This window comes from Callospermophilus lateralis, chromosome 14 (assembly GCF_048772815.1).
Source record: "Callospermophilus lateralis isolate mCalLat2 chromosome 14, mCalLat2.hap1, whole genome shotgun sequence".
NCBI lineage: Eukaryota > Metazoa > Chordata > Mammalia > Rodentia > Sciuridae > Callospermophilus > Callospermophilus lateralis.
In genome coordinates, this window is record NC_135318.1 from 94,932,180 (window position 1) to 95,076,358 (window position 144,179).

Here is a 144,179-nt window from a genome sequence, read left to right on the forward strand (position 1 = left end):
GTGGCTCTCCTGCCACCTGCCCAAGGTACAGACCGTTGCTTCCCCCCACCAAGGAGGGCCAGCTCTGTCCTTCCACCAGGGGGGTGAAGAGCACTCCGCAGCACCAGAGCCCTGGGGCACATGGCCGCTAACTGACAAGGAAACCTCCTCCCCAGAACCTGCTGTCACTCCCTCTGGAACAGGGAGTAATTTGCCTTCTACTCCAAAAAATAAAAACTAAAAGAGAGAGAGAGAGAGAGAGAGAGAGAGAGAGAGAGAGAGAGAGAGAGAGAAATTAAAGCAGTTTTCCATTAGAGAAATTTCCCCATTGCCTTGGTCTTTCCTGGTTCCCTTCTTCTTCCCCCTCCCTCCCCTCTACAAACCTACTTCCACCCCCCGGGTCACCTCATGTCCCTTCACCCACCTGAGGCCACTGCTCTCCACTTGGGGACTTCAGGCTTCCTCCCAACACACTTCCCACCCCCCATCTCCAGGGCCGATTCTGCTCCTGCTGTGTCTTCCACAGCGTATACAGCTGTCTTCCCTTTTCAACAGTTTTACTTCCCATGATTTCACTTGCCATAGAAAACTCCGTGATTCATAAGTGTTAAAGCATGTGCTGTTCTGCACAGCATGATGGAAACTTGAGCTATCCTCCATCTTGCCTTCGTCCAGTGTATCCATGCTGTATATGCTACCCAACCGCTCGTCATCTAACAGCCGTCCACTCCTTTACATCCAGTGTACTCTTTTCATCTTTGTTAGCAATTTAAAAATTTTTACTTTTATCAAGCCTAGATACGGTTTGATCATGGCTTAAAGAGTTCAAATATTTAATACAAAACCACATCCTCTTTCATCTCTTGGGACTGATCATTTTGGTGTTTGCCTGTAGACATAAACAAGTGTAAGAGCTTCTATTTTTTTAGTTTAGCTTGTTTGGTTGTTTTTGGTTTGAACTCAGAGGTGCTTTACCACTGGGAAACATCCCCAGCACTTTCATCCCCTTTTTTTGACACAGGGTCTTGCTAATTTGCCCAGGTTGACGCCAAACTGTGATCTCCTACCTCAGCCCCCAGAGTCCCTGGGTTTGCAGCGTGCACCACCACACCCAGCTGCTTCTTGCATTTTTTAATAAGGTATCTCTCTTTTTCTCTGCCCCCTCTGCTTTCACTCCCCTCCCTCCACTCTCCTGTTAGGTTACATATCCTGGGGTTGATTCTGGTGCTGAAAGGTGGCAGGAACTTAAGAGGGTGATTAGGTCACTAAGAGGGGTTCGTGCCTTTCTGGAGGGAGAGAGTTCTTGCTCTCTCAAAACTGGATTAATGGGGGTTGGGGCTGGGGCTCAGTGGTGGCACACTCGCCTGGTATGTGTGAGGCGCTGGGTTCGATTCTCAGCATTGCATATAAATAATAAATAAAGGTCTATCAACAGCTAAAAAATATATTTAAAAAACCCACTGAATTAATTACTGCAAGAACAGTTGCTATAAAGCCCAGCTGCCCTCCTGCTTTCCTCCCCAGCTGATAGACACCCACTGGCCCTTCCACTCCACCAGGACTTCACCCAGCACCAGGCCCCTGCCAGCACCAGGCCCTTGGGCTCCCAGCTTTCAGAACCAAGAGTCAACTCCTTCCTTATACATAACCATTGTGGTTTGGATATGAGGTGTCCCCCCAAAGCTCACGGGTCAGACAATCCTAGAAGGTTCAGAGGAGAAATTATTGGGTTCTGAGATCCTTAACCCAATCGGTGGATTAATCCCAATGGGATTAACTGAGTGGTACCTGAAGACGGATAGTGTGTGGCTGGAGGAGGTGGGTCCCTGGGGGGGTAATTTGCATCTGGCGAGTGACCTCTCTCCCTGCTTCCTGATCATCATGTGAGCTGCTGCCCTCTGCCACACTCTTCTGCCTTGATGTTAGCCTCACCTTCAGCCCCAAAGAATGGAGCTGGCTGTCCGTGGACGGAGACCTCTGAAACTGGGAACCCCCATATAAGCTTTTTCTCCTCTATAATTGTTTTGGTCAGATCGTTTAGTCACAGCAGCAAAAAACCTGACTCAAACATTTACCCAGCCTCATGTGTGTTAGCCTGTTTTCTGTTTGCTCTAGCAACAGAAAACAGGCTAACACACATGGTAATCTTGCTCAGATCAGAGTTTATTCTTTATGGTAGGAAACCATGTTACATATTGAACTATGCGTTCAGAAATAAGCCGTTTAGTGAACTATAGTTACTTTTTCTTTCTTTTTATTTGTTTCCTATGGAGCTAACAATTTCCTGTGGGCTTTTTTGAGTGTGTTGTGTGTGTGCATGCGCACGCCCGTGTGCTTATATTTTCCCAGAGTCACTGGGTTTATTTTCTTCTATTTACTTATATTTATTCACCCTCAATACTGTGACTGTCTTCTGAATCAGTCCCAAGATCCCCCGACACACCAGGTATTCCATCAGCCTTCCAATGCTGAGGAGGCCTCTCCTGGCCATATCCACCTGCACTGCATTGCTTCCCCTCAATACCTGTGCCCAACTGTCCCTGCATCCTGGCCCTGGGTGTCCCCATCCTCTCTCTCCCAGGTTGCTCTTCTGCTTCCTGTAGCCCCTACCATCCCTGCCTCTTGTTTGGACTGCCTTCTCTTTTGGGGGGAACATGTGCTCCCCTAGTTTCCTAGGATACAATTTAATGGGAGTCCAGCTGATTGTTGATTACTCTGTTTCTTTTTGAAAATGTCTTATTCTACCTTCATGTTTGGTTGACCGTTTGGCTGGGGATAGAATTTGGGCTAAGAGTGATTTTCTTTCTGCACTTAGGCTTGCAGAGGTGCTGTGTCATCCAGTGAAGGCGTCTTCTCCTGCTTTTTCTGCTCTGTTTGGGGACTTGTGTTACTTGAGCATTCTCTTCTGGTCTTCATCCCCGCCCTCCAGTGCTGTGGATTGAGCCCAGGACACAGAGATGCTGGGCCAGTGCTCCACCACAGAGTGGCACGCTCCGCCGGTGGGCTGAGGGCAGTTTTCTGAGCTGCTTTTTTGACATTCCCATTTTTCTCTTTGTCGTTTTGCTCTACTTTCTGGAAAGTTCCTCAAATTTATCTTCCAAACTTTCTACTGAATTTTTCACTTTACTGTTGTTTTCTTAAAAGTTTGTTCTCAAGAGCTCTTTTCTATGCTGATTTTCGCTTTTAAAGACATTTCTCTTTGCTTCATGTATCTATTCTCCCCCCCTTTTCTTTTAATGTGTTAATTTTATGAACACTTGCTTCTTCCTTGGGCTCACTTCTTCTTTCTTAATCTCTTTATTTCACATTAAAGGCTTTCATAAAACGTCTGGAAGTTTTAGGACAATAACTTATGATCAACTTTGTTGAAGGATAATTTGACTATAATAAAATTCACATATTTTATATAGGGTGGGGCTCCCATTTCCCTGTCTGCTCAGCTTGGGGACTGTGTCTGCTTATTGCTTAGTGGGAAGATACAGCTTCAGGTCCTGACAGACGATGGCAGACCTGTGGGTTCTGCTTAAGGGATAGAACCAAGTCCTCCAAATGCCCCATGCCCATCTGTCAGGCCCTGAGAGTCTGCTGTGCATTCCAGCCAAAGCCCTCTGCAGCCTGCTCAGGGACCAATGAGCCACTGTTTACAGTCCAGGACATTCTGGCTAGGGAGAAACTGCACACTGGCCAAGAGATGGCCAGCGATGAGCAGCCCTTTAACGGGTCTCCACGTCTTGGTGGCTTGACACTTATCTTCCACACCAAAGAAATTAGAGTGAGGCTTCCCCCAGAAAAGAAACAATGTCCAACTGTAGCAGCTTCCAAGAAGAAATGCTGCAACGTGCTTTCAGTTGTCAAATGTGTTTGGGGTTTGGCTTTTGGGTGCATATGTGAGATCAACATGCAGATTTCTTGTGTGTGTTTCCTGGGCAAAATAATACAAGCCCCAGAGAGACTCATTCCATTGCCCAGAGATGGACACAGCACTCTGCTTTTCTAAGAAGCTTTTAGAGACTCTTACAGGCAGCCAGTTCAGGGACTCAGTGATTCAGAAGGTGCTGGAAGGTCCTGGCCTCAGCCTCGTTGTGCTGGTGATGGAGGGCTTCTGGAAGGTCTTGAGGATGACATGGACACATGTGGTCCTCTAGTGCCAGCTCTGCCTTAGTGGGGTGGGGTGTGCGTGCCTCTGTGCACACTGCCATGTTCAGTTGTTGCTCTCCCTGGGGAGCCAGAGCAGGGGTTCTCTATGACTTTTATACCTGTAGCTTCCATACTAAGGGCCCCTGGGACCCGATCTGAGGCTCCATCTGCAGTTCAAGTGCCAATATATACGTATATTTTTGTCCTATTCTGGGGTCTTATTATCTGTGTACGTTTGTTTGTTGTTTATTCATTCATTCACTCTGGGGATGGAATCATTCTTTACTACTGAGCCACATCCCCAGTCCCCCTTTTTTATTTTTTATTCTGAGACAGGATCTCACTAAGTTTGCTTAGGGCCTTGTTAAGTTGCTGAGACTGGCCTCAAACTTGTAGTCCTCCTGTGTCACGTCCCAAGTCCTTGGGATTAGAGGCATGCACCCCCAAACCTGGAGCTGTATCCTCTTTATGGCTATTTTTAAAGTATGTCTAGATGTGCTTGTGATGCCCACATTAAAACACTGCTGAGTTCAGAGCACAGGTTTTGCTGTTCTCCATCAAAAGTTACTAGAAGTGTACTGGCCATTAATACGTGTCGTGGGTAGGAGCCCATCTGTGAAATAATTTAAAATAATTAACAAGGGATCTTCAGACATGGAGAAGTCCTAGGGAGAGGGCCTCTCTGGGCCCAGCAGTGACCTCTGAGTTAAGGAGTAGCTAGGTGGCTATTGCCCTGGCCACTAAGCAGTCAGCCACCTCACCCCCATGCCACTTGGGTGACCAGCTGGCCCGGGCCCTCTCCAGGGCTTGTGTCATCCTAGTCTGTGACAATGAGAGCTCCATTAAAGGGAAGATTATGGAGTAAGTCTTTTGGCCAGGGCACAGCCTGGGGTAGGAGAGGGCAGGTGGCCCTCAGCTTACTGAGTCCCTACCACCAACTGACTCCAGCTGACTCAGATGCTAAGGGATTTCTCCACCTGCTGTCATTGGGCAGAAAGGCCTAGGTGCAATGACCTCCGAGCTTCGGTAATATCCACAAAGACACCATGAACACGCCCTTAGCCATCCAGGTTGCGGCCATCCTAGGTGAGTAGAACCATGGACATGGCTTATCTGGCGAGAAGCTAATTCAGAGGCTCAAACTAAAATGACTGTTGCAGCCCCACAGGGCTTTCTGCTGAAAGGACAGCAAGCTTCGTTCCCACCAGTCCCAAGGGCACAGGAAGCCCTGGCCGTGCACCATCTTGGGAACACGTAGGCCCTGAGATGAGTGTGGGCAAAGTTCTGCACTTTCCGGAACCATCTTGAATCCCCTCCTCTGTCCCATTCTCCAGGGAGGGGTGGGGCGACTCTGTTTGGTCCTGAGTTATTGCAGGACCTGAGAAAGGACGCTGCATCTCAGGCACACTCCAGGGCCATTTGTTCCGGCTCCTGCAAGCCAACATCCTGTTTTGCTAGAAACTCCATCGACAGAGGCTTGGAACTCCTGTTCTCTTGTTCATGCTCTGAAGTTCTGCCATTTGTTCTCAGATGGCTCCATCTCCAAACCTTTCAACCCCTCCCCTGCTCCAGGGCTTTGAAGCTGTTTCTTTGGAAGCTTCTGCACAGGGTTAAGGACAAGTCATTCCTCACATGCTCCTTCAACAGGAGGAAGGGAGGGACCAGAGGGGCCGCGGGGAGCAACCTCCTGCTCTGTTCCAGGCACCACTTCCAGGCTGGGCTGCAGTCTGGGGCTGTCAGGACAGCTCTGACTAGGGGGGAGGCCCTACCCAAGCCTGGGTCACAGCCTCCCGCACCCCAGGGCAGCTGGTGAGCACCGGTGGAGGGTGGAGGGGAAGGCTTGCCCCCTAGGAGTCTGGTCTGGACAGCATTCAGGTGGGAAGAGACCACTGGTCACCAAGGGGATGTGAAGCAGGGGTGACCCAGGGCAGCCATGAGATCTCCTCTAAAGACCACTGTGGTCCCAGCAGTACAGAGGGACTGAGTGACATTATTACTCTTCCCTGTTTTAAGGACAGAGGTGTGGAAGGGATTCCTGAGAGTCACAGAAAACATGGCTCACAGGTTTCAGTTTGCCATCAAGGAGTGACCTTGGCCGCACTGGTGGCGATTCCCCCGACCCTTGATGAGCCCCCTGGCATCTTCCCAGTGAGTCCTCCCAGGCTTAGTCTCAGGGGGGCAGACGGCTGCTCTGACTGCTCTCCCTGGACCTGAGGATGACATTTTTTTTTCTAATTTTTTTTTTTCAGTGCTGGGCACTGAACCTAGGGCCTCGAACGTGCTAGGCAAGTGCCCTACCACTGAGCTCACCCAGCCCTTAGCGTGACGTGTTTGGCAGCATTTGCTAACTGAGTCTTGGTGAGGTGAATCCCCTTAGCCCTGGAGACAGCACCTTTCTCAAGCAGCTGCGTTTGTAGGGTTAAGGTCTTAGCTGAGTTTTCCTTTGTTTCTGCACTATTCTTTTTCTTTTTTTCTTTTTTTTTTTTTTTTTGGTAGCGGGGATGGAACCCAGGGGCACCTTACCACTGAACTACATCCCCAGCCATTTTGTGTATTTTATTTAGAGACAGGGTCTCGCTGAGTTTCTTAGGGCCTCCCTAAGTTGCTAAAGTTGGCTTTGAACGTTCAATCCTTCTGCCTCAACCTCCTGAGCTACTGGGATGACAGGCATGCACCACTGCCCCCAGCTCTGCACTGTTCTTAATCACAGAACCTTCTGGGCTAGATTACTAGGTATGAATTGAGTTGCTCTCAGAGATAAGAAAAAGTAACACAGCCCTGCTGTGTGGGCAAACCAGGGATGTTCCCCAGGGCAGGGGACAGCCTTCTCTCCAAGGAAACCCCACTGTCAAGAACGAGCCTCTGCTAAGGACTTCCATGTTGGCTGAGGCAGCTGCCTGCCGTGCGTGTCCTGCAGATGGCAGTCAATCTCCCCAGGCCTGGGCTGTGGGGAGGGGTTGGCCCGGTGACCAGGGGTTAGCCCCCAGTTAATGATCACTTGGCATTGTGGTTTGGATGTCAAATGTCCCCATTGCCCATGTGCTAAGGGCTTGGTCACCGGCCTGTGGCCCTTGGGACATAATGGAACCTTTAGGAGGTGGGGCCTCGTGGAGGGAATGAGGTCATTAGGGGTGAGCCCTTGAGGGGATATTGGGACCCAGCCCAGTCCTACCCCCACCCCCACCCCACTTCCCAGAGGTGAGCAGCCTCCTCTGTCACATGCTCTAGCTGCCAGGATGTCCTACTGTGCTGCCACAGGCCCAAAGCAACAGGGCTAAGGTCCCATGGACTGAGACCTATGCAGCCATGAGCCAAAATAAACCCTGTTTCATTTTAAGGGGATTCTTTCAGATGCTTTGTCATAGCAACAGAAAGCTGACAGCACCCTTGGTCTGTGCCCTTGCTTTATAGATGGGGATGCTGAGGGCCCACAGGAAGCTGAGCAGCCCCAGGTCACATGGTCCTGTAAAAACAACTATTATCCATTCATTCACTGACTACATGGCAGGAGCTGGACTCTAGATCTCAGTGTTTGAAAAAGTTGTGTTTCCTTCCTGCCCCTTAATCCCTCGCTCTCTCTTTGTGTATGTATCCAAGAAGGACCTTCAGGAGATTGCAATGCCACCCAGTCATCCTAGCCAACTTTGTACTTGAACATGAAGTTCATGGGATTTTTCTGCTTCGCATTGAGTTGGTCACTAGTCATCAGAGAGCTCTGTGCCTTCACCTACAGAGGGCCACCCCACTTCCCTGCTGCAAGGGCTCTTCCTGCCAGGTCACCTGCTGGATGGAGGGCACTGCCCAGTGCCCTAGATCTCTCCTGAATGTTCCGTGACTAACCCACTGCAGGCCAGGCAGCACAACCACAGAGCAAACAGCGAGAGGGTCTGGCTCACCCTTCAGAAAGCACCCCTGTCCAGGTACTGTTATATAGATGCCCACAGAACATTCCCCAAACCTGCAGCAGCTTGGACTGCATCCAAATGCAACCACAGGCCGAGCACAGTGGCACCCACCTATGATCCAGTGACTTGGGAGGCTGAGGCAGGAGGATTGTGGGTTTGAGGCCAGGCTCAGCAACTTAGTGAGGCACTGTCTCAAGATAAAGAATTAAAAGGGCTGAGGATGTAGCTCAGTGGCAGAGCCCCTGGTCCAATTCCCAGTACCAAGAGGGGGTGGAGATACCAGAGATGGGAACTTCTGAGTTGGGTCAAAGGTAACTCCAAGTCCAATGAGACTGAATGCACAGGGGAAGCTTTAATCAGGAAAAGAAAAGGAGGCAGGGAGCTTCAGCTCCAGGTAAAGGACTAGGAATTGAACCCGGTGCCTTACCACTGAACACACCCCAATACTTTTTATTTCTTGTTTTGAGAGAGGGTCTTGCTAGTTTGCTGAGGGTCTCACTAATCACCAAGGTTGACTCAAATGTGATCCTCCTGCCTCAGCCTCCTGAGAATCTCTGGGAATACAGGCATGCACCACCACGCCCAGAAGGAAAGGAACTTTTATCAGTGTAGCCACACGGGGAAGGCAGGAGGACCCACATCCTTCACCTGTCTTTAGGGTGACAATGACTTGGAGCTTTTATAGAAAGGGGAATGAGGGCAAGGGCTTGGGCTTTGCACAGCTGCCAAAGCAGGTGGTCCTGATCAGGTGAGGTCAGTCCATCATCTCAGGATTGGTCAGGTGGGGCCTGGTCAGGAGAGCTGTGTCACCTGCTTTGGCTCTCACAAGATGCACATCAGATCAGACCTTGCTCCTGGGACATGAAACACACTGCATGGGAGCAGGGGTCTGAATTCTGAATTAAGAGCAACTTCCTTTTGCTGAAAATAGAGACGGGCTACAACCCCCACGCCCACCTCAGGAGCCAGGAAAGCTAAGATGGGTCCCGCCCTTCCTCAGCCCTGGGCAGCAGGCCATCTGCCTAGACATTTTCTGTGTTTTGTCCTGTTTTGGCTTTTTATTCAGGCCAAGGAAATTGACTTATATAGATCACTTGGGTTTTGTTTCTATAAACTGTAACCACTTCTGTGGGACAGGGGCTTCCTCCAAGCCTTCTAGCTGCTTCTCTCCAGTTTGATCAAACAGATAAAGTTCACTTTTTTATTTTTTTATTTTCCTTCCTTCCTTCCTTCCTTCCTTCCTTCCTTCCTTCCTTCCTTCCTTCCTTCTTTCCTTCCTTTCTTTTTCTTTTTTTTTTCTTTTTTTTGCCTGTTCCTTTTGCTGGTGGGCACTGATGCAGCCAGCAGGGTCCAGGCAGGGTCCCTGGGCTGGGCTCCCAGTAACAAATCCAAGGTGACTCAGGGCAAAGGGGATAGATGGGCAATATATAGAGGCAGAGATGCTACCCTTCTAATTCTGCCTTTAGCCATCCATTGAACATCTGCGGGTAGAAGTGGAGGGCTGGAGTCCTCCTTACAAACTCCCCACGACTCAAGTCAGCCAACACTGAAAGCCCTGTCGCCATCAGGGCCAGGGCCCCAGACAGTTCCTTGGTGCCTCCCGAGGACCGCCAAGGGAGAAGTCACTTGGGGCCCGACTCCAGGAGGATCATCAAGGGGTGGGACAGGGGGGCTTCAGGTAAAAAGCTGCAGCCAGCTCGCCCTAGGACCCCATCACGCCTGGCCCTGCCACCTTCCTGGACAGAAAGTTTTCCTTGAGCATCCTCACTGGGTGTCCCTGCAGCAGGGCCCCAAGATTGCCCTCGAAAGGGATTTAACAGGTGGGAGCGACCGATTTCCCTGATGCATTCTGCTCAGCCTCAGTATCCCCTTCTCTAGGTTCCGCAGAGTCCCCTGCACCTGCAATGTGCCCGGATGTTCCTAGCCTACAGTCCTGGCTCTGAACCAGCCTCGTGGGACACTGGGTGCACAGTGCAGGCCCGTGTGGAGCGCCCTCCTCCCAGTGCGCACCTCCTACTCATTCCTTGGCACGTCCCCAACCCTCTTTGCTCCCAGGATCCCTCAACTTTCTTTCCAAAGGCCTTGGAACCCCAGGCGGGGCTTCTGCCCTCTATCCCCAAAGGATTGATGCATGAAGGAAGGGACCTGCATCCGGGGGCAGAGAGACCTCACCTTGGCATCATGTTGCCTACGTGGTACTTACACCCCTGAAGATCCCGCCCAGCATTTGAAGCAGGATCGATTTAGCCACGCAGCAGGTAAGCACTGCTAAGCTCAAAACATTTCATGGACAGGAAAGAGATTTCTTCTGCAATCAATTTCTACATCATAGTCTTCAGTGAAGGAAGAGATCACTTGGGGGCTTCTCTGTCCCCTGGTGGTTGTAGCTAATTTCAAAAAACAGTTTCAATGAAGGGCAGCAACCTGCACATTTTAAGCACACTCTGGTGAGTTCCAATACTATGCATCAGCTGTGAGGGCACCACAGTCAATATAAACAACGTGTCTATCACCCCAAAAGTTTCCTCCTGCCTCTCTGCAATCCCTTCACACCTCCACCATCCCCTCATGTCTCTGAGCATCCCCTGATCTGCTTTTTGTTACTATATACTTTCTAGAAGTTTCAATAAATAGAATCATACAGCATGTTGTATTTTTTTTAATCTGGCTTCTTTCAACACAATTATTTTGAGCATCATCGATGTTAAGTGCCAATAGCTCAGCCTTTCCTATTTTTGAGTGATCAACTGTATGGCCCTACCCCCACTCTGTGTCCTAAGGTGGCCTGGGGAGTCTGCATCCACTCACCTGCTGATAGACATCTGCACTGTTTCCAGTTCTTGTCTATAAACAAAGCTGCTATGAAAATGTGTATACTAGTCTTGGCAAAGGCAGGCTGTGATTGATGGATTTCTAGAGGCTCAGTAGGCAAGTTGAGTATTGAAAACTCCAGGGAGGGAACCCAGTGGGCAGAGCTTGTTCTGCAGAGTGAAGTCCTGAGTTTAACCCCCAGCACAAAAAAAAAAAAAGAAAAGAAAGAAAACAGAAAAAGAACTCAGAACCACTGCCAGATCACAGGGGCCCTCCACCTTTGTGGGTTTTACCTGCAGGAGTTCAATGTTCCCACTGAGACTGTCTCCAGGTTCCTCCTGTTTCTGGACCTTTCTGACATGCGCCAGAGCATTCTGTTCCTAACAAGGCTGCCCTCTGGAGAAACTGCTTTATCAGAGTCTGACCAACAGGGATTCACCAGAGCCTGTGTCACCTGGGGGAAGGCAGGCACCCAGCTCCAGCACCCTCCGTCCTGCTGTTCCACCTAAGAGGGCAACAGCGAGAAGCACTAGGGACATTCCCAGCCCAGGATGCAGGCTCAGGAGATGGGGACCCGCTGGAGGGCCCACAGAAAGCTTGCCTCCCACTCCTGGACACCTCCCCAAGGCCTATTTCCAGGAGCTCCCTTCCCCAGTGCTCAAGTTACAAGGCAGACTAAAAGGCAAAGGCCTGAGAGAGGAGCAAGCATGGACACCAGACTCCCACTAGGACAGATTCTGGGACCCTCAGACCAGGAATCCCCCAAAACAACCACGACTAACCTGCCAAGGGCTCTCACGAAAAGACAGAGAACAGGCACCAGCAGATGGACAAGTCAGCAAGAGACAGAGACACAAAATGCTGGGACACAGATGATGAACAGCTTTGATGAGCTCATTAACATACTGGACTCCACTGAGCAAAGAATGTCTGAGCTTCCAAAACAGGAAAGCAAGCAAGATAGGGAGAGGGAGAGGGAGAAGAGGGAGAGGGAGATGGGGGAGACAGGGAGAGGGAGACAGGGAGAGGGAGATGGAGAGGGAGAGGGAGAGAGAGAGAGAGGGAGAGAGGGAGGGGGCAACAAGGGAGAGGGAGATAGGGAGAGGGAAAGGGAGACAGGAAGAGGAGTGGGGGAGGAGAAGGGAGAGGGAGAGGGGGAGAGGGGGAGATGGAGAGGGAAAGGAGGAGAGGGAGAGGGAGAGAGGCTGAGGGGGAGGGAGACAGGGAGAGAAAGAACCAACATCTAAAAACTGTGGGAAGATAAGAGGTGTCATGTAGACAAGATGGGAATCCAAGGAAGAGAAGAGGAGAACTTCCCAAATTAGTACCAAATCAAAGTGGCTCAGAGACCTTCAAGCAGAAGGAACAACAAACGAACCCCATCTGGCCTCGGGGAATCCAAACTGCAGCACCAAGAGAAAGCTAAGCCAACACCAAAACAGAACCACCATCAAACTCACAGACACACACCTTAAAGGGGCCAGAGGAAGAAGCCCGCCCTCTGGGAACAGAGACACATTATATCAACTGCTCAGAAACTATTCAAGGAAGAATGCAGAGCAAAACACTTAGAAGTGTTGAGGTGAAAGCCCCCCAACCTACAGCCGTGTCCTGAAAACTCAGCCTTCAAAGTGAAGAGACATAGAGACTCTCAGACACACCACGGAGGGACTGTGTCACCAGGAAGCTGCCTGGCAAGAAATGCTAAAAGAAGTCCTTTAAAGACAAGGACGATGATCCCTGCCGGAAAGAGACTTACATAAAAAAAGAAAAACAACTTAATTCTTCTTGGATAAGTTTGTTCAAAACAAAATTAACAAGTGTCCTCGATGAGAACTGTATACGTACATGTGAGATGACAGTGTGACACGGGGTGGCAGGAGCACCAGGAAAGGTTTGTTGCTGTGAGGTACTGACACCGTCTCGACCCAGCAGTGTCTTCTGAAAGTAGACCTGGGTTTTTAAAAAGAAGTGTAACAGGTGTGCTCAGAAATGACAGTAGATGGAATCAAAAGGCAGGAAAGAAGAGACAGACAAAAACAGGCACAAAGAACCAGGGCGATTACACAGAACGGTACCAAGCACAGCAGATACTAACTCAAATGCATCAATCATCACATTATACGTCAGGGGCCTAAATGTACCAATTAACAGAGATTATCAGAGGGGTTCAAAAAACAGGTTCCCACCCTTTGGTGTCTAGAAGTCCATTGAAATGTACAGTGGTGCCCCCACCCAGGGGTACACCCTGGGACCCCCGTGGATGCCTGAGCTGCAGATGGCACTGAGCCCTATATACACTAGTTTTCCCCTATATCTACATTCTTATGACTTTAGGCACAGGCAGGGAATGACAATGATTACTAATAGTAAAATAGAGTAATTTTAACATAATTCAATAAACTTCCCACCATCGCTCCCCTTATGCTTTGGGACTATTAAGTAAAGTCAGGGGTATGGGAATGTCAGCACTGAGGTACTGCAGCAGTCCATCTGATAACCAAGGTGGCTACCAAGAGTGAGTAACAGGCAGGGAGTGTATACAGTGTTGACACACTGGACAAAGGGACGATTCATACCCCAGGGGGACAGTGCGAGACTTCATAGCATTACACACAATGAAATATAATTTAAAACTTAGGAAATTTTTATTTCTGGAATTTTCCACTTAACAGTTTTGGACTGCAGCTGACCACAAGTACCTGAAACCTTGGCGAGCTGAACCGTGGGTAAGAGGGGACCGCCGTAGATTAAGAGTGAAGTGTTGAAGAGGGACACACGGGACCAACTCTAGTGAAAGGAAAGCCGTAGTCACTGTATGAAGCTCAGACTATCTTAACTAAGTGCAAGGAAAACTGCCAATTACAAAGAGGGACACTGCCTGAATGATGTTGGGACAGTTCCCCAGGATGTACTGATCCTCAGGGAGCATGCACTGCACGGCAGAACATTGAAATACTTGAGAACTGCGAGGAGAGGTGGGTGACGCCATGACCAAAGCTGGAGGCTGGACCAGCCTGCTGCCAGAAGTGGACAGACCCTGAGGGGGAACACCAGGAGGACAAAGTTAAGCACAACAGGACACAGCACAGTGCGCTGACAGGATGTGCACACGTGTTCAGACGGCTTGCACTTAGAGCGGTCGAGGAAAATAATGCTGTTTTGCAAATATGACTATGATTAACGAGGGCCACCAAGTTTCAGCACTGTGATGTCAGGAACACAGAGTGTGCAGGGAAACTAACAAATGCTGCTACAGTTGGGAGATTGGCTGCTGTTGCTGACTGAAGTGTGGGTGACACACATTGTGACTTGTGGTCCATCAGATCCGTGTAGAGTTAACAGTCACCCAACTCCCTGCACAGGCTCGGGTCTGACCACATATTCTGCCTGGATAGACATTTCAGCCTCTTTTGTATATAAACCACACACACACACTAACACACTCTCTCTCTCTCTCTCACACACACACACACACACTCACTCTCTCTCTGTCTCACACACACACACACACACTCTCTCTCTCTCTCTCTCTCTCTCTCTCTCTCACACACACTCACACATGCATGTATGTCATGTCATACAAACATGTAAAATAGGCTGCAAGGGTACACACTAAATAAACAAGTATTACACACCTCAGGCAATCCTATTCACTATTTATATATACACGTTTTTTGCATTTTGTTTTTTTGTACCAAATTTCTGCATTATCTAGCAACTCGCAAAAGAACACAGTTTCTTTTTTTTGGATACAAAATGTCTCTAAAGACTTGTTATGTTTGGACTTTAATCAAAGGATATGTATAATCAACAAATCAAGAGCATTGTATGTTTGCCCAGCCCTTTCTGAGACAGGGTCCTGCTAAGTTGCTGAGGCTGGCCTTGAACTTGCGAACCTCCTGCACAGCCTCCTGAGCAGCTAGGATCACAGGTGTGTGCCATGGCACCAGCGCAATGAGTTATTTTTAAGATTGCACCTCATTCTCTTTGTTAGCTTAATAGCTACAGCTCTGTGTCACGCTAGTGACTCCTTTACAATAGGGTTTAAGTGCACATCTTTACCTTAACCAGTGCACCTTGAAATGATCCCGTTACTTCACATGTGCGAGAACCACGTGACAGCTTATTTCCATGTCTCCTGCCTGGTCTCTGTGTTGTTATCATACATTGTACATCTACATGTGTTAAAAAAAAATGTTGGCATTACAATAAACTGGTGGACTGTGACAAGGGCCTACCTGTGTCGGCAGTAGATCAGAGGAGGATGGGTCAGAGAAAGTATTCAAAGAAACAGGAAATGATGATCCGCTCCATGGAGGAGGAACATGGTGGGTCACACCCCTTACAGGGGCCTGTGTCCAAATACTAAAGCATCGTTACAACTCAATGATAAAAACACAAATAACCCAATTTTTCAAATGGGCAAAAAGAGGTGAAGAGACATTTTTCCAGACACCACACAAGCGGCGTCAAGCGTGTGACAAGAGGTTCCCGCTGTTGGCACTTGATGTGCAAGTCGGAACAACGAGGCACTTCCTGCCACCAGGGCAGCCTGGGCCCTGCTGGAGGTGGGTGCAGCTGTGGGGCACAGGGCGGGAGGTCACCTCCCCTGGATGGGCCAGCCTGAGTGGGCGCCGGGCACAGCTACCACAGCCCTTCACGTCCCTGTGCACATTACCACTGGGTGCGTCTTTTCCTGTCTCCCTGCTCCATTTACTTTTGCTGGTTTCATCGAGTATTTAAAGTAGTCTTGAACTGAGGTCAGTACATAATGTCCCTGTCACACTGCCTGGCATAGATCACGTGATCAATAAATCAAAACTAGAATTATTTATATGCAAGTAAAGAAGGTTGGAATTTCCTGAGAAAACAGAAACAAAACCAGGCAACATGGCAAGGTGTGAGGGGGAGTCCCCAGGCGCCAAGGGTAGCAGGCACGGTGCTGCAGTGGGGAGGCCAGGTGGCGGAAGGTCAGTGGTGGGAAGGGCAGTGGCGGGAAGGTCAGGTGGCGGCCCTCTTGAGACCTGACCACACAGACGCTTCATTCCCTGGGCAGCCTTCACCTCTTCCCAGTCCAGCCTGATGTCTGGAACCTCCTCTTCTGGCTCAGGATCCTTCCTCAAGGCCCCCTGGGAGAGGTGACCAGGATGGGCAGGGGGCCACATTCCTCCCTGAATTCCACCACATGGAGACCCTTCTTGTCAGCCAGCTGTTGGTGGGTTTCCTGGGCAAAACAAAGTGAGAACAACAGTTAGGTCTACGAGGGTCCCTGTGGCTACAGGAGTGCGAGGCACCACCACAGGGGTGGGGTGGGGGTGCGGGTGGGGGTGGGGGTGTAGAACTCACCAGAGCGCTTGGGGGAAAGAGCAGTGCCAGCTGATTCTGGGTGGTTAAACCACAGTGGCTGTCACAGGAGGATGACCTCAGCCCACCTTCCCACCCCAAACTGGGGTACGCCAGGCCTCGCCTTCCAAACTCCCTAAGCACGTGCCTGCTGGGCCAAGCACCAAGCCTGAACCTCGTGGAGCCCTGAGATCTAACAACCAATTCACAGGAGGTCCAGGAGGGAAAAGGACATCAAGGACCCCACGGGTGCTCAACCCTGGAAACACTATGGGACAAACCACCTGACTTCTTCTACACAACAATGGCAAGGGTGGAAGAGAGAGGGACAGACCAAGAAAGCCTTAAAAGATACAGGAGAAACTTCAGGTGTGCTGACCTCTCTGCAACCTGATGCAGATAAATTGTGTAAAATATTTTTTAAAAATCAGACAAATGGATACATTTGTATGAACAAATTGGCTATTTGATAACACTGTGTCACCAGTAATTTTTAGGAATGATAATGGAACCATGATTTTTTTCCCAGTGCTGGGGACGGAACCTGGGACTTGAGGCTTCCTAGCAAGCATCCCACCATGGAACCACATCCCTGCCCTGCAAAGAGGTTTCTGATTCTGGTCTTTTAGAAATACATTGAAAGTGGTATGAATGAAATGAAAGGGTGCCTGAGTTTTGTTTCAAAAGAACGGGGTGAGGTGATGTGGAGAAACAAGAATAGGTCTGGCAGGGGCGAGAGGCCCCTGGGGTCAATGCAGCAGGTGCCACACAGAAGCCTGGAAATGGGCAAATACATCCAGTGGATGGTTTAGTCATAGTTCCTGAAAATACCTAATATGTGTAACCCTGTGTTTCCGGACTATGGCTGCTTTGTACTATCCTAATTCTTTACGTGTGTAAAACTGGACAAAAGGTAAGCTGTTTTGCCAGGTGTGATGGTGCACACCTGTAATCCCAGCAGCTTGGGAGGCTGAGGCAGGAGGGTCCCACGTTCGAGACCAAACTTAACAACTTAGAGAGGTTCTAAAACTTGGTGAGACATGGTCTCAAAAAATAAAAAGGCCTGGAGATGCAGCTTAGTGATCAAGCACCTCTGGGTACAATTCCTGGTACCAAAACAAACAAACAAAAACACAAGATAAGCTGTTTCATAAATAAAATAAAATAATTTAAATTGGAGTCTTACAATCAATCAAAGGCATCTCACATAAATTAGTGGTGTAAGGTCAGGCACCAGTGACCAAGAGGAGGCAGATTAAAAGCTGCCGAACAAGGCTTTATTGAGATTCGCTGTAGTCCAACACAGTGGGTCCAGGGAAATTGCACCCAGGCTCAGACGGATTGTAAATTTATCAGGCTTAGGGCAGGAAGGGAGGGCTTGGGACAGGAAAGGGAGGTTTTTAGGGTCCCTTGTCCTCCTGGGGTTGGTCAGAGGATCTTGCTGAGCTCCATGTCCTTCCAGGATCAGTCAGGAGACCCCACTGATTGATGATGGTTATCACTGCTTTCTGTTGGCCCCTGATTGGTTGTTGCCTGGTGTTTTGATCCCTTAGCCTCCTCAACATACCTAGCATCCTGGCCTCTTTGATGATATAGGGCGCCAAATTCCATCTGGCTGCTTCCTGCTGGCTAGGGCTCTGGGAGGAAGGGTGTCAGTTTGGTGGGGAGGCGACTGTAGGAGTGTAGGAGCATCTGGTTGTCGGTCACTCTGGTGATTTCACTCATGTGCTTTCAGGCGAACCGGAGGAGGCAGGGAGCGAGCATTAATAGAAGTCCTATTACTAACAGAGGAGTGAGAATGGGAGTCAGCCACGTAATGAGGGTTGAGTTTAGCCAGCCTGGCCAGGGGTCATTTGATTGTTGCTATTTAAGCCTTTCGCCCAATCAACGGAGGGTGTCAACGTTCTTTTCGACCAATCCAGTGTCATGGATGTAGTAGCAGCATTCTTCTTTCAGGAATATACAGGTTCCTCCTTGGTCTGCTGTCAGGAGATCGAGGGCTCCACAGTTCTGTAATGAAACTTGGGCAATGGATGTTATTTGCCTTTGTAGGGAAGCCAGAGAGGCGGCAGATGCTTCTTCCACTTCCCTAAGTTGTTCAAGCTTCTGAGTAAGCGGTTACTGCATAACCAAGTCCTCCTGCCCCCAGTCCAGAGGCAGCGAGGGAGGAGGCCAGGGAGAGTCCAACCATTACTGGTAGAAAGACGGCCCACCTTGCCCTGGAAAGGGAGGTGGTGACAAGCCAGGTTAATTCAGCCTCACTGTACAGAGTTAATTGGGGGACCAAGGTGGAAGGAGCACAAAAAGCAAACGGCATGCCGAGGCTTAGATATTTGTTAGAGCAGCATTGCACCAGAAAAAGAACGCCATAGGAGCAAAGGTTGGGGAAGGGATTTGAAGGATCTGGCCACAGGTGTCAAACCTGAGGAAGTGTAGCAGCAGGGGAAATTCCCTGAGGGGTTACGAAAAAGGTACTTTCTCAAAGGATGGAGGGGGCGGCCCTTGGGGTCTGGTTGAGCTGGAGGACTTGAGCTGGAGCTGGAGGAGTTGGTCATGAGCTGTAGGACTCTGTCTTGGGCATCAGGGGCTGGTGGTCTTGAAGAAGTAGTTGATTGACTGGCTGGTTGGTGAATCTATGTATCTGGTCTTGCAGGAACTTCTGTAGGCAAGTTAACAGACGTGGTCTTATTAGGAGAAACATGAGGAGGACTAACAGGGGTCCTGCGAGGGGGAGGAGCCAAGGCCATACTTGACTGATGCTTCCCATGGAGACTGCTGGCCTAGTTGCTGTCTCCTCTTTCCTAGCTGTTCTTGTCTGTTGGCACCTGATTGCTTGTTCCTGGTGCTTGTTCCCGGAGCCACCTCAACTGACCTAACAAGTGGCATTTTTGTCTTTTTGAGTGGTACATTAAAAAACAACTTGTCCTAACTGATGGCATTTTAGAAGAGATAATAAATAGTAATCACAGCAGAAGTCTCAAAATGCGAGAGAAAACAAAGACAGCACATGGAAGAAACATGAAAGGTAAAAGTGACCTGAGGAGAACCAACAGCTTCTACACCTAATGACTGACCGTCCACCAAGCCTGAATTTAGAAGTGCTATGAAGGATGTTAGATAAAACCAACAGCACAAAAGCTGTTCCAAAAAGATCTTTTATCCAAAGCCTTTTTAAAAAATTTTAAATACATGTATATATGAATTATAAATATATACATACATAAATTACATATATACACATAAACTATATGTACATAAAACATATTTTATGTGTAAATTAATATTTTCTGTATATATACATAATATATACATATTATACACATGCATATATATCTATGTCTTTTTTTTTTTTTTTGAGGCAGAGTCTTGCTAAATTGCTGATGCTGACCTCAAAGTTAGGATCCTCCTTCCTGGGCCTCACAAATCACCGGGATAATAGGCATGTACCACTATGCCCAGCTTAATTTTCATATTTTAAACAGGTATATAAAATGATTATGTGGATCATCTTATTCAAAACCAGCCAAGTACTCTTGAAGGACCTAGAAATTAGACCAGAGACCTTGCACCAAAGAAAAATGAGACCCAAATCTTCATCAAGTCGGATTAGGCCCAAACTTCCTTAACAAGACTCCTAAAGCACAAGAAATAAAATCAAGAATCAATAAATGGGATGGATTCAAAGTAAAAAGCTTCTTCTCAGCAAAAGAAGCAATCACTGAGTGAAGACAGAGCCTACAGGATGGGAGCAAGTTTTTACCACACACACGTCAGAGCACTAATCTCCAGGATATATAAAGATCTCAAAAAACACCAAAAAACAACCAAACAACCAAATCAATAAATAGGCTAAGGAGCTGAACAGACACTTCTCAGAAGACATACAAATAATCAATAAATATATGAAAAGTGTTCAACATCTTTAGTAATTAGAGAAATGCAAATCAAAACTACTCTGATTTCACCCAACCCCAGTCAGAATGGCAGTTATCAAGAATACAAGCAATAGTAAGTGTTGGAGAGGATGTGGGGGGAAAGGCACACTCATTCATTGCTGGTGGGACTGCAAATTGGTGTAACCACTTTGGAAAGCAGTGTGGGGATTCCTCAGAAAACTTGGAATGGAACCACCATTTGACCTAGCTGTCCCACTCCTCAGTCTATATCCAAAGGACTTAAAATCAGCATACTATAGTGACACAGTGACACCAGTGTGGCTATGTTTTTAATAGCTAAATTCACAATAGCCAAACAGTGGAACCAACCTAGATGCCCATCAATAGATGAATAAAGAAAGTGTGGTAATATACACAATGGAATATTACTCCGCATTAAAAGAGAATAAAAATATGGCATTTGAGGTAAATGGATGGAGTTGAGAATATTATGCTAAGCAAAGTAAACCAATCCCCAAAAACTAAAGGCCAAATGTTTTCTCTGATTAGCGGATGATGCTGATCTATGATTGGAGGGGCAGGCATGGGAAAGTGGAGAAACTCTGGATTGGGCAAAAGGGAAGAGGGGGGAAGGCTTATGGGGGCTAAGAAAAATGGTGAAATCAGATGGACATCATTACCCTAGGTACATGTATGACTGCACAAATGGTGCATCTCTACAACGTGTACAACCAGAAAATTGAAATGTTGCACTCCGTTTTTGGTACGGTTAATTGGAATGCATTCTGCTGTCATGTACAACTAAGTAGAACAAATAAAAATAATAATAAAAAAGAAAAAAGAAAAGAAATTCCATTTAAGCAAAATTTTTTCTATATACTTCTAAAAGATAAAGACTTACAACAGGTAGCCACAGTACCATCATCACATGCACACTGACTGTTCCTTAGTGTTGCTCACAGCCATCTCATGATTCTAGTGAGTGGCCATGAGTCTGACCAACAGTGGGGGTCTGAATGGAGTCTCACGAGATACACAGGCTCTGAGCACAAGGACCAGTAGAGGGTTCTGGGACACGTGACTATCTGCCTGTGGTGCCCTGGTGGCTAACACAGAGCTCATCATCATCTACTGAGGGACAACAAGGAAAAAATTCACCCACTTTGTGGCCTTCCCAATAGCAAAACCATCAAAGAAAAATCCAAACTATGAAAGGCAAAAAAAACTGGCCCAGCCTGTGCCTCTCCCCAGCTCACAGTTTGGGCACCTACAACATTTCACGCACTTCTCCTTTCAACTGCCCACAGGACACCTGCATACACAACCAGCCATGAAGAAAGCCAGAGACCTGCTCATCTGTTCTGAGGCAATCTGGAGACATTACATTTGGATGTATTTATGAAACCCAAGTTTAGTATAACATTATCTTTTATAAATCTCTAATATAATGAAATATACTCAATTTTAAAAATTAAGTATGCTCTTTATTTACAAGAGGCAAATGGTTTTGGACACTTATGGAAAGAGATTCAAATGCCCAGAGGGATGGGGAAAAAATACATTGCTATAGAGTAAAGCCATGTTATCAATGGAACTTCTGAGTGGTATTTAGATTTTAATTAACCAGGAAAATAAAACCAACAGTTTTTCAATTTGTAAATGCTTAATCCCAAGAAATGAGGTTCATCACAAGTTGCAGAAATGCTTCCATTATTTGCTGCCATCAGTTATTATTTAATTTGGGAAACGTACTGTGTTTTTAAGTTTTACACAGGAAAATAAAATACACAAGACATCTGAGGCCTGGGATGAAAGGGGCTTGAATTCCAGTTCCTAGTTTAATCAGAACAAAGTAAACCATGGAAGTCCTAGAGGGGAAATATATAATCTTCAAAAGGAGGCTTTCTAAGCAAAACACAAACCCGAAGTGACCTAGGACTGATAAATTTGCTATATTAAGGTTTAAAAGTTCTGTGGATTTTAAAACTTTAGTATGAAAAAAATATTAAAACGAAGTCAATATATCTGACAAACAGAAGGCTCATGTCCTTAACTTACAAGAAACTTATCCCAATCAACAAGGAAAAGAAACCACCCAATTAAAAAATGAGCAAAGCACCTGAACTGACAGATGTCCAAAGTGAAAGAACAACGGCCAATGAACATGAAAATGGAGTCTGCACTCTCCTAACTTAGAACGTGCAGGTGAAACTAGGAGAGATGTTTCAGGGACCAAGATGACAATCAGTAAAGTCTGATAATACTCAGGGCAAGGACAGATGGTACAGAGGGACATAAACTGATGCAACCTTTGAGGAGGTGATCTGGCAATACTTGACATTTAAACCTAGTATGGCAGCAATTTCAAGATATTTCAAGCAATTTCAAGACATTTCCCCTATTGCTATATTTGCAAAAGTTCAACAATCTATGTACAAAAAGTTGAGTTTTTTAAAATAAATGACACAAATTTGCAAACAAAAAATATTCAGCAATAGGGAGCAGGTAACAAAAATCAGGTCTGTGCATACACAGGGACACTAGGCAACCAGTACCAGAACAGAGGGGAATCTGCTTATGCTAACCCAAGATCACTGAGGGCAAAACCAAGCAAGAAGGGCAAGGTGCAAACTCACGACTATAGCATGACGTCTTGGTGAAGCTTTTTACAAGGTTAAGGGTGATAGCTGGACACAAAATTTCTGAAAAGATATTTTTGAAAAGAGACAACAGTAACTGCTAACCATGATTTCTTACACCAACGCACTATCATGTGTATTACTTTTGCTTTGAAAGTGTCAGTATGAAGCAACTTATGGTTTTTCAGTTCTATGTGAATATATATCACAAACTAGATATTCACTAGGGAAACTTTAAAGAAAAGTCTAAAGAAGAAAATTTAAATGATTGGCAAACCTACTAACCCACATAAACACTTAACAGTGTATAGTCTACTAGATTTTCCTTAACATATAAATGACTTTAAAAAATCAAGATTACTGACACATTTTTAACAGTAATTACTTATACTATAAGTAATTACTTATTATGTAAGTGATTTTTCACAAGCTAGAGAATATTACATTGGACAGCTATCCTATTTTTGTAACTGGGCCAGATTGGACTTGCTCTTCTAATTTTTCACTATTATACACAATACAATGGTGACTTAACCCTTTTAAAATACCCACTATCCTCAGATGTAGCCCTTGGAGCTCTTCTTTCTTTACGCTGAGAAGCTTTGTGGTTTACCACAAGGTTTGTGAGCCCAGACCTCTAGACGCTCAGTGAGGGGGAAAGTGAGGCCAGCAGCAGGGCCCCAGGCTCCCAGCATGCACAAGGCCCTGAGTTCAATACCTTGTGTTGATGAGGGGATGCCAACATAAAATGCTTGTAAACATACTTTAAATTCCATGATATAACTGATATTTAAGAAACAATATACATATTCAGAGAGGCTTTGTCACAAATTTGATATATTGATTGTTCCATTTTTATTTTTTTTTAGGGTAATGGGGACTGAACTCACGGACACTCAAACCACTTAGCCACATCCCCAGCCCTATTTTGTATTTTAATTAGAGACAGGGTCTCACTGAGTTGCTTAGAGCCTCACTTTTGCTGAGGCTGGTTTTGAACTCAAAATCCTCCTGACTCAGCTCCCGACCCTCTGGGATTACAGGCATGTGCCACTGCACTCCACAAGGTAACAGTTTTAATCATTCATTTAAATTAAAAAGTGGCATTGAAATTCTATGGAACTCCTGTGCAATTCCCCTGCACAGAAGATGGAAGGAAACCCTGATCATTACACAAAATACATATATGTTGGTGTGAGGGGGAAGGAAAGAAAAAAGAGTGAGAGAGAGAAATGTGTCACAGTAGATTGGGTAGAGAGAGGTGATATGGGGGAGGGAAGGGGAGGGGGGTAGGGAGGGCAGCAGAATACAACAGACACTAGTATTACTGTATGTATATATGTGGCTGTATAACCAATGTGATCCTGCTATCTGTACACGTGGAAAAATGAGAATTCATACCCCATTTGAATCAAATGTATGATATGTCAAGATCATTGTATTGTCTCGAGCAACTAATAAAAAATAAAAATTAAAAAAAAACAACCAAAAAAGAAATTCTATGGAACTTATGATTCACTAGATAAAACTGAAATTTTGTATTATTATTCATTGTATTATTATTCAATTTATCAATTTAAGTGGTAATATTTTTGTTATTTTAATTTTTATGTTTATCAGAATTTTTTTTATTTTATTGCTTTTGTTTCCTTTATATAGGTCCTGCACAGGCACAATTTTATTTGACTGTTACACTGTGAATATTTTCCCACATTCATAAATATTATTCACAACTATGACTTTTTAACGCCTACCTCTTGAATTAAGTTCTTTATTAACATGCATCTTACTATTTTAATTTCAAGTATAAGACTGTTGAACTTCAAAGGCTATTTAGATTTACTATTATTTCAACTCTTTCTGACACTTTCTGGAGGGACAATGAGGTTAACTTATACACCTGTTAACCTACACTTATGTGAGTGAAGTTCATGTTTGAAACAAATGTGTGCATGTGCACACACACCGCATGCACAATCCATTGTAGCATCCACGCTGATAGACTGAACTCTTTCTACTTTTTGCAGTGCTGGGGATTGAACTCGAGGCCTTGTGCAAGCTGGACCAATGCTCTACCACTAAGACACAGCCCCAACCCAAGTTCTATCTTAATCATGCAAGTAACACCACTTACTAAATGGGACCCATGGAATTTAAGTGAGGACTCTACAACAGGGGACAGTTTCAACAAGTACAAGGTTACATCCTCTTTAATAAGTTTTGAAAACCCATGATTTTTTTTGTCTTGGAGATCTAGAATTTCAAAAGCTATTTCCTCGTTGTCGCGAGGGGCAAAGTTGCAACATATGCAGTCGAGGGGGAGAAATAAAGAATGTCCCTGCACTTCTGCCCTTTTCAATGCTTTATTCACTAGAATCACTTAATAAAATTTCACTCTATAGGTTCTTAATCAATAAGACGACCATCCTTCATGGTAGGCACTGCAATAGACATAATCAATTCACAGCAAAGGATTCTAGGTTAATTCTAAGCACTGCAAAACACTTAATCATGACAGGCTAATGACAGACATTCCCTCTGCGTGCTAAGGTCAAAAGTCTCAAGCCTTAGGCTTTATGTCCAGCACATGCACACTCACTCAGACCGCGGTGATCAGGTCAGGAACCAAGGCAGGCTTCTCCTGGAATGGAGCTGACGGCCGGCTGAGGAGAGGGTCTTAGGGAGAAGTTGAGGCTCCCACCAGGGTCAAGATGTGGCTGTAGAGTTGGAGAGCAGTAAGGATCAGGCACAAGATGACAAATGATGAGATGTCAGTCCAGGTCCTCATCAGACTCTCCAGCTTGGGTGCATCCTTGTTTTGGCTGGCTGAATGTCTGTTCATTTGCTCTATTATTTATACTAAATTTTGGGGCTTTTGACCCCCCTTTCAATCCTTATCAGTTACCACCAGATTTCTCAGTGACAACATTCACCCTGGGGTTAAAACATCTGGTCTGGTGGTCCCTCCTGGATTTTCTCACCTTTCCATTTTTTCAGGGGAGAACAGCCTGACAGAGGCTTCACTCTGTGTTTCAGGATGCGGAGAAGTGACTTGTTTGTGTCTGAGGCCATACTGGAGGGCTCCCTTAGGCATGCCAGGTGAGACTGCAGGTTTCAAACTGAAGTTTTTAAAATGGAGTCGCTTAGGCTCAGACCTAAGGCCATCCTTATACTCCTGAAATAGCAAAGCACGCTGGCTTCCACAGAGGTCTCCCACTGCAGCCCAGCTCAGCAGGACTCATGAGCAGTGACCTCATAAGTTCACATAACTGAGGACAAGGAGGGCTGGTGGAGAGTCAGAGGCAGATGTGGGTCAACAGTGCAGGTGTGCGAGGATGAGGGGCACGCTCGAACAAGAAGAATAGGAGAAGAGCCTTTTTCAAGCAGGGAAAAGATGATCAGAAATAAAATTCCCAAGGCCTCTGGGTCTAAAATACTCCTCTAAGGGTCAAAGTCAACTCAGAAAAAAATGAGGCTGTGGGCACGAGGGGGAGAGACCAGCAGCCCAGCTCTAGCCTCCTCTCTTCTCCTTGAACCTAAATCTGCAGGCACAACCAAGCCTGTGGTACTCCAGCCCCATGACCTGACCCTCGTTTCTGTGTCACTACGCCACTAATCCAGGTACCACGAGACTGCCACACTAAAATGATCCGCATCTTCACAGTGGAAAATTCCACGGTCACCACACAGCCCGGGGAAGCACACGACATGGTGCTGTGTGCAAAGAGCGGCCGTCCATTGTTGGAGCAGCAGATCACTGGCCAGCTGATCCCTTATGATTTTTCTATATCTGCTGGACATTCTAGAATGATCATGAATTGCCTTGGTTATCCAAAATTTAACCTACTGCTAAACTGAAAAGTCTCCATTGATTGCCTGACAAGCTAATTTCGTCCAGATCACACTTTCAAACCTATCCCAAAGAGGAAGCGTAGGTAGTGATGTCTCTTGAACTTTTCAAAATGAGATGTCCTAGCTCCTCAGCTAAGGCCCAGCTAAAAACAGTGTGTGCCTTCTTGGTGTGACTCTAAATTAGCAGGGTATCTGGGGCACAATTCAATACTTTAGGCCTCAGGTGCCCCAAATGAGGGGCTCCAAGTAAACTAGCGCTCTCCAAATACAGCTGTGGCACGTGAGATAATTCTAGGGGCTACTTGAACAAGAACATGCATTTTTAGTTTAATAATCACTAAAATGTTAATTCGTTTAAGACAGAAGAAAAATCAAGACAGGAAAGCACCCCTACTTTCCTGTTGCAGGAGGTGGAAGTGTGTGCCAGTCTACGTACATTTAGTGAAGAAGCTGGAGGGTCTGTACTGCTGGCCTGACCAGCGGCTGGGAGGAGAGATACAGCACTGTGTCTGCAGCGCATGGCTCAAGCTGGTGAAGTGTCCACTGTCTCTGGCTCTCCTCAGTGACAAAGGGCCTACAGAGAGATGAAACAAAACCAAGTTAGACGTCCCTGGCTGTGGCGCTGCCAGCACCAAAGAACTCTGACTGATAAAAATAAGTCACTAAAAATTCTAATCTTTTGAGAATCATATTTGAGGACAATTGTTCTTTAAACCAAACTTTTGTCTGATAGCCAGCTAAATGCCCATCCTCATTAGAGAGGTTACAGTTGCTTCACTCAGTGGATGTCCCAGTCTCAAGAAAGCTCTGTACAGCCAGGGTTTCTGCTTCTGGGCTGCTCTGGGCAAATGGCGCCCTCTGCTGTATGCAGCTGGGCAGTGGACAGATGAGGAAAGACCTTCAAGTGAAATGTTCAGAAGAACAAGGTGCAATGTATAGAGGGTACCCTGCCCTTTATGTTCAAAACACAGGGCTGCAGGGAATGCATGTTGTAGACAACTCCAGAAGATCATGCAAGAAACTGAAGAGCAGCTGCCTCTGTGGAAGAAAACAGGGGCATTAAGGCTGGATGTGAAAGACCTGCGTTTTTGTATTTTGAGGAATTTTTTTTTTATTTTTTTTTAACCACATGCATCTATTACTTGAGAAAAGGTTTTAGAACAGCCATGTCTGAGAGGAAGCCATCTGACCAGTCCCAGGGATGGCGGTGTCAGGTGAGGAAGAAGGCAGAGGTGACAGGAACAGGTGGTGATGAAGGAGTGGGACAGTGCTGGCAGGATCAGTGCATGCACAGATTCTAGAGCTCTGTGCTTCACTAGAGAAGTGACAGGGTTAAAACAGCCCTGAAGGGAAAGTGGCCTTAAGGGTATTGGCTTGATAAACAGAAAACAAAAACCTGACAACAGCTGTTTTCAAGTCTGAGTGAAGCCATGCAGAGGACAGTTACTGCGGCTTCATCAGCAGCACCAACCATGACTCACAGGGCCAGAGAAAGAAGGCAGGAAAGGACAGGAAGAGTGACACCTAAGGGTGGTAGGAAGCCATCACAATATCTCCACTGAATACAGCCAATGAAACACAAAGGGATAATCTTTAATTACCAAAGAGCATTTAATAACAATCCTTTTGTTTCCTTAAAATAAGAAGTGTAGGCCTATGAGACTTCAGAACTTTGTCATTACAAATCTCATTCTGCTGTACACATTTTCGCTTTTCTTGTGAAGGCCTTCATCTTCAACACAATATCTTAATTAATAATAACATTTCATCTTGCCCTGTGTACCATTATGACCTCTGATATATTTCAAGAAGAGTAAAAATCACTATCAGCTTTTTCTTCACACTGAGAATGTGTCCATGTTTATTTTTTTATGTAAATTTTAAAATTTATATGACATCAGAATGCATTCCAATTCTTATTACATATATAGAGCACAATTTTCCATACCTCTGGTTGTATACATAGTATATTCACACCAATTCGTGTCTTCATACATGTACTTTGGATAGTAATGATCATCACATTCCACTATCATTAATTACCCCATGCCCCCTCCCTTCCCCAGATTGTTTTTGAAAGACAGAAATATCATTCATAGCTAATAATGTATCCAGCCTAAAAGAGTTCAACTGTCAAACACAGAAAGAAATAAACTTTAGAATTTAGAAATAGCCACTAATTTTTAATGGGGGGAAGAAACGATTTGGGGATTGAACCCAGGGCCTTGTGTACATTAGAAACAGTCATATTTGCTGGGTGCGATGGCACATGGCTGTAATCACAGTGACTCAAGAGGCTGAGGCAGGGGGATCACAAGTTTGAAGCAGTCTCAGCAATTTAGAGAGACCCTGTTTCCAAATAAAACATAAGAAGGGCCAGCGAAAGGGCTCAGTGATAGGGTGGCCCTGAGTTCAATCCTCAATATTATCAAAAACAGCAGTCTACAACTGGCTGTGCTAACATTGTATCATAATATTTTTTTAAATATTTATTTTTCAATTGTAGTTGGACACGATATCTTTATTTTATTTATTTATTTTAGGTAGTGCTGAGGATTGAACCCAGTCCCTCGCACGTGCTAGGTGAGCGCCCTACCACTGATCCCCAGCCCCAGCCCTGTATCATAATATTTAAAGAAGAAATCCCAGAAGGTCACCCTGAGTCACGTTCTGAAGCTCAGTTACAGGTTACCATCATCTCTCTTATTGACTCTGCTCTGATTCTTTGAGTTCTTATTAATTTCAGGCCATGAGACCCGAGAATCAGGAAGCAACACCTTGTATCCCCAAGTCAGAAGCCACTCAGGTGGGGACACGAGGGCCCCCAGGGTTCCACCTCAGCACACATCACTTTCCACACCAAGAACTCCTTCCTTCTCACTTGGGTCTCCTCTATGAAACCAAACTGGTTGGTGAGAGATTTTAGCTTACTGTGTTTCTGACTGATCTGTTGCAGCGATTAGAAAAATACAGTGACAGGTACTAAGGAAAGCAATGGACTTCTTAAAAGTCAGGCAATTATTAATTCCAGGAAAAAGAAACTGTAACCATAGAATACTACCTAGCTCAGCTCTGAATGTGCACATAATTTAATAACAAACAATGCCCAGAGATACAGTCCAAACTGTGCTTCTACCTATATTGGAAGAAAGTAACGGTAAGAATAGACTGTTACATCTCCAATTAGCATAAAATGTTGAGTGAAGAACAGCAGATACGATATATTTAGAGATATAACCAGAGGAAGGTGAAAGAAGTGAAAGTGTCCCTAGAAGGTGGGAAGGAGCAGGAAAGGACTAGGAGTGAAAGCTCTGAGTCTTTCACTACCTTATGGAAGGTCAATTTTTTTTTTTTTTTTTTACTTCTGGAGTGGTGCTGGGGATTGAACTGCAGGCCTTGGGCACCCTAGGCAAGGCTCAACCTCTGAGCCGCACCCCCAGCCTGGAAGTTAATATTTTAAGGAATAGCACAGCAACCTGCAGTGGGGACAGCTCTCCCTATTTACAGACGAGGAAACCCAGGTGTCTGTGTACCTGGTAGCAGAGGTGGGAAGTGTCCCTCCAAATCAGTGCTCCTTCCCAAAGCCCATCCTGGGCCACCCCTCAGCCAAGAGTGATCTTCGCTGGTCTTCCTCCCAGAAGCCTTTCCCAGGCCCCTACCAGCTCAGGTCAGGGCAGTGCCTGGCACATGTTAAGGGGCAAATGAGTTGTTTATAAACCAGTGAGTGAATCAACCAAGCCACAAATCAAACTGGTTGATTCCCAGTGGGTATAACAGGTCGTAGGAAATCTGCCACTATGCAGAAAGCCCTGTCAGCTGGACTTCTCCCAGGATCTCCAAGGCATCTCACAGGCCAGTCTCCAAGAGGAAAAGGCAGGAGACCCACAGGGAAGCCCAGCACTCAGGGGTCCCAGAAGCTCAGGACACAGCAGGACTTCAGCTCCGCCCCACACAGCCCAGGTGAAAGGGCCAGGCTTCCCTGCACAGCAAGGCTGGCCTGGCCTCCACTTCCCAGAGGGTGGCAGAAGAGAGGCCCTGCACTATGTCAAGGGAAGTCTGTGTCCACAGGAGGGGGCATCATGGCAGCCAGACAGCTCCTTGACCAGCCCTGCCATCACTGGCTGTGGGATTTTTTTTTTTTTTTTTTTTTTTTTGGTACCGGGGATTAAATTCAGAGGTGCTTAACCACAGAGCCACATCCTTACTCCTTTTTCTTGCTAATTGGCTGAGGCTATTCTTGAACTTGCAATCCTCCTGCCTCAGCCTCCTGAGTCGCTGGGATTACAAGTGTGCACCACTGCTCCTGGCCTGGCTGTGTGACCCTGAACAAGTCACTTCGGCCCTCAGAGACTCACCTTATCATCTCTAAATGGGAATAATCTCAAGAAAGCCAGTGTGAGGGTTGAATGAGGTGACATGTTTAAGCCCAGTGCACAGCACCTGCTCAACATGGAGACCATTATGTTTTAAAGCCTTGAGCTACATCAACTGCACTCATAAGAACTTTGAAAAATACTCAAGACTGTACGTCACCATCATCAAGGACATGCCTTGTCCATTTATTTTAAAATCTAAAATTTTATTAAATCTATGGGAAAAGGTAGATCCCAAATGAATCTCACCATTGCTGAGGGCGGTCTTCAGTGCCAAAACAGAAACTGTGGAAATGTGTTCAGGAAAGCTGCCTGCACCAGAATCGACCTGTCAATTAAAAGTAAGTAAGTAAACAAATAAATATTCTTTTGTTCCAGTGCTGGGGTTGAACCCAGGGCCTTGAAAGTGGAGTCCCGGTGCTTCGCCACTGAGCCACATCCCCGCCGCTACTTTTTTGAGACAGGGTCTCCCTAAGTTGCCCAGACTGGTCTCCAACTTCTAATTCTCCTGCCTCAGCCTCCCAATTTGCTGGGATTACAGGCAAGGATTACTGCCCTCAGCAAAAAGTGGTTTTGTTTTCTGGTGCTGGGGATAGAACCCAGAGCTCAGGCATGCTGGGCAGGTGCGCTTCCACTGAGCTACATCCCCACGCCCCCAGGCAAAACAACATTTTTAAAGATGCATTCCCACATGAAGAGAAACATTGAAATAATAACCTGAGCAGCTATTGTGGCTCACACCCACAAGCCCAGATACCCAGGAGGCTTAGGCAGGGGGAACCCAAGTTCAGGTCTCAAAGATAAAAGGCCTGGGAATGTGGCTCTGTGGTGAAGCACCCTTGGGTGCAATCCCCCAGTACCCCATAAAATAAATAAAACAATAAACACCCACAGATTATACCATCCACAGGATTAAAGAAATGACAGATGTGGACGAGTGATTTCCAGGCTCCGCGGCCACTGGCCAAGCAGCTGCCCCAAGGCTTCACCTTCTCTTCACTCTCCCATCCAACCAGGCACCATGCCTGGCAGTCTCCTTAAAAATTCTTCTGCCTGGTGGCCACACTTCTACCCTCATCCTGCTGCCACTTCTTTGTTTAGGCCTCCACATCCCTGGGCCATAGGGTAAGGGTCTCCTAGTGGGTCTCTCACCTCTCCCCTGGAAATTACCACCTTTCTACACTAGGTGGCTTCGTCACTTCACAGCCCTGACATGTCCTTTCCTGGATCCCTGCTGGCAGTTAGGAATTCTGGGCACAGCCTGCAGGACTGTCACGTGGCCCCAGCCTTCCACACCAGCCTCCTGCTGCCCTTGCCCCACCCTCCCACAGCCATCCAGACCTGCAGTTAGTCTTGAGCTCACTCTGATACACTTTTGTGTCTCCTCCAGGTCCTCCTGGTTTGCAGCACTGCAGCTCTTACAAAACCTCCCTGACCCTCTGCCCTCTGGAGCCCCCACGCACCAGGCTCTGACTACACTGCCCTGTGCAACCTTCACACAGCGTCGTCCTCCAGAGCAGGCCTGGACAGCACTTACGGGAAACTGGCTTTTGGCAAAGGGGCATGGCCACTCAATGGGGGAAAATGGGTTCAATAAATGGTGTTGGAACAACAGGGTTCAAACCCACAGGAGAATGAAGTTGGAGCCCCACCTCACACTCTAGGCACAACTTAACTCAAAGTGCTCTAATGACCTAAAGGTAAGAGGAAGAAAAGTGATCAGTGGTGACTTGGGCCTGGGTGCCACCTAGGAAGCTGGGGGCCACTGGGCAGCTGGGGGCATTAACTAAAAACCTGCCTTCTTGGAGTGATGAAATTGTTCTAACTAGTTTACAATGGTGAGTGCACATGTTTGTGAAAATATTAAAAACCAGTGAATTTTGCGCTTCAAATGGATGAACTTTATGGTATGTGAGTTGTATTTCAATGTGACTGAAAAAACCACATGAAAAATGGTTATACACAAGAAGGTAAAAAGAGGGGAAAAGCCAGGCTTTGGTGCCAGGCATTTTGGGTGAAAAAAACCTTATGTCCCTTGCTCAATTTGTGTGCCTCCCTCCACCATGGTAACAAAGAGTGTAATAATAAAATCTACAACGTGTAGGGATTGGGAAGACAGGGAAAATGTGTGAACAGATGAAGAGAGTCCTGGAACACAGTTTAGGGCTCATGAAGTCAGCCAGCTATTTAAATGGGGCCTTGAAATAGGAGAAGGGGGAAGGAAAAGAAGTGGGGGATTGGAGGAGACCATCACAGGGACAAAAGAAGAATACCAAGACCAGACATTCTGCCAAAGATCCCTGGTCAGGTTTTTTTTTTTTTTCCTGCAAAATGAGTTACTATGAAAGAACTCTGTGGGTTTTAGGGGGCTTTGGGTTTCAGAATTAGAAAAGCAGGACTGTGGACCTAACAACAAAATAATGCAGAGAAGGCAGGAGGCAGCCACACAGTGGCCCTGAAGCCAACCTTATGTGGAGGAGCAGCAGGGCGCCTTCCTCAGGTGCATGCAAGGGGGGGGGGGTGGCGACACCATGTGCTGACATCAGAGTCACCTCTGTACTGAGTCTCTGCACTGAGGCAACCTGTCAGCCGAAATTAAACTGACTGAGGCCAGTGCTCTCCGACTCCACCTGGAGAATGACCATCGCCCTTCAGAGCTTCACAGGCGCCTCTCAGCCTTGAACCCTGGTGGGCATCACCATGTGACCCCAGGGTCGCGCCTGCCTGCTAGGAAAGTGATGCTCACCAATTCCCTTCCCTTCACAGAGCATGCAGGAGCCATTTGGTAAACTGTGCAGCTGGCTGTCATTTTGCAGCCAAGCGCCCAGACTCCCAGAGAGGCAAGGAACACGCGCAGGGGCACCCAGCGACCACAGGCTGGATGGGAGAGCTGTGGGAAGTTGTTCGCCTCCCTCCTCCTGGACACCTGCAGGCCCCATCGAGCCGGCTCCCCCTCGCTCCGCGCCCTGTCCCCAAGCTCACCCGAAAATACACCGCCCAGCGCAGGCACGGGGTCCACAGCGTGCACCACTGCTGCCTCCCTCCACGGCAGCCTTCCCTCCTCCTGCCAGGACGTTCCCAGACCGCGACGGGAGATGCGAGACCCGAGGACCACGCCATAGCCCATACCTGGTTGGAGGGAACGTCCAAAAGGGCCAGGCATAGGCTGGTCAGGCATAGCCAAGGACTGCTCTGGCAAGGCCTGCGGGGCGGGGCGGGGCGGGGCGGAGCGGGGGGCGGGGCCAGCCCCAGGCGTCCCGCGCCCGGGAGGCGGGTGGGTCAGTTGGAGGTGGAAGCTCCTGCACAACAGTGAGGTCAGGCAACCGCTGAGGACCCTGGCTCCCAAGGTACCCATGGCAGGGACAGGCCAAGTGTAGGGAGGATCCACAGGGTGGGTAAGACAGAGGAAGTGTGGAGAAATTGAAACCCGCTCCAGGAAAGCTCTGGAGTTTGGGAGATGAAGTACTTTGCTGGGATCTCACATGCATCTGTGCATTCATTCTCTTTCCAACATGTGGTTATCACACATGCATATCCCAGCCCTAGCCATGTTTTCTTCCCTCATCTCAGGCTCCACTTTATGCAGTTTGGGAACAAATGATTCACAAATCTGCCACAGAGAAACGAGGAATATGTTGTAAGAAATCCTGCTCAAATGGTCTCTGACGCTTCAGATCAGGATTAGAATATCCAAATATATAGAAAAGTAAAAATACTGGCAAACTAGAGCCAGAGCCTATCAAGACTGGCACAGTTGGGCACTGCTGAACTTTGTGGCAGAGTAATGAGACAAGGCCAGTTCATTATGGGCAGCACAGCTCACCTCATGGTCTGTGTTGAGGTCAAGCCTTTAAATGCTGTAAAGTCAGTAGCCAGTTTGGCTTTGATTTTGGTTGGCTTGTTTGTCTTTAACTTTTAATTTTGAAAAAAATTATAGATTCATAGGAAGTTCCAAAATTGATACAAAAATATCCCATGCACCCTTCACCCAGTTTCCCCCAATTTGAGCATAGACCAACTCACACAGTCTATCTCTCAATGAGTTTATGTGCTCTTGTGTGTCTTTGTGTGTATTTGTGTCACAGTATATACAATATTGTATTGCTCCCATTGCAAAACTGACCCATACTCCTAAAAACAAAACTTATTCTGAACAAATGAAACATTTCTTCCTCTTGGTTTTTATGTTTCCTCTAGGAATCACTGCTACAATCAATATACTCAAATCATCAAAGTAGATCAGAAAACAAAAAGATTATATTTTAAACAGTACTTGGTTTAAATGACAAATAATATAGTAATGAATGTGTTACTAAAGGGAATAAATAACAAAGAACTAATGTCAAATTATAGATTGGCAACTTGAAAAGTTTGAAGCAAATACTTAAAGAAGTGAATGTCAATGATCATGGGATGTTCAGCACTGCCCAGCCAGACAGCAGCAAATTGTTCTTGGAAGGATCCCGGTGGAAAGATTGAGCCTCCATTGCATCATAAAGGGGAGGTTGGCCTGGATCCACTCATCCTTCTCCTTTTGGATGGTCCTCTTCCTCAGCACAAAGTCATATTGAATGAGAGAGTTCATGACATAGAAAACATTTATGTCGTGAGGAATCTTCAGCTCTGGGGAGAGGGGTATCAGGATGGAAAGTGGCACTCAACAGGTGCACCACAAGAACCCCCAACATGGGAGACCCTAGGTCAGGAAGGACCTGAGCCACAGACGTGAGAGCTCTCTAGCTCAGCTCCAATTCCAACAAAGACATCCACAGTAGACTTCCCTGAGGAAAAACTATGCAGAGCACTTCAACAGAACTAATGTCTGTTGCTTCCAAAGGTTTTAGACTGCAGAATCTTCCAGTTCCTCCTGGATCTGCAAAAGCACACCACTAGGTTGGCATCTGGAATCTCACACAAAAGGCTTGTGTGCCTAAGATTTGGTCCCCACATCAGCCATCTTCACAGGTGGGTTTGGAGGGAAGCATTGGATGGTGAGTGCTCTGATGTCATCATGAAATTCTCATTCAAGATGAATCCACTACTGGGAGGTGGGAGGGACTGGAAGAAAGGTTGGGTATGGTTGGAGGAAGACCTAAACAGGGTTGCGCCCTGGGCAATAGTACCTTGGCCCTGTTGGATCCACTGAATCCTCATCCTCCAAGTAGAGGTCCTCCTTCTCTACTCTGACTTTCCCTCTTCTCCCTCTCTCCCAGCCTCGTTCTCTCTCTCCCTGTTTGGCAAGGGCTGAGGAGCTCTCCACTGCCACACACTAGAGCTTTATGGACAGCCTCAGTGCACAACCAAAGAGAAAGCTATGAAACCCAGAAAAAGGCCTAGGATTCCTCCTCTGAGTTATTTTCCTCAAGTATGGCCACAATGAGGACAGGCTGAGCAGCACAAATACCACATTAGAGCCATGCTTCTGCATTGGTGGAGCCCGCCTCCATGTGGACCAGCCTCTGAGAATGGAGGCCACATTCCAAATGCTGCCCTACTGAGAACAATGGTTCCAAAGACCAGCAAAGGGACTGCTTCCCTCCAACATGGTGTATGGTCCAGTGGTGCCATGACCCCAAGTGGGGGAATACAACAGCCCGCTTCTCCTTCCTCTGAACACCTGTTTCCTGCTGCCCTCCTCTAACCTAGAGCCTGTTCTCCATCCCTTCTGGGTTGGATGTGGGGATCTCTGCTATGAATTTCTTAGGCTACCAAGGCCCCAGAAAGACTTCCTCTTCCATAGACTCTATTAACCTAACAGTAGGTTAAGATAGAAGAAAATTGATCCCAGAACTCATAGGGATGGTGGTCTTCAGTGTACATAGGCTGGGATCATGGCTGCTGTGGGTGTTGGGCTCACAAAAACCAACCAACCAACCAACAAAAAAGCACTGGCATTATTATCAGATGAGCTTTGTAGCCAACGTGCTCAGGAAGCCCTCATCTGACTTTAGTTAGGGATCATAACCTGGCTATTGTGATCACTCCTTGGCAAGTGGAATCAGGTACAGAAGACCATGGATATGTCCAAACACAGATGATTCAGGCTGTCTCCCAGGCTGTGTTTTCCTCCAAATTTGATCCAGTTACTGCTTGCTAGAATCCTGGCTATGCTCTGCCCAGGCAGTGGCTTTCTGGTCACACAGAAGGCTTTCAATAGTACTGCTTCAGTCCACAAAAGTGCCAGTTCCATCTTTAGCCCATGCATTCCCATGTTCTTCTGAAACCACTCCTATCCCAGACCATGGAACCATACTGCTCCTGGAAAGAGGCTTTCCTCCTCACTCCTCACTGATGTCACCTTTGGATGCCTGTTCATGTCCAGGGGAGGGCACCTGGTGGGGATCCACAATAGCCCCTGGGATATACCACAGAACCTCAAGACCTTACACCAGCAGAAGAGCAGTTGGCTTTGTGCACGAGCCCCAACACACCCTGTTGGAGTGTTCTTGGGGATCAGAGACTACTCTTTGGTGCTAAGAGTTGACCTGAGTCCACATCCTGACCCTTGCTCTCTGCCACCTGATTGTCCCACTTACTCTGATGGTGAGAGATGATTTGGCCCAGCTCATATTCCTCCGGCTTCTCCTGAGTAAGCAAGTATAGCTCGAGGGCCCTGCGGATGATGACAGGAGCCCTATCGTGGCAGGTCACCTGGAGCAGCATGGGAGACAGGCCTTCAGGAAATGGGCCTTGAAGTGACTACTCAAGGACAGTGGGCAGGCGCATTCTGGAGGCATCTCAACTCTAAATACAAGGGCAACATCCATGACCTTACTACCTGAGGCTGGCTTCCTGCTCATCGCGTGGGCTCTTCACATAGGCTACTGGCCCAATCCTTGTACATAGGACTTCGTAGACCTGCCATTGCTCTTTGTGGAGCTGTACTCCACTCGAGGTGAAAGGACCCCACTCCCTGTACACAGATGCCATCTCATCCCACAAGTTGGGAGGAATGGGACAGTGGCCTCCAAGATCCCAGGTCTGCCTGAGGATGCAGGCAGCATTTGGGGTGGCCCAGACACAAAACCTAGAGGGCTTTGGTCTGGATTGCCAGGGCCCAAAACAGACCCAGGAACATGACCACACACAGGAGTGCTGAAAGACAGCCACGAGAGCTCCTGGCCTCCAGAGGCTCAGTGCTGGCTGGGGTGTAGGAGGACACCTCATCCAGCAAGGGTGGTCATTGGAAAGGGCTCCTGTCCTGCAGATTACCTGTACATTTAGTGTGCTTGCTCTACATCCATATCGACTCTGCAGAAAGATCTCAGCTCCTTGTTCAAGGAACATGCAGAACCTCACACTGCTGTCCTCCTCCATGGATGACAGCATCCCATACAGGGGAACCTGCCACCTAGGTCCTGTCCTATTCTCATCTGTCACCCATACCTGCCCCTGCCCTTCTGGACTACATGCTGCCACCCGACACACAGACTCCCTCAGACATGGCGGTGGACAAGCTGCTGCTCTCATCTTAGCTCCAGCCCTTCTCACTGACCTCTCCCTTCTTGATTCCCATCTATCCTCCTGATCATCCAGAAGCTCCAATGCAAGAGGGCATGAGTAGTCCATGGTATTGGACCAGTGTCTGCTCCCCACCCAGGTGTAAGCACCAGGGGACACCCCTGCTCCCAGGCTTACCAGGACATTCTTGGCCACCTTTGGACTTTGTGTTTCTAAGTGGACACGAATTAAGTCTCCCACCTTCTTGTGGGAAAGCGGCCTGGACTTGCAGGTTGATTCTGAGAACTGTGGGGGATGGAACATCAGCAAACCCAGAAACAGAGAGCCACCCCAGCCTGTCAGTTGGCTCTATGGGCTTATAGCACATATGTCCAGGTGATGAGGCTTCTTGTTTCCCCAGGTGGAAGTGGAATGGCAGCACAAGTACAGCTTGAATAAGGTAGGTGTTTACCTCCTTTCCCTTGACCTGGGGGCGTTTCCTCACGATGAAATGATATTTTATCCGCGGATTCATGGACAGATACATGAGTGAGTGGTCAGGGACCTTGATTTCTGCAGAGAGAAGTGGAGAGAATTGTTAGGGGGCACTCAAGGATTATACCACAAAACACCCCCAAGCCCTGAGAGTCTCCGCCAGGGCGAACCTGCACCGGAATGGAGAGCCCTCCTATCCAGCTACAGTGCCACCAAAGACTCCCTCAGTGATTCTTCCCTGGAGAAGATGATGTACAGGATTCTACACCAAAAGAGCACCTGACAATGGAAACAGCACCTTGGGCCCCAGAACTTCTCAGTGCAGGTTGGATCTGCCAAAGAGACACTGCTAGGCTTTGAATCAGGATTGGCAAAGGCTCCTGTGCTTAGGCCTTTCTCCCCAGTGCAGCCATGCTCACACATGGGCATTCAGGGAAGTGTTGGATGGTGGGTGAATTCATCCCCTTGCCCTGGATGAATCCACTCAAGGATGAATACGTGGAGGGGAGTTTGTATCCATCGGAGGTGTGTTGGGCATGGACATGGGAGGACTTCAGCAGGGTGGTGCCCTGGAGAACTCTATAGTTTTCTAGGTTCGCTCTCCTCTCCCTTGTTTCTCATCATGAGCTGCCGGCTTGGTGCTTGTATTCTGGTTCTTGTTCTACTTCTGGCTCTTCTTTCTGTCCTGCATCTTCTTGTAGTTCTTTCTGGGTCTTTTTCTTGTTCTTACATGATTCCTTCTTGTTCCTCTTCTGTGTATCTCCCTCTACCCTTCCTTCTGTTCACCACCTCCTTTTTCTTCTTCTTCCTCCTGCTCTTCATCGTGTGATCCTCTCCCCACTCAGGAGTGTCCTCTTTCTCCTCCTCCTCCTCCTCCTTCTTTCTCTGGCAATGGTGGGGCGTCCTCTGAAGAGTTCAAATCTATCACACTCTTCTGCACAGATGCAGCCTCTGTTCAGAACCCCAAGATGAAATCAGTTCTCAATCAATGGCCAGGAATGAAACCAAGACAAAGACAAGTGACTTCCTTTCTTTGTCATTGTCACAGTCAGGAAAGACTGAATAACAGACACCGCATTCTGGATAGGCTTCTACCTGTGGTAGTCAGCACCTCATCTGGACCAGGATTGCTAAACTAGATTCCACCTCCAAAAAGCTTCCCCAATGAAAACAAGGTTTCCAAGATCTAGGAGAGGGCCAGCATCACTGCCACCCTCCTGCCATAAGGCATAGATGCCATCACACCTAGTGGGTTCCAGGCCCCCTGCTAGTCCTCCATTTTGACGTCTGTTACACACAAACCTCCCCGTGGTCTGGAGCCTGCTCTCAACTGATGCTTGGGTTGAAAGTGTCTATTTCTGAAATCACCTTCATAGACTCTCAGTTTGGTAATTGCTTATTGACTGGCTTATTTTTGTACCAGGGATAAAACCAGAGGCACTTAAGCACTGAGACCATTCCCAGGCCTTTTGACTTGGGTACAGGGTCTCCCTAAGTTTCTGAGGCTGTTAGGAAATTCCTATCCTCCTGCGCTGCCTCCCAAGTCCCTGAGATTCGCAGAAACTGCCCCCTTGCACCTCAGTCATCCTCATGTGTAAGACAGAGCCAACCCAAATGAGGTGGTGTGTGAAAATGGGAAAACTCACATGCCCGACAGATGGTGGCTTCTATTGTGGACAGGCTGGGATGGTGGAGGCTAGGAGTGTCTGGCTCACAAGAAAGGAAAGAGCACTTTCATTGTGGACAGCTCAGCATTGTGGCCTATGTTCTTCAGATGCCCTTCTTTGTTGCTGGAAGGAATAATAACCTGGCCATTCTGATATCTTCAGGACATGGGAACCCAGGCACAGAGGACTTGGAATTGTTCCCAAAAGAACCCAACAGGCTGTCCCCTGGCCTTGACTTCCTCTTCACTGAGTCCTGTTCCCAGTTGCTGCAATCCTGACATTCTTGTGAGTAGGCAGGACTTCCCATATCCTGGCCTTGGATTGGGACTTGTGCTGTTTCCGTCCATAGCAATGCTGATCCAATCAGGACCCATGTTCTCCTCCTCTTGAAGGCATCCTTATCAGTGAGCCATAACCAAACTGATGATCGATTGAGCCTCTCTTCCTTGCCCCTCATCGATATTAGCTTTGCATTGCCTGACCAGGTCCAGGGGAGAACACATTTAGGGAGGTCCAGCAGCCCCCTGGGGCCTCATTGAGCACCTCCACATTGGACACGCCCATCATTGCACTTGGTTTCCTGCACCAGGCCCACCACACTCTGCCGATTTGGGGGCCAAGGCCCACTTTCTCTTGGCTGTGAGTTATCCTGAACCCACTGTGGATCATTTCTCCCCACTGTCTGATTGTCCTTCTTACTCTCATGCAGAGACATCATTCTCAGCAGCTCAAAGTTGTCCACATCTTCATGCTGCAACAAATTTTGGTCCAAGGCCCTGCGGATGAGGCTTGTCACCCTCTCCTGACAGGTCACCTGGATCAGGGTGGGACAAATGTCATCAGAGAATGGCTTTTAGAGGAGATAACCAGAAGACTGTGGTCAAACATTCAGGAGAAACCTCAGCTATATATACAAGGGCACAATCTTGTTATCCTGCTACCTGAGTGTGGCCTCCATATACCCCCTGGGTTCTTGCAATGTGCTACTAGAACAATCCTGGTACAAATATCGGCCTGTACCTGCCATCTCCCCTCCCCCTGGGGAGCCACATTCCACTCAGGTCAAAGGACAAACTGCCTATGCACATACACACTCTCAACTCACTTGAGAGCAATGGGCCAGGGATCTGTGCACCAAGTGTGCTCTCGGATGCAGGCTGCCTTTGTGGGTGGAAGAGGCAGATGCACTGAAAATTTTGGTCCTGACTGCCACTACACAAAACAGACTCAGATACGAGAGTGTGCACTTGAGTGCTTCATGATAGCCTGGAGAGGCCCTTGCCTCTGGAAGCTCGGTGCGGGTCTGGTTGTAATGATGTACTTGACTCAGCACTGGCAGGCACTGGACATGTCTCCTCTGCAGCTGGACACATGCAGCATTAGTGTGTCTACTGCACATCCATAGAAATACTGCCAAGAACCCCTTTAGCTCCGTATTTACATACATGCAAAGGCTGACATTCCGAAGCTTTGGCATGACCCCCCAGGGGATCTTGACCCCAAATTCCAACACCTAGCCATGCTAAGGAGGTTCTCTTCCCTGCCGCCAGCAACACATCCCCTCCTACACATGTGACAAGTCACTGTCCCCTCCTCTGCTCCAACCTCATTGAGAATACCAAGTTCTAGGCACTGCAGCCTGCACCCTGGACATTTCTCTGACTTCATCTGTTCACAGCACTTCCTCTGCACTTCTGGCCTGCAAAACCCACAATACACAGGCCCACTCACCACTGGAGCTGGGCATGCTGATGCTCTCCCTCCTCAGGTCAAGCCCTTAAGATGGACCTCTCTCTTCTTTATTTCCCACCACAGCCCCGGGGTTGGCTGTGTCTCCTGCCTTCCACTGTGTGGACACCCAGGAGGCAGCCCTGCTGTCGGGCTTACCAGGATGCGCTTTGTCTCCCTCTGGCTCTGTCCCTCTAGGAGGACGTGAACAAAGCGGCTGTCTTTCACCTGCTCCCTGGAGTGAAGCAGGGAGGAGTTGCTACCGGTGACTTTTGTCATGCAGCACTCATTGCTTTGGGTGGCCTGGGGCGATGGTCCTGCAGCCACTGCAGAGCTGCTGCTCCCAGCTGCTGGGATCCTGGATGCCACTGCCACAGAAGGCTCCGAGAACTGTGGGGGATGACAACATCAGCAAAGCCCAGCACCTGCACCCCACCCAGCCTGGCAGTTGGCTCCGTGGGCATTCTACAACATCCATTCAGAACCTGAGGTTCTTGTCCCCTTGGAGGATGTGGAGTGGCACCAGGAGTAAAGACTGAAGAAGGTGGCTGTTTACCTCCTTTTACTTCACCTTGAACCACTTTCTGGCAGCTATTTCCTGAAGAAGAAAGTTACAATCCACGCTGCCATCCAGGGCGTAATATACGTTCCCATCAGCAGGGATCCTCAGCTCTGGAGAGGCAGGGGCAGAGGCATGGTAGGTGACACTCAAGGAATACACTACCCAACATCCCCCACAACTGAGAGCCTCTGCCAGCTCAGGTCTCACACACAGACCTGAGAGCCCCCGAATCCAGCTACTGTTCCACCAAAGACTCCCCACTGATTCCTCCTTGAGGACCCTCTATGCACAGGAGGTCCACTACAGGATCACCTTTCAAGGAAATAGCCCCTTGCACCCCAGAACCTCTCAGTTCACGTTAACCTGTCAAAGAGAAACAGCTAGACTTTGCATCTGGATTGGCCCCCAAAGACTCATGTGTTGAAGGTTTTCTCCCTACTGCAGCAATGATCACAGGTGGGTTTGGGGAAAAGCACTTGATGGTGGGTACCTCCACCTTGCCAGTGGATTCATCCACTCATACAGGGCTACACTTGTTGCAGTAATTCACTTGCAGGTCAGCATGGGAAAAGAAAGAAGAAGCAAAGCAAGTGAAGCAGCAGCAGAAAAAAAAGTCCTTTATTGTGTACAAGCAATCTTTTTATAGTATTGTGAACAAAGAAGGCAGCCTTCCAACATCAATAAATCAGGTCTTTCAACTAATTAAACATAGCATACAGAAGTTTTACTTTCTAATCAGAAGTGACCCGCTTCTCATGGCTAATCTACTCTCGACCTGGAGTATGCTGAGCTCTGCTCTTTGTTAGAACAGATAAAAAATTTTTCTCAGCGCCCTCCAAGCCCACTTGGCAGAACATCCCATTTGCAGGCAAGCTCTCCCAAGGACAGCAGACACCTCGTTTTCAAGCATGTCTGTTGTTACCTATCTAAACCTTGAAAGAGCCTCTCGTTTGCGAGCAGGCCCTCCCAAGGACAGCAAACATCTCGTTTTCAAGCATGTCCGCTGTTACTTTATCTAAACCTTGAAGGAGCCCCTCGTTTGCGAGCAGGCCCTCCCAAGGACAGTAGACGGCACGTTTTCAAGCATGTCCGCTGTTGCCTTTCTATGTCTCGACAGAATATCCTGTTTGCAGGCAAACTCCATCAAGGACAGTAATAGTAACGCAGTCACATCTGATTCTCTACAACACTAATTTGAGGGGTATGGTTTGGAGGTGTGTTGAGCGTGGGTGGAGGATGTCCACAGCAGGGCTGTGCCATCTCTTGAGTTCCCCACTTCTGCATTTCCTCCCCATGAGTATAATTCTCATTCACATTTTTAATCAATTTATTGTTATATTTCTTGTTCTTGTTCTTCTTCATCTTCTCCTCATGCTTCTTCTTATAGTCATCTTGACCTTCTTATTCATTGTCTCCTCCTTCAACTTATTTTCATTTTTCTCCTCCTCCTCCTCCTCCTCGTCCTCCTCCTCCTCCTCCTCCTCCTCCTCCTTCTTCTTTCTCTCTCTCTCTCTCTCTCTCTCTCCCCCCCCCTTCTCTCTCTAAGAAGAGTTTACAAGCCGTGAAGTGTTCTATTCTACCACACACTTCTCTCTAGAAATGGCCTCTGGTCCTAAGTGGACTCAGTTTGCAATGAATAGAAAGATTGGAAGCCAGAAATGATTCTTCATTGAACTGCTTTTCTCATGTACTCGTCTCAGTCAGGAAAGGCTGTCAAAGTAGGCACCCTGTGGTTGTCTGTCTTCTTTCACACAAGCAAAGAAGCCTCTCTTCTTGGCCCCTCGTGGATAATAGCTTTGCAATGCCTTCTTAGGCCAAGGAAAGAACACATGGTAGGCAGGTCCACAGTCCCTGGGGAACATGAAGAACCTGCAGATTTATGCCCCATCATTACACTTTGTTTCACGCACAAGTCCCACCATACTCTTCCTGGGCATTGGGCCAACGCACACTGTGTTTTGGCTCCCAGTTATCCTGAGCCCACAGTGACTCACTGCTCCCTACCCTCTGATAGTTCCACTTACTCTGATGGTTCAAGACAATTTGCAGAAGATCAAAGTTTTCTGGATCCTCCTGCTGGAGCAAGTGTGCATCTAAGGCCCTGCGGATGATGACTGGAGTCGTGTCCTGGCAGGTCACCTGAGCAGGGTTGGAGAAAGCTCATCAGAGAGGGAATTTGGGAGTAGCTACCCAGAGGACAGTGCTCAAGGATAATCAGAGACAACTGAGCTCTCAACACAAGGGCACCATCTTGTTACCCTGCTACCTGAGGCCTTCATGTGATCATGTGGGGTCTTCCTATGTGCTTCTAGGCCAATCTTGGTACAAGAGTTTGCTTCAACCTGCTATGCCCTATAGGGACAAGGGAATAAGGACCAAAAGGCTTTGTACAGACACACTCTAGTCCCATCAAGATGGGAGGAATGGTCCAGTGGACTTCCATATCCCTGCTCTGGTCTCGGATGCAGCTGCATTTTTATGTGGACCAGGCACAAAACCTAGGTGCTTTGGTCCTGACAGCCAGGCCACAATACACACTAGGACTCTTTAATGATAGGCATGGAAGCTGCTGGCCTCGAGAGAGTGAGTGCTTGCTGGGGTGTCAGGAGGTACAGACCCAGCAGGTGCAGTGGTTCAACATGGCTCCCCTGGAGGTGGACACCAGAGTCTCATGCAGAGAGAACCGCTAAATCTCTATTCACATACTTGCAAACTAGGGCACTAATGGGCCCCTCCAAGGCCCTCAGTTGTCTGTGACCCACACCTACCCACCCTAATCATCCCACAATGGCTCCCTTCCCTTCAACCAGCAACATATCCCCTCCCACACACAAGAAAATGACTGCCAACTCCTCTGCTTCAACCTCCATGGTTCAATATACTCCTCCTCAATACCAAGGTCAGTAGAGGACGGCCTGTACCCTCGATATTTCTCTGACCTCCTCTGAACCCAGCACTCACTCCTGCACTTCTGACCTGCACACCCCCAAACACACAGGCCCACTCCCACCCAGACCTGGCATGCTGCTGCTCTCCCGCCTCTCTCTTCCTCATTTTCTGCTCTCCTTCCTGACCTTCCAGAAGCTCCAATTCAAGAAGACAGGCCTAGTCCAAGGTGTTTGCTGTGGACTTGGTCTTCCCCAGTATGGGCTCCCAGGAGACTCCCCGGCTCGAAGACTCACCAGGATGCTCTTATACTTTGTCCTTTCATTTTCCATGTACACGTGAATGAGGCATCTGCCTCCCACCCGCTTGTTGTACTGGGGCCTTGAGGAATACCGAGTGGAGACCCCTGATGTCCTGGACTCCGGCTCTGCCCCTTCCCAGGGAGAAGGCTCTGGCTCTGGGGTTGGCTTAGGAGCCGTGACAGGAACTGAGCTGGTAGCTAGAGGAGAAAAGATGCCAACATGGCTGCCTTGCCCTGACCTTGGCACAGACAGACAATACCCCTGCTGCCAGGAAGACCTCAGGCCCTTAGCCCACACAAGACCTCTTTGCAGACTGGGGTCACTTCCTGAGTGGACAGAGGCTTATCCTAATTTCCAGCCCAACACCAGGCATACAGACACCCCGCAGTGGGACAACAGTCGGACCTTTCCTCATATACCCTTAGGTACTCACCCCAGTCCGCCTGGCTCTCAGGCTCTGCCTGGCTTGATTTGCCATCTTCAATTGCGGCCAGGAGGTAGTGTGCTTGGGGCTCCAGGTACAAGCCAACCAGCACGAGCCACATGCATGGCAGCAGCAGCTGCAGACTCAGCGAGCCTGGAGGCTGATGGGAAGCCTCGGTGTAGAAGTTCACCCAGGTCCCCAAGAAGGAAGGTGAGGCACTTTGGGGAGGCAGGTGGGGAGTCAGCAAAACCCTGGCCTTGCCTTTGCCACAACCTCCAGAGCAAACCTCTGACCCAATACTCCTGAACCTTCCCTGGTTCTGAACACACCAGTCCACTTCAGACAAGAACACTCTGTGGGCATCTGTAGCCTTTCAAAACCCCGGAAACCATGCGGGCACCCCAGCACCAGCAGAGCATTTATGCACATCACAACAATCACCCCGGGTGGGAACTCTCCATTCCACTCTGTACTATGCCCTGCCATCTGTACTGATCAGTCCAACCCCTCTCCTTCCTGTTTCTTCATTATACTACCATGGTTCCCACACATGGATGCCAGGGTGCTTGTGGCCCACCCCAACAATTTGGGTTCCAGGAACAAATGACACAGTGGAATGTGTTTGAGAACTTCTGGATGATGGGAAGTCCCACCCTCCAGGTTTTCATCTTCAATGTAATGAGTACAGAGGGAGCCAGGAGGGCTCTGTCAGGTAGAGAGAGGTGAGAGTTGATGGAGCCTCAACTAAAGTGCCGAGGACTCTGGGTTCAGAGCTGGTGTTATGTGGACTTGTTGAGAGACATGAAGAAAACCCAGCTCACTGTATGCAGAGACAGCAGATGCCCTCACGTGGTCAGGCTGCTGTGCTTCTCAGAGCCCCGAGATGTTCCACAGGTGTGAAGGTGGGGAACCCATGTGACAGCCCAGGCTGCTCCTGAGCACCTCTCCCTGGATTCAAAGCACGTGACTCTGCATCAGAGTCATCACATCAATGTATCCCGGCCCCCCACCCGAAAAGTTCTCTGAGACACTGAGGATCCACTGGCTCTGGACTTGTCCTTTCCTCTGGGATTCTGGGGGCCCATTAATTAGGAGGTCACAACAATTTTCAGCACACAGGCTGAGCCCACTGAGATCCCAGGAGTATTCAGGCATTGCTTCTATTTATAGTCCATCATGACCCACAACACAGTGGACACGTATTGCACTCACCTAAAGAAACCACCAGGCCCAGGGCCTTCATGCACACTGGCCTGCAGAGACCTGGAGGAGGAGGCAACTTATACGCTGCATGGAACCAAAGAACCTAGATCCTGTTATCTGAGCTGGACAGACAGCTCATGTGCACACAGTCACCACTGTCACTGAGAGTGCAACTGAAACACCCACAGAGTTGGCAGTGGACTTGTTATGCCCACGACTGGGGGTGAACTGCATCCCTTGAAAATGATCGTGTCCAGAGAAAGGCAAATTTTGGAGGATTTCACTTACTTCAGATTCTCAGTTATCAGGTTCATAAAAAGATAAAGTATAATGTTCTTCTCCTGGGCCTCAAGGGCACTAGAATTCAGCATTGATGGTAGGAGTATGTCCATGAGAGTTCTGGAGATGCAGGGTGGTGACGCCTATACACCAACATGAACATGCTTAATGCCACTCAACTGTGTACTTCAAAATGGTACAATTACAAAACGGATGTTTGGTGTCAATTACCACAATGTAAACACGTGGGAGACTGCTGATTGACTCATCTTAGCATAGTTTGTGTTGTGATGGCAGAATACAAGACACTGGATAATTCATAGCACAGATTGTATTTCTCAAACTTGGAAGGCTGGAAGACCAAGACGGGGGTCATCTTGTAAGAATGTTCTTGTTGTGTCCTCCTGGGGAAGCAGGTGAAACAGGGACAAGGGCTGCTTTAAGAAGCCCTTTCCCAGAGAAGGAGAATCCATGGCCTAAGCACATCTTCAAGTTCCCACCCACTAACACATCATAATGCAGAGACAGAATAGAATGACAGTCCACGCTCCCCAGAACATCCCAACTTATTGCCATGTGTCCATTTCTGCAACATTTCACAAGTCATGATTTTGGATAAGACAAGAGTTAAGCTGAACACATGGGGAGAGGGCTCCCTTCTCGGCTCCTGCTTGCAGTGTTGCATGTGGCCTTACAAGCCATCACTGAGGTTCTGCACAACAGCTCCGACTGCCCCCCTATCACATGCCCATGAGGCTGATTCACACTCAAGTCCTGAACACTCCCAAGCCCAGAAACCAGAAACGTTACAAGAAATCCGAGGGAGATTTGTTCAAAATCCACCCAAAACACTAGTCCACACATGCTCAAGTCTCTTACAAAAATGCCAGAGTATTTGCATCTAAACGCTGTATATCTTCTTCCTGTAGCACTTCCATTATCTCTAGATGACTTCTGACACCTAATACAAGGAAAGGGCAGTGTCATTCTCTGTAACACTGTAAGATCCAGGAAACAAGGAGGAGAGAAGTATCTGTCCAGAGAGACACAACTCCTTTCCTGATACTTTGGATTTCCAGCTGGTGGGGACCATGGATGCAGAAGAATGAGTGCAGGGCCAACTGCACTTTCTTGCTTTGCATTGAGGAGAGGAAACACTGCAGCCAGGATGAGGGCTTCTAGGAGCTGATATCCTTCAAGTCAACATCTGGACACATCTGACCTTCAGGCTGGAAGACTTTCTAGCAGGGGATCCAAGGACTTGCCCACTGTGGAAGGAATCCAAATGAATCACTTACTTTAAAAGGCATCAAAGAGGTTCAGGAGGGAGGGAGCCAACCCAATTGTCTAGACCACTTTTAGAGGTCAGGGGGTGGGTTCCAATGCAAAACACCGCAGTCCCATGGAGAATTCTGCAGTGTGTTGGTGATTAAACACAATGTGTGAATCCAGGGGTCACTAGGTCCTCTCAGCCATCAGGAGGGAACTTACCATAAAGGAACAAGGACAAGGATGAGAAGAAGGCTCTGTAGGGAGAGATCTGAAGAAAGGAAAGTGTACTCATTAGAAAAGTGTCCCCCAAAAATTCTTAGCCACCCAAAAGTCGTGTGAACTTATGTGGAAAAAGAGTCTTTGTACAGTGATGAAGCTAAGAGCTCACATGATGAAACACAGCATCAACTGGGCCCAAATCTAATATCTTATATTCTTGTAAGAAGAGGGGAGTCTGGACCCAGAGACCAGGGAGACTTGGGGATACAGCCTATGTGAGGTTGGAGCCAGGATGGGATGCCCATACGGGAACCACAGATCATGGATAGCAGTAGGAGAGTGGGCAAGGGCTGGGAGAGTTGGGGGGACAGTCCTCTTGAAACCTGGGAGGGCTTATGGCACTGGGACAGCACAACACCTACTGTGTTGAGCCTCTGGAGCTCAACGGAAGATACTTCCTCTGTTGTCGGCCACCCAGTTAACAGGGTTTGGTTGCAGCAGCCTAGGACCCAGCTGAAGGTCTGAGCATGTTGGCCATGCAGGGTGGATCTGGACCGCAGACACCCTCATCAGAGACTGTAGGGTCTCAGCCCTGAGGCAAGACAAGCAGTAAGTCAGGCCAGGTGGGGAAACGGCTAGACACACACTGTGGGGACTGGTGCCTGTGTTACTGGGAGCACTTCTGATCCCAGTTCCCTGATCTGCTGCCAACACAGGCTACAGAGGAGGGTACAGGGACACAGACCACGGATCTGCCCCACTCAGTGGGCCCAGGCCAACACCACACCCAGCAGCCTCCTGCCATGCCCAATGAGTCTCGACACGGCCCCCTCTTCCCATCCTGAGAGCTCTTCCCTTCCTCATGTGCCACTACCTCCCCACTGTCTCTGGTAATATCTACTCTGTGAGATGACGACATCCCTGGGTACTGCTCTCTCATCCCAGGACAGTGTGGTCCCACACACCCTGGTGAAATGGGCCACCTGGAGGCTGGACCTGGAGGTCCTTGAGGCTGAATGGCAGGTGTGGTCCTCTGGCACTTTATTATTTAAGTTAAAAAAACAAAGACAAAAACAAAAAATGGGTCTTGGTGCTCAAAAATGTTTGATTTGCATATTCTCATCCCCTAACCCCAATATTTTCATTATTTTCTCACATATGAAATCTTACTAGCAGAAAGTTAATTTCGTATTATACAAAGTTGATTGAAATAACATTGGTATAAATAATCAATCACCATACTTTCAATTTTTGTTCTGCTTTCCTGTTAGAAACCACGTGGATACAAGAGAACAGAGGACAGACTCATGGAAGTGCTTGAAATGACAGGAAGCTCCCATTCAAGCTCAGCATTCAGTCCTGGACAGGGTAAGACCAGGCCACTTTGACATCTGTTCCAAAGAGTCTACCAGACAGAATCCTCTGACTGATCCCTGACTGAGCCATAGGAACTGGCTAGAAAAGCCTTCACATCCTCAATACATTCTTCACTTCAGAATACTAGACAACCATGGATATCCATCTCTCATCACCTTGCTCCCCAGCCAACCATTCTTCAACAAAGTCAAAGGAGCAACTCATGCAAGCACACAGAAAGGGATGTTCACTACACACATGCATGTGGAAAAAAGACAACTGGTATTTCTTGTTTGGGCGATTTCAAATGAAATCCCTTCTGCATGACCTCCACAAACCAAACAAAAATATTTGTGAAATTCCCACGTAGAAGACAAGATACACTTGCCAAGGAGGCAGTGCCAAGAATTTTGACACTCCAAATGTAGAGTGTGTGTTTAGGAGGCAGTCACAGTTTCCATGAGAGAGTCCCATGAAATCAATTAGGAAGATCCATGCTCTAGCCCTACCATACAAGAGATGTGACCTTGAAAGAGTCACTTAGTCTTAGCAACCATCATCACTAACCACTAAGTCAATGAATAAAGGTCCTCAGGTGTCAAGCTACAAAATGTGGGATGAGCATGGATGAGGATGGGTGGAAGAAGTCTCCCCCTCTAACATAATTAGGGAAGGCTGTGCCTGCCCTCAAGTGGCTAAGGGCCTGGGATTCTGCCAAGGAGAGGGATTCCAAACCTCACATTCCCTGACCCTGGCCAGAAGACCAGGTAGAGTCCAAGGACCCTGGGGCGGCCCAATGGCAAAAAAGGTCCAAAGGAACTAGAGATCTGCCTGGACCCTCAATCCCCTACTCTGATCAGGGCTGCATGACGAGGCCAGAGGCCATCCACAGCAATCTGATTTTAAGGAAAACTGAGGGACTGCAGGCTGCCTCTGGCTCACTGAATCAGGGTGGTGTTTTCATACAGCAAGACCACTTCCTCACATTTGACCAGCAGCTCATGCACTGACAGCACAATGGCTGGCTTGACTCAGGCCCTGAGAAATGACATAGAAAATTCATAGCAAACCCATCTTTAGCTCTTCCACATCATCAGGGGGTGTGATTCAGTTCCATCAACAAAGATGTCTGAAATGGTGTCTAAACATGCTGGGACTCACCTCTGTGTGGAACTTTTCAGGAAAAAGGGGATCAAATCTCATGAAGCAACTCTTCTCTCTTCTAGCCCATGGGCAATGCAAGGAACCTGAATGATACCAGAGGCTCACTTCTCTCTTCTCATGTCTTTTGGAAATGAATCATTAATTCTTCCTTCAAGGTGAAGCAGAAGCCTGAATTCCCAGCTGCACAGAAGTGTTTGAGGGCACTGTCTCCCTTAAAACCCAACAAGAAAAACAGGTCATTAAAGAGGCATATGGATTAGAGTACATGATCAATGATCCCTCCTCCCTGGAGCCTTCCACATGCCCATCTTCCACATTCACAGAGCAATGCTTGGCCATTCTCAAAGACCAGGAGACCATGATGCTCATCACCAGGAGGTCAATAAGGAACATGAAGAGAGCAACATGGATTGCAGAAGGTGGAACACCAAGGATCTTCAGCACAGCTGTTAGACCACAAGAGCTGAACTTCAGTATTGACTTTCTGCCACCTACCAAGTACGACATTAGTGTCAAGCACAACATGCAGACATCCAAGTAGCAGGTGACACCGTGCATCCATTCACAGAAGTGGGCAACATCTGCATTGGAACAAGGAAGTATCTTATTCTTACTCACAAAAATCATCAGAAACAAAGAATAAAATGGATGGAAGACTTACCATTTCACTATTATGTAGCTGTTGGAATTCCCTATTAAATAATACCTCCTCCAAAATAAAAAGTATCTATGACTTTTAAAAACTATGGTCTTTACTTAATATTTATGTATGCTATATCCCTGCCTAATGCTCTTTGAGAAAGGAGCACATAGAATTGGATCTTTGAAAATTTCACATTTCCTGATAAATATTACTGCCTATGTCCGGCATGGTGAAGTGAAACGTGGGACTTTGGATATTCAAACACAATGTTGTGGGATTGGTGACCCTGACTCATAGACAGCATGTGGGTTCTATGAAAGCTAGTGAGGGAGCAGGCGTAACGAAGATATTGAACAGATGACCTCAGGGGATACTGGCGGATAGGTCAAACTGAAGAACACGTTCCAGATAACCATTGGTATTTGGGCTCCTGAGCCCAGACCTGTTTTTAAAAAAGGTGCAGACAGGCAGTGTTCATGTACAAAATGTCTACCATTTAAAAGTGGATAATTTCAATGGCATCTAGTTACACATCTGATAAAATGGTTTGCCAACTTATGAATTTCATTCTAACAACAACAACAAAAAAAAAAACACAGACAATGAGACATATAAAGATAAAACCTTGTCTTTACCAGGACGCCTAGAAATAGGTTTTATTTGGCTCAGGCAAATACCTTTCAGTAGAATTTCTGATTTCTGAATGAACCCATTCAATTTTATACTGCACAGATCACAAGGTTTTCTTTATTGAATATTCTCTTCTTCTTAAAGCCTCACATAGAAAATGTCTCACATGACATAGGAGGGGAATGACCCAAAGGATGAGAGAATGGCTGGAACCATTCTCAAATCTGCCCATATAGCCTAAAGTGTAAAGGCATCTAATTGTAATCTAAAACAATTATGAATCTATTTGATCCATTATTAATAAATATCACCACTTTACCACTTGAACCAAATCACAGAAAATTGGAAACACATGATCATTGGCTTTGATACCTTTACTACCATTTCATTACCCAGAGACGATCAACTCTATACTTCAAATGATGCAAATTTATTACAGAATGCCTAAGATCCTGAGGATATATTTTGGCTTAGTTCATGGTACTGCTTCATTATTTTATTAATCTGTAAGTAATAAAATGTAACATCATGTTGGATGATATATTCAAGCCATAAAAATATCATCCAACATCGTTCTTCCCAAAACATTAGCCCAAATTCTGCACATGCTCACTTACTGTTTAGGAATTTTACTAATTGTTTGAAGGTTCTAGAGGACCTGTTAGACTCCTAATGGACAAATAATCCAACATACTCCAGAGAATGTACGAGTGCCATAAGAAGAAAATAAGGTCAGCCTACAGCAATGGGCAGCTGCCTGCCCTCGGCTGGGAGGAGCACTGGCCATGGCACCAGGGCTGCTGGGCAGCAGAAGCCTCCACAGCCCTGCAGGGAGCCTGGAGCACAGCTCTGCATAACTATGCTCAGCCCTGGACGGATGCACATGAGTTCCCATCACAGGCTAGAGTGTGACAGTCCCAGGTGCATGCCTGTCATGCCAGCCACCAGGGAGGCTGAGGAAGAGGAACCTTTGAGGTCAGCCTTGGCAATTTGACCCCGTGGCAGAGGGGAAAAAGTTTACAGGGGTCTCTGAGGGTGTACCTCAGGTAGGTCCCTTGCCTAACAGGCTCAGGGCCCTGGGTTCAATCCCCAGAACCACACATACACCAAAGAGTGACCTTAGAACATGGTTTAAAAGGGTGGGTCACCTACACACAAGGACTTCAATATGACCTCTCAGAGGAGCTCAACTTGAGATCAGAAGTCAACAAAAGACCACCCAGACCATTGACTCAGTGTCTGAAACCATCTGGGTGCATGGGAAGCACTGCTGGCAAGACACCAGAGGGCCAGAGCACTTGTGCCCCCTGCAGGGGTGTCTCTTGGCTACCTCCAAAGACTGTTCCCCTCTGGGGCAGCTGAGAGCAAGCTGGGCCTTGGAGCAAGGACTAGTGCTTTAGATATAGACTATGCAAACAATGGACAATGTTTTTAATAAAACTAAAATTAAAAAGTCACATAGAAAAAATTTTAAAAAGAAGAAGAAAATAAGGTCAAGTAGAGGAACGGGCAGAGGCATCCAGAGGAAGCCCATTTTCACAGGAGAAAATCCCCCAGTGAAAAGCATCAGAATAGATACCAAGAAAAATACCAACAAAAACAGTGTGCTCCCACTATGTATCTACTCAACATGCAAAAGTTAGAAAGCTGGATAATACAATCCTGGCCACAGGTAGAGCTATACAGAAGAGCCACCTGGCAGTGCTTAGTCAAAGAATGAAACATGCACACTTTGACCTAGAAATTCCACCTGTGTGTACATTACCCACGTAGTGCTTAAGCAGTTTCACAAGGGGACACGCACAGGGAAATTTATCCTCAGGTTCCTTATAGAGTTGTCTGTGTTTACAGAGGGTTGAGGGCTGTCAGGATGCCCACAGCTGGGAAAGTCAAAAGCTAAAAAGGAAATGGATGCCAACCTGGATATATTAATAGAAATCAATGAAAAACAATAGATTGACACATGACAGTAAAATCCCTGAATTCAAGTTCTTGCTAGCCTACCTACCAACAATCATGCTTGGTCAAGACACAGATATACTTCAAGGCAAAAAAGGGAGAAAATATAATGTCATTATTAGTTTTCTTAAATGCAAAAAAGGAAATGGTAATATTTACCCAGCCATGACCTGTTATGCATAATATGTGAGATTATTGTGGACATGTTGGTAAATGATTATCTACTCAGATACGTTCTGTGACTCACCAAATGCAAAGGTCCATGAAGAATGACAGTCTCCATACATGAATTCATCGTCAAAAGCCTTGAGTCAACAGGGGTTTCACAAAATGGCTTCTTGGCCAACTTGATGAGTGCATCCTCGGACAATGCTTCCACCTGAAAGATGTCACCAACTTGTTCTCATTCACATCTGCACAGTGCCACAAAAAAGAAACAAAGTCTGATACTCTATTGAGTGAATCCTCAAGTGGACCAAACACCACACTTCCTTCCATATTTTAAAATTAACAAATGCAACTTCAACTCAATAACTTGCATTAGGCAACATGCAACCGTAACCTCTTACACGTAGTCTTTTACACACTCACGTGTCCTAGGTTCTGATCTAACTGTCCATTGAGCAGTCAGAACACATGCTACTTCACATTCCTTACAGGAGTCCAATCCATTCTCTGCCAAGCTGAATACAAATCCCTGGTCACAGGAGAATGGAAGCATATCTCCCACAACAACATGCATCAGGAAACATTGGGGTTTTCGGTAAAAAAATCCGGTGGCACCCTTTTGAAAATCACTGAACCCCTGAAAAGGCGCCTGCCATTCTCCTTGCTGTGGGGGGTGGCGTATTTGAGTCAAATTTTAAACACCTTTTCACAGTTGAGAACATCACTGCACACACAAAATAACAAGTATAATTATTATTTTCAATATTATTATTATTATAAAAAAATCAGTGCAGAAGGGCGTGGAGTAAGGAAGCAGCTCAGGACAGGACACCCGGGAAGCAGAGTGAGAGCTCCCCTCACCAGGACAGAGTAGCAACCCCAGGGGCCATCCCTAGAGACCCACCACCTCCAGCCACACCCTACTGCCTACAGTTACCACCCAGTTAGTCCCCACCAGGGGTTCAGTGCACTAATTAGGTTAAGCCTCTCCTAACTTGCACTGTATCACACAGGAACTTTTGAGAGACAGTAACAAACCATCCCATCTGTGAGCTACAAACATCTGTACCCTCACCTTTTCTCACAGGATGTTTTCCCCAGCCATCAGCCCTCAGGCCTTCTGTAGTTTCATGGATTGGAAATCTCACTTTTAAATGGTGCATTCAACTGAACACACTGCTCTACAGGGAGTCAGGTATTTCTGGTCCTATATACACTGGACAGAGAGATGTTGAGGTCCTACTAGGTGTCAGGTACTGTTCAATATTCCGGGATACAGCACAGACCTGGCCTAGGCCTCCCAGAGTCTGTCATTTAGCTACTTGTTTATGTGTAGCCTGAGATTAAGGAAGCTTTGAGTGGGGAAGGTAGGGGTGTGTGTGTGTGTGTGTGTGTGTGTGTGTGTGAAGATTGTCACCATTCACAGATTACATTTAACTAATTAGTGTTGGGAGCATCAAAGGCAAATGAAACAAAATCTCTTCCCCAGGGCAAAAGAGGGGAGATAGGGTGCATACTCAAATTTTAGTAATTTTATAGGTTACTTCTGATACACTATTATAATTTTCCTCGGGTCTCTATGGCTCTACCCCTCATAAAAGAAGTCTGTATTTGTTGTAGAGGGGTCTTTAAATAATATATTATGGAAAACATCAAAAGATAATGCCTTGCTTAAGAAAACAGCAGGCATACTTAATGACCATTATGAAACATTGGGGATTTTTAAGGTCAGCATCCTGTTTTATACACAGCGTACTGCTAAGAATTACGCGTCACACCTGGTGTGGTGGTGCAAAAAATATGTGGTTTGCCATTATTTTTCACATCCAATGGACTGTCTTTTTACTGTATTGATGTTATCCTTTTATGAACAACACTTCAGTTTTCATGAAGTCCAATTTGTGGACAGGCTGGGATGGTGGAGGCTATGACTGTCTGGCTCACAAGAAAAGGAAAGGGCAATGGCACTGTTGACAGATCAGCATTGTGGCCTATGCTCTTCAGATGCCCTTCTTTGATCCTAGAAGGAATAATAACCTGCCTATTCTGATATCATTGGGAGATGGGTGCCCAGGCACAGAAGACTTGGAATTGTTCCAAAAGCAACCCAAAACGTCTGACTCCTAATTTTGACTTTCTCTTCACTGAGTCCTGTTCCCAGTAGCTGCAATCCTGACATTCTTGTGAATAGGCAGGACTTCTCATGTACTGGCCATGGATTTTACCATGTGTTGCTTCAGTCCACATCAGTGGCTGATTCCACTTGTGGCCCATTTTTCCTTTTCCTCATCTGAAGGCATCCTTATCAGTGAGCCATAACCAAACTGCTGATTGATTGAGCCTCTCTTCTTCGCCCCTCATTGATACTAGCTTTGCAATGCCTGACCAGGTCCAGGGGAGGACACATTTAAGGAGGTCCAATAGCCCCTGGGGCCTCATTGAGAACCTGCATATTTGACATGCCCATCACTACAGTTTGTTTTGTGCACCCGGCCCACGACACTCTGGCTGTTTTGTGGGACAAGGGCCACTGTCTTAGGGCTGTGTGTTATTCTGAGCCCACTGTGCATCATTTCTCCCTCCTATCTGATTGTCACTCTTACTCACATGCCCAGAGACAATTTTCAGCAGCTCAAAGTCTTCTGGATCCTTGTTCTTGAGCAAATGGTGGTCTAAAGCCCTCCAATGATATCCAGTGCTCTATATGCCAGGTATGCTCTGGGATGCAGGCTGCCTTTGTGGGTGGAGGAGGCATATATGCTAGAAAATTTGCTACTGACTGCTAGTACACAGAACAGATTCAGATACAAGAGCATACACTTGCCTGCTTCATGATAGCCAAGAGAGGCCCTTGCCTCTGGAAGCTCAATGCGGGCCTGGTTATAACGATGTACTTGACTCAGCACTGGCAATCACTGAACATGTCTCTTCTGCAGCTGAATACCTACAGCATTAGGGTGTCTACTGCACATCCATAGAAATTCTGCCAAGAACCCCTTTAGCTCCTTATTCATGGACATGAAAAGGCTGACATTCCAAAGCTTTCGCATGACTCCACACCTAGTCATGCTAAGGAGACTCCCTTCCCTACCACCAGCTACACATCCCCTTCTACACATGTGACAAATCAATGCCACCTCCTCTGCTCCAACCTCATTCATTGAGAATATCAAGTTGTAGGCACTGCAGCCTGCACCTGGACATATCTCTGACTTCATCTGTCCACAGCACTTCCCTCTGCACTTCTGGCCTGCAAATCCCACAATACACCACTGGAGGGCATGCTGATGCTCTCCCTCCTCAAGTCCAACCCTTAAGATGGACCTCCCTCTTCTTTATTTCCCCCCACAGCCCTGGAGTTTGCTGTGTCTCCTACCTTCCACTGTGTGGACACCCTGGAGGCAGCCCTGCTGTTGGGTTACCAAGATGTGCTTTGTCTCCCTCCTGCTCTGTCCCTCTAGGAGGATGTGAACAAAGCAGCTGTCTTCCACCTGCTCGCTGGAGTGAAAACAGTGAGGGGCTGCTATTGGTGACCCTTCTCATCCAGCACTCATTCCTTTCAGTGGTCTGGGGGAAGTTCTGGCTGCTGAGCAGCTGCTGTTCATGGCTGGTGGGATCCTAGATGTATTTGTAGAAAGACTCCATGAACTGCAGGGGATTACACATCAGCAAAGCCCAGTGATTGTATGCCATCCCAGCCTGACAGTTTGCTCTGTGGCATTTTAGAACATACGTCTAAGAGCTGAGGCTTCTATTCACCTTGGAAGATGTGCAGTGGTACTGAGAGTAAAGAGCGAATAAAGTGGGTGTTTACCTCCTTAAGCTTGACCTTGAACCACTTGCTGGCAAGTCTTTGCCTCAGAATGAAATTGTAGTTGACTTTTTGTTTCATGGCATAATACACATTTCTGTCACCAGGATCCTCAGCTCTAGAGAGGGAGGGGAAGAGGTATAGTAGATGACACTCAAGGATGAGTACACTAAAGGGAGGTGGTATGAATCGGAGGTGTGTTGGGCATGGGTGGAGGATGTCCACGGCAGGGCTGTGGACAATATTTTTTCTTTAAGTTACCTACAATCTCCATTTCCTCCTCCTCATTATAATTGTGATTCACATTTTTAATCTGCTCATTGATACACTTTTTGTTGTTCGTCTGTTTCTCCTTTTTTTCTTTTTCTTCCAGTTCTTGTTTTTTTTTCTTCTAGTTCTTCTTCATCTTCTCCTAATTCTTCTTCTTCCAGTCTTCTTTATGTTCTTATTCATCATCTCTTCCTTCAACTCATTTTCCATTTTCTTCTCCTTCTCCTATTCTTCCTCTCCCTTCTTATTTTCCTATCCAAAACCAGCTCACCAAGCCGTGAGTAGTTCTATTCCACCACACACTTCTGCCTAGATGTGGCCTCTACTCTTAAATGGAGTCAGTTTGAAATGAAGGGAAAGTTGTTGGAAACCAGGTGCCTAAAGGAATGATTCTTCATTGAACTGGTTTTCTCATGTACTTGTCTCAAGCATGATAGGCTGCCAAAATAGACACCTCTGGTTGTCTGTACTTTGACAGAACACACAGAAGCCTCTCTAATCTGCCCCTCATGGACATTAACTTTGCAATGCCTGATCAGGTCAAGGGGAGGACACACGTTAGGGAGGTCCAGCAGCTCCTGGTGCAACATTAAGAACCTGCACATTTATGTCCCCGTGGTTGCAGTTTGTTTTGTACACCAGGCCCAAACATCCTGCCTGTTTTTTGTTCCTAGGCACACTGTTTGAGCTGCAAGTTATCCTGAGCCCACTGTGACTCATTGCTCCCCACCATTTGATTGTCCAACTTACTTTGGTGCTTGAGCCAATGTACAGAAGCTCAAAGTTTTCTGGGTCCTCCTACTGGAGCAAGTGTTCATCTAAAGCCCTGCGGATGATGGTCACAGCCCTGTCCTGGCAGGTCGCCCGAGCAGGATTGGAGAAAGCTCATCAGAGAAGGAGTTTGCTCAAGAACAATCAGAGACAACTGAGCTCTCAACACAAGGGCACCATCTTGTTACCCTGCTACCTGAGAACTTCATGTGACTATGTGGGGCCTTCCTATGTGCTTCTAGCCCAATCGTGGTACCAGAGTCTGCTTGAACCTGCTATGCCCTACAGGGAAAAGGGAACAAGGATCGAATAGGCTTTGCACAGACATACTCTAATCCCATCAAGATGGGAGGAATGGTCCAGTGGTCTCCGATATCCCTGCTCTTTGTCTGGGATGCGGCTGCATTTGTGTGCAGATCAGGCACAAACCCTAAACCGGAGCTTGCTTGTGACTCTTTAATGATAACCATGAGAGCTGCTGGCCTCTAGAGTCTCAGTGCGTGCTGGGATATAAGAAGGTACAGACCCAGCAGGGGCAGTGTTTGAACATGGCTTCTCTGTAGCTGGACACCTGGAGCCCTACTGCAGATAATCCACACCCATAAAAATTCTACAAGAGAGCCTCTATGTCCCCATATAGGTAGATGCAAACTTTGAAACTAGTGGCTTTGTATGAGGCCCCCAGTTTTCTGTGACCCACAGCTGCCTAACATAATCATGCTAAGAAGGCTCCTTTCCCTTAACCAGAAACATATCACCTTCCACACACACAAAAAAATGACAGCCACCTCCTCTGTTCCAACCTCCTAGGTCCAACACACTCATCAACAATACCAAGACCAATAGAGGACAGCCTGTACCCTAGTTATTTCTCTGACCTCCTCTGAACCCAGCACTTGCTTCTGCACTTCTGGCCTGCACCCCAAAACATGCAGGCCCACTCCCACCAGACCTGGCATGCTGCTGCTCTCCTACCTCTAAGGTCAAGCTCTGGCCTCTCTCTTCCTCATTTTCTGCTCTCCTTACTGACCTTACAGCAGCTCTAATTCAAGAAGACAGGCCTAGTCCAAGGTGTTGGTTGTAGACTCGGTCTTCCCCAGTGTGGGCTCCCAGGTGACTTCCCTGCTAGAAGACTTACCAGGCTGCTCTTTGTTGTCCTTTGGTTTTCCAGGAAGATGTGAATGAGGCAGCTGCTTCCCACCCGCTTGCTGTACAGGGGCCTTGAGGAGTACCTAGTGGAGACACCTGATCTCCTGGATTCCAGCTCTGGATGACATGTTGCTGCTGCTCCTTCCCAGGGCACCGGAGCCATTCCTGGAGAAGGATCTAGTGCTGGGGTTGGCTTAGGAGCCTTCATTGGAACTGAGCTTGTAGCTAGAAGAGAAAAGATGCCAACATGACTGCCTTGCCCTGAGCATTATACAAACAGACAGCACCCCTGTCTGCCAGGAAGACCTCAGCCCCTGAGCCCACCCAGGACCTCTTATACACAGCAGCCATCACCTGAGTGAACAAAGCCTAATCCTTTTTCCCAGCTCAACACCATCCATACAGACTGCCCCCCAGTGGGACAATACTTTCTTCACATACCCTTAGATACACACCCCACTCTGCCTGGTACTCAGGCTCTGCCTTGCTAGACTTCCCATCTTAAATCTAGGCCAGGAGGTGGTGTGCTTGGTGCTCCAGGTTCAAGCCACCCGGGAGTAGGTGCATGTATGGCAGCAGCACCTGGAGAATCAGAGAGCCTGGAGGCTGAAGGAAAGCCTCAGTGTACAAATCCATCCAAATACCACGAAGTTGAGGCACTGTGGGGAGGCAGGTGTAGAGATGGCAAAACCCTGGCCTCTCCTTCGCCACGGCCTCCAGAGCAAACCTCCGACCCTATACTCCTGAACATTCCCTGGCTCTGCCCACACCAGTCCACCCCAGACAAGTCACAGTGGCTATACAGGCAGGGACAAGACAGGTTGCGAGGCAAAGAACCTTCAATGAAGGAGTGTTAGATCCATGGCATGACCAGCTCTCCCCTCCTCTAGGCAGGCCTGACACTCTTCTTCCTCTTGGCTACGTGCTCTCCAACCTGGAATGCACCTTCCAGGAGTGTCTGTCCTCCTGCCCACTCTTCTCAGGGCTCAAGAGACACCTCCTCCCCTGGCGTGGGCTGCAATGCTACCTCATTCTCTGTGAGCGCTCGCTGAGTCCCCGTGAGTAGCAGTGGACCTCTCTTTTCCCATGAGTGCAGGCCACATCTCTGTGGCCCTGGGGGAGGACAGGGGGGTGTACTGTGGTGGGATCCATTGTCCCAGGGCCTTCACCAGAGGACCATGACTCTACCTACAACTCCCTGCCTTACCCCTCCCCTACTGTTGAAGTCACACACCTTACACTGCATGCAGGAAACAGAATTGGGGAGAGCAGTCTTTCCTCAGTCAAATCACCTTGCAGGTTCCTATTCTGGAAACAGGAGCCCACCCTCTTGACCCCAAACCCTTTCCATGTTGAAGTTGGTCCAGGGGTCCACATGTTCACTGAAGAGGACAATGTGCAGTTATGCCTCATGGAGTCAGGGATGCTGTCACATGTAGGATATGTATTCATGGCACCTACGATTTCAGGCTGACCCCCATGAAAAGGGACACAATGGCAGTCATTTGTACCCCATTTTTCAATGAATTATGTAACGTGCCTAGAAACGTGTCTTCACACAGTGGGTGCTTTCTCCATGTTCATCAGTGAATGGGCCCAAACTTATGATTCCCACATATCTCTCTGGACGTGGGAGCTGCCATCTCTACAGCCCCTGACCAGCTATATCTCATATAAGAAGCTCTGTCCCACTATGGAACCTGACCTGTTTCATTAACACAAACGTGCTTTGCCCAAGGCCTGAGTTATGAGATGCCCCTGGCACAGAACTTCTTTCTTCAGGAAGAAAACATCAACCAGAATAACCTCCAGGCCTCACTGAGTCCACCTGGGAGTGAGCTCAGAGCACACCATTGAGCAGCAATGCCCAGTGTGTGAGGAGCAGATGGACACAGGATGGATTAGTTGGCCTGAGAAGGGGACTTCACTTCCATTGCAAGATTGGGGCAGACACTTCCAGGACACATCCCACTTGGTGCTCACACTTCCCTATGTGTGTGGTCCTCTATCTCCCTAGATTTCTCTGAGAGGTACATGGCAGCCCCAAGACCCAGGCATGAGGGGGATGTACACTTGGGGCTTGGTGGTATGGTGCTTACCTTGGGAACACCAGGTCCAGCACTTGCAGGATGGGGATGAAATCCAAGTAGATGGACCCAAAGGTCTGCCAAAATTTGAGTTCCTGCCACAAACAGTGTGCACAAGCTGATTCATGATCTGGTTCTACTTATAAGCTTCGAGAGTCTCTACCCTGCAGGGCTCATCCATGTTCTGATCTAGCTCATTTTTGCACTGGGATCAAAAATGATGGGATCAAATGGGAAAAATGGTAGCAAACAGGAAAAGGACTTATTCCAATACTGCGAAGTAAAAGCACAATGGGACAGTTCCATCATTTTACACACACACACACACAAACACACACAATGAGTCCTGGGCCATTCAGACAAAAGGACCTGATGGGCCTACCTGCCCTGTGCTACTCTGTCACACTTGAGTTTCTCTGGGACCACTGCCAGAGGCTCTGGCATCTAACATGAATCCTCTACCAATCTTCCCCCACAAAAGAAAGGCTGCACAATCTACCCTGGAGACTCCTGGGGGCCTGAGGCTCGACATGGTTTGAAACTACAAGAGACCATCCTTCTCACTCTGCAACGAAGTGAGCTGGGATGGTTTCCTTAGTGAAGTGTGTGTCGGATTACCAGGGTTCCATGTTCTGTTTGATCCATCCTCAAGGCGATGATGTCATTAGCTGTGATGTCCATTTCTGAGCCTCCTATTCATGAGAGGACTTCCAAAAGCCAATTTCTCCCCCCACCCCATACACCAACATCAGTCACAATTTCCATGACAAAGTCCCATGAAATCAATTACAAGATCAATGCTCAAGCCCTACCCTGCAAGTGATGTGACCTTGAAAGTCTTAGCAACCATTATCACTAGCCACTAAGTCAATGAATAAAGGTCCTCAGGTGTCAAGCTACAAAACGAGGGATGAGCATGAATGAGGATGGGTGGGAGAATTCTCCCCCTCTAACACAACAAGGGAAGGCTGTGCCTGCCCTCAAGTGGCTGGGGGGCCTGGGATCCTGCCAAGAAGAAGGATTCCAAACCTCACATCCCCTGACCCAGGCCAGAAGACCAGGTAGAGTCCAAGAACCCTGGGGCAGTCCAATGGCAATAAAGGTCCAAAGGAACTAGGGATCTGCCTGGACCCTCAATCCCCTACTCTGAGCAGGGCTGCATGATGAGGCCAGAGGCCATCCACAGCAATCTGCCTTTACAGGAAAACAAAGGGACTGCAGGCTGCCTCTGGCTCCCTGAATCAGGGTGGTGTTTTCATACAGCAAGACCACTTCCTCACATTTGACCAGCAGCTCATGCACTGACAGCACAATGGCTGGCTTGACTCAGGCCCTGAGAAATGAAATAGAAAATTCATAGCAAACCCATCTTTAGCTCTTCCACATCATCAGGGGCTCTGATTCAATTCCGTCCAGAAAGGTGTCTGAAATGATTTCTAAATATGCTGGGGACTCACCTCTGTGTGGAACTTTTCAGGAAAAAGGGGATCAAATCTCAGGAAGCAACTCTTCTCTCTTCTAGCCCATGGGCAATGCAAGGAACCTGCATGATACCAGAGGCTCACTTCTCTCTTCTCATGTCTTCTGGAAAGGAATTATTAATGCTTCTTTCAAGATGAAGCAGAAGTCTGCATTCCCAGCTGTTCAGACGTGTTTGAGGGCACTGTCTCCCTTAAAACCCAAGAAGAAAAAACAGGTCATTAAACAGGCACATGGAGTAGAGTGCATGATCAATGAGCTGTCCTCCCTGGAGCCTTCCACACGCCCATCTTCCACATTCACAGAGCAATGCTTGGCCATTCTCAAAGACCAGGAGACCATGATGCTCATCACCAGGAAGTCGGTAAGGAACATGAACAGAGCAGCATGGATTGCAGAAGGTGGCACACCAAAAATCTTCAGCTCAGCTGTTAGACCACAAGAGCTTAACTTCAGTATTGACTTTCTGCCACCTACCAAGTACGATACTAGTGTCAAGCACAACATGCAGACATCCAAGTAGCAGGTGACAGCGGTGTCACATCCATTCTCAGAAGTAGGCAACATCTGCATTGGAACAAGGAAGTATCTTATCCTAACTCATAAAAATCATCAGAAACAAAATATAATGGATGTAAAATCCTCATTTCACTATTACGTAGCTGTTGGAATTCCCTATTAAATAATACCTCCTGCAAAATAAAAAGTATCTCAGACATGTGTCAACAATTCAATGGATGACATTTTAAAAATGATGGACTTTGCTCAATATTTATGTATGCTATATCCCTGCCTAATGCTCTTTGATAAAGGAGCACACAGAATTGGATGTTTGAAAATCTCACATTTGCTGATAAATATTATCGCCTATGTCAGGCATGGCGAAGTGAAAAGTAGAACTTTGATAATCAAAGAACACAATGTGTGGGATTGGTGTCCCTGATCCATACATAGAATATGGTTTCTATGAAAGCCAGTGTGGGAGCAGGAGTAAAAAAGCTGAACAGATAACCTGAGGGGATACTGTCGGATAGGCCAAACTGAAGAACATGTTCCAGCTAACATTGGTATTTGGGCTCCTGAGCCCAGACCTGTTTTTAAAAAAGAATATGCAGACAGGCAGTGTTCATGTACAAACTGTCTACCATTTAAGAGTGGGTAATTTAAATGGCACCTAGTTACACATCTGATAGAATGAAATTCATAAATTGGCAGACCATTTTAACAAAAAAATGTGATACATACACAGATAAAACCTTGTCTTTACCAGGACTCCTAGAAATATGTTTTATTTGGCTTAGATGCAAATATCTTTCAATAGAATTTCTGATATCTGAATGACCTTATTCAATATTATACTGCACAGATCACAAGGCTTTCTTTATAGAATATTCTCTTCTTCTTAAAGCCTCACATAGACAATGTCTCACAGGACATCTGAGGGGAATAACCCAAAGGATGAGAGAATGGCTGGAACCATTCTCAAATGAGCACATATACCCTGAAGTTTGAAGGCACCTAATTGTACAATAAAACAATTATGAACCTATTTGATCCATTAATTAATAAATATCACCACTTTACCACTTGAACCAAATCACAGAAAACTGGAAACAGATAATCATTGCCTTTGATATCTTTACTTCCATTTCATTAACCAGAGACAATCAACTCTATACTTCAAGTGATACACATTTATTACAGAATGCTAAGATCCTGAGGATCTATTTTAGCTCAGCCCAAGGTATTGCTTCATTATTTTATAATTTTGTAAGGAATAAAATGTAATTTCATGTTGGATGATATATTCATGTTTTGAATATACGAATATATCATATACTCATCCAAAATTGTTCTTCCCAGAATGATAGGCCAATTTCTGTGCTTCCTCACTTACTGTTCAGGAATTGTACTAATTGTTTGAAGGTTCTAGAGGACCTGTTAGTTTTATAATTGAAAAACAATCCAACATACTCCAGATAACGTTACATGTACAAAAAGAAGAAAATAAGGTCAGCCTACAGCAATGGGCAGCTGTCTGCCCTGGGCTGGGAGGAGCACTGGCCATGGCACCAGGGCTGCTGGGCAGCACAGGCCTCCACAGCCCTGCAGGGAGCCTGGAGCACAGCTCTGCATAACCATGCTCAGCCCTGGACAGATGCACATGAGTTCCCATCACAGGCTAGAGTGTGACAGTCCCAGGTGCAAGCCTGTCATGCCAGCCACCAGGGAGGCTGAGGAAGAGGAACCTTTGAGGTCAGCCTTGGCAACTTAGACTCGTGGCCGAGGGGAAAAACGTTTACAGGGGTCTCTGAAGGTGTAGCCCAGGTAGGTCCCTTGCCTAACAGGCTCAGGGCCCTGAGTTCAATCCCCAGAACCACACATACACCAAAGAGTGACCTTGGAACATGGTTTAAAATGATGGGTCAGGTACACAGAAGGAAACAGGAAAGGGTTTTTAAACCGAGGACATAAAACAAAATCCACAGGTGCGACAGGAAAACAAAAGGACACAGAGTGAGACCTGAAATACCTGGGCGGGTCTGTCTTTTACACCGCCTCCTGCTCCCCAGGTCACACTGGGCTCCTCTGTCGCCCTCGCCTCTCCAGGGGACCTATGGGTCAGGCCACCTCTTCTCCTCTGAGGTCCGCGGCCCAGGCCACACTGCTGAGGCCACCGCATCCTGAACAGGACCCTGCAAATCAAAATCCACCAGCTGTGACCAGCAGCTCCGCTGAGGAGAGCCCTCAGGTGAGAACCGGGACAGCGGGGTCGGGGGTGGGCGCTGTGGGGACGGCCCTGGCGGCTTCAGGGGACACGCAGCCCGGGACCGAGGCTCCAAAGCGGCGGCAGAGGGTCCCAGGGTCCCACCCTCGTTTGGGCGTCTAGACCGGGGCCGCTCCCAGCCAGCTCACCTTCTCCTGTGAGGGACCTCTGGAGCAGGAGCCGCCACCCTGGACCCGCAGCCCGGCCTCGGTGCGCTACTTCCGGGCTCCTCCTCCTCCAAGCTCCGCGGGACCAGGCTCAAAGTTCCCGCCCTGGCATAGGCCCCGCCCCCGTCTCCCTGGCGACGGCCCCTCCACACTTCTGGGACCAACTCTGCTTGCTGAGGGCGGGGCTCTTGGCGCCCAGCCTGCAGGGCTGTCAGATAGGCTGCTGACGTAACGTGAGATAGCAACTAACTAGCCTCCTCACCTTTCCCCAATTTCCTAGATGTGAGGCCTGTGGCTGCCCCTCTAGGCGTGGGACCTAGTGGACAAGGCCCTGGATGCTGGGCTTTCCCATGGGAAATGGCTCCTCAGCCAGTGGGATGCGACTGCTGCCCAGGAGGACAGGGCCCCTGAAAAGGCGCCTGCCACTCCCCTTGCTTGCAAGGGGACTCTGTGACATAGGCCAGGCAGGGAAAGTGGTGGCCCAGAGCAAGGCCCAGACAGAGCACTGGATGGGCATTTTTTGTAAAACGACTGCTGTGGGTCAGGACACCAACAACCAATTGCCATCTGCCTTAATAGTCATTAGGAAAATATCGCTCACAACCATTTTTCTACCTCTATTATGTGACTGTATTCCATTCCCCATGAGTAAGGTCACAGGCAGGTGTCGTTCTGTCTTGCTTCTGTCTCTTATCCCAGAGGCCCCTGGTACTCTTTGGGCTCCAGGACTGGAAGCTCTCTTACCCTAGGGGTTTTTTGTAAATTGATGTTTTAAATTCAGTATATGTGTCAGCAGAATGCATTTGGATTCATTGTACACTACTGCAAGAAAACTTTTCATTTACCTAATTGGACACCATGGAGCATTGCACCCTAGGTTACTCATCCATGTACCTGGGGGAATAATGTCCATCTCATTCCACCATCTATCCTGACCCATACGTCCTCCCCTCCCCTCCCTCCCATTTGGTCAAAATTTCTCCATTTCTCACATTCCCCCCATTTGGGATCAGCATCCAGTTCTTAGAGAGAACATTCAGCCTCTGGGTTTATGGGATTGGCTTACTTCACTTAGCATGATAGTCTCCAACTCCATCCATTTACCTGCAAATACTATCATTATATTTTCTTTGAATGCTGAGTATTAGTCCATTTTGTTTATATAGGACAATTTTTTTGTATCCACAGCATAACATCTAGGTTGCTTCCACAGTTTAGCTATTGTGAATTGAGTTGCTATAAACATTGGTGTGGCTGCGTACTACAGTATGCTGATATTAAGTCCTTTGTGTATAGACCGAGGAGTGTAGTAGCTGGGCCAAATGGTGGTTCCATTCCAAGTTTTCTAAGGAACAATAGAGTTTTAAACTGACTGTTGGTCACCTGATAGTACTCCATGGGTTCCTCCAAGCCTGGCTTTCATCTGCCTCCCCTCATCCTCTGGGATGAGCTAGATGCTCAGTTGTGTCATCTACAGGAAAGATGGCTTTCCTATGTCCTGTCCCTCATCAGCTTACAGTGCTGGGTCTGCCCCCAAGATGGAACTGAGCAGTGGATGCACAGGCATTGCTCCAATGTCCTGCTACCTCCTGAGATGGAAGGAACATCTCTGAGGTTTCTTGTATATCCACCCCCACCCCTGCTTTTGCTGTCTCTCCTTGAAGTCTTAAGTGACCTCATTCCACTCATTCTAACAAGACTTTAGACATTCTGCTTCTCCAAAACAATGGCTTTTCTCCTCTGATGGATACCCCTCATTAAACACCCACATTTGCAAGTTGCTGAAAAGATAAAAAAAAAAATAGGTGCTATACTAAAATTCTCAGAACCAATGCTCTAGCATTGAAAATACTGCAGAGACACTTGGCTACACCACTAACAAGCTCTGCCATTGCCTTCAGATCCTTCCCTGCTAGGAAAGGAGGCCAAGTGCTATCCAGATGCAGCTAATAGAATTATCTCTGTTCTCTGGCTTTGATTCTTCAGAATCAAACACACACACACACACACACACACACACACACACACACACACTCTCTCTCTCTCTCTCTCTCTCTCTCTCTCTCTCTCTCTCTCAATGAAATAAAAAAAGTTGGACCTCGGCACACATATCAATATGGTAAATACTAATGATTTACAGAAGAAGGTTCTAGACCATGTGTTTGCTTGATGTTATTGTTTTTATTATTTTCTCAAGAGGCTAGGAGTAAAGAGGATCCTGTGGCTGTCCTCCTTAAAGTCTTCCATGGCTCTTCCTTTCTGGCAAGTCTCATGGGTTGTACAGCCAGGAAGGGGAATGAATTTGGAGGCCAGAGCTAAGGACAGCCCAGCCTGTGAAATCAGATTTGGTGTTTTCTGGCACAGTTTGGAACACTGACCACCTGAGCCCAAAGATCTGTCCAGAGTGTCAATTTTGAAAACACTTGTCTTTACACATGAAAGGCACATCTTCAGGGAAAGATTAAAGGAAGGAAATGTGACTTATAATTAACTGCTAAGCATGTGTTAGCAGTTGTGTATACTAACATGGCCCACGAAAAAGGCCAAATTTATGACATGTTTCCAAACCACATACACACACACACACACACACACACACAAATTCTAACAATTAAAACATCCATGACACCTATCAAATAATTGTGAAAAATGGGTAAAATTATATGTATACAAAGGAATTTCAGAATACGCTGCTGAATTTGTAAAATGAATCAATTTTTAAAACCCGTCAATATGATGTCTCTGGGTAAGGTACATCAAATATATGTTTATTCAGTGCAAAGTGTTTGTTTCCTTCAAGAAAATGTTTCATGATACATATAGGCCAGGAGCCAAAACCTGGAGACTTTCTCAGTTGAGAGAAGCCAGGAACTTTGTGTTTCATTGGAGAATTTCTGCCTAAATCTCAAAAGCAGGACCTCAATTGACATGACCAGATAGTGAGTTTATTGGAGAATGTCCCCCATTCCTAAAATGATAGTATGGACCATATCCCGCTAGGCCAAGGGTAGTTTTGGCTTCTGCCTTCTATTTGATGCCATTTTTCCCCCTCTGCTCCCCCCCACCCCAGCTCACTCTTGAAAGGCCTTCTGTTCTGCCAGCCATAGTGACATCTGCTGGCGGATATGGGAAGTCACAAATCTGGGGGACCCTCTCCACCAAACCTTGTTAATGCTGCCATTTATCACAGGGGCAGGGGTGCGGGCTCTGGAGGGCTGGGCGTCATGTCATTTCTCCCATACCCTCTCCCAAGAGAGCAACCGTGTCTCCAGCAGCCAGTTCCCACCTTCCATTCGCAGAACTGAAAGTCAGGCAGATGCAAACTCCAAGGCTAGCGTGGGCCCTGGAAAAGAAGCCACCATTCCAGGTGACAGTAGACTTGACTGGATGCTTGGGGACTGAAGCAAGGTAGTTCTCAACCACCTCTGCACCCTCCTCATTTTCAGCAGGCCTCTGCCTGCAGCTAGGAGAGGAGTGGAGCTTTCTCCCCCACCTGGCCCCGCTGTCTCAGCGCTGCTTTAAGGGCAAAATTGCAACTAGGTGAGTCCAAAGAGGATTATTCAAACTCAGAGTTTCTTTCCTTCTGAACCAATGCAGGAGATGTCCACTTTGCGTTTCTGAGAAGTTCATGGTGTCCTAAGAACTCCACTTCACTTTGGCTACTCAAAGTGTGGTTGCTTGGTCAGCAGCACCAGCATCCCTGCTCAGAGCTTGTTAGAAACGCTCCCACTCAGAGGTGCTGGAGTTTTGCACTGTCAGAAGCCACGTTTGAAACAAGCTCCAAGGCCATACCTTCACACACCCAAGTTCATGTGCTTGTACTCCACACTGGGTTCCTCACCTTGGCGCCCTTGGCCCATCAGACTGCTTCTTAGTCTGCAGAGGTCTTCCCGTGCAGTGTAGACATTCAGCAGCACCCATGGCCTCTACCTGAGTTGTGCACCAGCACCCCTGACTTGTGATAACACAAAAGGTCTCCAGGCATTGTCAAATGACCCGAGGGGAGGGGGAAACTCACCTGTGTTGAGACCCATCACCTTCAGCGTCACCTGGGACCTTGTTACAAACACACATTCTCAGACCCCGCCCCAGACTGGCAAAACCAGGAACTCCAGTGGGGCTCAGGAAACTGGTTAACTCTCTGTGAGACACAGGCCCTGCAGTGAATCTCTATTTGGTGACAGACAAGTCACAGGGGCCACAGCATGACCAAGAGGTTGCAGGCCGTGGGTGATAAAGAGCCCAAAGCTGTAGCCACCTGGGAGGGTTTGCAGCCAACACTTACCCCTGTGCTATCTCCATGACCTTGGCCAAGTGACCTGATCTTTCAGTGCCTCAGTTGTCACCTATGGAAAATGGGGACAACCAAAGCACTGTTCCTCCTGCAACTATTGAGGGATGAGGAGGCTTTTATGATAAGGTGCTTAGAAGAGTGCTTGGCTCCAAGACCTTCAGAAAAGTCAACTAACTGGTCTTGTCTTCACCATCACTGGCCTGTCTTGCCCCCGATTGTTGAGTCCCCTACAAGTCAGCCAGGAAGGTGCTTCATTCTCTGCCACATCCTCAGCAGGGAGCCCTGCCTGGCCTGGACCAGGCTCTCAATGAACATCGGTGGAGAAAGGCATTGCAGTGCCCATGAGGACATGAGGACACCAGCAGAAGCCCTCTGTCTCAGGGGCTTGAACTTTGCTGTGGATCCTGTATGTTCTGCAAAGGGACCCCAGCTTCCTAGATCCAATTCTATTAGAAGGTGTCCTTCTAAATGTGGCAACTGGGCAAAAGTGAGCTTCTCCGTCCGTGTGGATTAGACGGGACCTCAGGTAGATCTGCAGGCATGCTGTAACCAACAGTCAATCAACACATGCTTAGAAAATCATGGAAAGACTAAAGATGGGGGCGGGGTGCTTCACAGATGCTGTGTGTTTTCTTCCTCTACTTCTAGGATTCTCTCTACCCACCTCCTGAAGTCAGTCATACAACTACCCCCATTTCAGATATGCAAACACTGAGGCCCCAAGAGGTTACAGAACATGCCCAAGGTCATTGTCCAGTAAGCAGTGAAAGTGTTCTTCTCATGCTGGTCTCTGATTCCAAACCCATACCTGCCTTTCTTCCCAGGGCACTTCCTGGTCTGCACACAGGGATTACATGCCTTAAGATTGGGAGGACAATCCTAATTTCAAACCTTCTACCTCACATTATGCTGAAGACAATTCTAAGCAGCAGAGCACGTGTCTTATTTGGTTTAAAAACTCCATCTCTGGTAGTAATGAGATCTCTCTGCCACAGCCCCGCCAGACAGCCATTTGGGACCACAGGAGTGTGGAGAAAGAGTGACCACAGGAGTGTGGAGAAAGAGGACACAATTCAGGAAAGCAAAATACGAAGAAGCAAGAGCTGAATATACTAGAACAGACAGGATCAGCAGAGAGAGCCCAGCTGAGAGAGACCTGGAGCAGGGCTGGGGCCAGCCAGCGCATTGATGAAGTTCTGCTGTGTGCCTGGCACTATGCTGAGAAGTGGACACTGCATTGAGTACAGTCTCTGACCTTGCCCTGCTAAAGATCCCAGTTTGGGGATTTAAAGCTGGATGACATTGTCCAGCACTATGCCATTTCTTCACACCCCAGCTGACCTAGAGCTCCCAGCACCATGGCCCATTTGCCTACAGTGAAGGCCAGCAGCAGCTTCCTGCCATGGCTGGCAGGAGTGGGTGGAGAACCTCCAGCTCTCTCACCCTGTAGGAGGGCTTCTATTAGTAGCATGATCTACATGGACCCCCAGCACTCCTTAGCAGGACTGTGCTTAGTCACTCAGTGACAACAACTGGCTGGTACACCCTGTCTTCCAGTTCCTAATCACTTCCTGTTCCTACCTGGAGTTTTCTAGCATCGCCTTCCAAGAAAACTACTTGCTAACAAATCTGGATCACAGAGTCCCCACACTTTACCTCAGGGAAGCCAGAGCATGAAAGAAGGCTCTAGAAAGATGTACAGTGATCCCAGTCTATCTGGCCATTTTATGCCTGAATTTATAGTACTCCTTGGCTGCTCTGACTGCCCTGATAGGTTTAGGAGAAAAGACAAGCCATATTTTGGCATGTAAAATGCATTCAGGCCAAGTCTCTTTCACACAACCTACCAAGTAGGGGCAGAATCTCATGAAATTTTAAGTACAACAGAATGCCAAATGCCTACTCATTCCAGTGAAGACATGCTGCAAATAAGACTTAGAAGACGTGCTGCAAACAAGACTTAGAAATGTGTCCTCAGAGAAGATTCTATAATTTTGCATTTGCTTCTGAAAGTTGAAGCACACAGTTCTAATGAGCCCAGGAAGACAAGGTTGATACACAGTTGAGTTGGCATATGATGTACCAGAGCTAAGGACTTCAGGGCTGCTGTCAGGTGGTTCCCGGGCTCTTCTGGTCCTCACCCTCACTCAGTGTCTTTTTGTTGGTGATGTAGTTCAGCAATGGATTACTGGCCCAGAGACTTGTTCAGTATTGCTCAGCAGTAGCAAAACACTGTCACCAGTTGTAGGTAGCCAACTCCAGGTGAGAAACTTGATAGATGTTAATGCTCACGGCTTTACACTGGCAGCCTGCCCCTCAGTGATCATGCTCTCTAAAATATACACCATGCTAAATTGTGTGGAAGAATTCTACGTCTAGCCAAACCACACGAGCTTTCAAAAGCAGCCCAATAACATTTAGAGGATTCACTCTCCAAAGCAAGCTTGCCAATGCCTGAGTGCCCACACACTCTATTGGCGCCAACCTCACCTCCTTTTAGAATGCACACATCCACCAAGATATCACTGCCTGTGGTGGTTGAGCAAGCCTTTCCAATGTACAAGGTAGATGTGAATGTAACACGTGAATAAATCAGCATTTACCAACAACCGGAAGAAAAAAATTCACTCTCCAAGATATGATGACGGAGCTGCTCTGTGATCTAAACCATCCCCCTCTCCTACATCCACTGTGTTTTCCTCTGCCTGGATGGACCTCCAACTCAGCCCAGAAGGATGTGTCCTTTCTACTCAGAAGCCCTGTCATGGCTTCCAATTCCAGGCCCTGATTCCTGGTTAACTGCAGCCAGATCTCGCTTTCAAGGTAGTCTCTTCAGATCCCTTCCCTACCCTAACCACAGTGTGGGCTCTGGCCCCACCCTTACTCTCTACACCACCATTCCACATTATGGTTTTCCTGTCCCTCATTGTGACCCAGGACTGCCCATGACTGACCCCACCCAACAACAAGCTGTTGAACCAGGTGCCTTCAGAGGGTAGAAATGACCAGAGATGGCTAACTTGACAATTTCACAGAATAGCTAATGAGACATCCTGACCAGTCAAATGACATAAGAGGAAGTCAGTGAGTTCTAACCTCAAGGGCAAATCCTATGGTATACTGGCTGTCAAATTCAGCTACACGCTGGAGCCACCTGAGAGCTGTGCATAGTACTGACCGCTGGACCACCCACTGGCCCTGGGTTGATGGAATGGCTCTGGTCTAAGATGGGACACTGGGGTTTGTAAATTACCAGTTGAGTATAAAATAAACAAACTTTGAGAACATTGCTTTTTTTCCCCACATGAAGAACTGTGTGCATACACATGCAGAAGTACACAAATATGCAGCATAAGGCTCCTTCAGGTCCACAGATTAAATGCACTCCAGTCACCAGCATCCTGGCTAGGAACACCACCAGACTCCTATTTCCACCTTCCCAGGTGATCACAGCCCTGCCATCCAAGCATGGAGGAGTCCTCCCTGCTGAGAGACATCAATGTGGAGAATGGAGAGCTCCTCTCTCCTGGGAGTCCCTGCTTTGACAACAAGTGCACTGGAGAAGTTTGAATCAAGTGGGAGGCACATGGGCAGGCTCCCTAGATGAGGCCCTATTGAAGGGAGGATGGAATGTGAGGAGTGGACCAGAGAGAGGAAAGATGGGAAAGGGAGGGAAGCTGGTGAGGGCAGGGCGGCAGCATCACTGGAAAAGAGGCCCCAGGAGGAAATGCTGCAGACTCACAGCTGAAGACACCCGTGCGGGCCTGAGGAGTTTTCAAGCACAGCCTTCCTTGCCAACGTGTGAGCTTCGTGTTCTGCTGGACTTGGATGAGTTGAGTGATAAATGACATGCAGGGACCCACATGCAACAAACACATTTACTGATGGCACAAGGGCCTCAAAGTGAAACTGTGTCTGCCAGTTATTACAAGTTATTGTGCAGCACTCTGGTTCAACCAGGGGCAGCCACAAATTGCTCACTGGGAACCCTCTTTGCTGCCACAAGTGGAGGCTGCTTGCACTTCTGAACTTCTAAGCTCTCCTGAGCAAGCACATTCAGAACCCACTTCAGGCCCAATAGAAAAAGTGTGCCTATAAGAGAGCCCTTGTAGCTCCGATCACCAACTTTAAAGAGGAAAGCTGCCCTTTGAAGAAAATCCATTTGCCAATGTTTCACTGAAATCAACGGTTCCCACTCAGAAAGCAAACTGGAAACGCAGGAGCCTTCATGCAGGGAATCTACATTTCCAATGAAACAGATGCTTCAGAGAGAAACTGAGAGTGCCGGCTCTGAGAAGCAGTTCTGCTTCATGCAGCTTCCACCAGAAACGAAACCCAATGTGCTTACAGAGAACAAGACCCTTCCTTCAATTGGAAGCTGCCTGCACAAAATGATTCTGTTCTGCACTTCCAAGCTCTCCTCAGCTGGCACGTTCAGACAACACTTTACACCCAAAGTGCAAATTGTGCTACCCAGAGAGCCCTTGGACCTAACATCACCAATATTCACATGGAAAGTTGGACGGTTGACAAGATCAATGGCCCAGAGTTTCATTGAAATCTTTTTCTCAAATTTTTTGAAAACTCACTGGAAACGAAGGTACCCATGAGCAACAAACTCTGCTTTATACAAGACACAGAAACTTCTAAGTAGAGCCCGTGACTGCTGGCTCTAAGAAGGGGTTCCAATTCCTACTAGTTCAACCAAGCCCAAATCCCAATGTGCTCTCTAGAAACACTATTACATCCTGCAATTGAAACTGTTTGCACACCCTGCTTCTCTTCTGCACTTCACACTCTTCTCATTGAGCACATTCAGAGAACAGTTCAGGCTCAATATCCAAAGTGTGCTAGCAGGAAAGCCCTTGTACCTCGGAACACTTGCTCAGATAGGAAGTGATGGGACTGCTGGGTGGGTCAATTCCTCAAAGATTCTTTGGAATCCATTCCTCAAACAGATTCTGAAAACTATCTTGAAGTTGCATCAGCCTGTCTGCAATGACCTGTGCTTTATTGAGTGCATAGATGGTTCCAAGTGAAATGGTGCCATCAGCTCTGACAAGAGTTTCTGCTTCCTGCACGTTCAACCAGGGAAAACCCGCCACGTGTTCACTGAGAACAAATCTACTTTGTGCACAAACTTTTTCTGTTTGCCCCCTACAAATGCATCTCAGGATGCACATTCAGAACACATTTCCTGCAAAAAACATGAGAAAGTATCATTGCAAAAGCACACTCTGGTCAGCATCACCAACATTGATTAGGAAATAAATTGCACAAGTTTCATCGTATTCCCTTGGTCTCCTTCTTCTAAAAACTCATTGAAACTGCAGGTACCTGACAGTAACCAACTTGCCATTGACCAAGAGCACAGTTGCTTCCAATGGAAACTGGGCCTGCCAGCTCTCAGAAGACATTGGATATAAGGCTACTTCAGCCAGGTACAAAGCTCAATGGGCACGATGAGAAAAAAAGTCATTTCCTAATATGAAAGCTGCTTGCCAAAATTCTTCTGTGCTGCACTTCCAAAATATTTTCAGGAAGCACTCTCAGAGCACAGTTTCAGCCCATATGCAAAGAGTGCTAGCAAGAGAGCCCTTGGACCTAGGTTCACCAACATGGAGGAGAACTGTGGGCCCACTGGGAAGAGCAATTCTGCAAGGTTGATTGAAATCCATTGCTCAATTGTTTGTCACAGAATTCACTTGACATGCAAGTGCCTGCCTGCATTGAACTCGCATTGACCAATTGTACAGACGCTTCAGAGGGTAAGTGCCACCTCTGAGAAGCGGTGGTTCTTCATGCTAGTTTAAGTAGTGACAAACCCCATTGTGCTCACTGAGAACAGAATGAGCTCCTGAATGTTGAAGCTGCTGAGAGACTGCTTTACTTTTGCACTCCCAAACTACTCTCAGCAAGCACATTCAGAGCCAAGGTCAGGCCCAAAATACAATGTTGGCTGGCAAGAGAGTCCTTGTGCCCAGGATCACCAATTTTGAGAAGGCAATGAAGACTGCTGAAAAGATCAATTCCACGAAATTCCATGGAAATCCACTCATCAGACCTTTCTGAGAACACTTAAAATGCAGGTTTCTTCATGTAAGGAACTCTGGGTGACAGATGGCAAAGTTTCCCAAATGCAAACATGCCTACCAGCTCTGAGAAGCCGTTCTCATTCACACTGCTTCAACCAGGGAAAAATTCCCATGTGCTCACTGAGAACAAGTTAGCTTGTGCTACTTGAAGCTGCTTCTGCAAACAGCTTCACTTCTGCACTTCTATACTGTTCTCATCAAGCACATTCAGAGCACAGTTCAGGCATGAAACACAAAGTGTGACAGAAAGAGATCACCAATTTGCAGGAGGAAAGAGGACCAGCTGAGAAGGTCCGTTCTCCAAAGTCTCACTGACATCCATTTGTCACACGTGTTTACAACATACACTTGAAGTGCAGGTGCCCACATGAGTGAACTGTTTTGGATCAACAGCACAGAAGCTTCAGTGTGAAAGCATGCCTGTCACCTGGAAGAAGCAGTTTTGCTTTCTTCTAGCTCACACAGAAAAAAACACCATGTGCCCACTTACAACAAAGTTAGTCCTGCAAGTTGAAACTGCTTGCAGCAAATGGCTTCCATTCCCCACTTGTAGCCACCAGTGGTTGACAGATGGCACAGAAGCTTCAATGTGAAACTGTGAATGCCAATCATTACAAGTGCTTCTGACACTCAGTGGTAAGGCACCCGGGTTCACTTCCTAGTCCTTTACCTGGAGCTGAAGCTCCCTGCCTCCTTTTCTTTTCCAGGTTAAAGCTTCCCCTGTGCATTCAGTCTCATTGGACTTGGAGTTACCATTGACCCAACACAGAAGTTCCCATCTCTGGTATCTCCATCCCCTCTTGGTACTGGGGATTGGACCAGGGGCTCTGCCACTGAGCTATATCCTCAGTCCTTTTAATTCTTTATCTTGAGACAGTGCCTCACTAAGTTGCTAAACCTGGTTCAAACCCACAATCCTCCTGCCTAAGCCTCCCAAGTCACTGGGTCATAGGTGGGTGCCACTGTGCTCAGCCTGTGGTTGCATTTGGATGCAGTCTAAGCTGCTGCAGGTTTGGGGAATGTTCTGTGGGCATCTATATAACAGTACCTGGACAGGGGTGCTTTCTGAAGGGTGAACCAGAACCTCTCGCTGTTTGCTCTGTGGGTGTGCTTCCTGGCCTGCAGTGGGTTAGTCACGGAAAATTCAGGAGAGATCTAGGGCACTGGGCAGGGCCCTCCATCCAGCAGGTGACCTGGCAGGAAGAGCCCTTGCAGCAGGGAAGTGGGGTGGCCCTCTGTAGGTGAAGGCACAGAGCTCTCTGATGACTAGTGACCAACTCAATGTAAAGCAGAAAAATCCCATGAACTTCATGTTCAAGTACAAAGTTGGCTAGGATGACTGGGTGGCATTGCAATCTCCTGAAGGTCCTTCTTGGATGCATACACAAAGAGAGAGCGAGGGATTAAGTGGCAGGAAGGAAACACAACTTTTTCAAACACTGAGATCTGGAGTCCAGCTCCTGCCATGTAGTCAGTGAATGAATGGATAATAGTTGTTTTTACAGGACCATGTGACCTGGGGCTGCTAGGCTTCCTGTGGGCCCTCAGCATCCCTATCTATAAAGCAAGGGCACAGACCAAGGGTGCTGTCACCTTTCTGTTGCTATGACAAAGCATCTGAGGGAATCCCCTTAAAAGGAAACAGGGTTTCTTTTGGCTCATGGCTGCATAGGTGTCAGTCCATGGGATCATAGCCCTGTTGCTTTGGGCCTGTGGCAGCACAGTAGGACAACCTGGCAGCTAGAGCATGTGACAGAGGAGGCTGTTCACCTCTGGGAAGCGGGGTGGGGGTAGGGGGTGGGGGTAGGACTGGGCTGGGTCCCAATATCCCCTCAAGGGCACACCCCTAATGACCTCATTCCCTCCACGAGGCCCCACTTCCTAAAGGTTCCATTATGTCCCAAGGGCCACAGGCTGGTGACCAAGCCTTTAGCACATGGGCAATGGGGACATTTGACATCCAAACCACAATGCCAAGTGATCATTAACTGGGGGCTAACCCCTGGTCACCGGGCCAACCCTTTCCCACAGCCCAGGCCTGGGGAGATTGACTGCCATCTGCAGGACATGCACGGCAGGCAGCTGCCTCAGCCAACATGGAGTCCTTAACAGAGGCTTTTTTTTTGGTGGGGGGGTACCAGTGTTTGATCTCAAGGGTGCTTGACCACTGAGTACATCCCCAGCCCAATTTTGTATCTTATTAAGAGTCAGGGTCTCACTGAGTTTCTTAGTGCCTTGACATTGCTGAGGCTAGTTTTGAACTTTTGATCCTCCTGCCTCAGCCTCCTGAGGTGCAGGGATTACAGGAGTGCACCACGGCGTTGGCCAAGAGGCTCATTTTTGACAGTGGGGTTTCCTTGGAGAGAAAGCTGTCCCCTGCCCTGGGGGACATCCCTGATTTGCCCACACAGCAAGGTTGTGTCACTTTTTCTTATCTCTGGAGAGCAACTCAATTCATACCTAGTAATCATAGCCCCACAGGTTCTCTGATTAAGAATAGTGCAGAGCTTGGGGGCAGTGGTGTATGCCTGTAATCCCAGCAACTCTGGAGGCTGAGACTGGAGGATGGCATGTTTGAAGCCAACCTTAGCAATTTAGTGAGGCTATGAGCAACTCAGTGAGACTCTGTCTCTAATGAAGTATTTTAAAAAGGGCTGGGGATGTGGCTGAGTGGTAAAGCGCCCCTTGGTTCGACCCCTGGTACCAAAAAAATAAAAGAGAGAGAGAGAGAGGGAGAGAGAGAGAGAGAGAGAATAGTGCAAAAATAAGGGAAAACTCAGGCTAAGATCTTAACCCTGGGCTGGGAATGTGGCTCAAGCGGTAGCGTGCTCACCTGGCATGCATGAGGCCTGGGTTCGATCCTCAGAACCAAATACAAACAAAGATGTTGTGTCAGCCATTAACTAAAAAATAAATATCAAAAAAATTCTCTCTCTCTCTCTCTCTCTCTCTCTCCCTTTAAAAAAAAAAAAAAAAAGATCTTAACCCTGCAAACGCAGCTGGTAGAGAAAGGTGCTTACTCTAAGACTATGGGGATTCACCCCACCAAGACTCAGTTAGCACATGCTCTCAAAACGTGTCACCCTAAGGGCTGGTGAGCTCCGTGGTAGAGCACTTGCCTAGCATGTGCAAGGCCCTAGGCTCAATGCCCAGTGCACCAACAAAAAGAATTTCAAAGCCCCATGTCATCCTCAGGTCCAGGGAGAGCAGTCAGAGCAGCCGTCTGCCCCCTGAGACTGGGCCTGGGAGGACTCACTGGGAAGATGCCAGGGGGCTCATCAAGGGTCCGGGGAATCGCCACCAGTGCGGCCAAGGTCACTCCTTGATGGCAAACTGAAACCTGTGAGCCATGTTTTCTGTGACTCTCAGGAATCCCTTCCACACCTCTGTCCTTAAAACAGGGAAGAGTAATAATGTCACTCAGTCCCTCTGTACTGCTGGGACCACAGTGGTCTTTAGAGGAGATCTCATGGTTGCCCTGGGTCACCCCTGCTTCACATCCCCTTGGTGACCAGTGGTCTCTTCCCACCTGAATGCTGTCCAGACCCGACTCCTGGGGGGCAAGCCTTCCCCTCCACCCTCCACCGGTGCTCACCAGCTGTCCTGGGGTGCGGGAGGCTGTGACCCAGGCTTGGGTAGGGCCTCCCCCCTAGTCAGAGCCGTCCTGACAGCCCCAGGCTGCAGCCCCAGCCTGGAAGTGGTGCCTGGAACAGAGCAGGAGGTTGCTCCCCGTGGCCCCTCTGGTCCCTCCCTTCCTCCTGTTGAAGGAGCTTGTGAGGAATGACTTGTCCTTAACCCTGTGCAGAAGCTTCCAAAGAAACAGCTTCAAAGCCCTGGCGTAGGGGAAGGGGTTGAAAGGTTTGGAGATGGAGCCATCTGAGAACAAATGGCAGAACTTCAGAGCATGAACAAGAGAGCAGGGGTTCCAAGCCTCTGTCGATGGAGTTTCTAGCAAAACAGGATGGTGGTTGCAGGAGCCAGATGCAAGCCAGGCTCAGATGACCCCATGGAGTACCATCAGGTGACCAATGGCCAGTTCAAAACTGTATCGTAAAAGAGCTTCCAGTCCTGAAGCGCAAAGTATCCCAGGGGCCTCCAGGCTAAGTGACAGAAGCAGGCACACAATGACACATGGCCTGTGACCTCACTCGTGGAGAATATAATACAGTTTCACCATAGAAGTAGAAAAAATGATTGTGACCAATATTTTAATAATGACGATTCGTGTGGATGGCCATTCATGCTGGGTGTGATAATTGACAACTGTCATTTTACAAATAATGTTGATCAAACGCTCCCTCTGGGCCATGATCTGGGCCAACCACTCTACCTGCCTTGCCTAACTGATCTTCACAGTGTCCCCAAGAAGCCAACACAACAAACCAGAAAACCCAATGTCCCTGCTAGCAAGTGCAGGACCTAAGGCATGAACCCAGACACAGAGACCAACCAAATCAAATATACATGAAATATTTACTGGAATATTGGTAGAAATCTAGGAGAAGAGGCTGTGGCCTAGAAATGGGGAGGGTTGGATGGTAAAGGAAGGAGACCCTCATTGTTATACAAAATTACATATAAGAGGAAGTGAGGGAAAAGGGGAAAAAAACAAGAGAGAGAAATGAATTACAGTAGATGGGGTAGAGAAGATGGGAGGAGAGGGGAGGGGAGGGGAGGGGGGATAGTAGAGGATAGGAAGGGCAGCAGAATACAACAGACGCTAGTATGGCAGTATGTAAAAAAGTGGATGTGGAACCGATGTGAATCTGCAATATGTATATGGGTAAAAATGGGAGTTCATAATATGCTTGAATCAAATGTATGAAATATGATATGTCAAGAGGTTTGTAATGTTTTGAAAAACTAATAATAAAAAAATAAAAATTAGAAATTAAAAAAAAAAGAAATATTTGCTGGAATACTGGTAGAAATCTAGGAGAAGAGACTGTGACCTAGAAATGGGGAGGGTTGGCTTCAATCCTCAAAACCCAAAGCTGTCAAGACGGTTCAATTGACCATCCACATTAGAAACTACTCTCCAACGAAATATGCCCCAAACATTGTCAAAACAGAGGGACCGATTGGGAGGAAATGGCAACCCAGTAGAAGAGGAGGCACAAGGAGAAACAGAGATGAGCACTATGCACGGGAGGAGGTCGCTGGAACACAGCTGTCAAGCAGATGAACACATGCTCAAATGACATTTTTTTTTACAAAAACTAAGGCTGTTGATAATAGGTGCTGGGAAGGGGATAGGAAGATAAGCTTTTTTCATACACTTTGGAGGCACATTTAACATTATCCATGAAACTTAAAAAATGCACGAATGCTATGCTGCCTACAACTCAGAAATTTAGGTCTTGGTACATGCCCTGGGAAGCTCCCAGAAGGAAATTCATTTCAATACTGTGTTAAATTATAAGACATGTACAATGAAATGGGCACTGGCAGGAAGTCTCTAGCCACAGTAAATAAGGACTGCAAGTTCTTAGGACCTGTGGGTGGAAAGAAGACCCTGGGCCACACGTTTCAGCTGTGGGACACAGACCCAGCCCTGAGCATAGGCTGGTCCAGCGGCACTGTGTGTCTCTCCAGATCCACAGCCATCACTTGGCTTTAGGGACAGTAGCTGAGGTGATCCTCTCTTCTGGGAGCTAGGGGACCACGGTGACTCCCTCACAAACAGATGACCAGAGCCACCTCTGGGGAGAGTCTGGGCCAGGGGGTGATGGGAGAAGAGGAATTCGACTTTAGTTCGTGGTGGTTGGATTTCTTTCCAGGAGAAAATCTGGTTTCTGCCTCCTCGTTTCCCCTTGGAGCTCCGGGCAAGCCCTCTTCCCACCCCTTTCCTCCATCTGCTCTCACGGGCTGAGTTCTGTTCTCCCAGATTCACAGGTTGAAGTCTTAAGCCCAGAGCCTCAGAATGGGAGCTATCTGGAGATAAAGCTTCTACGTCAAAGTGGGGAGCCACCCTCGTCCAGGATGCCTAGAGTCCTTTTAAGAAGGAGGAATTTGGTCACACAAGAGACACCAGGAGTGTGTGAGCAGAGCGTGTGACCCTGTGACAGGTGGCAGGAAGGCGGCCATTGATGAGCCAAGGGGAGAGGCCTCGGTGTGAGCCACCCCTGAAGACAGAAAGCTTTTCCTCTGAGATGAGGAGTAGGATGAGGATGGCCACTTGTAATCCCCAGAGCCCTGGGAGTCCTTGATGGAGTCCTTAGGCAAGGGGAAAGATAAAAGGCACGGTGCTGGGGCTGGGGCTCAGCAGTAGCGCACTTGCCTGGCATGCGTGAGGCACCGTGTTGGATTCTCAGCACCATATAAAAATAAATAAATCAAATAAAGGTCTATTAACAACTAAAACAAATTTTTAAAAAAGAAGCATAAATTGGATAGGAGAAGTCAAATGGTCGTTAAGATGATAGGATCACATATCATCTAAAACTCTAAAGACTACACACAAACACATGGTTGGTTTTATGAGAACGAATAAAAGAAGTTGACAAAGTAGCAGGATCTCAAGTAAACACACCAAAATTGTTTTAGTTAGCTTTTCCTTACTGTGACCAAAATACCTGACAAGACCGATTTAGAGGAGGAAAAGTTTATTTTGGCTCAAGATTTCAGAGGTTCAGTTCAGGTTGGCCAACTGCATAGTCTGGGCGGGGGTGAGGCAGAATGGTGTGGTGGAGGAGAGCAGCTCGGGGCATAGCAACCAAGAAGCAAAGATAGCTCCTCTAACCAGGGACAAAACATAAACCTGAAAGTCATGACCCCAGAGTCCTACTTCCTCCAGCCACACCCCACCTGCCTTCAGTTACCACCCAGTTAATCCATTTCAGTGTATGAATCCACTGATTAGGTTACAACTCTCATAATCTAATCACCTTACCCTACATTATCTCACTTGTGAGCTTTTGAGGGATGCCACATATCCAAACCATAACAAATTCATTGGATTTCTATGTACTACTAATAATTAATCTGAAAAGAAAATTATAAAAAATAATATCATTTGCAATTACATCAACAAAGAATAAAATAACACTTTGAAATTAACCAACAAAGTGGAAGATGATAGTGCAATGATAATGATAAAGCAATGTTGAAAGAAATTAAAGAAGATATAAATTCGTTGAAGCATCCCATTTTCATGAATTGGAAGACTTACTATTATGATGTCAATACCACCCCAAATCTACATATTCAAGGCAATCCCCAAAATATACCAATGACAGTTTAAAAAAAATTTTTAGAGGATGATGGAACTTTATTTTATTCTTTTATTTATATGTGGTGCTGAACCCAGTGCCTCACACATGCTAGGTAATTACTCTACCACTGAGTTATAACCCCAGCCCACCAATGACAATTTTTGCAGAAAAAGAAAAACCCATCCGAAAATTCTTATAGAATATCAAGGGAATCCAAATAGCCAACCCAGTTATGAAAAACAGAAACAATTAGAAGGACTCAAACTCCCTGATTTCAAAACATACTACAGAGCTACCACAATCAAAACAGTGTGGTGTTGACAGAAAGCCAAACAGAGATCAATCGGACAGAATGGAATGCCCAGAAGTAAGCCCTTGTGTATTTGGTCAAATGACTCTTGATAAGGGACACAAGACCATTCAGTGAGGAAAAGAACAGTCTTTTCAGCAAATCATTTTGGGGAAAACTGGACATACACATGCAAAAGAATGAAGTTGAACTCTTACCTAATACAACATTTACAAAAGAAAACATAGGGCAGTAGATTCAGGACACTGGAGTTGACAATGATTTTTTTTGATAAGATGCCAAAAGCACAGGCAACTAGAAAAAAAATAGAAATATTGGACTTCATGAAAACTGAAGTTTTGTTCATAAAAAGATGACATCAATACAGTAAAAGACACTCAATTGGATGTGAAAAATAATGGCCAACCACATATTTTTTGCACCACCACACCAGGTGTGAAGCGTAATTCTTAGCAGTAGGCTGTGTATAAAACAGGATGCAGACCTTAAAAATCCCCACTGTTTTGTAATGGTCATTAAGTATGCCTGCTGTTTTCTTAAGCAAGGCATTGTCTTTTGATGTTTTCTGTAATATATTATTTAAAAACCCCTCTACAACAAACACAGACTTCTTTTATGAGGGGTAGAACCAAAGAGACCCATAGAAAATTCCCTCATAACAGTGTATTGGAAGTAACCTATAAAATTACTAAAATTTAAGAATGTACCCTATCTCCTCTCTTTTGCCCTGGGGGAGAGATTTTATTTTATTTGCCTTTGATGCTCTCAACACTATTTAAATGTAATCTGTGAATGGTGACAATCTTCACACACACACACACACACCCCTACCTTCCCCACTCAAAGCTTCCTTAATCTCAGGCTACACATAAAGTAGTAGCTAAATGACAGACTCTGGGAGGCCAAGACCAGGTCTGTGCTGTATCCCAGAATGTTGAACAGTACCTGACACCTAGTAGGACCTCAACATCTCTCTGTCCAGTGTATATAGGACCAGAAATACCTGACTCCCTGTGGAGCAGGTGTTCAGTTGGATGCAACATATAAAAGTGAGATTTCCAACCCGTGAAACTGCAGAAGGCCTGAGGGCTGACAGCTTGGGGAAAAGTCCTGGGAGAAAGGGTGAGGGACAAAGGTTTGCCGCTTCACAGATGGGATGGTTTGTTGGTGTCCCTCAGAAGTTCCTGTGTGAGACAGTGCAAGTGAGGAGAGCCTTAACCTAATTAGTGCATTGAACCCCTGGTGGGGACCAACTGGGTGGTAATGTAGGCAGTAGGGTGTGGTTGGAGGAGGGTGGGTCTCTAGGGACTGCCCCTGGGGTTGCTACTCTGTCCTGGTGAGGGGAGCTCTCTCTCTGCTTCCCGGGTGTCCAGTCCTGAGCTGCTTCCCTACTCCAAGCCTTTCTGCAGTGATTTTTTAAAATAATAATATTAATAATAATAATTATAATTGTTGTTATTTTTTGTGTGTGTGTGCAGTGATGTTCTCAACTGTGAAGAGGTGTTTAAAAATTGACTCAAATACACCACCCCCCCACAGCAAGGAGAATGGCAGGCGCCTTTTCAGGGGTCAAGTGATTTTTCAAAAGGGTGTCCCTGGTTTTTTATTGAAAACCCCAATGTTTCCTGATGCATGTTGTTGTGGGAAATATGCTTCCATTCTCCTGTGACCAGGGATTTGTATTCATCTTGGCAGAGAATAGGTTGGTCTCCTGTAAGGAATGTGAAGTAGCAGGTGTTCTGACTGCTCAATGGACAGTTAGATCAGAACCTAGGACATGTGAGCACATTCAGAGCACAGTTCAGGCATGAAACACAAAGGGTGCCAGAAAGACATCTCTTGAATCTAGCATCACCCACTTGCAGGAGGAAAGAGGACCAGCTGAGAAGATCAGTTCTCCAAAGTCTCATTGACATCCATTTGTCACACTCGTTTACAACATACACTTGAAGTGCAGGTGCCCACATGAGTGAACTGTTTTGGATCAATGGCACAGAGTCTTCAATGTGAAAGCATGCCTGTCACCTGGAAGAAGCAGTTTTGCTTTCTTCTAGCTCACACAGAAAAAAACACCATGTGCCCACTTACAACAAAGTTAGTCCTGCAAGTTGAAACTGCTTGCAGCAAATGGCTTCCATTCCCCACTTGCAGCCATCAGTGGCTGACAGATGGCACAGAGGCTTCAATGTGAAACCGTGAATGCCAATCATTACAAGTGCTTCTGACACTCTAGTTCAACCAGGGACAGCCCAAAGTGCTCAAGGAGAACACACTTTGTTCCTGCAAGTGGAAGCAGCTTGCACGAACTGCTTCAGTTAGAAAACTCCAAGCTCTTCTCAGCAAGCACATTCAGAACACAGTCCTGGCCCAATAGAAAAAGGGTCCTAGCAAGAGGATCCCGTACCTATGATCACCTTCATAAGGTAGCTTCCCAACTTCTGTGTGGAAGTGAGTTTCTCCTTGCCCCTTACACTGTTGTGGAACTACTAGGAGCTCAGCTTTGTGCAGGATCATCTGACCTGGACTTTTTGCAAGACCTGTACAGCCCTCACACATGCTCAGATGCTACAGGATTTTGCAGACCAGTCCAGGCAATAGGCATCCATTCATTGTCAACAGTCTAAAGATTCCTAGATGCATGGCATTCATTATCATCAAATGCAGAATTTTGATCAAAAACCATATATATATATATATATATATTTTTTTCAATCTGAATCAAGAAAATTGGAAATATCACCAATTCCAAAGAGTGGATCCCCATTGTGATGCTACCAGTGGAAAATTCTACAGCTGACCTCATGGGATGGTTCACAGTCAAAACACAGCTGTGTGAAAAATATTATATGACATGACCTTGGGGTTATGTGGAAAGTGGCAATGTGAAGTACACATGCATGTCTTCTTCAGACATGGGATTCATCTGCAGGACACCTTATGCAATTAGAATACTCCAAAATGGGAGAAATCAGAACCACGTCTCCAAAGTATTTCAGCAGAGACCAACTCCATCTGTCTATCTCTCAGTGAGTATGTGTGCTTGTGTGAGTGTGTGTGAACTCTAGTGTGTGTGTGTGTGTGTGTGTGTGCTCTAGTGTGTGTTTGTGTGTCTTTGTTTGTGTTTGTACCATGATACTTCATTGCCCCCATTGGAAAACTGACTCAGATAATGCCATCTGCCAAACTCTTAAAAACCAAAATTCTTGCTGATAGAATGAAACATTCCTTCCTGCTGGTTTGGATGTGTCCTTTAGGAATCACTGCTGCATTTAGTATACACAAATCATCAGAGTAGATCAGGTAACAAAACAAATATGTTTTAAAATAATAACATATTAATGGAAACAAATACAGGATAGAGTAACAACTGTGTTACTAAACAAGGTCAAGGACAATGGCAAACTATAGGTTCAAACTTTCCAAGCAAATAGTAATCAATGTAAATATTCCTGGGCTGCCTCAGCCCCGCCCAGGCACACAGCAGCAGAATGGTTTTGCAAGCATCCTCAGGAGGGCTGGAGCCTTCTTTCCAGGACGAGAGGGAGGTTGAGGCTGGATCCACTCATCATTGTTTTGGGAGAGGCTCCTTTTCCTCAGCACGAAGTTGGATTCTGTGTGAGGGTTCTTTGCATAAAATACGTTGGCCTGCGCTGGAATCCTCAGCTCTGGGGAGAGAGGGGTGTACAAAAAGAAGGTGGCACTCAGGAGGTGCTCCCTAGGATACCCCAACATCTGACAGCCTGTGCCAGAAACAACCTGAGCCACACACCTGAGAGCTCTCCAATTCAGCACAAATACCAACAAAGACAGCCTCCACAGTCCTCCCTGAGGAAAAACTAGGCAGAGCACTTCAACAGACCTAATGTCTGTTCCTACCAAAGGTTTTGGACTCCAGAACATCCCAGGTCCTCTTGCATCTGCCAAAGCACACCACTAGATTTACATCTGAAATCTCCCACAAAAGGCTCCTGTGCCGAAGATTCAGACCCCACAGGAGCCATCTTCACAGGTGGGTTTGGAGGGAAGCATTGGATGGTGAGTGCTCTGATGTCATCATGAAATTCCCATTCAAGATGAATACACTACTGGGAGGTGGGAGGGACTGGAAGAAAGGTTGGGTATGGTTGGAGGAAGACCTAAACAGGGTTGCGCCCTGGACAATAGTACCTTGTTCCTGTTGGCTCCACTGTATCCTCATCCTCCAAGTAGAGGTCCTCCTTCTCCTGTCTTTCCCTCTTCTCCCTCTCTCCCAGCCTCGTTCTCTCTCTCCCTGTTTGGCAAGGACTGAGGAGCTCTCCACTGCCACACACTAAAGCCTTATGGACAGCCTCAGTGCACAACCAAAGAGAAAACTATGAAACCCGGAGAAAAGGCCTAGGATTCCTCTTCTGAGTTATTTTCCTCAAGTATGGCCACAGTGAGGACAGGCTGACTGGCACGGATACCACATTAGAGCCATGCTTCTGCATTGGTGGAGCCCGCCTCCATGTGGACCAGACTCCAAGAATGGAGGCCACATTCCAAATGCTGCCCTACTGAGAACAATGGTTCCAAAGACCAGCAAAGGGACTGCGTCCCTCCAACATGGTGTAGGGTCCAGTGGTGCCATGACCCCGAGTGGGGGAATACAACAGCCCGCTTCTCCTTCCTCTGAACACGTGTTTCCTGTCGCCCTCCTCTAACCTAGAGCCTATTCTCCATCCCTTCTGGGTTGGATGTGGGGATCTCTGCTATGAATTTCTAAGGCTACCAAGGCCCCATACAGACTTCCTCTTCCATAGACTCTACTAACATAACAGTACATTCAGATAGGAGACAATTGATCCTAGAACTAATAGGGATGGTGGTCTTCAGCATACATAGGCTGGGATAATGGCTGCTGTGGTGTTTGGCTAACAAAAACCAACCAACCAACCAACAAAAAAGCACTGGCATTATTATCAGATGAGCTTTGTGGCTGACGTGCTCAGCAAGCCCTCATCTGACTTTAGTTAGGGGTCATAACCTGGCTATTGTGATCACTCCTTGGCAAGTGGACTCAGATGCAGAAGACCATGGAATTTATGCAAAAATAGATGATTCAGGCTGTGTCCCAGGCTGTGTTTTCTTCCCAATTTCATCCTGTTACTGCTTGCTAGAATCCTGGCAATGCTCTGCCCAGGCAGTGGTTTTCTGATCACACAGAAGGCTTTCAATATTGCTGATTCAGTCCACAAAATGCCAGTTCCATCTTTAGCCCATGCATTCCCATGTTCCTCTGAAACCACTCCTATCCCAGAACATGAAGCATACTGCTCCTAGAAAGAGGCTTTCCTCCTCACTCCTCAATGATGTCAACTTTGGATGCCTGTTCATGTCCAGGGGAGGGCACCTGGTGGGGAGCCACAATATCCACTGGGGTATATCATTGGACCTGGAGACCTTCCACCAGCAGAAGTGCAGTTGGCTTTGTGCACGAACACAACATACCTGTTGGAGTGTTCTTGGGGGTCAGAGACTACTCTTTGGTGCTAAGAGTTGACCTGAGTCCACATCCTGACCCTTGCTCTCTGCCACCTGATTGTCCCACTTACTCTGATGGTGAGAGATGATTTGGCCCAGCTCATATTCCTCCGGTTTCTCCTGATCAAGCAAGTGTAGCTCGAGGGCCCTGCGGATGACGACAGGAGCCCTATCGTGGCAGGTCACCTGGAGCAGCATGGGAGACAGGCCTTCAGGAAATGGGCCTTGAAGTGACTACTCAAGGACAGTGGGCAGGGGCATTCTGGAGGCACCTCCACTCTAAATACAAGGGCAACATCCATGACCCTACTACCTGAGGCTGACCTCCTGCTCATCGCGTGGGCTCTTCCCATAGGCTACTAGCCCAATCCTTGTACATAGGACTTCCTGGGCCTGCCATTGCTCTTTGTGGAGCTGACTCCTCTCAAAGTGAGAGGACCCCACTACCTGCATACAGATGCAATCTCATCCCACAAGTTTGGAGGAATGGGACAATAGCCACCAAGATCCCAGGTCTGCCCGAGGATGCAGGCGGCATTGGGAATGGCCTAGGCACAAAACCTAGAGGCTTTGGTCTGGATTGCCAGGGCCAAAAACAGACCCAGGAACATGACCACACACAGGAGTGCTGAAAGATAGCCACGAGAGCTCGTGGCCTCCAGAGGCTCAGTGCTGGCTGGGGTGCAGGAGGGCACCTCATCCGGCAAGGGTGGTCATTGGGTTACCTGGACACTTGGTGTGCTTGCTCCACAACCATATCGACTCTGCAGAGAGACCCTCTCAGCTCCTTGTTCAAGGAACACGCAGAACCTCACACTGCTGTCCTCCTCCATAGAGGTCAGCATCCCATAGGGGAACCTGCAACCTAGGTCCCGTCCTATTCTCATCTGTCACCCATACCTGCCTCTGCTCTTCTGGAGTGCATGCTGCCATCTGACACACAGACTCCCTCAGACATGGTGGTGGACAAGCTACTGCTCTCCCTCATCTCAGCCCTAACCCTTCAAACTGACCTCTCCCTTCTTGATTCCCATGTATCCTCCTGATCATCCAGAAGCTCCAAATTCAAGAGGGCATGAGTAGTCCATGGTATTGGACCAGTGTCTGTTCCCCACCCAGGTGTAAGCACAAGGGGACACCCCTGCTCCCAGGCTTACCAGGACAGTCTTGGCCAGCTTTGGACTTTGTGTTTCCAGGTGGACACGAATTAAGCAGGTGTCTCCCACCTTCTTGTGGTAAAGCGGCCTGGAGGACTTGAAGGTTGATTCTGAGAACTATGGGAGATGGAACATCAGCAAACCCAGAAACAGAAAGCCACCCCAGCCTGTCAGTTGGCTCATTGGGCTTCTAGCACATATGTCCAGGTGCTGAGGCTTCTTATTTCCTTAGGTGGGAGTGGAATGGCAGCACAAGTACAGCTTGAATAAGGTAGATATTTACCTCCTTTCCCTTGACCTGGGGGCGTTTCCTCACGATGAAATATTTTATTTGCGGATTCATGGACATACACATGAGTGAGTGGTCAGGGACCTTGATTTCTGCAGAGCGAAGTGGAGAGAATTGTTAGGTGGCACTCAAGAATTATACCACAAAACACCCACAACCCCTGAGAGTCTCCGCCAGGGCGAACCTGCACCGGAATGGAGAGCCCTCCTATCCAGCTACAGTGCCACCAAAGACTCCCTCAGTGATTCTTCCCTGGAGAAGATGATGTACAGGATTCTAAACCAAAAGAGCACCTGACAATGGAAACAGCACCTTGGGCCCCAGAACTTCTCAGTGCAGGTTGGATCTGCCAAAGAGATACTGCTAGGCTTTGAATCAGGATTGGCAAAGGCTCCTGTGCTTAGGCCTTTCTCCCCAGTGCAGCCATGCTCACACATGGGCATTCAGGAAAGCATTGGATGATGGGTGAATTCATCCACTTGCCCTGGATGAATCCACTCATGGATGAATACGCGGAGAGGTGGTATCCATCAGAGGTGTGTTGGGCATGGACATGGGAGGACTTCAGCAGGATGGTGCCCTGGAGAACTCTACTGTTTTCTAGGTTCGCTCTCCTCCCCCTTGTTTCTCATCATGAGCTGTCTGCTTGGTACTTTTATTCTGGTTCTTGTTCTACTTCTGGCTCTTCTTTCTCTCCTGCATCATCTTGTAGTTCTTTCTGGGTCTTTTTCTTGTTCTTACATGATTCCTTCTTGTTCTTCTTCTTGTGTATCTCCCTCCACCCTTCCTTCTGTTCACCTCCTTATTTTTCTTCTTCTTCCTCCTGCTCTTCATCGTGTGATCCTCTCCCCACTCAGGAGTGTCCTCTTTCTCCTCCTCCTCCTCCTTCTCCTTCTTTCTCTGGCAATGGTGGGGCGTCCTCTGAAGAGTTCAAATCTATCACACTCTTCTGCCCAGATGCAGCCTCTGTTCAGAACCCCAAGATGAAATCAGTTCTCAATCAATGGCCAGGAGTGAAACCAAGACCAAAGACAAGTGACTTCCTTTCTTTGTCATTGTCACAGTCAGGAAAGACTGAATAACAGACACTGCATTCTGGATAGGCTTCTACCTGTGGTAGTCAGCACCTCACCTGGACCAGGATTGCTAAAATAGATTCCACCTCCATAAAGCTTCCCCAATGAAAACAAGGTTTCCAAAATCTAGGTGAGGGTCAGCATCACTGCCACCCTCCTGCCATAAGGCATAGATGCCATCACACCTAGTGGGTTCCAGGCCCCCGGAAGTCCTCCATTTTGATGTCTGTTAAACACAAACCTCCCCTGGTCTGGAGCCTGCTCTCAACTGATGCTTGGGTTGAAAGTGTCTGTTTCTGAAATCACCTTCGTAGATTCTCAGTTTGGTAATTCCTTATTGACTGGCTTATTTTTGTACCAGGGATAAAACCAGAGGCACTTAAGCACTGAGACCATTCCCAGGCCTTTTGACTTGGGTACAGGGTCTCCCTAAGTTTCTGAGGCTGTTTGGAAATCCCCATCCTCCTGCGCTGCCTCCCAAGTCCCTGAGATTCGCAGACACTGCCCCTTGCCCAGCTCCTTGCACCACAGTCTTCCTCACGTGTAAGACAGAGCCAACCCAAATGAGGCGGTGTGTGAAAATGGGAAAACTCACTTATGTGCCCGAAAGATGGTGGGTTCTATTGTGGACAGGCTGGGATGGTGGAGGCTGGGAGTGTTGGGCTACAAGAAAGGAAAGAGCACTGGCATATTGGATAGCTCAGCATTGTGGCCTCTGTTCTTCATATGCCCTTCTTTATTGCTGGAAGGAATAATAACCTGGGCATTCTGATACCTTCAGGACATGGGCACCCAGGCACAGAGGACTTGGAATTGTTCCAAAAAGAACGCAAACAGGCTGTCCCCTGGCCTTGACTTCCTCTTCACTAGGTCCTGTTCCCAGTTGCTGCAATCCTGACATTCTTGTGAGTAGGCAGGACTTCTCATATCCTGGCCATGGATTGGGACCTGTGCTGCTTCCGTCCATAGCAATGCTGATCCAATCAGGACCCATGTTCTCCTCCTCTTCATTTGAAGGCATCATTATCAGTGAGCCATAAACCAAACTGATGATCGATTGAGCCTCTCTCTGCCTTGCCCCTCATCGATATTAGCTTTGCATTGCCAGACCAGGTCCAGGGGAGAACACATTTAGGGAGGTCCAGCAGCCCCCTGGGGCCTCATTGAGCACCTCCACCTTGGACACGCCCACCACTGCAGTTGGTTTCCTGCACCAGGCCCACCACACTTTGGTATTTTGGGGCCAAGGCCCACTTTCTCTTGGCTGTGAGTTATCCTGAGCCCACTGTGGATCATTTCTCCCCACTGTCTGATTGTCCAACTTACTCTCATTCTCAGACATCATTGTCAGCAGCTCAAAGTTGTCCACATCCTCATGCTGCAACAAATTTTGGTCCAAGGCCTTGCGGATGAGGCTCGTCACCGTCTCCTGACAGGTCACCTGGATCAGGGTGGGACAAATGTCATCAGAGAATGGGTTTTAGAGGAGTTACCCAGAAGACTGTGGTCAAACATTCAGGAGAAATCTCAGCTACATAGACAAGGGCACAATCTTGTTATCCTGCTACCTGAGTGTGGCCTCCATATATCCCCCCTGGGTTCTTGCAATGTGCTACTAGAACAATCCTGGTACAAATATCGGCCTGTACCTGCCATCTCCCCTCCCCCTGGGGAGCCACATTCCACTCAGGTCAAAGGACCAAACTGCCTATGCACAGACACACTCTCAACTCACTGAGATGAGAGCAATGAGCCAGGGATCTGCGCACCAAGTGTGCTCTGGGATGCAGGCTGCCTTTCTGGGTGGAAGAGGCAGATGCACTGAAAATTTTGGTCCTGACTGCCACTACACAAAACAGACTCAGATACAAGAGTGTGCACTTGAGTGCTTCATGATAGCCTGGAGAGGCCCTGGCCTCTGGAAGCTCGGTGCGGGTCTGGTTGTAATGAGGTACTTGACTCAGCACTGGCAGGCACTGGACATGTCTCCTCTGCAGCTGGACACCTGCAGCATTAGCGTGTCTACTGCACATCCACAGAAATTCTGCCAAGAACCCCTTTAGCTCCCTATTCACATACATGCAAAGGCTGACATTCCGAAGCTTTGGCATGACCCCCCAGGTGATCCCGACCCCAAATTCCCACACCTAGTCATGCTAAGGAGGTTCTCTTCCCAGCCACCAGGAACACATCTCCTCCTCCACATGTGACAAGTCACTGCCACCTCCTCTGCTCCAACCTCACTTATTGAGAATACCAAGTTCTAGACACTGCAGCCTGCACCCTGGACATTTCTCTGACTTCATCTGCCCACAGCACTTCCGTCTGCACTTCTGGCCTGCAAAACCCACAATACACAGGCCCACTCACCGCTGGAGCTGGGCATGCTGAGGCTCTCCCTCCTCAGGTCAAGCCCTTAAGATGGACCTCTCTCTTCTTTATTTCCCACCACAGCCCCGGGGTTGGCTGTGTCTCCTGCCTTCCACTGTGTGGACACCCAGGAGGCAGCCCTGCTGTCGGGCTTACCAGGATGCGCTTTGTCTCCTTCAGGCTCTGTCCCTCTAGGAGGATGTGAACAAAGCGGCTGTCTTCCACCTGCTCACTGGAGTGAAGCAGTGAGGAGCTGCTACTAGTGACTTTTGTCATGCAGCACTCATTGCTTTGGGTGGCCTGGGGCAATGATCCTGCGGCCACTGCAGAGCTGCTGCTCACAGCTGCTGGGATCCTGGATGCCACTGCCACAGAAGGCTCCAAGAACTGTGGGGGATGACAACATCAGCAAAGCCCAGCAACTGCACCCCACCCAGCCTGGCAGTTGGCTCTATGGGCATTCTATAACATCCATCCAGAACCTGAGGTTCTTGTCCCCTTGGAGGATGTGGAGTGGCACCAGGAGTAAAGACTGAAGAAGGTGGCTGTTTACCTCCTTTGGCTTGACCTTGAACGACTTGCTAGCAGCTGTTTCCTGAAGCAGAAAGTTGTAATCCACGCTGGCATCCAGGGCATAATATACCTTCCCATCAGCAGGGATCCTCAGCTCTGGAGAGGCAGGGGCAGAGGCGTGGTAGGTGACACTCAAGGAATACACTACCCAACATCCCCCACAACTGAGAGCCTCTGCCAGCTCAGGTCTCACACACAGACCTGAGAGCCCCCGAATCCAGCTACTGTTCCACCAAAGACTCCCCACTGATTCCTCCCTGAGGACCCTCTATGCACAGGAGGTCCACTACAAAATCATCTTTCAAGGAAATAGCCCCTTGCACCCCAGAACCTCTTAGTTCACGTTGGACCCACCAAAGAGAAACAGCTAGACTTTGTATCTGGATTGGCCACCAAAGACTCATGTGTTAATGGTTTTCTACCCACTGCAGCAATGATCACAGGTGGGTTTGGGGAAAAGCACTTGATGGTGGGTGCCTCCACCTTGCCGGTGGATTCATCCACTCATACAGGGCTACACTAATTTGAGGGGTATGGTTTGGAGGTGTGTTGAGAGTGGGTGGAGGATGTCCACAGCAGGGCTGTGCCAAGTCTTGAGTTCCCCACTTCTGCATTTCCTCCCCATGAGTATAATTCTCATTCACATTTTTAATCAATTTATTGTTATACTTCTTGTTCTTGTTCTTCATCTTCTCCTCATGCTTCTTTTTATAGTCATCTTGACCTTCTTATTCATTGTCTCCTCCTTCAACTTATTTTCATTTTTCTCCTTCTCCTCCTGATCCTCCTCATCCGCCTCCTCCTCCTCCTTCTTCTTCTCTCTCTCTCCCTCTTCCTCTCTCTCTCTCTCTCTCTCTCTCTCTCTCTCTCTCTCTCTCTCTCTCTCTGTCTTTCTCTTCTCTTCTCTTCTCTCCCCCCCCCCTCTCTCTAAGAAGAGTTTACAAGCCGTGAAGTGTTCTATTCTACCACACACTTCTCTCTAGAAATGGCCTCTGGTCCTAAGTGGACTCAGTTTGCAATGAAGAGAAAGATTGGAAGCCAGAAATGATTCTTCATTGAACTGCTTTTCTCATGTACTCATCTAGGTCAGGAAAGGCTGCCAAAGTAGGCACCCTGTGGTTGTCTGTCTTCTTTGACACAAGACAAAGAAGCCTCTCTTCTTGGCCCCTCGTGGATAATAGCTTTGCAATGCCTCCTCAGGCCAAGGAAAGAACACATGATAGGCAGGTCCACAGCCCCTGGGGAACATGAAGGACCTGCAGATTTATGCCCCATCATCACACTTTGTTTCATACACAAGTCCCACCATAGTCTTCCTGGGCATTTGGTGGATGCACACTGTGTTTTGGCTCCCAGTTTTCTTGAGCCCACTGTGACTCACTGCTCCCTACCCTCTGATGGTTCCACTTACTCTGATGGTTCGAGACAATTTGCAGAAGCTCAAAGTTTTCTGGATCCTCCTGCTGGAGCAAGTGTGCATCTAAGGCCCTGCGGATGATGACTGGAGTCGTGTCCTGGCAGGTCACCTGAGCAGGGTTGGAGAAAGCTCATCAGAGATGGAATTTGGGAGTAGCTACCCAGAGGACAGTGCTCAAGGACAATCAGAGACAACTGAGCTCTCAACACAAGGGCACCGTCTTGTTACCCTGCTACCTGAGGCCTTCATGTGATCATGTGGGGTCTTCCTATGTGCTTCTAGGCCAATCTTGGTACAAGAGTTTGCTTCAACTTGCTATGCCCTATAGGGACAAGGGAATAAGGACCAAAAGGCTTTGTACAGACACACTCTAGTTCCATCAAGATGGGAGGAATGGTTCAGCGGACTTCCATATCCCTGCTCTGGTCTGGGATGTAGCTGCATTTTTTGTGTGAACCAGGCACAAACCCTAGGTGCTTTGGTCCTGACAGCCAGGGCACAACACACACTAGGACTCTTTAATGACAGGCATGGAAGTTGCTGGCCTCAAGAGTGTCAGTGCTTGCTGGGGTGTCAGGAGGTTCGGACCCAGCAGGTGCAGTGGTTCAACATGGCTCCCCTGGAGGTGGACACCAGAGTCTCATGATGGATACTCCACGCCCAGGAAAATTCTGCAGAGAGAGTCGCTAAATCTCTATTCACATACATGCAAACTAGGACACTAATGGGCCCCTAACCACCCTAATCATCCCACAATGGCTCCCTTCCTTTCAACCAGCAACATGTCCCCTCCCACACACAAGAAAATGACTGCCAACTCCTCTGCTTCAACCTCCATTGTTCAATATACTCCTCCTCAATACCAAGATCAGTAGAGGATGGCCTGTACTCTCGATATTTCTCTGACCTCCTCTGAACCCAGCACTCAGTCCTGCACTTCTGACCTGCACACCCCAAAACACACAGGCCCACTCCCACCCAGAACTGGCATGCTGCTACTCTCCCGCCTCTTTCTTCCTCACTTTCTGCTCTCCTTCCTGACCTTCCAGAAGCTCCAGTTCAAGAAGACAGGCCTAGTCCAAGGTGTTTGCTGGGACTTGGTCTTCCCCAGTGTGGGCTCCCAAGAGACTCCCCTGCTCGAACACTCACCAGGATGCTCTTATACTTTGTCGGTTCATTTTCTAGGTAGACGTGAATGAGGCATCTGCCTCTCACCCGCTTATTGTACTGGGGCTGTGAGGAATACCGAGTGGAGACCCCTGATGTCCTGGGCTCCAGCTCTGCCCCTTCCCAGGGAGAAGGCTCTGGCTCTGGGGTTGGCTTAGGAGCCGTGACAGGAACTGAGCTGGTAGCTAGAGGAGAAAAGATGCCAACATGGCTGCCTTGCCCTGACCTTGGCACAGACAGACAATACCCCTGCTGCCAGGAAGACCTCAGGCCCTTAGCCCACACAAGACCTCTTTGCAGACTGGGGTCACTTCCTGAGTGGATAGAGGCTTATCCTAATTTCCAGCCCAACACCAGGCATACAGACACCCCGCAGTGGGACAACAGTCGGACCTTTCCTCATATACCCTTAGGTACTCACCCCAGTCCGCCTGGCTCTCAGGCTCTGCCTGGCTTGATATGCCATCTTCAGTTGGGGCCTGGAGGAGGTGTGCTTGGTGCTCCAGATACAAGCCAACCAGCAAGAGCCACATGCATGGCAGCAGCAGCTGCAGACTCAGCGAGCCTGGAGGCTGATGGGAAGCCTCGGTGTAGAAGTTCACCCAGGTCCCCAAGAAGGAAGGTGAGGCACTGTGGGGAGGCAGGTGTGGAGTCAGCAAAACCCTGGCCTTGCCTTCGCCACGGCCTCCAGAGCAAACCTCTGACCCGACACTCCTGAACCGTCCCTGGTTCTGAACACACCAGTCCACCTCAGACAAGACACAGTGGCTGTAAGGGCAGGGACAGGACAGGTCGCTACAGACAAAGAACCTTCAACGAAGGAGCGTTAGATCCATGGTATGACCAGCTCTCCCCTCCTCTGGGCAGGCCTGACACTCTTCTTCCTCTTGGCTACGTGCTCTCCAACCTGGAATGCACCTTCCAGGAGTGTCTGTCCTCCTGCCCACTCTTCTCAGGGCTCAAGAGACACCTCCTCACCTGGCGTGGGCTGCAATGCTACCTCATTCTCTGTGAGCTCTCACTGAGTCCCCCTGAGTAGCAGTGGACCTCTCTTTTCCCATGAGTGCAGGCTACATCTCTGTGGCCCTGGGGGAGGACAGGGAGGTGTAGTGTGTGGGGATCCATTGTACCAGGGGCTTCCCCAGAGCACCATGACTCCACCTACAACTCCCTGCCTTACCCCTCCTACTGTTGAAGCCCCACACCTTACACTGCAGGCAGAAAACAGAATTGGGGACAGCAGTCTTTCCTCAGCCTTCCCAAGTCAAATCACCTTGCAGGTCCCTATTCCGGAAACAAGGAGCCCACCCTCTTGACCCCAAGCCCATTCCATGTTGAAGTTGGTCCAGGGGTCCACCATATTCACTGAAGAGGACAACGTGCACTTAGGCCTCATGGAGTCAGGGATGCAGTCTCATGTAGGATATGTACTCATGGCACCTACGGTTTTAGGCTGACCCCCATGAAAAGGGACACAATGGCAGTCATTTGCACCCCATTTTTCACTGAATTGTGAAACGTGACTGGAAACATGTCTTCACACAGTGGGTGCTTTCTACATGTTCATCAGTGAATGAGCCCAAACTGCTGATTCCCACACATCTCTCTGGGTGTGGGAGCTGTCCAGCTATGTCCCAGCTAGGACACTTTATCCCACTATGTATACTAACATGTCTTTATTAACCCAAAAGTGCTTTTCCCAAGGCCCGAGTTTTGAGACGCCTCTGGCACAGATCTACTTTCTTCACGAAGCCAACATCACACCAGAAAGACCACCTGGCCTCACTGAGTCCACCTGGGAATGAGCTCAGCGAACACCATTGAGCTGTGGTGCCTAGTGTGTGGGGACCGCTCCACGGACCTCTGTGGATCAGCTGGAGTCAGGATGGTTTCTCTGCCTGAGAGGGGGAGTTCATTCCCCTTGCAAGCCTGTGGCAGGCACCTCCAGGACTCGTCCCATTCGGGACGGACATTCCACTATGAGTGTGGTCCTCTATCTCATTAGGGATCACAAACCTTTGGGTCCCTGAGAGGTACATGGGAGCCCCAAGACCCAGGCATGAGGGGGCTACACACTTGGGCTTGGTGGTCTGGTGCTTACCTTGGGAACAAGAGATCCAGCACCTGCTGGGTGGGGATGAAATCCCAGGAGATGAACCCCATGTTGCTGCTGAAATGTAGATTCCTCCCACAAATGACAGGCAGGAGCTCATTCCTAAGCTGGTCCTGCCTGTAAGGTTCAAGGCTCTGTACCCTGAAGGGCTCCTCCGTGTTCTGATCATTTTCACCCTGGGTTGGGACCAAGAATGGTGGGTTCAAAATGGAAATGGTGACAAACAGAAAAATGACTTGTGCGAATACACTAGAGTCAAAGCACAATGGGACAGTTCCCATCAGTACAAACACACACACACACACACACACACACACACACAAACACAGTCAGAATAGGAGTCCTGGGCCATTCATCAGGGATCAGACTAGAGGGCCTGCTGGGCTCACCTGCCCTGTGCTACTCACTGTTTCTCTTGAGCTCCTCTGCGACAACTGCCAGAGGCTCTGGCGTCTAAGTTGAAGCCTCACCCACTGTAGCCACAAAAGGGCTCGTTGGCCCCCCTGAGATTCCTGGGAGCCTGAGGCTCGGCATTGTTTGCAACCACAGGAGAACATCCTTCTCACTCCAGTGGCTCCAACCAAATGAGCTTGGATGGCTTGGTCAGTGAGGTGGGTGCCTGGATACCAGGGTTCCATGTTCTGTTTGATCCATTGTCAAGGCAATGATGTCATTTCCTGTGCCCATACCTGACCCTCTTTTCACATAAGACAACTTTCAAAAGCCCTATGGGCTGCTGATTTCTCCTCCATGCCTACCCATAAAAGGTGCCCATGTGTTCACCAACAACTACCCAAATACCCCCACCAGCATCTGCCCTGCTTGGTGCCACTAGAGTTCCAGCTTGGAGCCTTCAAAAGTGCATTCACAACCAGTCCTTCCCTCTCAGCAGCTTTTGGACCCTGGTCCCATCATTGTGCAACTCATGGTGTGCCCAGTCTTTTCTGGAAAGTAGGGTAGCATCTAATCTCTAGGGTTTATTGTGTCTATTGGCCCATAACACCCTCTATTCTCTCTGAAACCAGAGATGGGACTCACAGGTGGCTAAAGCACAAATGTAGAGATGGGACAATCACAAGAAGGAGAGAGACAGAGAATGCACCCTAACTCAATCAGGCCTCTGTCCCACACAGGGACGTGGCCAATGTCCGTCCCTTTGTGGCTGCAGTTCCCACTCTACACCATGGCAAGTTGGAGGTGACTGAGATGCAGAGGCTGCTCCCCTCTGCCATACAACTTCCCAAGGCTTCTCCTAAGATTTCAAAAGGGCCAAGTGCGTCTAGTGTTGGGGTCTCACAGAGACTCCGAGGTACCACAGCATCCTGCTGCCCAGAACCAGTTCACCCCTCACCTCAAGGGGGCTCAGCCTCTGGATTCATGGGAATTGAAGTGGCTACAGGGGATAGGATATCATCTCCAAGACTGAGTTATGCCAAGTCCATGACCCCTGCCTGCATCCCTGTCTCCAGCACCACTCCCCTCTCTCTCTTTCCTCCTCAGACCAAACAAATCCATTTAGCAAGTGTGTCCTGGGATAAAGACATGACAGTCACCCATCCTCTCATTACAAAAACACTGAGGCTCAGCCAACACGGATCCCACCAGGAACACAGGCATAAACTCAGACTCTGATCCTCCCAGCCGAGCCTCAGTGGAGCCTGGACTCCCAGCCTCCTGAGAAGAGGAAACAGAGGTGCCTAGCCGAGCCACCTTGGATGCAGCCGCACACAAACTGAACTTATCAATGCCTCTTGCTCTCAGTTGTGAGTAAGAGGGGAGGTGGTGTTTCACAACCCCGGACATCAAGTGCAGTCTCTAGGCTTTGGGCTGTGCCCTGGCCTCTCTCTATCTGCCCAGGCCCTCCAACTCACACTGGCCTTTTACCCAACTTCCTCCTAGGGCCAAACTCAATCCTGCCTCTCAATTTCTGCTGCCTTCCCCAACACACTGCTGCCAAAAATGAGCAGGGCTGGCTCTCTGAGATCATGCTGGTGCCAGCACAATGCCACCCCACTGACATAATTCTGAGTCCCAACCTAGGCACTCCAGCTGTCTTTGCCACACCTGGCCTGTTTGGGCTCTGGCTCTTGCTCTTTTCATTCATGTGCATGTGTTTTGAGGTTTTGTGTTTCTCCCACTGCAGAACTGCAGCTGTAGCAGGGTAGAGCTCATGAGGGTGACATTCTGACCCACTTCCAATCCCATCGGGACTGTTAACTGGGGTGACTGCTGGAACACAGTGATGAGTGAACACATGGGAGGTGGTTGGACCCACCTTGCCTCTGAGTGGCTTCCTTTCAGGACAGGAGTGCTAGGGATGGGAGTCCCTGGCGTGGGATGCTTTGGACAAGGCGTGACCATGGGCTCTCTTTCCTGGCAAAAATGGCTCCACTCAGCAGGGAGAGCACTGTCATTCCTGGTGGCTAACAACAGCCCTGGTCCCCAGAAAGGAACCCATACTCAAGATTTACGTCTGAGTGTGCGTGTCCTCAAGGAAATGAGGTCTCCTGATCCCAGGTGCAAAGGGGTAAGTCCTCTAACTCCAGGGGCCATGAAGGGACATCTGAGTTTCCCTTGTCCTTCTTTCCCTTTGCTGAAACCATGGTGTCCTCACACTAACCACAGTTAGGACCCTGGCCTCATTCCCCAATGAGGATCATTAGGCTCCATAAAGGACAGTCTCTAAGATGCTCAGTGGACCAACCCCCTCTGCACAGTGCATAACCCTATTGACTCAAGATGCAAGAGGATTTCTATTCAGGAAAACCAGGAAAGGGAGAGCCTTTCTCAAGGACACAAGGACATTAGTGAGTGAGGGAGTGATTAATGGATGGAGAACGATTTCCACCACCAACTTCCAGGAGCATATATGGCCCTTTGGGCACAGGTCCATACACTTTTTTTCCAATCAAGTTTTTCAGAGAAGTGAGGCTGCCTTCTAGATGGCACCTCTACACAAAGGGGGTCTCCTACTTCTTCCACAGGTACGTAGTGGGCAATGGGCCTCCCACTATGTGCATCTGAGAACACTCTGTGGGCATCTGTAGTCTTTCAAGACCCTGGAAACCATGCGGGCACCCCAGCACCAGCAGAGCATTTGTGCACATCACAACAATCACCCCAGGAGAGAACTCTCCATTCCACTCTGTACTATCAGTCCAACCCCTGCCATCTGTACTGATCAGTCCAACCCCTCTCCTTCCTGTTTCTTCATTATACTACCATGGTTCCCACACATGGATGCCAGGATGCTTGTGGCCCACCCCAACCATTTGGGTTCCAGGAACAAATGACATAGTGGAACGTGTTTGGGAACTTCTGGATGATGGGAAGTCCCACCCTCCAGGTTTTCATCTTCAATGTAATGAGTACAGAGGGAGCCAGGAGGGCTCTGTCAGGTAGAGAGAGGTGGGAGTTGATGGAGCCTCAACTAAAGTGCCGAGGACTCTGGGTTCAGAGCTGGTGTTATGTGGAATTGTTGAGAGACGTGAAGAAAACCCAGCTCACTGTATGCAGAGACAGCAGATGCCCTCACGTGGTCAGGCTGCTATGCTTCTCAGAGCCCTAAGATGTCCCATGGGTGTGGAGGTGGGGAACCCATGTGCCAGCCCAGGCTGCTCCTGAGCACCTCTACCTGGATTCGAAGCACGTGACTCTGCATCAGAGTCATCAAATCAATCAGCCCCTTACCCCAAAAGTTCTCTCAAAGACACTGAGGTTCCAATGGCTCTGGACTTGCCCTTTCCTCTGGGGTTCTGGGGGCCCATTAATTAGGAAGTCACAACAATTCTCAGCACACAGGCTGAGCCCACTGAGATCCCAAGAGTATCCAGGCATTGCTTCTATTTATAGTCCATCATGACCCACGGCACAGTGGACACGTATTGCACTCACCTAAAGAAACCACCAGGCCCAGGGCCTTCGTGCCACTGGCCTGCAGAGACCTGGAGGAGGAGGCAACTTATAGGCTGCGTGGAACCAAAGACCCTAGATCCTGGGATCTGAGCTGGACACACAGCTCATGTGCACACAGTCACCACTGTCACTGAGAGTGCAACTGAAACACCCACAGAGTTGGCAGTGGACTTGTTATGCCCACGACTGGGGGTGAACTGCATCCCTTGAAAATGATCGTGTCCAGAGAAAGGCAAATTTTGTAGGAAATCACTTATCTCAGATTCTCAATTATCAGTTTCTTAAAAAGATAAAGTACAATGTTCTTTTCCTGGGCCTCAAGGGCACTAGAATTCAGCATTGATGGTAAGAGTATGTCCACGAGAGTTCTGGAGATGCATGGTGGTGACGCCTATACACCAACATGAACATGCTTAATGCCACTCAACTGTGTACTCCAAAATGGTTTAATTACAAAACGGATGTTTGGTGTCAATTACCACAATGTAAACACTTGGGAGACTGCTGATTGACTCATCTTAGCATAGTTTGTGTTGTGATGGCAGAATACAAGACACTGGGTAATTCATAGCACAGATTTTATTTCTCAAACTTGGGAGGCTGGAAGACCAAGACCGGGGACCAACTTGTAAGAATGTTCTTGTTGTGTCCTCCTGGGGAAGCAGGTGAAACAGGGACAAGGGCTGCTTTGAGAAGCCCTTTCCCAGGGAAGGAGAATCCATGGCCTAAGCAAATCTTCAAGTTCCCACCGGCTAACACATCATAATGAGAGACAGAATAGAATGACAGCCCATGCTCCCCGGAACATCCCAACTTCTTGGCATGAGTCCATTTCTGTAACATTTCACAAGTCATAATTTTGGATAAGACAAGAGTTAAGCTGAACACAGGAGAAGAGGGCTCCCTTCTCGGCTGTTGCTTGCAGTGTTGCATGTGGCCTTACAAGCCATCACTGAGGTTCTGCACAACAGCTCCGACTGCCCCCCTATCACATCCCCATGAGGCTGACTCACAAACAAGTCCTGAACACTCCCAAGTCCAGAAACCAGAAATGTTACAAGAAATCCAAGGGAGATTTGTTCAAAGTCCACCCAAAACACCAGTCCACACAGGCTCAAGTCTCTTACAAAAATGCCAGAGTATTTGCATCTAAATGCTGCATATCTTCTTCCTGCAGCACTTCCATTATCTCCAGATGACTTCTGACACCTAATACAAGGAAAGGGCAGTGTCATTCTCTGTAACACTGTAAGATCCAGGAAACAAGGAGGAGAGAAGTATCTGTCCAGAGAGACACAACTCCTTTCCTGATAGTTTGGATTTCCAGCTGGTGGGGATCATGGATGCAGAAGAATGGGTGCAGGGTCAACTGCACTTTCTTGCTTTGCATTGAGGGGAGGAAACACTGCAGCCAGGATGAGGGCTTCTAGGAGCTGATATCCTTCAATTCAACATCTGGACACATCTGACCTTCAGGCTGGAAGACTTAAGAGCAGGGGATCCAAGGACTTGCCTACTGTGGAAGGAATCCAAAAGAATAACTTAAAGGACATCAAAGAGGTTCAGGAGGGAGGGAGGGAGCCAACCCAATTGTCTAGACCACTTTTAGAGGTCAGGGGGTGGGTTCCAATGCAAAACACCGCAGTCCCATGGAGAATTCTGCAGTGTGTTGGTGATTAAAGACAATGTGTGAATCCAGGGGTCACTAGGCCCTCTCAGTCATAAGGAGGGAACTTGCCATAAAGGAACTAGGACAAGGATGAGAAGAAGGCTCAGTGGGAAGAGATCTGAAGAAAGGAAAGTGTACTCATTAGAAAAGTGTGCCCCGAAAATTCTTAGCCAGCTAAAAGTCGTATGAACTTATGTGGAAAAAGAGTCTTTGTACAGTGATGAAGCTAAGAGCTCACATAGTGGAACACAGCATCAACCAGGCCCAAATCTAATATCTTATATTCTTGTAGGAAGAGGGGAGTCTGGACCCAGAGACCAGGGAGACTTGGGGATACAGCCTATGTGAGGTTGGAGCCAGGATGGGATGCCCATATGGGAACCACAGATCGTGGGCAACAGTCGGAGAGTGGGCAAGTGCTGGGAGAGTTGGGGGGACAGTCCCCTTGAAACCTGGGAGGGGTTATGGCACTGGGACAGCCCAACACCTACTGTGTTGAGCCTCTGGAGCTCAACGGAAGACGTTTCCTCTGTTGTTGGCCACCCAGTTAACAGGGTTTGGTTGCAGCAGCCTAGGACCCAGCTGAAGGTCTGAGCATGTTGGCCATGCAGGGTGGATCTGGACCGCAGACACCCTCATCAGAGACTGTAGGGTCTCAGCCCTGAGGCAAGACAAGCACTAAGTCAGGCCAGGTGGGGAAAGGGCTAGGCACACACTCTGGGGGCTGGTGCCTGTGTTACTGGGAGCACTTCTGATCCCAATTCCCTGATCTGCTGCCAACACAGGCTACAGAGGAGGATACAGGGACACAGATCCCAGATCTGCCCCACTCAGTGGGCCCAGGCCAACACCACACCCAGCAGCCTCGTGCCATGCCCAATGAGTCTCGAAGCGGCCCTCTTCCCATCCTGAGAGCTCTTCCCTTCCTCATGTGCCACTACCTCCCTACTGTCTCTGGCAATATCTACTCTGTGAGATGACGACATCCATGGGTACTGCTCTCTCACTTGGGAAAACCATTTAGAATTATCTTGAAAAGGTCTGAAAATTCAGAACCCTCCCGCCCAGTCTTGGGACTGCTGGCCAATGCTCCAGTTCTCCCTCCCTCCAGGCATATGGCAGAATGGTGTGTCCTCAGGTCTCTGAGGTTACACGTGGCCATGTGACCTGCTGTGGCCAACGGAACTTTTGTTAAGCAGAAGGGGTGTGTTGCTTCAGGGGGAAGTGTAACAGCCAGATTCACCAAGTTGCCTTTCCCTGGAAGCTCTGGAAGTGAAGCCTTTACTGGCCCATCTTTGAGAGTCCAACATACAAGGAGACTTGTGCTGACCTCACGGGATGCACAGCAGGAAGGAAGTCCCTGTGTTGGGGTGTTTCCAGCCCTTCCTGACTGACACACCCCCAGTGAGGTCACTCAGACGTATTCTCTAGAGAAACCTTTACAGGTCTGAACACTACCTGGGTGTTCACAGCACCATCAGGTGTAAGAGCAAAGACAATAACAACTAGAACCCAAACACCCCCTGACAGGAGGATGAATGACCACGTCACAGAATATCCAGTCAGTGGACTGCGCAGTGATGGAAATGAATGAACCACAGCTTCATGTGTGGCCATGCTGTCTCGTCAGAGAGGGGAGGCTCACCAAGCTACCGGAAAGTACAGGAAGTATGAAGTATGAGCCCCCTTATATAAAGTTACAAGATCACACAAAACTAACCCATGTATCAAGTCGGGATACCTACAAGTGTGTTAAAACACGACGAAAAGCAAGGTGGCCACACTGGAATCCCAGCAGATCAGGAGGCTGAGACAGGAGGATCGTGAGTTCAAAGCCAGCCGCAGCAAAGAGAGGCACTAAGCAACTCAGTGAGACCCTGTCTCTAAATAACATACAAAATAGGGCTGGGGATGGCCAAGTGTCCCTGAGTTCAATCCCCATTTCCAAAAAAAAAAAAAAAAAAAAAAAAAAAAGCAAGGCAGTATAATTCAGGAGCATGGTTCCCACAAGGCAGAGATGGGAAACATGATCAGAGAAACAGAAGGGGTCTCTCAGGCATGGAGAATTCTGTTTTGTTTTGTGTTTTTTGGTAACAGGTGGCAGGCATATCGTGTTCATTCTGTTATTTACACTTTACATTCATAGCACATACTCTTATGCACATGGAAGATTTCACATTAGAAACCAGCCACAAAATGCCATACCTGTCATAAGGAAATCTTATTAGGGTGCTGTGTATTCTGTTGTTGACTCCCCCCCACCTTTTTTTTTTTTTAAGTAGAGAGAAGGAGGCAGGAAAAAAGTAATAATAAAATCCAGCAGAAAAAATGACCCATCAAATGCTCAGGGATACAAATGACTCAAATTGGCAAAGCTGTTAATTGGCTGCTGATGTATAGGGGGGATGATTCTGGCTCTGATAGAATCGTTGACAGGAAGGGTACCAACAATGAGTATTTCTAACAGCTGGGCTGGATCAGCCAAGAAGCTACCGCTGGTCCTTACAGCGCTGGCCTGAGAAAGTGAAGAACAGTCTGTGTTACTTCTTCCTGTGTTCTGCATGATTCCATTTCCAGGCTGAGGTCCAACATCTCGACTGCACAGGCTCCCGTCTCTCTGTTCCACTTAGATACCTGTGAGTTCAACAAATATTTATCAAGAACCATTATTCTGGTGCTGGAGGCAGAGCAGAAAGGACAAAGACCTGGGACCTCTCTCCTAGAGCTCCTGCTCTGGTTCTCTCTAATCAGATAAAGCTACCAAAAGCTGCCACCAGACAAAGAGTGGCAGGTGCTATAAAACAAAGTGAAAGGCAGTACAAGAGGATCAGGTGACCAGGCTTCAGAGCAAGGGAAGGGGCAGGTTTCCAGGAAGTGGAGCTCAGGCTGAGATCCAAGGGTAATGAGAAGTTGCTGGGCAGCCGGGGAGACAAGGACATTGATGCAGAGGGGACAGCTGGTGAAAGTCCCAGCAGAGAAACCTGCCTGCCACTGGAGGGTCCGTACCTAAGAGCAGAAGGCGGAGGAGAAGCAGCCTGAGACCCAGGCAGGGTCAGCTCCTGCGACTCCAAGAGCATGACAATATGTTCATGGCTGCTTTTTAATACAACCGAGAAGAGTTTTCAAAACTAGAGAAAATCTGCTGGAATACTGTCAGGTTTACTACAATCATTTTCAACGAATTCCTCCTTCACCCACTGCCACCAGAATGTGGAGTCACAATCATAACACCCTTGCTCCTTGGCTGCTAGGAAATAAATTCTTTAAAAGATACCACAAAGGGTTAACCCAGGGTTTCCACTCTTCTCAAGGAGTCCCAATCAGACTGAAAGAACTAGCCTTGCTACCCACATAAGAGGTACACAATCTGTACCGCTTATGATGTCCTGGAGTGACACAGTGTATGCCTCCTTTGATTGTCTAATTACAGATACGGGGCCTCTATTACACTCTCATTAACTACAATTCTCGGAAACCTCAAAGTGTTTCTTAAAGGTTTATCAGTCCTTAAAGGTGTATCACTTATTTTACCCATTGCATTCTTCAGTTTTGTGCATCTAAATTCAAACTACTTCCTTTATTTGTGATTTCTTCCATATGGTGCTTTGGGGAAACAAGACCAAAGCAAGGAAGACTTCAGAGCCAACACCTGGGACTCCTGCACAAGGCCCCCAACTGTGGTGTGGAGCCAAAGACTGGTTGACATGAAAGGCACCAACAAATGCAGCTACCTGAGCAGGACTCCAGTCCTGCTGGAGGTTAGAACCCCTGTTAGTTTTGTTAACTGGTTACAAAACCAGCTAACAAAAGCAACAGCATGCTGGGCTCTACCAGTTTCCAGCCTTCTGACAAAGTCATCCTGAGCAGGCTTGGGAGCTCACAGGAAGCCCCTAGTTTTGGGGACCTGACTCCAAAGGCAGAAGACAATTCACGTTAGGCACAGCATGGGCTATATAATCAACACATGAATAAATGCCAGGTGAAGTTCTCTATTTATATGGTCAAAGAAGCCCAGTACCCAAATCTTGCAAAATGCCCGTTAGTTGGCCATTGGGCAATACTTAACCCAATGTGCTTTTAAATATTTAATCTTTTAATTATACTTGAGAAACACACACTTTCTATTAGATAAATGATTATTTCTTGTGTCCCTCACTACGACACAAACGTCTTTACACCTTTATTCCCAGAAGCCCTCGTGTCATTCACCTTTGTTAAATATTACTTCGTTTTTCTTTTTTCAAACCAACCAGATGCCAAGCACAAGTTATGCTCTCAATGTTTATTGTTTAATTCTAAACTTTACTTTAATTGGAAGCTTCATGCACTCCTAGTGGAAAGAAAAAAATGGCAAAGCCTAATGGGGAAAAGTTTCTAACCCTCCAGAGCAACTGTCAGCATCGCCCCATCTTGAGGCCGAGTCATAACTAAGGCGCCAAGAACTGAGTAAACGAGCCCCGGGCCTCTCAATCCAGATTTGTAACCAACAGCCTCACCTTGACTCAAAGCCAGCATTACCCACAATTTTCCACTACACCATCTTCCTCCCTTGACCCTAATTGTTTAGGGAATCGTTTAGCCCATCACTGGTTCAAATGCAATGATGAGAATGGGGGTTGAAGGTACGCTTTCTGCAAACATCAATAGTTGATTCATGTTATAACCTCACAGTGGCCATTCTCTTAGGGCAAAGAGTTGCAACATTATACAGGCATCAGGCATACACGTAATCGGACACTGAAAAATAAAATCCTTCAGAAGGCACATCTGAACAATGATATTTGGTCTTTAGAGTTACACTTATCCCATCGTGAAGAGCTTCAGAGAGCTGTTGGGGAGGGAGGGCTGTGGCCTGGGTGTTCTTTCTGTCCACTGCCTCCCACACACTAACTTCTCCCTCTCTTTGTTCTCTCCGAGCAGACCGAACATTTATAAGAAATATTCCCACGGGCTGGAGACTGTGAACACTGGATAACTGTACTTCCTTCCCAGTGGAGCAAAATTGCTTCTGTCTACAGAACTTTGGAAACACCTCATAATACTGAACACACCACACTCCGACCTGAGGGCGAGGTGGCAGTCTCAGTTCTGCCCAGAGCCCCGGGTTGCATTTTTCCAGTCAGGTCTCCCTCCTGCCCTCCCCAACACCCCCACCCCCCAAAATAAGGAATTAAAAAGGGGATCTCCCAAGAATACGAGGAAGAGCGGTAAAGCAGAAGCAGAGGACCAAGCATGAGGAGGTGGGGAGGAAAAGGGGGAAGAACTGGGAAATAACATGGACCAAATTATACCATGTGCATTTGTGAATATATCACAAGGCATTCCAGTTTTATATGACTATAATGGACCAATTAAGAATAAATTTAAGGGGCTGGGGATATAGCTCAGTTAGTAAAGTTCTTGCCTCACGTACACAAGCCCTGAGTTCAATCCGCACAAGTCCCTGAGTTCAATCCCCAACACCACAAATAAATAAATAAATATAAAAAATTAAAAGACTAATAGTATGGAGGAAGGGTAGGGAAGAGGACTGTACTAGGGATTGAAATGCATAAAACTATGTTCTATGCATCTTTGAATATGTCAAAATGAACCCCACTGTTGGTTATAACTACAATGCACCAAAAATTAAAAATTTAAAAATTAAAGAAAAAGAAAGAGGTTCCAAGAGACGGCAAGGTTAGCCTGTCTGTGCCTGGCCACCTGAGAAGTCAATGCCATAGTGCTCACAATACTCCCCGCCCCCTCAAAAGCAGGAGCTACAAGGGAAAAAAAGAGAGAGAGAGAGAGAGATGGAGGAGGAGAAGGACTCTGTTTCCCACCCCCCACCCCTCCTGCTTCCCACAGTGGTCAGACTGCCAGGTAAACAGGAAGCAGAGAGGAGACAGAGGATATTCCTGTTCCATTCCATCAGCTCAGCCTCAGTTGGTAAAAGCTGGGCCTCTGCACCCATCCAACTTTAAGGAAAAAGTGGGATCTATCATTTATATATGCATTCATCCATCTCTTCATCCTACAAGTGTTTACTGAAAGGAGAAATACTGGGGAACGATATGGTCCAACTTATATTGGTACACTGTGCGCATGTAGTAATATGTAACGACAAATTCCACTAGTATATATAATTATAATGCACCTATAAAAATGTGCTGGCACATGCCTGTAATCCCAGCAATTTAAGAGGCTGAGATAGTAAGAACATAAGTTCAAAGCCAGCTTCACCAACTTTAGCAGTGCCCTAAGCAACTTAACAAAACCTTGTCTAAAATTTTAAAAAGTGGGGGGATTGAAATTGGGTTCAACCTAGAAGCAAACACACACACACACACACACACACACACACACACACGAAAAAAAAGCCCTGAAAAATGTTGACTCAGCATATGTTATATGCTAGGCATCATCATAGATAAAATACCTGCCCTCAGAAATAGGTAATTAAGTTTAGAAAAACTATGAAGAAAATATGTAAGTATATTACATGTTAGAAAGTAAAAAAGTTATGGAGAAAAATAAAACTGAGAGGTGTATAGTGAGTGTGTGTGTGTGTGTGTATGTGTGTGTGTGTAAGTAGATTGGCAAGTGATAATCCTCAATGAAATAAAAACTTATATTTCTGAAGTTGGGTAATTCATATCACAGTAGACTTCAGACCTTATGTTTAAACTTCTACCTGAGAGCAAATTTAGCACTTCAAAAAAAATATACTTTTTGATTACTGTACCCTCACATTTTATTTCCAACCCTTCTTTGCTCCCTCCATTTGCTTGCCTCCAAAGAACAGTAACCCAGAATGGAAGCACAATCTTACAATCCTAACTACTCAGGAGCATGAGGCAGGAGGATCACAACTTCAAAGAACCCAGACAATTTAGGGAGACTTTACAGCAAAAAATAAAAAAGGACTGGGAATGTAGTTCAGTAGTGGAGTGCTTTCCTTGCTTGCTGGAGATGCTACGTTCAATCCCCAGCAATGAAAAAAAAAAAAAAAAAAAAAAAACTAATCGGTCACAATGTTTTCTACTTCAGTTCCCACTATTTTCATAAACTAAATCCAAGTTTTAAACTCTTAAGTTGCCAAAAGTCTGTCACATTGGATTTCCATATTTTCCTAAAACCACCAACATGAAGCTGCCCTGTGGCCAATCAGTCTTGACTTTACAGCATCCATAAGTGGCCCCAGGAAGACTAGCACAATGGTGATACTGTTGGTCTGAGTGGCTCACCTGACACAGCCATGCCACTTGCCTCAGGGCTAAATGCTCAAAGGTCAATATCAGGCTACATAGGAAATGTCATCCTTGCACAATCAACAGGAGGTGGTTCTGGGTCTCTAAGAAATAAAGCAAATTATCTTCCTCTCTCTCTCTCTCTCTCTCTCTCTCTCTCTCTCTCTCTCTCTCTCTCATTGTTGTTACTGTTGCCTTTAAGAATGTTCTGTATATTCACAGCAAGTTCAAACCAAGAAAGACCTAAGCCTGGCTATTACAACATGAGACCTGCCTGGTTAGACAATGCAAGGGCAAGGGGTCCATATCAGACAGAATTCATTACAGGTAGACCCTGGACACCAGAGTCAGAAACAAGAGGGCCTGAAGCAAAGCACAACCAGGTACTGTATGAGCAGCTTTGCCCTCCACATCTAGAGCCTGCCTGATGTGGATAACCTGGAGGCGACAGGCCTTCATTCATCTGCCCTCAGAGATCTTTCTTAAAGCAGCACACAGAATGTGTAGGACAATCGTCCTGTGCTTCCTACTTCGAAAATCTCCAAGCCCTATACTCACCCTTGACTACTGTAAACCAGGTACCCTACTTAAGGCACCATAAATTAAGATACACTACCATCAGTGAACAGGGCACAAACCCCTCTCCAGCCTCTTTGCCTCTGCTGGGCCCTGTAAAGCTCCACCAAGCTCCATTTCCCAAGGGCCAGGGTACTAGGCACCACTGTGCAGCTCAGAGTCCCTCCCAGGCCCCTATGGCTTCCTGCCTCCTGCTACATCTGCTACCCACCAGGACCACTGATCCCCCACTGCCTCACCCCACTTCCATCCAGAACCCTCCACTGCCCCTTCCACCTAGAATCCTGCCAACTCCTACCCACTCCTGGGGTCTCTGTCAAGTCTCCCTCCTCTAACAAAACAAGCTGCCAGCTTTCTCTGAGCTTAAATTACCAGAGGTAATTCCTCTTGAACTTTTGGTTTTGTCATGTTGGTCCATTTCCCCTACTTAACAAGACCTGGATAAAGCCTTCCCCAGACTGGCCCAAGAGTCATGAACAGTTAACCTGGGAACCCAATCCTGGTCCTTTGACTTTTCCAACCTTGCTTTTCTCTGTAGGAAGGCTGTGACAAAAGGTCACTATTATTCAGATTTTGCAACTGGAAAATTTCAGATAGGTCCCCTAAGTACAACCGAATTTTCCTTCATTGATCTGTTTAAACAGACATTCTAGCGAATGCAAGCTGGCCTCGATTTCCAAAAGCTTTGGATCATAACTTTTAGGAAAAAAAAAAAAAGCCTTGTTTTTCATCAACTTCACAAGCCTGAGGTTTCTTTGTCTGGTTTTGGTTTTTGTTGATTTGTTTTGTTTTTCCTATCATTCCTCAGAAGACAGTGAAGGGGTGGAACCTATGCTTATTTTTGCTAAGATCATAAGCTTGGGAATCACACTGCCTCAGTTTCCCCTAGGCAAGAAGAGACAGTCCCAGGCCCACACACCAGACTTCCCAAGCTGCGCCTCACCATGAGCTGGCCTCGAGTCCCTGACCGCGTGACACCACCTGGAGCCTCAGCCACGTCCAGATGGCCAAGTCCAGGCCTGCCCTGAGGCCCCGCTGTCACCTGGCAGCCAGCACAGAGGTCCACTGTCCTCTCAGGGGGCATCCACCCACCGTCCCCACTCCCGCGCGCCCTGTGGCCAAGCTCCAGTTGGCGTTTCTTCTCCAATTCCTGGAACCTAGTCTGACCTCCAGGTGCTCACCCGGCCAGGTGGCAAAGACACCTGCCTCACCCGGGAAAATGCACCAGCCCGCGAGTCCCTCTGGCTCAACCTCTTCGGGAGCTTGCACGAGAAATGAGAAGAAAGGAAACAAACCCGAGGCAGGGCCGTCCTGGCCCGGTGTCTCCCGTGGAATCGCCACCTGCGACTCAGCCCCGGGCTGGGAGCTGCGGGCCCGGCAGGGAGCGAGGCCCGGGGCCCGGCCCACCCCAGCGAGCCCCTTACCGGTGAGACGACCGCCCCCCTCGCCGTGCCCGCGGCGCCGCTGAAGGATGAAGTAGCAGCTGCTCTTCTGGGTCACCCAGAGCTTCAGGGCGTTCTTCAGCAGCACCTCCTCGGGCTTGAGCCACATCCCGGCGATCCGGCCGCGCTCGAGGGCCCCGGGTCACATCGCCGCGGCCACCGGCCGCACCGGGCCCAGCGCTCTGGAGGAGGCGGCGGCGGCGGCGGCTGCGCGCGAGGAACCGCAGACCCGCCGGTGCCCGGCGCTCTCAGTCCCGAGAGCGCAGCGGGAGCAGCTCGCCCCGCGCACCCGGCGCAGCCAACGCGCGACCCCGCCCCCGGCCCCGGCCAGCCCCGCCCCGGCCCCGCCCCGGCCGCCCCAGCCCCGCCGGCTCCCGCGGCGCCTCCCGGGTTTCCGCGTCCCGGCCGCTCGGGCTCACAGTTCCGGAGTGGAGGGAGGAAGTCCGATCCCGCTGCCAGGTCCCCTCCCTCCAGGCCCCACCGAGATCGCCGGGAGCGCCTGGGCAGCGCCGCGCTCCGGCCCTGGGCCGCCGCTCCTGGGAAAGAGCTCGGGTGGCGGAGCGGCCCCCACGCATCTCGTTCCAAGTTGTGTGAAGGACCTAGGGGACACGACGTCCTGCTGCCCAACTCGGAGCCGTTTGTCCTGGGAGGGACGGAATGCAGGAGTGCAGGCCAGTACACCCAAGTGCGTTGGGTTTCAAATAACATTGTTTAATTCACCCAAAAATGGCATGGAAATTAAAAACAATTTGTTGGAATTTTTTAACACGGCACACTTTTAAACAATTTTTTAATTGACACGTCATACTCGTTCATATTTATGAGGCACTCAATGATATTTCAGTACATGTGTAGCTCGTGCAATGTTCCTATCAGGATGACTGGCATATCCATCACTCAAATATCATTACTTTTAAGACACGTGTGTGAGGCTCTCACAAGGGAACCGCCGGAGCTGCAGAAAAGGCAGAGATGTTGGAGAACCTGAGGCAAGTGTCAGACCACTGCAACTGCTAGAAGAAACCCTAGAGTGAGGACATATTGGCTCAGGCACTGACTTCCTTAATAAGACTCTTAAAACTCAAGAAATAAAACCAAGAATCAATAAGTAGAATAATTTAAGATTAAAAAGCTTGTGCACAGCAAAGGAAACAAGAGCAGGAAGACATAGCCTATAGAATGAAAGAAAATTTTGCCATCTACTCTTCTGACAAGGGATTAATATGCAAAAATATATAAAGAACTAAACACACACACACACACACACACACACACACACACACACACACCCCAAAAAACAAATAACCCAATCAGTAAATGGGCAAAAGATCTAAACAGACATTTCTCAAAAGAAGAAATATAAAGGGCCAACAAATATATGAAAAAAATGTTCAAAGTCCCTAGCAATCAGGGAAATGCAAATCAAAATTTCACTGAAATTTCAACTCACTCCAGTCAGAATAGCAATCATCAACAATACAAATAATAATAAATGCTAGCAAGGAGGTGGATGGGAAATGTACATTGTTGGTGGGATTGCAAATTAGTGCAACCCCTTTAGAACACTGTGGAGAATCTTCAAAAGATTGGGAATGGAACCACCATATGACCCAGCTATCTTACTCCTTGTATTTATCCAAAAGAACTAAAATTAACATTCTGCAGTGATAGGTCAATATTTACAGAGCATGCACAATAGTCAAATTGTGGAACAGCCCAGGTGCCCATCAACAAATGAATGAATAATGAAAATATGGTATATGTACACAATATGTACTCAGCCATGAAGAAGAATGAAATTATGTCATTTGCTGGTAAATGGATGAAACTGGAGAATTTTTTAAATGAAATGAACAAAATTCAGAAAGTCAAGGATAGAATGTTTTTTTCTCATAGGCAGAAGCTAGAGAGGAATGAGGAAATTTAAGAAGCGGGGAATCTCATGAAAACAGAAAGGAGAATAAGGGGTAGAGGAGAGGGATCAAGGGGAATGGAGGAGGGATTAGAGGGTAGAACTGTGGAACAAAATGGACCAAATTATGCTGTTTTTATATATAACTGTAATGCAGCAATTAAAAAACAATAAATAAATGGAAGGAAAATCAGTAGCATAGAGGAAGGGGATAGGGAGGGAAAGGGCCAGTACTGGGGATTGAAATGGAGCAAAATTATGTCATATGCATCTGTGAATATGTCACAACCCCACTATTATGATTAAGTATAATGTACTAATAAAAACATTTAAAATGAGTATTTTCTCAAGGCTATTTTACAAAAAGACACATAACAGCTGTCCTTGAACATGGAGGGCAGGTTGCGCTCAGAGCAATCTCCACAGGGAAGCAGTTAAATCCAATATCCTAGCCAAAGAGGCAAAGAAAAAGTCTATCGGAATATCCCTGCACCTCAGTTTTAACAAAGGTATCCCTTACAGTGTGACTGTTAACTAGGACAGAACTTAAAAGTGTTAGTTAAATCCTTACAGGACACCTAAGACCAAATGGAACCGGGCTGGGGATATAGCTCAGGTGGTAGGTAGAGTGCCTGCCTCGCATGCACAAGGCCCTGGGTTCAATCCCCAGCAGCACAAAAAAAAAAAAAAAAAAAAAAAGCCTAGGAACCTGTTTGCAGAGGACCAAAAGGATCATCTCAGAAATCCTGAGTAGTCGAGTGGGGTGTCCATGACTATAATCCCAATAGTGTGAGAGGCTGAGGCAGGAGGATCACAAGTTCAAACACAGCCTTAGCAACTTAGCTAGACCCTGTCTTAAAATTTAAAAAAATAAAATGGGCTGGGGATGTGGCTCAGTGGTTGAACGCCCCTGGTTCAATCCCTGGTACCAAAAAGAAAAATAAAAAGAAACAGAAACCCTGATCAGATATGATAGAGAGCCCTGCGGGAAACAGAACAGTCAAAACCATTCACCTGGGCAGCAGGGAAGCCAGTGGTCAAGGACTGACCAGCCACAGACAAATTTCCTCTGGGGGGCAAAAAATTAAGAGAGTCAGATATAATCAGGGGCCTAGGGCACAAAAGGGTGTACACAGCAGTCAGGGATGACAAGAAAATATTCCTTCCAGAAATATTCTCTGGCACCTGACATTCTCCAATATCCTTCTAGGCCCTGAAGTTGCAGTAATAAATGGGAGATGGGCCTGCCCTAAAGAACACACAGGTAGGGAAACAGATGCAGAAAGGTGTAGTGGAAATCAAAAGCCATGTGTTCAGGGAGGAGTGAGAACACTCAGTGTGAGTGGCGAGCTCCTGGGGAAGGGGACCGAGAAAGCTCCAGAGAACCACCATTGCTAGATGGGAACTTGAAAAATGAATACAGACTTGCCATGCAGGCCAGTAGGGGAGGGCATATCTGGAAAACAGATCAACAAATATGGCATTGTGGTTTTGGGCAGCCTGTGCAGGCTGGCAGCCCTACATCAAATCCCAAACTTGCTGCTAGTTAGATGTGTGACCTTGACCTTGGGCAAGATAGAAATCTCAGTGAATCTCAGTTTATGCAGTCACAGAATTGGAATACTTACAGTACCTCCCTTGTATAACTATGCAGAGTAGTATATCCAAAAGGTCACGGGTTAGGAACTTAGTCCCCAATGGAATAGTGTTGAGAGGTGGTACTTTTAAGAGGTTATTAGGTCACCTCTTCTTAGGAATGGATTGGATTAATGGATGAATGGATTAATGTCATTATCTCAGGAGTGTGTTAATTATCACAAAAAGAAGCTTTATTAAAAAAGCAAATTTGTCCCTGTCTCCTGCTGTCCCTCTCTCTCGCCCTTCTGCCCTGCACCAGAGATGACACAGCATGAAGGCCCTCGCCAGATGCTGGTGCCATGCTCTTGGATGTCTCAGCCTCCAATACCAAATAAATTTCTGTTCTTTGTAAATCCCCCAGTCTGTGGTTTTCTGTTATAACAACACAGACAAGACACACTGTAAGCTCTCATGAGCATCAGCTAATACTACTGAATGTGCTCCTGACACAATCCACACACATTCACCCATGTTTTAAACATTATTAAGCTTTTACCTGCCCAATATTAAGTAGGAAAGAATCATGGAGACACAGGAATATAAAAAGTGTTGGGAGGGGATGGGAAGGGCACCATGGGGTACTATAGCCTGACTTCTCCCTTCCCACCCCCAAAGCTCCTACCTATGTCTCCCATTACCCAAATCAGACTTGTGGGAGGTCAGGGTGCTTGGGGATGTAGGTTTCAGAGGTCAGCCTCCCAGCACAGCGCAAGGTGGAAAAAGTCGGAGAGGGTAGCTGGAGGAGGTAATAGAGAACATCCAGCACGGGTGCCAACAACTTCCTATTGTCAGTTATTTCTGCATGTTCATCACCCCTTGATGGTGTAATGAATTGTATTTTGTCCCGACAAATCTATATGTGGAAGTCCTAACCCCCAGTAACTCAGAATGTGACATAATTGGAAATACAGTCACTGCAGATGTAATTAGTTTAAAATGAGATTATTAGGGTGGATTTTAATTCAATAAGATTGGTATCCTTGCAAAAAAGGGAAATTTGAACAGCCAGACTCACAGGGAGAATACCATAAGAAGACTGGAGTTATGCCAAAAAAGTGCCAGAAGCTAAGAGAAAGATCTGGAGCACCCCTTGCCTAGCACCCTCAGAAGGAACCAGCCTGGATCTCAGCCCCTTCCAACACTCTTTCTGTGTTTAAACCACCTAGTTTGTGGGACTTTAATATGGCCATCCCAGCAAATGAATACAGATACTTCCCAAATCCTGCCCACAGCACATCTGTTCCAACATTCAGAGGCAGATTCTGTTTGCTGCCCACCCTGGCTGATACCAAGAGTGACCAAAGTTCCTCACTGTGGAATTCTGGCTGGGTTATGCACACATCTGTGCATGTGTAGGGAACAGAAGGAAGTCTAGGAACCCATGCCACTCAGCAGCAGCAGGAGGACTCAAATTAGTACTGATGGTAGTAGAGGAGAGGAAGGAGGACAAGGATTTGGGGCTCTTGCTGGTGTTAAACATGATTTCTGTGGCAACAGAAATCATCACAAAAGGTTGTAGAATTAGATGGCTGTTCTTGTGTGCCCTGGGAGAATTACCAAAAAACCAAATGAGCATGAACAATTAAATTCTCATTTCAAGGTCTCCATATGGCGAAATTCAAAGAATCCCTTGTCTGTATAGCCACAGGACAGACAAGGTCTTCTTCAGATCTAAATATAATTGTGCAGGTGACAGAACTGTTACAGAGGTGACCTGCTCAGCCTTAGCAAGCTCCTTGGCTAAGATGGGGACCCTGATTGGGAAGGAGTAGGACACTAGGCTTGTGAAGAGACCATTTGGTCAGATCCAAATCCCAAGCTTCCCTTGCCTACAAAGTAGCCTTTCCTCACCACAGGAGGAAATTTGCCTTCACTTACATGAAAACCTCAGGCGACTTCACCGGGCCTTCACGTGAATGCCTGTTCTCCAGACCTTCCCCCGTGTACCTCACCAACCCCAGGACCACCATGAGAGGAAACTCCCAGCAGAGCCCAGCAGCAGGTCTGAAGCACAGCCAGGGGATGGGGAAGTAGAAACAGATCATATCCTGAGCCACATGGAAAATGTTGCCCACGTGTGTTGGGAGGCAGCTGAGGATTGAGTAGGGGATTAAATTCTAGAGTGTTCTATCAAGAAGGACGAAATGTAAGATTGGATTCAGTGATATTTACAAATATGCATATAATCATCCATGATTTATTGTATTACATACCGGGGTGATGAAAATATTTTGGGAAATGTGGTGGTGCTTATGAATATACTGTGAACATGCTGAAAACTACTGAATACATTAGAAGGTAACTTGTTAAAAACAGATGGATATGGCTCAAGCGGTAGCGCGCTCGTCTGGCATGCGTGCGGCCCGGGTTCGATCCTCAGCACCACATACAAACAAAGATGTTGTGTCCGCCAATAACTAAAATAATAAATATTAAAAATTCTCTCTCTCTCTCCTCTCTCACTCTCTCTTTAAAAAAAAAAAAAACAGATGGTAATGGAAATGATACTTGTCTAAAGCAATGCCAGTAAACTTTGGTCCATATTGACACCCCTGATATGATTAGAATATTAATATTCTTAAATTACTATAATTATAGATGTAAAATTTATGTACAATATAAAACAATATTACATAAATGAAATGATTATTATAATAAATGTATTATAATATCCACATTTATGCCTATATCTCTGTTCTTTATACTCTCCTTTGAATTCATCTTAACACATTACTGATTTCCTTATCAACGAAGGAGTTGAAAAAAATCTCTGGCCCATGTTCTTTTTATATTTACAATGACAGCCACATTTTCAACTCTTTGAAAATCAGACCGAAGCAGTACAAAAGCAGAGAGAAGTTAAAAAAGTAAAGGACCTTCAAAGATGCTTTCCCCCTCCTACCTGGACAAAAATGCTCCACTGAACTTATACCCTGAGGCAAGAAAAGATGCTAGTCCTTAGCCTGAAGCCATTGGTGAGGCACATCTGGAGAAGCAGGCGTGTTTAGGACACATCTGTCCCTGTGGCAATCTGAGAACCATCACAGGGGCAAGGGACACAGCACACTGAATGTAAGGCCACGAACAGTCAAAGATAGCACACCACCATTCAAAATTCACAACCGTGGCACATGCTTGCAATCACAGGATTGTAAGTTCAAGGCCAGCCTCAGCAATTTAGTGAGGCCCTACCTCAAAATAAAAAAATAAAAAGGGCCTGAAATCCCAGTGGCTCAGGAGGCTGAGGCAGGAGGATCGTGAGTTCAAAGCCAGCCTCAGCAAAAGTGAGGCGCTTAGCAACTCAGTGAGACCCTGTCTGTAAATAAAATGCAAAGTAGGGCTGGGATCCCTCTCCTAGACCCACAGCCCTAGCTCAGGTCCCCGCCACAGGGCCCAACCTGCCCCTTGCCCTTCCCTTCACACCTACAAAGCAGGAAAAATGAAAAGGAGCCAGAAATGGGCAAGAAAACCTGAGTATTCTAATAGTAGGCCCAAAGCAAGAAGGAAATTGTAAGACATTTCTGTTTTCTGTTCCTAAGTAACACTGATCAGTTCTTACCAAAACTGTTACTTGTGTTATCTGCAGACTTTCATTCATTTCGAATTAGTTACTGAATGAAGTTGTTTTCAGTTTTACATTAATTTAACTTTTTTTTTTTTTTTTTTTTTTTTTTGAGACAAGGTCTCACTAAGTTGCTCTGGGCCTCTCAAGTTGCTGAGGCTGGCTTTGAACTTGGGATCCTCCTGCCTCAGCCTCCCAAATTGCTGGGATTACAGGTGTGCACCACCACCCCCGGTTTTAACATATATGATATATATGTATGATATAGGTGGACACAATGTCCTTAATTTGCTTTATGTCGTGCTGAGGATTGATCTCAGTGCCCCATGCATGCTAGGCACACACTCTACCTCTGAGCTACAACCCCAGCCCCCAACTCTTTTTTTAACTTTATAGTAATATATGCTTTTGAAAAGACTGTTTTCCTTTACAAAACAGCTTTCAAGTTCTCCTTCTTGGCTTGACTTTTGCTCACATTTCCAGCTTTATTACTTCTCCAAATCCTCACTTTGTGTTTCCTCTTATGATGTAGGTGCTATGAAGGGAAGCCCAGAGATCCAGGATATGGGTTCTATTCCTGTCCCTGTCTCTACAGTCCTGTGCCCCAGTGAAGGCACCACTTACCGCGAAGGCACCCAGTCTAGTCACACATTCTGCCACAGTGCTCCCATCCTGAGGGCACAAAATCAGTCACAAGCAGCCCAGGAATAGGCGACAAGTTTTTCAGGATTAGTTAAGCCAAGAAACATTCTCTGAGTGTGTTCAACAGGCTGGCAGTGGGAGAAGTTTCTAGGATTGAAAAAAGAATCAATCCTGGTTCCTGATGTCCCATCTTACTAGGGGAATATTCCCCAAAGGGAGCAGAGCACACGCAAATTTCTTAGCTGCTTACTGTTTCACTCTCCTCACTGATATGTGTCTCATGGAGACATACAAGGCTTTAAGAGGTAACCTAGGCCACACGCCTGCTACAGGCTTGTCCTAGGTACGTGTACTAAACAGTAGCTGTTACACTCTCCTCTGGGTTTTTCCAGTCTTAACCCTGGGCACGCCTGTGACATGTCTCACCCCTTCCCGCAATTCTGAAATAGTTTTGGGATCACGAGAACTGAAGGACTTGCCCTGGCATCCTCCCAAGTACAGGAAGAGGCAAGCACCTAGGAAAGGAGGATGGTGAGTCATAGATGATGATCTATTGTGGTTTGGAGATGAGGTGTCCATCAAAGGTCCTGTGTTATTACAGGAGGCGACAGGGTTAGATTATGGGAGCTGTAGCTGGATTGGTCCATCCTAGTTTGAATGGACTGACTGGATGATAACTGTGGGCAGGTAGAGCATGGCTGGATGGTGTGGGTCACTGGGGGAGTACTCTGAAAGGTTTCATATTTCCTGCAGGCCCCTCCCCACTTGTCTGTCTGTCTGTCTCTCTCTCTCTCCCTCTCTCTCTGCTTCCTAGCCACCATGAACAGAGCAGGACTCCTCCATCACCTTTTGCCATGATGTTCTACTTCATCTTAGGCCCAGAGCAATGGAGTCAGCCCACCATGGACTGAACCTCTGAAACCATGAGCCAAAATAATCTTTTCCTCCTAAAAGTTGTTCTTGCCAGATATTTTGGTCACAGCAATGCAGAGCTGACTATCACACCTATCCACACTGAATCACTCTTGCAAATAGACCTTAGCTCATTTGGTTTGAGATAGAAGAAGACTGATTTGAGATAGATGAAGACCCTAGGTCTCCCCTCCCTATATTCCATAAAGAGAGGTCATTTGTTCAAATGGAAGCATCACAGACCAAGTTTTGCTATACATTTATTAAACATTTATTAAGAAGAAATCCTAGGTGTGGTCCTACATTGAACTTCTGAGAGCTCAGGTCTCAGACCATACTTTGTATTAAATGTTATCTCTAAACAAAAATGTAATTGCATCCTAAAAGTAAACTGATCAGACCATCAGAATCCTGAGCAGGAAACTGGACATACCACCATTGAAGTCAGGCCTTAGATACCATCCAGATGGTGAGAGCTGAAAGCTTTTATCAATGTTAGCCAGCTCACTTTCTTGAAAATAATGAATTTCACCAATAGAATCGCTTTTCTAGGGCTTGGGTAGTGGCTCCATAGTAGAGCACTTGCCTAGAATGCACAAGGCCCTAGGTTTGATCGCCAGCATCTCTCTCTCTCTCTCTCTCTCTCTCTCTCTCTCTCTCTCACACACACACACACACACACACTCACACACACACACACACTCTCACACACACACACCACTTTGCTCTTCAATTTAGTCTAATTAACTAAATCTTTATTGTTGACTGGAAAAAAAGGCAGCTGGATTGTAGGTGATTTTATGTGCCTAGCTAGCCCTAGAATGTGTATTCATGATTAGGATTACAGTATCTGGCACTCTCTCTAGGCTTAAAATCAACTATCAGATGCATATATCACCTATATCCTGCATTAAAGAATTTTAAGGCAAATTATAGCCAACACAACAACCACTCTTTTCCTTATATAAATCACTGGGGCCCTCTGTGTCTGTGGCTTAGTTAATTCAGCCATTGAAAGCACCCACCAGGGGTGGATATAGTAGAAAGGTCCCCTGGCATCCACTTTTATAGGGAAAGTGTTCTGATCCCTTTATGATCTAGGGCAATTTATCTGACCTTTGTTTGTATTTCCTTATCTCTGGATTTATATAAAAATGTTAATGATTTACAAGCATCTAACAAAAGTACAGCTGGTATCCAACTCCTCAGAAATCCCTCTCCCAAGCACACACCTATAATTCTAGTGATTCAGGAGGCTGAACCAGAAGGATCACAAGTTCCAGGCCAGTCTTGGCACTTAGCAAGACTGCCTCAAAACAAAACAAAACAAAAGGTTGGGAGGTTGGGAATGTAGTTCAGTGGTGGAACACCCTTTGGTTCAATTCCAAGTTATAAAAAGAAAAAGAAAATAACAGGAAGAAAGAAATTCCCTTCCCAGAGCCCGCACAGTTCCACATGGACCAGGCTCTTCTCCTGAAGAAATGAGGAAGGGGAAAGCAAATCTTGTGTTTTCTTGTTAGTTCCTATTGCATCTAAAAAAAAGAAAAAGAAAGAATCTGAGAAATTATATACAATGATTGTGAGTTTGTTACATGTGCCAGGGAGAATTAGTTAGGAAATATACTGAACCATGTCCTATTCCAGATGCTTCCCCTGCATTATAACCAGTTTGTTTGATTTCTTTACAAGACAGAGAATCTGTACTAATAACCCCCATAAAACAAGTGACCCAGGGCTGGGGCTGGGGCTCAGTGGTAGAGCACTTGCCTAGCATGGGTGAGGCCCTGGGTTCAGCCTTAGCACTGCATAAAAATAAATAAATAAATTAAATAAAGGTTAAAAACCAAACAAACAGGTGACTCTCTCATTTACACCACAGGGGTACTGAGCCAAAGGACAAAAGATTGAAATGTTCTTGCATTAACTCTGAAAGGTGACTGATCAACAGCTGGTACAAAAATCTGCATTCCATTTTGTTTTATTTCCATTTTTTGCAGTGCTGGGGACAGAACTCAGAGCCTCATGCATGCTAGGCAATCGTTCTACCACAGAGCTACACACCCAGCCTAGCATTTTATGTAAAAAAAAAAAAAAAAAAAAAAAGAAAGAAAGAAAGAGAAGAATTCTGATCAATTAGAAGGAACTTCATAAACTGGAATCTTCCTAAGGTACAAGCTACAGTATTCTTTCAGAATTTGACTTAGAAATATTTTCTTTAAGTATTCAGCCAGCACTGGGTCAATAAGAATGGGACTTCCTCTTGTGCTGTGTGACAGCTGATCTTATTCAACAACATACATTGTGTTCCTCCTTCTTACACTTCTTCACAGCTATTGGCCTTAATATACGTTTTCCTTCCAAATTTTATTTCAAGTATGTGTTATCCTATATTTAATCTACCCCCTAATGTCACCCATCTGTGCAAAACACTCATGTCCTAATTATATTGTTACATATGTGGTTTACGCATGTAGTACATTGCTTCATTGGAAACAAGCTGAAATGTTTAATTCTCTTCATGTCAGAAGAAATACTATAAAATGAAGACAGAGAAAATGTCTGTGAGCCTCTAGAGCTCTATTGTTCAATATGTTAGTCACTATGTGTGGCCATTCAGAATTCAGTTTAAATGATAACATAACATTTATGCCTAACAACATTTAGGTCAACAATACCACATGTATAATGGTGGTCCCATAAGATTTTAATACAGCTGAAAATTCCTATGACCTGGTAACATCACAACCATTGTAAAGAAGTAACAACACATAACCCACATGTTTATGGGGACACTGGTATGAACACACCCACTGTGCTGCAGTTGTACAAAAGTACAGCACATACAATAATGTACAGGACAGAATGCTTGATAATGCTAAGAAACAACTATGTTACTGGTCTATGTATTTTTATTGTTATTTTAGATAATTTATTATTATAACATACCTACTTATTAAAAAAAGTGTCTTGATCAATTAAAAGGTTTACCATGTTCTTCCCACAGCAATTTCATGCATCTTGTACTTACTCTGCCTTTGGATTTCATCACTGACTGTATCAAGAGATCTTGGTGACTGATTGACCCATCCCAACTAGATTTGGGGAAATACAAACTACAATATTCATTCAACAATAAAATTGCTGAGTGACGCATTTCTCAGAACACATCCCTGTCATGAATGGATGCATGGCTATAACTGAAATGTTAACTCAGTTTTGCCTCCATATTAGCCGCACTTCACTTACTCCATAGCCACAGGGGGCTAGTCATAATCCTCGAGTCTCCCAGTTGGAGCTCACATAACTAATAGCTCTGTGATACTGATCAGCATGTCTTTTAAATTTGATAAACACCAGCATTGAGCTGGATTGGTCACCTTAGTGTAGACTCTGAAGAAGATACACATTAGAATTTGGTTAAACTAACTTTTTGCATTAAGACAGAGTCCTAAACCCTGATGGGACATCTGAAAAGATGGAGCGGCCAGCAAGGAAGATCCAGAAACTCTCTGAATTATAATTGTTGTTTTTAGAATAGGAGAGGGGGCAGTGTGTATTAGAGTAGAGGGTGGTGAATATGGAGAGAAGAGAATCTTAATCCTCCTAGAATTTATAAGTAAGAACATTTGAGGCTGAATTTAACTCAGTAATTTAAAAATTGAAAAGACTTTAGGTTAAATAAAGTGTATAGAACTCAGGCATTCATTCTCTCTCCCAAAACTTGATGAAAATGAAAGCAGATGGTATTAAAAGGCTATACATTTGCAAAAAGAAAGGGAACAAGAGGGTGGAAAACAGCAAGCTAGATGGCAATGACATTTTAGAACTGGAATGGGATAGACATGGTCTAGAGGGTGAAAAAATCACAGTCTAAAGAGACTTGGGAGGTCTGTCATCGCACAAAACTGAGGAGGAAAGTCGTGGCAATCAGCTCTGACCATCCCCTGTTTCCTCTAAAGGCACAGGTGAGACATGAGTGAAAATAAGAAGTGTTGGCTAGATGTTTAAGAGATACCTTAGGGTCCTTTCCTCACGTGCATCATCAGGAAAGTAAAGAAAGTGCCTACTTCAAGAAAAAAGGCCTATGCAGACTAACATTTAGGCTTACTTCTGTGAAAAAGCCAGCTCTTTGCCTTGTGCCCCCAGTGAGGGGACAAGGTCAAAAACCATCCAGCATGAACCTAGGACCTGAAACTACTTTGTAGCGTTTTATTCAGAAATATGAATGGGCCACAGAGTATCTCAGATTCTTGGAAAATGACTTTTTATGAAAGACAGACAACAAAACAAAGAAACAAGCAAACAAGCAAAAGACAATGGAAAAATAAAAAGAGACAATGCAAGAAGCAGATAGGAGGTTTTTAAGAATCTATAATGAGAGTTCTCAGAGAAGGATGAGCAAAATAATGTATTTTACACAACAACCGGAGAGTATTTTTTAAAAAGTGGAACAGAAATAAGGAAATTAAAAAAAAATAATAATAATAATTGCAAAAATGAAAAGGTCAGTAGAAGGGCTGGAGGCTGAGGTTGCTGATGATTTCCCAGGAGGTAGGACGTGAACAAGCCAAGATAAGAAAAAAATAAAGAGACAGAAAGAAGGAGGGAGAAGACAAGGAGTTGGTCTAAATGACTGTACATCTGACAAATAGTTTGTAAAGAAAGAACAGACAAAGGAGAAGGGATAAAAGTACAATAATGTAAAACATATAAAAAGCACATGATTTCCAAGAACTAGAGAATTCGAGTCTCCACATTACAAGGGCCCACTTTCAATGAAAAATTAACTTTGAGGTCTCAATTTGAAGATGAACAAAAAGAGGCCCATGCTGAGGCGGATGCTCATGCTATTTTAGAGCACCCAGGATAGAAAGCAGATCCTAAGCCCTTCCTGAGAGAAGAAGGGAAACATCACAAACAAAAGATTAGAAACCAGATCAACGTTCAACTTGTCAAGAAAACATTGAAGCTAGAAGGCAGCGGAATGAAACCTTCAAAAGCATGAGGGAGAATATTTTAAACAATTTTAGACCCAAACTATTAATCAAGAATGAGAGTAGCATGAAGACATTTTCTGATATTTCAAAAACTTTCCAAATATACTTTCTCAGAAAATACTAAAGAACGTGACTCAAAGGGAACTCCCCCAGCAAGGATCCAGGCCATACAAAGGGTCCAGAAAGCTCCAGATCTAGTGTGAGACAGGAAGTCTGAGGCACCAGGGGAACCAGCAGCTTGAGACTTTATCTGACTGAGAGAAATAGCCTTGAGAGGAACTTGACAGCTCTGACAAAGTTAGAGAAAGAACTAGGGCTGAATGGTGAGATAATTAAACAAAACTTTAAATGAGGAATGTTCAACACCAAGGAGAACTAAGCTTTACAAGGAGAGAAATATGCAGTCCTGATATACAGATCCGGCCTATCTGTGAACAGTATGAATTTAAGCAAAAAAAAAAAACAAATCACTGAATGTTGGTTTTAACTAAATGTTCTTATATTGCTACAGTGGAAGAATGGGGGTGGGCGGTTATCCTATGGTTTGAGGGAAGGATAAGAGTTGGAAAACTCAACCCAATCCTCTGGCTGAGGGCATAGCTCTGAGTAAGAGTTTGTGCTTAGTAAGTGGGAGGTCCTAGGTTTAGTCTCCAATACAGTTAAAATTTAAAAAATAAATAAATAAATCCTCACACTTTATAATGAAAAGTTAATCTTATATTGGATCACTTAAAATTAAGCATCAGTAACAGAAGCATATTGTTTAGAAACAGGAAGATACATAGCACAAGAAAGTGCAAAAATAATTAGAGACTGCAGGACAGGCATGAGGTTGGGGGACATCATGGATCAGGGGTTGTTTTTCATTTTAAGTTTAAAGAACAACATATATTATAAAATTATGTACTACTTTGTTACATTTAACGTGTTTTAAAGAATTTTACAGAGTAGGTGTAAATGAGATGGCACTCCAGATTGGAATGTCATTTTAAATTTAAAAAAAAAATGGTGGAAAAGTCGTTCTCCCTAAGGAGAGGTCAACTGGAGTTGGAGCCTCAGAGATGGAACAAGGAAAGAGGATGCAGAGAATGAGCACAGAGACCTGGCTGCAAGGAGACCTGTGAGGAAGGAGCACTTGAGAGCAGAAATAAAAAGACTCTCTCCCAGCTGGGCACGGTGGGCACGCCTGGGAGCCCAGGTACTTGGGAAGCTGAGACAGGAGGATGGCAAATTCAAGGCCAACCTGAGAAACTTAGCAACAAAGACCCAGTCTCTAAATTAAAAAAAAAAAAAATATATATATATATATATATATATATATATATATATATAGAGAGAGAGAGAGAGAGAGAGAGAGAGAGAGAGAGAGAGAAAGAGAATAGCAGAACACTCCTATCACAAAAGAAAAGAGAAAAAAAATCCTTCATCTTCTTCATCCCATGACTCTGAAAATTTTCACTATATTCCCACAGTACCGCAACAAAAAGAAAAAGGAACCCTCTTCATCCCATGAATTTGAAAATTGACAGAATGTTACCTCATTTCCTCCCTGCATTATTTTTGTGTGTGTGTTTTGTTTTGTTTTGCAGTGCCGAGTTTCCAACATTTATACAAGCTGAACAAGCAGTCTACCTACCACTGAGTTACATCCCCAGCCCTTGTTAAATTCTATTGTGAGAGGGGTCTCACTAAGCTGCCCATGCTGGCCTTGAACTTGCCATCCTTTCTGCTGCAGCCTCCTGAGTAGCTGGGATTACAGGTGTGCAATACCACAACTGTCTTCCAATAATTATTCTTACAGGAGGTAAATAAAAAAACCCAAACCCCCAAATCACATTCCAACAGTGTGTTAGTCTGCTTGGGTCCTATAATAAATCATCAGAGACTAAGTAGCTTAAACAGCAGCCATGCATTTCCTCACAGTGCGGGAGGATGGACGTGCAAGAGCAAGGTGCTGACAGGTTGGTTTCCGTGAGGCCCTGCCCTCTCCTTAGCTTCTGCCTTCTCACTGTCCTCCCACATTTCCTCTGTGCTCTCCTTCCTGGCAACTCTCTCAGCCTCTCCCCTTACAAGGACACCAGTCCTCTTGGATTAAGGTCCACCCATAAGGACCCCATTCAACCATCATTACCTGTTTGAAGGCCCATCTTGCAAGACAGTCACATTCCAAGGTGTGCTGAGGATTGGGACTTGTATATATGAATTTTAATGTGACACAGTTCTGTCCATAAAGTGTGGTAAAAATTCAAAACATAGCCAATGGCATATTGGAAAATGCTTCCCCTAGTCTTCCCCCTTCAGATGCATATAATCATGCACATCTTGCACGACTCTGAATGGGAGTTCTTTGGAGGTTGAGATCACACGGTACAATCTTTACAGAAAGGAGTGTCGGCCTCACTCAGGCCTGCGGTGGAAATCGAGCAGCAGAACTCACAGGCCATCACTCCTGTGACCTGTGTCCTCCTCAGGGCAGGAGAGGGTGAAGGGAGGGCTGCTGTTTGCTGACAGCTGTCTTCTGGCTGCAGCTCCCGGCAGGCTGGGTGACTAGAAGGAACATCACCATACAGAACCCACCCTACAGGGAAGGGGGAAAACCAGGGAAGAAAATCCATACAGTAAGTGGCCTGGTGATTTCCCAAAGTACTTTAACCTAAGGGACAAAACAATATCTGGCTACTGTGTTTAATATTCAAGATAATCTTAACTTGTATGTCTGTATTAGCTTCCTTTTTCTTTAAAAGTAATGACAGTTTTACTAATACATCTTCAAATTCACCCTTCTAAACTATATAATCCAATAGATTTTTAGTCTGTGCACGAAGTTGTACAGTCATCACCATAGATAATTCCAGAACATTTTCATGGAATATTTTAAGAGAAACTCTGTACCCTTAACAGTTACTCCCATTTTCTATCCCCACCCCCAGACTCTGGAGACCACCTTTCAGCTTTCTATAGATTTTTCTACTCTGGATGTTTCCTATAAGTGGAGTCATAGAATAAGTTATGTTTTGTATTTGGCTTTTAGTTAGCACAATATTTTCAAGGTGCTTCTGTGTTGTAGCATGTAGTTTTCTGTTCCTTTTTATGGCCAAATAACATTCCATAATATGGAGATAACATTTTTTTTGTCTTTGCATCAGTTCAAAGGCTTTTGGATTTTGTTTCTATTTTTGCTGTAATGCATAATGCTGCTATCAACATTCATACACTAGATTTTGCATGGACAACTGTTTTCATTTCTCTTGACTATACATACATAGGAAAAGAATTGTTAGAGCAAACAAAAAAATCTATGTTTAACTTTATGAGGAACTGTCATACTGTTTTCCACAGTGGCTGAATTATTTACATCTCCACCAGCAGTGTGTGAGGGTTCAATTTCTCCACAATATTACTAGCACTTGTTTTTGTCTTCTTGAATACAGCCATCAGCGTTGATATGAAGTGGCATATCATTATGATTTTGATTTACATCTTCCTAATAGCCAATGATGTTGAGCATATTTCAAGTGTTTATCAGCCATTCATATATCTTTGAAACACTATTCATACCATTTTTTCATTTTTTAAATTGGGTTGTCTTTTTATTGTTGTGTTTTAATAGTTTTTTTAATGTTCTCTAGATACAATTATGTATTAGTCTACTCAGGCTTCCATAACAAAATAACACACTATGGGTAGCTGAAATAACAGAATTTTGTTTTCTCACAGTTCTGGAGGCTGAAAGTACAAGGTCAAGGTACTTACGGCAGGTTAGTGTCTGGTGAGGGCTTTCTCCTTGGCTTGCAGATGGTACCTTCTTGCTGTCTCCTCACTTGACCTTTCCTTCATGCTGGGTGATTCTTCCTCTTATAAGGACACCAGTCCTATTGGATTAGGGCGCCTCCTTTATGACTCCATTTAATCTTAGTTATCTTTTGAAAAACCTCATCTCCAATTATTGTTCCATCGAGGGTTAAGGTTTTGACTTATGAATTTGAGGGGAGCACAATTCTGTCTGAATGGAGTGTTTTCTGTTGCTATAATAAAATAAAGACTATGATATTGGCTCATAGTTCTGGAGGCTGGGACGGTGCTGGCATCTGCTTAGCCTCTGAGAACTTCTTTCTGCCTTGTAACATGACAGAGGATGTCACTTGGTGAGAGAGAGCACAGTACTAGTTTGTGTTTTTCTTTTTCCTCTTTCATAAAAGCCACTACTGCCATAAGCATCAGTACCATGACCTCATCTAATCTTGGATCTCCCAGAGGTCCCACCTTCAAATCATTAACACATGAATTTGAGGGTCAAGTTTCCAAAATGAGTTTGGGGGGAACAAACATCCAGATTGCAACACTGTTCATAACAAGTTCCTTGTCAGATGTATGGTATATATAAATTGTCTCCCACTGTGAGTTGTCTTTTCTTTGTCTCTCTTTTTTTTAAACTTCAATGAATTTTTCACTTTCTTGATGCTGTGCTTTGAAAGCACAATTGTCTTGAATTTTTTTGTCAGTTTAGCTATTTTTGTTTTCATAGCTTGTACTTTTGAGCTCATATATAAGAAACAATCGCCTAACATAAGATCATGAAGATAAACACCTATCTGCACTTCAAAGAGTTAATCGTTTTAAACCTTACATTTATGTCTTGTGTCCATTTTCAGTTAACCTTTGTATGTGATGTGAGGCAGGGATCGGACTTCACTGATTTGCATGTATATATCCAATTACCCCAGATCCAGTTGTTGAGAAGACTATCATTTTCCCAGTTAAATTGTGTTGGCCTGCTTGTTAAAATTAATTGAGCATAAGAGCTTACTCCTGGGCTCTAATTCTGTTCTGTTGGTCTATGTGTCTACTCTGTGCCAGTACAGCACAAACGTAGTCGTTTGGATCTGAATTGCCTCCCAAAGCTCACATGTCAACGGTTTGGTCCCCAGTGCAGCATGTTCAGAGGTGGGCCTTAGGGAAGTGATTGGATCCTGAGGTTCTTACTTAATCAGTGGATTAACCCATTGACGGAGCCACAATTTAATGGACTATTGGGAGGTGCCGCAGTGTGGCTGGGCACAAATCACGAGCCACTCACAGCTTTGTAGATTCAAACAGCAATTCTTTATTCCCGATCTCACACGGGCCTTCTACAAACACGTTCTGGGGAAATCCACGTTCTCTGCCCAAATCCACACCTCCACTGGGCTTCTGTCTCCCAAAAATACTGTCTGAATCCCGTGAGAACTCAAGAGGAACTCAGGCAGCAGGATACGCCCTATTCCCAGCAGGAATAACCTTAAACCTGGAACCGCCCTAAACCCGGATTGTCCTAAACTGGGAACGCCCTAAACCCGGATCTGCCCTGATCCTTGAGCAAGGTCACCTTACATGCAATGTCACTGCAAAATGTCCTAATTCCTGGAGTCCTTCCACTAAGCAACATGGGGTACGCTGACAAGGAAATTGTCATACCTACTTGGCTAATGGCTCCCAGCAGGGAGGTAGAGGAAATTTAGGAGGTATGGGCTGGTTGGAGGGAGCGGTCCCTGGCAGCATGCCTTTAGGGCCTATGTTTTGTACGGACACCTTCCTTGCTCTCTTGCTTTTTCTGCTTCCCAGCCACCATGAGGAGAGAAGCTTTGCTCCATCACGTGTTCCACTCCAGAAGATTCTGACTCACCAAGGCCCAGAAACAATGGAGTCAAATAACCAGGGACTGAAACCTATGAAACAGGGAGTCAAAATAAACCTTCACCCCTCTAAAACTGTTCATATCATGGATTTTGTCATAGTAATGGAAAGCTGAGCACCACTGTAGCTCTTTGAAGTAAGATTTGAAATCAGGATATGAGTCCTCCAACTTTGTTCCTTCAAATTATTATTATTATTATTATTTGCTACTCTTGAGTTTCTTGCATTTCCAGAGGAATCCAAGATTGTCTTACCAATTTTTGTTAAAAATAAAATAAAAGCAAAAAAGCAGCTGGTATTTTTTCAGAAATTACACTGAATTTGTAGATCACTTTGGATAGTATTGCCGTCTTCATGGCACTGTTTTCTAATCCATAAAACATGGGATGTCTTTCACTGATGGAACTTCTTTTCGCCATGTTTTGTGGTTTTTAACTTAAAAGTCTTACATTTCTTTTGTTGAACTTATCTCTAAATATTTTATTGATTTGGATGCTATCCAAAATGGAATGACATAAGCAGTTTTAAATGGAGTGATACTGCTAGGCATACATGGGAAACAGAATTAAAGTTTTAAAAGAAAACAAAAATTCCCTTAGGGTGGCAATCATTAAATCTTCCTCACAAACTTTTCCTGTGGGCTTTCCATCCCTTTGTCCTCCTTTCCCTTTCCTTTCTGTGCACAGCTTTGCCTGGATAGACTTACTTAAGACGTGTATGAACACGCTCTATCAGCCTCTCCGAGGCGAACAAAAGAAAAGGGAAGCTGAGTCAAGAAGCAAGGAGACCAATGTTCTGTTTGTTGAAGGCTGGCTGGAGAGGCCTTTCCCCTGGAGTTCGTGTATTTGAACACCTAATATGTTATGACCCAAGTGTCTTCCTTGAAAAAGGGGGGAAAATGCTTAAGTAGAAAAACCAACCTACAGAAAGGGTGTCCTGGGATTTGCCTTCATGCTAGATTATCCTGGTGCTTATTATGTCCAAGACTGACCTCAGGCATAAGCAGAAAAGGCTGCCAGCTCTGCAGCCTGCTTTCAGGGATTTATGGGAACCTCCCTGCTCAATAATTACCTGAGAGAACTTGCTAACTACAGACCCCAACTTCTGGATTTAAGGTTGATTCCTTTAGCTTGAGGAATAGCACTAAGAAGCACTTGCCTCTGGGATGGGTCGTACAGGAAGGCTTGGAAGTCCTTTGTACCTGAGTGTATTTACCTCTCTGATCAGGTCTCTAGAGCATTATTTCACGGAGAAAAGGGCAGGGGGGTATCCGGCCGGGTGAGGGCACAAAGTGAGCCAGATAGAGCAAACTCCCCCATTGCTCCTGAAGGCTCTGCTCATCAGATTGTAACTCCTGTGTCAGGAACAGGCTTGGGGAACAGAGCACAGGGTAAAGGATTGTTTTAAGGTATTAGACCCAACTTCCTCCTCCTCATATTCTCCTATGGATGAGTCACACTTCTAGCCTGAACTGACTTTCCACAATCCTGCCCTTCCTGGCCTCTGCATGTGTTATATACAAAGAAACTACACACCAAACGAGAAAGAAGGGAAAAAAGTTAGGAAAAAACTGTAACCTGGGCAACCTGTCTCCTGGTACACGAAGTCTAGCTGCTTGAAGAGTCAGGACTGTGTTGTATTGGAGTTTTCTCTTGGAATCCAGGTGTGTGGTGTTATCAACAGAGCCACTTCTTAATCATATGTTAAACTATTCAGGATCACAAGCCCCTAATTAATGTGCAATTTGGCATTAGTATCTAGACTTAACCCAGGCTGTCCCAAAGTGTCCTTCTTCTACTACCAAAATTTCAATACCCCAAATCGATCTCCAACCTGTAATAGAATTTTGGGGAAAGACCAAACACTTGTAAGTAAGGGAAATGCAAAAACTCCCTTAAAAATTACTGCAGGCTTGAATATTCAAGACCTCTTGTAGCATTGCACAGATGAGTTGTACATGAGGCTAAGATGGCTGAGGCTGAATGCGATCTAGAATATTCCTGACACTCTCTTGGGACAAGCATATTTGAAGTTTTCATTATCACCAGGTTGGGCTATGTCTTCTTTGACAGACACATAAATAACATTTCTGTATGGCTGGTGGGAAAGCTATTTCTGGACTGCACTTTCTTTAACTGGACTATCCCAATTGATCCTGATGCCATCAAAGAAGAACTTGGCTTTAAATTAGACGCACAGAGGCTCATACTTGATCCAAGGAAATAACCTGTCATATGCCTCACAGCTTGTGATTCACAGCTCCAGACTCCCTCCCTGGGGCCTGGGGGAGGAGCAGACCCCAGAGTGAAAGGCTGCCCTCTAGGGGATTGGGGAATTCCAAACAGTTCTGGACATGTGGGGACTGAGATGAACTATGAGGTCTAGTTTTCCTCTTCAGATGTCCCCATTTTGACTGAAGCCATTAGGACAGACTGCTGGCTGTCTATCAGGGGCTGGGCCTTCTCTCTCTCTGCTCTCAAGTTAAAGCACATTTCCCAGCCTCCCTTGGAGCCTGGAGTGGCCATAAGATCAAATGCTCAGTGGAAGGAAGAAAACATGATTGTGCCCTTAGCAGTCCTGGGCTGTGAAGCCTCCCGGGAGCTCTTTTCTATGTCCTTGACCTCCTTCCTGACACCTAGGGTGGCCCCAAGTAGAGACTTTTGGGATGCCAGAAATGGGGCATGGCAGACTGCCATGAGTCTGGACCCCTGAGTGGGTGTGTGGAGCAGAGACCTGCTCACCTGGAACCCCCACATGGGACTGTTACACATAGGTGTCTGTCCAGAGCCGTCACTTGTTAAGGTATCCTTGTTAGAGTGTTTGACTTGAGCACCTGTCCCTGTGTTTTTGTCCCATTAACTTTTTTATCCTCCTTGGTATTTCTTAACCTGCTCCCTTCTAACCCTCTATTGCCCCTGTTATTCAAGCCATTCATCATCTCAACAGTCCCCTAACTGGATGGCAGAGCCTGACCCCCTGGCATGGTGAGTAGGGCCACCCCCAGTCCACTCTGCCCACCCCTACAGTCTCATCTCCCCGTGCTCCCCCATCTTGGCTTCCTGTCACACTGAGAGACAGAAACTCACAGGCAATTCCCGGGCCCTCTCCAACTTTGTCACCTTCACACAGCGATTTCTCTCTCCCCAACCCTTTCCCTTCCCTACACCTGCTAAACTCCTACTCAGCTTCATGGGAAGATGCACCTGATATCCTCAACTGGACCATGTGGCTGTCTCTGTCCTGGGAGCCCTGACCCTTCTGGTTTCCTCTCCAATGAAACAAGTTTCTTCTGTCAGCTTAAGCGCACAAACATGCAAGGGACAAAATGATCGATACACATTAGGAGCTTCAAATGTAGAGTTATGAAGCCACTCAAGTTCCCCTAGTCAGAGTGACCTTTACTTCCCCACTCTTGTCTCAGTTCCTGTGGCCGGGAGAAAAGGTCAGCGGGTCCTCACAGAAGGTCTAAAACCCTGTCTCTGGCAGAGGTGGCGCCTCCCACACTGAGCAGCATCAACCCCCAGGCACAGCTCCCCACGGCAGGCCTGTGCTGAGCAGCTAGGTTGTGTGGCACAGGGACTCCGTCAGCTAAGGGACTTGCCAAGGTGACCCACAGGCTTGGGGTGAACAGAGAGTGAAACTGAGGCCTGACCTGCAGCTGTCCTCATCCCCACACATGAGGCCCTTTCATGCCATAAAAGGGAAGAGGCCATGCTGCCGCGTGACGTGGGGATTGGGATAGAACAACCTCATTCTGTCTTATTGAATGGGGACATTCCTGGCCACTGGAGCTCTTCCAGCATGGGCTCATCTGGGAGAGGAGCTGTACACAGTCCAAGCTGCCCAAAGACAGAACTGAAGAGAAACAAGGAAATAGACATGTCCTATGGCAGTGACCTACACATTACAGCACCCCCTTCCCAGCTCACAAGGAGGGCTTCTGTCTGGGTTCACACACCCTATTTTCTGTTTAACCATAACAAGATATTTTTCTGATGTGAAACTGCCCATAGGTCATTTTTGCCTCAGGTTCGGTGATTATATGGATGGAGAGTGGGTCATGACAGATAACCAGAAAGAAGTTCAACAAACAAAACTCACTGAGCATAAACCCTACCTTTATAGAAATACAGCAAAATTTAAGCACTATGTTTTAAAACTATTAGTGTTGACAAATAATTTAGAAATATTATCCACAACTTCAAGTCCTCATGTTCTATAGCACAGTAGGGTGACTGTAGTTTACAACTATTTAGTACATATTTTAAAAAGAGACACCCCAAACAAAGGAAGGATAAATGTTTAAGGAGATGAAAATGATAATTATTCTGATTTAATCGATACATATTGTATACATGTATCAAATTATCACACTGTACCCCAGAAGTATGTACGTTTATTAGGTGCTGATTAAAATTTTTAAAAATAAAATTCAAAAAAATTTTTAAAGAAATATTATTCAGAATTTTAAAATGACTTCTAGTTTTCCCAATGAGACAACTTCCATCTATGCAGTGGGTGGCCAGGGCAATGCTTACCCTTTGACTGGAGATCAGGAAACAGGGGCTCCAGCTCAGCCTTATTGCTAATTTGGACTCGAAGGAGTTCACAACCTCACTCAGGTTATTTATGTGTATCTGGGGCCTTTTGCAATTCTGTAGCTTGTATTTTTCCCCCAAGGGAGCCTGGGGGCCTTCTCATAGAAGATGCTGGACACTAGCCCAGTTCAGGCTGAATACACATAAGAGGATGCCTGACCCACAGTGATGTCGTCCAATGTCATAAAATATCAAAGACCAAAGAGGGAGATCAGTTAAATTCTTTGGGGGAAAAATAATGCTAGATCGCAGTCTTCTGTACACTTTCTGATTTATTCTGAACGTAATCCTTGACCTCTTTTCCCCACCTCCTGACCTTGAAATATTTCCATGGTCACTGGAGCTCTCCCTTCCTCCAGAATGTCTCTTGAAATTCTTAAAAGTTGAATTTCATGGTCAGTCTAAGGTTAAGTGTGGGATTATCTTACTGCCCTTCTTTCCCACCTCCTCATTCCATTTCAGAGGAAAACTACACTTCCCTGCTTCCCCTACCATCTATAGCCCAGAGGACAAAAAGACATTTGCAGAATCATCAACTTTTAATGATTCTGCTGAAATTGGCCTCCTTGGAGGTCACTAATGGAGAATGTATGTCTGCTTTGAGATTCACGGCCTGTCCCCAAGGCGGCTCAGGTTCTTACCTGGCCCCTTTATCAGATCTGGTCATCAGATCCCATCATTGGATTGATTTTAACTGGGGCTCTTTGGCAGAGGAAACAATCAGAACCGGTTAGCTGAGGTTTCAGGGTGCTGAGCTCTGGAATCTGGGAGAGAGGCTGGTTCAAAATTGATAGCAACACTGGATGTTACAAGCAAATGTTTGAGTCCTTGAAAGAAATGTTGTTGGCTCCAAAATAAGAGAAAAAAATGGCAAAAAGCAAATCAAGTTAATATTTATTTCTAATGCCAAATTATAAATTTATTATTATTATTATTGGTACCAGAGATTGAACCCAGTGCTCAACCACTGAGCCATATCCCCAGCCCCCTTTTATTTTTTATTTTGAGACAGGGTCTCACTAAGTTGCTTAGGGCCTCATTAAGTTGCTGAGGCTGACCTTGAACTTGTGATTCTCCTGCCTCAGCCTCAGCCTCCTGAACAGCTAGGATTATAGGCATACACCACTGTGCCCAGTAAAATATTTTTAACTTTTTAAAAAAATTGTGAAAAGTGTTTTGTGAGGACCATTAGCTACTTGAGTGTGCCCTCTGGCAGAGAAGGCCCTGGACCAGGAAGAGAGGAGAACTCCAGATCCTACAGAGGTGCCCAGGCTACTTTCAGCCTCTCGTGGAGGCCTCAGCAGGCTGGATTAAGGTGTGGCTGGTGATACCCAGAACAGGTGTGGCCCTTCCCTTGCTCAAATATGTAGTGCCTTTGGCCAGGGTGCACCCCAGGCATACCCATTCCAATCTGGGTCCAGCTTTGTGCTCTATGACATACCCATGGGACCCCTTAATTCTCTCACTTTGCTTAATCCAGATTGAATTAGTTTTGTTACTTGTAAATAAAACTCTTAGGAAAGAATCCAGCCTTCTTGATCACCCCCCTTCCTGTTTCTATAACTGGTCAATCAGTTAGTTGGCTGAAATAAGAAGTAAAATATTGAAAGCATTCAAATCAACCTCCATAGTTGTAGATTGGCATGGGGGAACTGGATAGGTACTTCTTTTGGAATTATCCAAATAAATAATTTGTTGCTTATTATATGTTTGCTTTTATTATGTTTATCATCTAGGGTTTTCCTCTTTCTGCTAGGTATGAGTTCTAGGCAAGGTGGGGATCTTTACTTTTTCACTGCTTTTCCAAAGGCTTTATAAGGTAGGTGCTTTATAAATGTGACTTAGAAGAATGATAAGCAGTCTTGCCAGAAACACTCAAGCCTAATTTTATTAATCTTATTACAGCAGTGATCTATTAACTATAGTTTCACTTTCCATAGTTTTAGTTACCCAAGGTCCAAAAATATTCAATGGAAAACTCCAGAAGTAAATGACTCATTATTATTATTATTATTCTGGTGCTGGGGATTGAACCCAGGGCCTTATGCATGCAAGGCAAGCACTCTACCAATGGAGCTATAGCCCCAGCCCAACAACTCATAAATTTTTTAAAAATACATTTTGTAGTTGTTGATAGACCCTTATTTTATTCATTTATTTATACGCAGTTCTGAGAATCGAACCTAGTGCCTCACACATGCTAGGCAAGTGCTCTACCACTGAGCCACAACTCCAGCCCAACAACTCATAAATTTGAAGTAAATTTATTATAGTATGTTGTTATAATGATTTCATTTTCTTACTAATAATTGTAGTTAGTCTCTTTCCTGTGGCTAACTCACAAACTTTATCATAGGTACGTATACAAATTAAATTTTATCATAGGTATGAATACATGTATACAAAATGATAGTATGTATACAGGTTGTTCTACCTGTAGTTTCAGGCATTATGGGGGTGTGTGGATTGTAATGTGTCCCCAAGATAAGGGGAGACTACTGTATTAGAAATAACCCTTTTAGGTTATTATCAAACTTTTTGCATCATTTTCAAAGAAATTGAGGAACAAAAGATTTTAAAAGGGGTAAATTTAATCTGTTCCCTTTCTTTATATATTTGATACTGGGGATTGAAGTCAGAGCCTTTACCACTGAATTACATTCCCAGTTCTTTTTATTTATTTTTTTTTTGAGGCAGGTTTTTGCTAAGTTGCTGAGGCTAACTTTGAACTTGTGATCCCCTTGCCTCAGCCTCCCCGTTGCTGAGATTACAAGTATGTATCACCACACCTGGCTGGTCCCTTTATTTTATAGATGAAGAAAAACAGTCTCAAAGAAGGGAAATGACTTGTCCAGCATCTCCCAGCCCTGAAGTGACAGTTGAAGACTATAGCTTACCTCTCCCACTCAGATATCTTCCTGTAATACCACACAATCTCTTATTCCTAATACTTATAAGAGAGTCATTGGGCAGGTTTTTTTTTTTTCCTTCTGCTACGAGGTGACACATACACACCACGACAAGCTTGTAATTACTAGAGGGTAGAGGATTTGGCTTTCCTGTCACCAAAGCACCAACAAAGCAGGAACATCCACCTGCAGGCTGTGGCAATAATATTCTTTCTACTCTGGCCAATAGACAGGTGTTATTTCACTGGCCTGAAATTGTTCTGTACCTACTAAGAGCAGGGATCCCAGGCAATGTCCAAAATGGATCACACATTTTTCTTAGCCCTGACTTTCCAGATTCTTCCATGAAGCAACCCATCTCTCAATCACTTTGTCCCAGGCCAGGACCAATTTGGATCCCCTGCAGACAGGTAATAGAAGAAATTCCCATATATGTGCAATATTGTCCACTTTTGCATTCCTGAAACCTCCATGGTTCAGGATGGGGGATATAAGATGATTCCAGCAAATCCTGATAGTTGAGCCCCTGAGCTTCCCCTAGATTACTAAGGTATCCAGGAATTGATGGAAATATCCAAATGATTGAATGATGTACTCCATTAGCAAGAGTGCATTTATTCAAAATGTCCCTGCTGAGAAAGTTCAATGTGCTGTTAAATTGTGATCATTGTAGAGTATTTTCATTTTATTTGCCATCTATGATTTGTTAGATCAAAGAATAGTAATGTGTATATAATGATCATGTCATAAAATGAAGTTAGAAATAAGATGTAGAAATAATGTGACAAATCTGATAATGTGGCATGAAAATAGTTTTATACATGCATTTCCCCTTCTTAATATATTTAGAAAAGAAACTAGACAAAGCTAGATACTCGGCATTTGGAGACCTCTGGGAATTGAAAACTGATCCTAGGCATTGGAATATGAACTATAACTCTAGAAATTAATTTATTCTTCATTTAGGGAGGTTTTGCTGAAAAAAAAAAATCCTGATTTGTCACCATAAGAGAGTAAATTTTCCAAGGCTAGGGTTGTGGCTCAGTGGCAGAGAGCTTGCCTCACACATTTGAGACACTGGGTTCCATCCTC

At 46.7% G+C, this 144,179-nt stretch overlaps 1 protein-coding gene across 1 annotated transcript; it reads right to left on the reverse strand.

Moving 5' to 3' along the window:
* Positions 1-32,624: 32,624 nt before the first annotated feature.
* LOC143380069 (uncharacterized) lies at positions 32,625-116,528 on the reverse strand. The gene is made up of 13 exons (XM_077105177.1): positions 116,227-116,528; positions 101,402-101,589; positions 99,722-99,930; positions 99,283-99,485; positions 98,128-98,242; positions 96,697-96,812; positions 96,300-96,530; positions 95,100-95,214; positions 92,692-92,789; positions 38,577-38,684; positions 37,475-37,589; positions 33,921-34,067; positions 32,625-32,632 (listed from the first exon to the last, which is right to left on the reverse strand). Exons 2-13 carry the CDS (start codon positions 101,461-101,463, stop codon positions 32,625-32,627), a joined length of 1,527 nt encoding a protein of 508 aa, XP_076961292.1. The 5' UTR covers positions 101,464-101,589; positions 116,227-116,528.
* Between the last annotated feature and the right edge of the window lie 27,651 nt (positions 116,529-144,179).

Excerpts from the sequence above, each read along its gene's own strand:
- LOC143380069 (XM_077105177.1), bottom strand. The coding sequence starts at position 101,463 with ATGGGGTTCATCTCCTGGGATTTCATCCCCACCCAGCAGGTGCTGGAT. Across the intron at positions 96,813-98,127 it reads AATTGTCTCGAACCATCAGA|AGCTGAGGATCCCTGCTGAT; the intron begins GTAAGTGGAACC and ends CTGCCTCTCCAG. Across the intron at positions 38,685-92,691 it reads CCCAGGTCAAGGGAAAGGAG|TTCTCAGAATCAACCTGCAA; the intron begins GTAAATATCTAC and ends CATCCCCCACAG.